This window comes from Artibeus jamaicensis, unplaced genomic scaffold (genome assembly GCF_021234435.1).
Source record: "Artibeus jamaicensis isolate MK-2021 breed Jamaican fruit bat unplaced genomic scaffold, CSHL_Jam_final contig_887, whole genome shotgun sequence".
Classification (NCBI taxonomy): domain Eukaryota; kingdom Metazoa; phylum Chordata; class Mammalia; order Chiroptera; family Phyllostomidae; genus Artibeus; species Artibeus jamaicensis.
This window is the reverse complement of record NW_026522003.1, coordinates 200,312-326,575: the sequence shown is the minus strand read 5'-3', so window position 1 is coordinate 326,575 and position 126,264 is coordinate 200,312. Positions and strand designations below refer to the sequence as shown.

General features: G+C 51.9%; 10 protein-coding genes and 1 pseudogene across 14 annotated transcripts; 4 read left to right on the top strand and 7 right to left on the bottom strand.

The window, feature by feature from the left end:
* Window positions 1-4,705: 4,705 nt before the first annotated feature.
* On the bottom strand, window positions 4,706-17,663 carry TGM1 (transglutaminase 1). Its single transcript, XM_037129449.2, has 15 exons — window positions 17,556-17,663; window positions 16,544-16,846; window positions 16,207-16,395; window positions 15,008-15,256; window positions 14,500-14,618; window positions 14,259-14,366; window positions 13,658-13,832; window positions 13,109-13,247; window positions 12,865-12,968; window positions 10,789-10,877; window positions 10,146-10,299; window positions 9,761-10,045; window positions 9,477-9,637; window positions 8,978-9,114; window positions 4,706-4,997 (listed from the first exon to the last, which is right to left on the bottom strand). Exons 2-15 carry the CDS (start codon window positions 16,842-16,844, stop codon window positions 4,769-4,771), a joined length of 2,439 nt encoding a protein of 812 aa, XP_036985344.2. The 5' UTR covers window positions 16,845-16,846; window positions 17,556-17,663; the 3' UTR covers window positions 4,706-4,768.
* A 2,359-nt stretch (window positions 17,664-20,022) lies between these two features.
* RABGGTA (Rab geranylgeranyltransferase subunit alpha) lies at window positions 20,023-26,070 on the bottom strand. The gene is made up of 17 exons (XM_037129450.2): window positions 25,966-26,070; window positions 25,585-25,641; window positions 25,311-25,421; window positions 24,819-24,943; window positions 24,438-24,625; window positions 23,982-24,185; window positions 23,599-23,682; window positions 23,427-23,509; window positions 23,238-23,339; window positions 23,030-23,135; window positions 22,901-22,952; window positions 22,665-22,753; window positions 22,451-22,539; window positions 22,240-22,356; window positions 21,543-21,656; window positions 21,188-21,275; window positions 20,023-20,281 (listed from the first exon to the last, which is right to left on the bottom strand). The coding sequence occupies exons 2-17, from the start codon at window positions 25,585-25,587 to the stop codon at window positions 20,133-20,135; spliced, it is 1,704 nt and encodes a 567-aa protein (XP_036985345.2). The 5' UTR covers window positions 25,588-25,641; window positions 25,966-26,070; the 3' UTR covers window positions 20,023-20,132.
* An 11,050-nt stretch (window positions 26,071-37,120) lies between these two features.
* NOP9 (NOP9 nucleolar protein) lies at window positions 37,121-54,567 on the top strand. Of its 2 annotated transcripts, none has more exons than XM_053654875.1 (10): window positions 37,121-37,209; window positions 49,828-50,283; window positions 51,179-51,289; window positions 51,516-51,657; window positions 51,765-51,957; window positions 52,606-52,746; window positions 53,125-53,250; window positions 53,404-53,640; window positions 53,857-53,962; window positions 54,304-54,567. In XM_053654875.1, the coding sequence occupies exons 2-10, from the start codon at window positions 49,833-49,835 to the stop codon at window positions 54,459-54,461; spliced, it is 1,665 nt and encodes a 554-aa protein (XP_053510850.1). In that variant the 5' UTR covers window positions 37,121-37,209; window positions 49,828-49,832; the 3' UTR covers window positions 54,462-54,567. The 2 variants fall into 2 exon arrangements, with proteins under 2 accessions (XP_053510850.1, XP_036985284.2); XM_037129389.2 differs by lacking the exon at window positions 37,121-37,209 and adding an exon at window positions 49,246-49,614.
* DHRS1 (dehydrogenase/reductase 1) lies at window positions 40,712-49,084 on the bottom strand. The gene is made up of 9 exons (XM_037129390.2): window positions 48,956-49,084; window positions 47,914-48,091; window positions 46,033-46,176; window positions 45,802-45,881; window positions 42,622-42,754; window positions 42,148-42,294; window positions 41,567-41,636; window positions 41,143-41,223; window positions 40,712-40,973 (listed from the first exon to the last, which is right to left on the bottom strand). Exons 2-9 carry the CDS (start codon window positions 48,061-48,063, stop codon window positions 40,837-40,839), a joined length of 942 nt encoding a protein of 313 aa, XP_036985285.2. The 5' UTR covers window positions 48,064-48,091; window positions 48,956-49,084; the 3' UTR covers window positions 40,712-40,836.
* Window positions 54,568-54,584: 17 nt separating the features above from the next.
* CIDEB (cell death inducing DFFA like effector b) lies at window positions 54,585-57,599 on the bottom strand. Its single transcript, XM_037129391.2, has 5 exons — window positions 57,426-57,599; window positions 56,976-57,120; window positions 55,699-55,848; window positions 55,272-55,462; window positions 54,585-55,114 (listed from the first exon to the last, which is right to left on the bottom strand). Exons 1-5 carry the CDS (start codon window positions 57,464-57,466, stop codon window positions 54,982-54,984), a joined length of 660 nt encoding a protein of 219 aa, XP_036985286.2. The 5' UTR covers window positions 57,467-57,599; the 3' UTR covers window positions 54,585-54,981.
* A 130-nt stretch (window positions 57,600-57,729) lies between these two features.
* On the top strand, window positions 57,730-64,328 carry LTB4R2 (leukotriene B4 receptor 2). The gene is made up of 4 exons (XM_037129468.2): window positions 57,730-57,757; window positions 59,225-59,324; window positions 59,665-63,617; window positions 64,242-64,328. The coding sequence occupies exon 3, from the start codon at window positions 59,684-59,686 to the stop codon at window positions 60,755-60,757; it is 1,074 nt and encodes a 357-aa protein (XP_036985363.1). The 5' UTR covers window positions 57,730-57,757; window positions 59,225-59,324; window positions 59,665-59,683; the 3' UTR covers window positions 60,758-63,617; window positions 64,242-64,328.
* On the top strand, window positions 63,627-65,378 carry LTB4R (leukotriene B4 receptor). The gene is given in 2 exon segments (XM_053654874.1): window positions 63,627-63,714; window positions 64,242-65,378. Coding segments are annotated over 2 exon segments (1,140 nt in total). The 5' UTR covers window positions 63,627-63,711.
* Window positions 65,379-66,692: 1,314 nt separating this feature from the next.
* Window positions 66,693-84,358, bottom strand: ADCY4 (adenylate cyclase 4). 2 transcript variants are annotated; one of them, XM_037129417.2, is made up of 26 exons: window positions 84,237-84,358; window positions 83,715-83,920; window positions 82,274-82,471; window positions 81,982-82,143; window positions 81,187-81,336; window positions 80,599-80,747; window positions 80,405-80,516; window positions 79,581-79,708; window positions 79,270-79,428; window positions 78,884-79,016; window positions 78,510-78,683; window positions 75,964-76,007; window positions 75,739-75,825; window positions 75,476-75,545; window positions 75,059-75,156; window positions 74,299-74,383; window positions 74,069-74,206; window positions 73,345-73,455; window positions 72,896-73,080; window positions 72,607-72,691; window positions 71,982-72,140; window positions 68,265-68,411; window positions 67,851-67,958; window positions 67,632-67,746; window positions 67,226-67,350; window positions 66,693-67,142 (listed from the first exon to the last, which is right to left on the bottom strand). In XM_037129417.2, the coding sequence occupies exons 2-26, from the start codon at window positions 83,871-83,873 to the stop codon at window positions 66,990-66,992; spliced, it is 3,234 nt and encodes a 1,077-aa protein (XP_036985312.1). In that variant the 5' UTR covers window positions 83,874-83,920; window positions 84,237-84,358; the 3' UTR covers window positions 66,693-66,989. The 2 variants fall into 2 exon arrangements, with proteins under 2 accessions (XP_036985312.1, XP_036985313.1); XM_037129418.2 differs by lacking the exon at window positions 84,237-84,358 and adding an exon at window positions 84,021-84,082.
* A 954-nt stretch (window positions 84,359-85,312) lies between these two features.
* Window positions 85,313-89,713, bottom strand: RIPK3 (receptor interacting serine/threonine kinase 3). Of its 2 annotated transcripts, none has more exons than XM_037129485.2 (10): window positions 89,507-89,713; window positions 89,156-89,296; window positions 88,719-89,028; window positions 88,107-88,252; window positions 87,935-87,981; window positions 87,560-87,727; window positions 87,010-87,095; window positions 86,406-86,771; window positions 86,218-86,278; window positions 85,313-85,656 (listed from the first exon to the last, which is right to left on the bottom strand). In XM_037129485.2, exons 1-10 carry the CDS (start codon window positions 89,524-89,526, stop codon window positions 85,508-85,510), a joined length of 1,494 nt encoding a protein of 497 aa, XP_036985380.2. In that variant the 5' UTR covers window positions 89,527-89,713; the 3' UTR covers window positions 85,313-85,507. The 2 variants fall into 2 exon arrangements, with proteins under 2 accessions (XP_036985380.2, XP_053510841.1); XM_053654866.1 differs by having other exon boundaries at window positions 87,560-87,724.
* An 8,041-nt stretch (window positions 89,714-97,754) lies between these two features.
* LOC119037260 (ATP synthase subunit epsilon, mitochondrial-like) lies at window positions 97,755-97,929 on the bottom strand (annotated as a pseudogene).
* A 16,879-nt stretch (window positions 97,930-114,808) lies between these two features.
* On the top strand, window positions 114,809-123,933 carry NFATC4 (nuclear factor of activated T cells 4). 2 transcript variants are annotated; one of them, XM_037129459.2, is made up of 10 exons: window positions 114,809-115,038; window positions 116,120-117,215; window positions 118,644-118,806; window positions 119,381-119,580; window positions 119,909-120,081; window positions 120,553-120,693; window positions 121,581-121,636; window positions 121,914-122,040; window positions 122,231-122,809; window positions 123,530-123,933. In XM_037129459.2, exons 1-10 carry the CDS (start codon window positions 114,939-114,941, stop codon window positions 123,595-123,597), a joined length of 2,703 nt encoding a protein of 900 aa, XP_036985354.2. In that variant the 5' UTR covers window positions 114,809-114,938; the 3' UTR covers window positions 123,598-123,933. The 2 variants fall into 2 exon arrangements, with proteins under 2 accessions (XP_036985354.2, XP_036985355.2); XM_037129460.2 differs by lacking the exon at window positions 114,809-115,038 and adding an exon at window positions 115,294-115,352.
* Window positions 123,934-126,264: the final 2,331 nt, after the last annotated feature.

The following is a 126,264-nucleotide window of genomic DNA, read 5'->3' as shown; positions in this document are numbered from 1 at the left end:
ATGCAACAGATATTTATTGAGCACTTACTATGTGTCATGGACCGTGAATCAGCCATGAGTAAGAGAGAGGAAGTCCCTGACCTGGCTGGTGTGGCTCAGTGGATTGAGTGCTGGCCTGTGAACCAAAAGGTTGCTGGTTTGATTCCCAGTGAGGAAACATGCCTGGGATGTTGGTTGGGTCCCCAGTTTGGGGTGTGCGAGAAGCAACCAATCTATGTATTTCTCACACATCGATGTTTCTCTCACTCTCTCTCTCCTTCCCTTCCCGTCTCTCTAAAAATAAATAAATAAAATCTTTAAAAAAGAAAAAAAGAACTGAGAGAGAAGGTCCCTGCCCTCATAAGGCTGACATTCTAACAGGAAGGGATCTAGAGGCCTAAGGCCGGAACAGGTGAAGCTGGGACAACAGGGGTTCTAACACCCACATCTAGAGAAATAAAGGAGGTGATACCCCTTAAAGCACCCAATTGGAGCTTAACTCATAGTAGGAACTCAGCATGAATTTGTTCCTTTCCTTCTGTTTGGAGGCTAGCATTGCCTCCCTGCTGTTTGTTTGCTGTTTGAGGATTTCAAGCATTTGGGGCCTCTAATAAACAGGGGATCAGGGTAAAGTGAACAACTGTGAAGCGAGTTCCAAAGTTGTTGGAAATCTTCAAGTCTCACATTTTCTCCCAGGTGTTCAATGAAAAGAGATACTGTTGTGTTACTACTCAATCTTTCTGGGAACCAATTTAATAAAACATATCAACCATCTTAAACATGCCACCTCTTGCAAATCATGGCCTTTAAATGTGTAAGTAGCAGACAGTTTTTGAGAAGCTCTGCGGTAGACCCTGAGCTAGTCCTGGGACAGTGCATGAACAAGCCAGGTAAGGTCTTAGCACTTATGGAAGTCCCATTTTAGAGAAAAGAGACAGCATTTAATAAATAAACACACAAACACACTGATGTTGAACGAGAAGTGCTAAGTAGGACACAAATAAAACAGCGAGTGCTAAAGAGACTAGGAGGCCAGAAAACGCATCAGATTGGTGGTCAGGGAGGAGCTCCCTGAGGAAATGAGACTTGAGCTGCACCCCGATAACAGGAGGGGCCCCCCACAACTCCCTGCCATACCACCTGGGGGAAGAGAGTTCATCCAGAAGGAAGAGCAGGGGCTAAGTCTCAGGTATAAGGTGGCGAAGCTGAGAAGCAGAAGCCTGGGCTGAGGTGGAAGAGCCCCAGCACGAGGTGGAGATGAGGGAAGCAAGGGCTGCAGGGCTGTGGGTCAGAGGAGGACTTTGCAGTGTTCCAAGGGCCAAGGGAAAACACCGGAAGGTCTTAAGGAGGAGAGCCCCAGGGTTCAGTTTGGAGTGTGGCAAGCTCACTGGCTGTACAGAAAGCGGACTGTTCCGGAAGAGCAGAAACTTACCAGGAGGGTGTGGCAGTTCTCCAGGGAGAGAGCGCGGTAACGGTGTAAGTGGAGAAGATGACAGACATATTTTAGAGGTAGAGCTGAGAAGACTTGCTGATGAATTTAATATTGGAGGAGAAAAAAGAGGAAGTGGGTGGCTTTGTATGTTTATGGTTTGAACAACTGGGCCACAACAGCAACACTGAGATGGAACGAATTAGTGGAAGAGCAGTTTGGTGGTGGGATTAGTCTGAGACTCTTTTAGTCTGAGATAGAACGCAGGCTGGAGAGTCAGACTACCTGGGTTCTAATCCTGTTCTAGACTGCTGAGTGACCTTTGACCAATTACCTAACCGTTTTTGCCTCAGTTTCTTCATCTGTGGAGGGGGCATCAGAATACAGCCTGCTGAAAGAGGTCATTGTGAAGATGGCAGGAGTTACTGTAGATCGATCAGTGCCTTCATTCTTACTCACTCCGCAAATATTTAGTATCTTTAGGCTCCAATTCTGAGCACACAGGAGCACATCAAACAAACATCACTGCTCTCGTGGAGTTTGTATTTTGGTTAAGGGAGGGGAGGCACAGTAAACAAATGCACCGTTCAAACGCTTAGCATGTTGGCTGGGGAGAAGTGCGATGGAGAAAAGTAACTCAGGGAAAAGTGGTAGTGAGGAGTGGAATGGATTGCAATTTAAAACAGGAGGGCCAGGAAAGGCCTTACTAAGATATTTGAGAAAGACCTCAAAGGAGGGGGGCGCCAGCCGTGTAGACATGCGGGGTAGGCGGGTGGGGAGAGTGTGCCAGGCGGGGGAGAGAGCCTCAGGTGGAGGCTTCAAGAAACAACAAGGAAAGTGACAAGGGGGTAGGGGGATAAAATTGGAGGGCTCTGAGGGCCACGGGGAGGACCACGGCTGTTGTTCTGAGAGGTGAGGAGCCACTGGGGGTGGGGGTGGGTCAGTGACACAACCTGACATTTAAAAATATCTCTCTGGCGGCCAAGTTGAGAACAGACAGGGTCAGGGGAAGGCTAGTGCTTCAACCCAAGTGAGGGAGGACTAGGATGGGGCAGTAGCAGCAGGGAAGATTTGGTAACAAGTAATACAAAGAATTCAACATACAGAGCATCGGGTGGTGATGTGTGCTATGAAAGAAAAGGCACAAGGGGGAGAGGGAGTGTGAAGGATGTTACAAATTTATTTATATATATATATTTTTACTTTTTTCAAATTGTAAGAGAAAGTTATTTAGAAGATTACAGAGGCAGCCCTGGCTGGTGTTAGCTCAGTGGATTGAGCGTGGGCCTGCGAACCAGACAATCGCGGTTCGATTCCCAGTCAGGGCACATGCCTGGGTTGCAGGCTGGTTCCCTGCAGGTCAGTTCCCAGCAGGGGATGCATGAAAGACAACCATACATTGATGTTTCCCTCCCTCTCCCTCCCTTCCCCTCTAAAGATAAATAAATAAAATTAAAAAAAAAAAGATTACAGAGGCAGCAAAAGTGAGTCAGCTGGGCTGCACGGGAAACAAGTCACAGAAGCCAAAGAAGGGGCCCTTGGAGCTTAGGAGAGAGAAAGGCAAAGGTAATGCATGCCTGAGAGGAAGAAGAGGGAAAGGGAAAGGCCACAGGCATGTTCCAGAGTCGGAAAGCAAGCTGAGGATGTTGCAATTTTAAAATGGGATGGCGGAGGTGAGGGTGCAAACCGCGGAGATGTCTGGGGAAGCACTTCTCAGCAGACTGCTGCACCCTGCAGAGGCCCCAGAGCAGGAGCGTGGCTGGCCCTGGAGGAAAGAAGGAGCCAGGACCTGGAACAGACTGAGCCCAGGGCAGGAAGGGGAGCTGAGGGCTGAGCTGCCCAGCGCTGTGAGGACATCAGCTTCGGGAGCCAGTAGAAGGTTTGGGGCAGAGGACTGACGAGATCACATTCATCTGCTCATTCTGGCTGCTGTGTGGAGAACAGAGTATCAAAGGGCGAGAGTGGCTGTGGGGACACGGGTTGGGGGCAGGGGCAACAATCCGGGTGAGAGGTGAAGGCGCTCGGCAGCGTGGTAGCTGTAGAGGTGACAAGCAGGCAGATTCTGGACACAGGGATGGGAGACAGAAACATCAAGACTCGCTGACAGACCGAGTGAGGGATGTGAGAGAGAGAGAGAGAGAGAGGAGTCAAGGCTGACTCCAAGATTTTGGGCCCAGGAAACGGAAAGGATAGAATTGCCATGTACTGATACAGGGGAGGCTAGAGACACTCGGGAGTTTGATCTCAGACCGGTTTCACTTGGTGGGGTGGTCTGTGAAATCACCCACCCATCTCCACCCATCACCCCATCTACACCCATCTCCACCCCCAGCGGAGATGTGGAGAAGGCCGCAAGTACACGAGTTTGAGGTTCAATGAAAACAGATACAATTTGGGGAGCCAGTGGTCCTGAAAACCCCACGGCTGGCAGGACTCCCCTGGGCAGAGTGGAGTGGGAGGGGAGAGAGCCTGGGCTGGAGGCCAAGTCACTCCAACACCCGCGGCTGAGCAGAGGCAGAGGCACCGGCCATGACGCCTGAGAAGGGCGGTCAGACCCGGAGGACCGGGAGGGCGGCCTGGAAGTGAACACTAGCATCCAGTTTTTAATCTGGATGCTTTCCGCCCGTATTTAATGCTGGGAGAGGAGGCTCACCAACGGTTATTTGGGGAGCGAGGCAGCACAAGAAACATGGCGTTAACGGTTCTTATCTGTACAGGGTGGTGGTTGAGGATTATTGTTAATTTCTTCTTTACAGTTGCTGGTAAACGCTGAACATGTGTTACTTTTACAAAAAGTCTTAGACAAAGATATTTGAAAATAAACATTGGGAAGTGGCTTTTGGTGCTCAGAGAGTATTCCAGCCTATTTCTACCTCAGACGTGTGCCTACAAAAGGGAATTTAGTCCTTCTCTCCCACAGTGGGTGCCAAGGGAAGGGGCAGTCCCACTCAAACCCAGCGGCTTCAAAAGGGCTTTGGGAAGTAGAAGCACCCTGGGATGGGGGTGGGGGTTGGTCAGACAAGCACGGGAGGCCTTCACGATGCCAAGCAGGTCCGATCTCAAGAGCTGCTGAGCTGGTCTCACCTGACCTGCCAGCCATGCTTCTCAGAACCAGGGGCGCCAGAAATGCCACATGTGTCCCTGGAACACGGCTTGATCCAGCATGGACTGACAGATGGACAAACAGCAGCTTCATTAAAAAACAGTTTATTAGCTCCTGTGCCACCCAGGGCAGGTGAAGATGGGCTCCCTCCCCGCTGTCCTGGCCTCCCCGCCTGCACCCCGGAGAGCCGGACCCCTGTCTCATCGAGGCGGTGTCCTTGTTCATCTGACTCCAGTCCTGTTGCTCCTGGCCCAGGGCTAAGCCCCACCTCGAGAAGCCATAGGAATGCTTTCCTCGGCGCGACTGTTGTCTCCAGTGCCTGAGAAGAAGCCCCCACTCCCGGAAGCTGGGGCCACGTCCACCTGGATGACGCCATGCACCTGCGAGAGCTGTGGGCTGTCCAAGCTGGCAATGAGCTGTCGGGGGCCAGGTCGCACAGGTACGAACGTCTGGCGCAGTGTCACCGTCTCGTTGCCCCCAATGTCCCTGTGGGCAGAGAGAGGGTCACGGGCCTGGGGCGACTGGGGGTGGAGTGGGCAGCCAGGAAGAAGAGGTGCAGAGGCGGAGCCCCTCAGGCACTTCTGGACTCGGCTGAATCCCCACACCCAAGACCAGGACAAAGCCTGAGTCCCAAGGCCGCCTCCACTCAGCCACATCAGCAGTCACCCACGCAGCTGCCTGAGCTAGAAATCTGCCAGTCACGCCTGGGTGCCTCCTTCTCCCACAGACACCGGACAAAACTGTTGCGCTGCTGTCTCTTACGGCCACTGCTGCCTAACCAGACCATCCCCACCCCGCACGGGGTTTCCAAGGCCAAGCGAACTTCATGTGGAGACTTGGGGCTTAAAACAGTACTGCCAAACACGGCCGGTTTTACCAAAAAAGAAAGTGGAGAAAAATTAATTACCCTCTGCCACAAGAATTTTTCCAAAGAAAAATTGTAATACCCCAAAACATTGAGAAAATGTTATCAGAACAAAATGAAAGTCCTTCCCAAGAACAGGTAGGTGGCATGTTTAAATTGACACACATGTTTGTGTGCATATTGACACACACACATACTTCAGTGCCTTTCTTCTCTCCCTTATTCATGGATCTCTGAAAATCTGTTGTGAGGCCACCCCTCTGGGAATCATAGTTTCACCAGCCTTCCAAATGACCTTGCCTCCCATCTCATTTTTCCATTCTCTTTGAACTTGAACTGAACCCTTCAAGGACTCGGCTTCCTTGGTGCTCATGGAATGAGACTGCAGGTCCCTAACCTGACACGCAGGCTCACTCTGACTCAGCCTGCCTGTGCGGCTGCACCGTCCCCCACCATTCCTCCTGCCCAGCAGCCCGATGGGTTCCTTCCCTCCCCTGAACCGCCCTTTCCTGTGCTTGCTCTGGCTGCCAGTGCAGGCCCACACCACCTCCTCCGGGAGGGCTCCCTTGAGCACCTCCTCCCCTCAGGAAAATGAACCTGGCCTTTCTTTGAGCTCCCTCAGCAACCTGCATGTGTGCTTCGTACACGAGATGCGACTGCATTTACACAGCACTTGCTCCTGCCTTTTAGCATCTGTCCTTTCCTGCCTCTGCCTAAACCTGTACCTCTGGCTCCCTACTCAGCCCAAGCCCGCCTTGGGGATCCTCTCTGGAGCCACACCCTGTGTGGACACCTCAGTCCTCCAAGGGAATGAATCAACACCCCAACTTCGGGGATGCGATCTCCCTGCTCAGGGCCTGCTTACAAGGGGCATCCCTGGACTGCTCTGTACTCCTTCTACCACTGTTAGCTGTGTGGCTTAGGACAAGTTACTGAACTTCTCTGATCCTCACTTTCTGGTCTGTGAAATAGAAGTGAATATAAAATAAGAGGGTGGGTTCAGATGCTCTTGAAAGTCCCTCCAAGCTTCATGAAGGAGGGAAGCAGGGGGAGGTAGAGAGATACATAAACCTAACTGTTAAGTTATGGACCTAATCTCTAGATTTTCGATCATGACAGAGAACTAGAAATTAAGTCTACAATGTAGCAGATAGGCTACACTCTGGCAGACTACAAATTTGTGTTTTTAATTTGTGCCCACTTTTCCACAGATAACAAAGGTCTTCTTGTCCTATACTGTAATCACACTGTGCTTTTTCAGGACATGGCCTTTATGTATAACATTATTCCCAAGGGGAATGGTTTTCCAGGTCTCAGCATAGGATGTCAAGGTTTCTCCCTGCCCTGGTCTATGTGGCAGGTGAGACGTTTACCCCTGTTTGTGAGTTCTAGCTGCGCACCAGCTGCCGGAGCTGGACTGTGTCTGTGACAGCGAGTTCAGGCAAGGAAACCAACTCCCTGACAGAGACACCAGAAAGCAGACATTTTTGGAGATCCAAAATTAGCACTGTCCTTCAGTTCTGCACTTGTTCAGCCATGTTGCCAGGGCTTGGAACATTATTTAAAACTCCTTTTGGATTTTTCTCCAGAGTCCATGAAAACCACACGTCACAAGCACCCAGTCACACACACACGCATCTGATCCCTTCTTTACAGCCAAGCTTTCTTTCTGATGGAGGAAGGCTGCCCTAGAGACACCCTCTAGAGAATATGATTCAGGCTCTGGGGGAAATTCCAGAGAAGGGCTTGGAACAGACTTGCAGCCTCTCCTGGTGACTGGTCTGGTGGTGACAAAAGCTATCTGGAGGAGTAAGTTCTGGAATGTTTATTAAGTGGCTAGTCACCATGCTGGGTGGCACACCTGCTCTAATGGGATTCTTTACCACAGGCTTTGATGTGCACACGGGAGCGAAGCAACACCCATCCTGGAATCCAGTATATCTGAACCAGCAGCCCAGGGACGTCCCCCTGGGGTTCTCTATGGCCCTGGTGGCCCTGGACTGAGCTGGCAGCAGCTGAGGAGCCACAGGCAAGGAGAACCTGCCTTGAGAAACCATCATCCAACTCTCCCATTTACTGGTGGGGAGACTCGGGCCTTTAAGTGGGAAGGGAGGATGTACCTAAGGCCGCAGGTGAAGAGCGGGGCCAGGCCTCCCTGCTCGCTCAGTGGTCTTTTTCTTACCCCCAGGCAGGGGCAAGACTCAAAGGTCTGGCAGGGCTGCCGATGGGAGTCTGGCTCTGGGGACCCCTCAGAACAGGAGGTCCTCCCTCCATCATTTGCAGGTGAGAGATGCCTGCGGGGGGAGCTATCGGGGAGTCCCAGCTCCACTCTCTAAGCTGCCCCAGTCTTCCAGGGGGACAGGGAAGGCACCCCTTTGTGACATACGACATCATCCAGGGTTCAGGCTGGACAAGGATCAGGGAAACAGCCTTTTCAGCTTTGTCCTGTTGGCAACAGTGGAGGCCCCCAGCGAGGCAGAGCCTGCTGTGGCTGCGTGTGGGTGGGGGAAAGAAGGGCGGGGCGGACAGGGACCGGCTGTTCCCCCCACCCAGCCCCGCCACAGGGACCACCACTTTCCCTCAGACTCTCTTTGTCTAAGGGAGAAAATGCAGGCCCCTGTCCCCAGAACACTGATCTCAAATGCCAGCCCCTGGCCTCCCCTGCTTTCCCTCCGTGCTGCTCCTGGGGAGGGACAGGGCAGTGTGTGTGGGTCTGTGTCAGAGATGGCAGCGAGGGCCCAGGACACAGCACTGTGTCAGCCCTTGCAGGACCTCGCCTGGCCCAGGATCAGGTCCAGGTGGGCTGGAAGGGGCCCGGGCTGCAGGGCCCCCTCCTCTGGAACTGCTGCTCAGCCCTCGTGGCACAAAGCAAGCAACAGGCTTGAGAGCCTGTACAGGGCGTGCGCCATGGGGCAGAGCAGAGTCTGGCCCTTGTGAACTGTGAGATGTGGCCGTCAGGTTCCCCCTCTGTAAAATGGGGCGGATGGCGGCAATGATCAAAATAAAAGCTCCCAGTGGAGCACTTTGTACCAGGCACATGCTAAATGCTTTATGCGCATCATCTCACTTAATCCTCACAATGGTCCTCAGCACTGGGTCCTGCTGTTATCCCCACGTCACAGGTGAGAAAAATGAGACTCAGAGGCGAAAAGACACTTGCCCAAGGGCACACAGCCAGTGAGTGATGGAGGTGGGACTTGAACCCGTTTTTAGGATCCCAAAGCTTTGCTTTGAACTATATGACAGTCTGTAATGTACTTTAAAGGGTTTTTATGGTCTCCCAAATGAGAAAAATATTCCTGAAAGTGCCTGGTCAACTGCTGAGTGCCGGGCAATGTTAGGGATGAGCTGCTAATGGCCCCTATGTGAAGTTTTAGCTCCCTAATGAGACGGTGAGGCGGGGCGGGGACCGGCACAGCAGCACGCACGCAGCAGGCCTCCTCAGACGTGTTGCCCGGGCTGAACTGAGTCAGGAGGTATTGCTGGCTGGCCCCCAAGCTGTGCTGGTGGACTCTGACAGACAGGGCCATCCTGACCAGGTGTGGAAGCCAGGAGGGGCCCAGGGCAGCCCACTAGGCGGGCGAGGGGACGCCAGACTCACCCCACGTTGAGGATCTTGGGCCTCTGTAACCCGGAGCCCTCGAGCCGGAAGACAACGTTGGTGAGGGTGACAGGCAGCGGGTTCTTGAAAACAATCTGTACTTCGCATTCCTGGCCGACCACAGCCGCTCCCAATAACTGAGAGAAAGACACCCATCGCCCCATCAGAGACCCCGGCCAAATACATGGGGTCCATACGCCGCACCAGAGGGGATTAAAACCTCCCTGACTCCCACGTGTCTGCCCCTGAGAGGAGGCTCTGCGTCAGCCGGCGGGGAAACTCCAAGCCGTTCCCCACCCGAACTTGCCGCAGAATCGGGGAGATGAGATCTCATCTCGCCGATGAGAAAACTGAAGTCTGGGAGCCCAGGGCCGGTCCCTGACCTGTTCCTCCTGGAACCGCTCATCAGGCCAGCCCGTTCCCGACTTGGTGCCCTGCCCCCCACTCCAGCTTCCCTACGCCCCCGGCTGTCCCGCACGCTCCAGCCAGCCACCCTCACCGTGAGGGAGAGGTCCGGGGTGCGCAGACGGAAGGTGTGCTGCTTGGCCAGCACCTGGCCGTTCTCCTTGACGTGACCTGAGACATTGAGCAGCATGGCCCCCTGGTCCACGAGGTGGGGCCGGTATTCCTTGTAGGCCACAGGCATGGTCACACGTTCCGCTGGGGAGAGGAGACATGGTGTCATGAGGGCCTGCTTCCCTGGACATGGCCTCCCAGAGTCCCCATGTCCATGGCCCTGAGTGCTGGCCATCTTGCGGGCAGGGATGGGGAAGGAACACTTACAGGCCCCCGGGGCCAGCACCACTTCCTCCTTGCTCTCCTTGAAGGTGGACCCGGTGACCCCGGTGTAGAAGGTGACTGAGAGGTAGAGGTGGAGCTTCACAGTTCGGCTGCTGCTGCTGCTGCGGTTGGTCAGCACCACACCGATCGTCAGGTCCTGCCCCATCGCTGCGTCCTGGGCCTCCACCTGTATCGTCACATCGTCGGCCGAGTCCCGGGTGGCGTACACGTTGGGTTTGCTGCCGTGGGCGGCTGCCGTTTCCACTGCCTTCCGCTCTGCTTCTGAGCCTGGGGGTTGAGGGTCAAGGTTGAGATGACCGCCACTGTGAGGGCGGGTGAGTGCTCGGTGGGCACATTTGCATGGGCCTGAGCTGGCCAGGTCGGGTACCTTCTGGGTGCTTGTAGATGTGGGTGATATCCTCCCGCATGTTGGAGCCGATGGCCTTTGTGACGATGAGCGTGCCGATGGCCTTCTCCTCCACGTACACGATCTTGAAGCTGCCATCGTCCTGTCGCTGCCAGTAAACCTTGTCACTGTTTACCTGGTGGGAGAGGGTAGGGGAGTGTGAGCAGCCACAGGGCCTGAGGTCGGATCTGACTCCAGCTACCTCCTCTTGATCCTCAAAGCAACCGGGAGCATTAGGTAAAGGCTGGGAGCCTCCTGGCAGAGCCTAACAGGGAGACTTTCCAAACTGAGTCCAACGAAGCCGAGAGCAGGGAGGCTGGTCTGGGAGGCTCCTGCCGGAGCACTTTGGCATTAATAACAGTAATCCTTTATGCTCACATTCGCTGACTTTATGACCCGTAAAGCCGTTTCATACCCAATTATTTCTTTTGATCCTGAGTGTAGGAAGCACGGCAGCCATTATTATTCCCTTTTACAGTTGAGGGAAACTAAGGCTCTTAGAATGACTTGCCCAAGGACACGCAGCTGGCTGGTCAGTGGGGAAGTCAGGGCCAGAGGGCCCAGGACTGTAGCAGTGCTCCAGCCTCCGCTCTGCTGAGGAAGGCACGTGGGGCGTGACGCTCACCTCGGCGAAGATGAAGGGCGTGTCGTACTTCATGTAGACCAGGCCGTTTTTGATGGACTCCACAGAGCAGGGGCCGCAGCAGAAGATGCCTGGGGGAGTCGGGGCAGGATGGAGGTGAGAGCTCCAGGAGGCCATGGGGGACCCTCAGATCCTGGGGAGAGGCCCGCCCGTCCAGGCCTAGTGCCCACTGCCGTGGGGTCAGCCGTCACCCCGTCCCATCCAGGGAGGAGAGACAGAGGAGTGAGGTTCCATCTGGCCTCGGTCAGTGGGTGGCAGGGCCAGTCCTGGGGACAAGCCTGTGCTGTCAGCCAGGTCATCAACACACTCGTCCTCCACTGGCTAGAGCTGGGTGTCAGCTGTCTGTGACCCCAGAGCTCAGGACCCTCTGTGTCAAGACACATCAGAGCCCACAGTAACTCTGCTTGCTAGTGGCAGACGGATAACTCCTCAGCCACGAGGCGGGGTGGGAGGCTGGTGGAAAACAGTCTGGCCGCGTCGTGCTCAGGGGCGTTTTAGGTGAGAGGGCTGACGGGGAGGAGGCCTGGCAGGAGAGACACGGACGGTGAGTGAGGGGTCTTAGAAAACACCTGGCACTGGGGAAACTGAGGCGCAGAGAGGCAGGGTAGATGCTGGATCTCACAAGACAGCTGGATGCGAAGAGCAGAGCAGCTAAATGTTTACTGTGGTCCAGGCATATTGCTAGTCTCTCTAATGTATCATTTCTCATTCGATCCTCCCGAGCACCCTATATGGTGCGCATTATCCTCATATTACAAACAAGAACATCAAAGCCCAAAGATGCAAAGAACCTGCCCAAGATGACCTATCTAAGAAGTAATCAAGCTGGAAAGGAGCCCCAGGCTGGCCGGCCCCAGAGCCCCTGCCAGCTGCCCACCTCACCACTTTCCAGAGTCAGGACCAACTCAGTTCTCCCAGTGTCCTGCGCTGGCCTTGTCCAGCATCGCTGGCATCACTGGGCTGCACAACTCAGGGGCGCTGTCCATAGAGACGGTTGAAAGGGAGGGGTCTGGCCAGAGACCAGGGGAGACACGTGGGCTGAATGAGGGCCCTCCTCCCCAGGGTGAAGAGGGGCTGGGGGGCTGCCTGGGGCTGCAGTGCTTGGGTGGGACGGGCAGGGCCTGTCTGAGAACACAGCGTACGGCAGGTCTAACTTTCGCCACCAAGTGTCTTGTGGAAAAGGTACTAGTAGGTTATGTCATCAGTAGTTAGATCTCAGGGCTGGGTACAGGGGCTGCTTTCTTCTTTGAGCCAATCTGAATCCTAGTTTTTTTATACCACACATATTACTCGCGGTGAGCAATGGAACAGACGGAAGAGGACTTGGTGAAAGTGAGAACGCACGTCAAGAAGGAAGGGAGTCAGGGACTGGCTTTGCTGTGCTGCTGACCTAATGCTCTGTGTCCTAGGGAAAGTCACCCCGCCTCTCTGAGCACCATTTCCCACGTGTCCCAAAAGGGCTGGGAGAGGGCCCCAAACCCAGCTGATCTCATCACCAGGGGAACTTTCAAATATAGATTCTTAGAATCCATCCCTGGCAGGTCTGATATGTCAGGTCTGTGGTGGGACCTACACATCTACTCACAGCAAAACAAAACGAAAACCCTCCCGAGAGAGAACAGGAAATATTAACATTTTATGCTACTCGGTTCTACACTTTTTACCCTCTCAAACATGTGTTACTTATAATAATCACTTTTTTAAACTCTAAGAATACATAAATAAAAGTGTCCTTTAATTAACTATCCCCAGAATATATAAGTAAAAAAGCAAATGAGAATAGCAGACTGATTGGGGGAGAGAAACCTGTCACTGAATTCTCTTGAATCCTTTGACTTTTGAGCCCTCTGGTATAACGGTCTATTAACCATCATAAATAAATAAAACTGAGGCATATGGTTATGCAGAAAAGTAAGAACAAACTAAAGGGCATGTGGCCGAAGAGCTGGTTGAAGGGGCTGTGGGGGGCTGGGGACCTGGCTCCCAGGCCCAAGGGGGCGCGGACACGGGGCTGCCACCCAGAGTGGGCCCGAGGAGCCGGGCAGGACGCCGCCTCACCGCTGCTGGTCTCCTGCGGTGTGGCGTCCACAACCTGCCACCCGGTGAAGCCCGAGGGCAGGTCCGGCCTCTTCATCCAGCAGTCGTTCCACACGTGGAAGTTCCTGCACAGACACGAGTGGGGGGGCTGAGTCTGAGCAGCCCGTCTGGGCCCCTGGACCCCCAGAAGCCAGGTCGCAGGTCACTGTTCCTGGCAGGGAGGAGCGGCCTGGCCCGGCCCAGCCCAGCCCAGCCCCGGCCTCACCAGACAGAGTCATGGTTCAGGTGCTCTAGAGGTTTCATGTTCTCATCGAAGTAGATGTCCATGGTGAGGGAAGTGTCCGTGTCATGCGCGGAGTTGAAGTTGGTGACGGTACGGGTGGCCAGGCCCAAGCATCGCAAAACTGCAGAGGAGGCAGGGTTGGGGCTCAGGGCCCAGGGCCAGGGCAGGGGCCGGGGAGAGGTGAGGCATCAGGTGAGGAATGGCAGGGGGAGAAGGGCAACTGGGGTCGCGGAGCTGGGTCAGGGGTCACTAGGGTCAGGAGGCCTTTGGGTCGGGGTGTGTTGGGGGTTAGGGGAAGCCAGGCCACCTGCCTGGCCTTGCCCCTGCCTGTCCCCTTCCTCTCCCCTCCCTTCCCCTAGGCTTCTCCGTGGTTGTTAACATTAATTAATGATAATTAAGGCTAGCCTACCATCCACCCCCTCCTGCCCCTGTGCTAGAGCAACAACTGGGCCTGGCTCGTGAAGGCGGAGCCTGGCTTCCCTCCCTCCTCCTGCAGGGCCCAGGCCACCCCTGTCCCAGTCCCTCCACTACCTGTGGTAGTCACACCGGCGAAGACCCAGCACTGGCCATAAGGGACAGAATAGCCCGTGCGTAGGTAGCTGAGCAGGATCTCCACGCTGCCCACCCACGCTGATGGGTTGGTGCCTCGGGAGTAATCACCAGACCAGTTCCCAATCAGGACCCCATTGTCATCCAAGGAGTTCACCTGTCCAGGCCAGGATGGGATGTGAGGAGTCGGAGGAGCGGCTCAGGACCTGCCTTGTGCTCACCAGCCCAGCCCCTGGCCCTGCAACCTCCCCCAACCCTAAATTTCTCAGGATCTAGCCGGGTCCCGCCCAGCCCTCCCGGAGCCATCTGCCCTCCCAGCCCTGGTCTGACACAGGAATGTGTATCCTGGGTGTGCCAAGTGTTGGGTTTGGCCCTACATTCCGTAAGAGCTGGGACAGGAGCCAAGAGGGTGGGGTGGGGGGCAGGCAAGGGAGAGAAGAGGAGTGAGACCCCTCTCCACTATACCCTTTGCAAGGGCAGGTCAGGGCTGGGGGTCCTGGAGGAACCAGAAAGGCCAGAAGTGGGCAGCAAGGGGGGCAGCAGGCAGACACTCAGCAGGGCTCAGAGCCATGAGGGTGCTCACCATGGCAGAGATGACCCGGGAGACGCTGACTGGGTCCCCACGGCCGCCATATGGCATGCCCCGCCGGTCCAGGATGTACAGGCAGGCATCCAGCACCCCATGGTCAAACTGCAAGGAGGGAGGGCAGAGGTGACCGCAGCCCACTGTGGCCAAGCTGGACCCCTTGGCCAGTGTCTTCTCTCCCACCAAACCCCACCTGCCTCCGGTGCCCCTGAGTGCGTTTGGCCTCGGCCAGCTGTACCTGGCCATAGTTCCACGTCCGTTCGCCAATCTGTGCTTCGGTCCCATAGTAAATTCTCCCAGACTCATTAAGCACATACTCCTGCCGCCAGTCCTCGCGTTCCACATACACCATGTCCTCTGCATCCCAAAATACACATACCTGGTTTACTCCAGCCCTTTCTCTGGGCCCCGCCTCCTGCCCCTGGGCAAATTCTGCAGGGCTCATGTCCACAGAGGAAGAACAGGGACACCACTAGCCTAAAAACACTGTTCCCAGGAAGGACAGAGGGAATAATATGTCAGAGACGATGGGAGGAGGGTGACTGTAACCAGGGTGCTTCACCAGGAGAGGTGAGGCTGTGTGACCTTGAGGGGGTAACCTTTTGACCTAGGAACTAGATCCCCTCACCTGGGCAACGGGGAGGCTGGGGCTGGCTTCTCCTGGGGATCCTGGCTAGGTCCTAGGAGAGGAAGCCTGACTTGCCTCTTTTCTTGTCTATCCCCTGCTCCGGCTCCAGCAGGCTCACCTGAGCACCAGGGGTTGAAGAGGATGTATATCTCATTGCTGGGGTCGAAGGGCAACAGGAACTCGCCAGCCTCCGAGTGTGTGCGAACTGTGAACTGAAACTTGCCGATGATGGCACTGGGGGAGGTGTGGACGCGTAGGTTCAGGTTCTGCCCACTGGACTTGGTCACCTGGGCCTTCCAGCCGCCGCTGCCCCCTTTGCCCACTGGGATGATCACATGGGTGCCCTTGCCCACTTCGGGGTTGTTTCCTGGAACGGGAAAGCAGTCATTAGTCGGACAGCCTCCCCGAGGCAGGGGGACGGAGCCTTAGACTTCTCTTGGCCCCACCCAGAGCGTGTATGAGCCAGCGTGTGTGTATCCCTGAGTTGGGCCACCACCTTCCAGACTGAGAGCAGCTCCGTCCCCGCCCGATGCTTGCCCACATGCCAAGGCAGAGGCCTAGTCCAACATCCCAAACCTGTTCTCCTGACACTGAACTCAGAGGTGGGCAGGAGAGACCAGGCCGCCGTCACCATCCGCCTGTCTGACTGTCCCAGCCCTGCTTGGGTCCGGGTGCCCCACCGGGCGTGATGGCAGTCCGGGCCTGGAAGGCCAACCCTGCCTGATCCCTCAGGCTGCCACTTGGAGAGCCCAGGGAATCCCTGGTGGAGGTGGTGGGGCACTTGGGCAATGAGAGGTGGGGTGGACAAGGTCAAGGCCTAATCAAAGGGTATGAGGAGTCTCCCGCCCCCGGCAGCAGGGTAATCACCAGCCTGCACAGTCCATGGCCACCAAGCAACGCGGTAAGGGAGGCGCCTGCCCCGGGTCACGGAGACCGAGGAAACACAGAGACAGACCTGGACGGAGACCTGGGCAGAGACCTGGGCAGAGGGAGACGGCCACACCCTGCACAAGGAGGGCAGACCCAGAAAGACACGGAGGCAGCAGCACCACAGCGAACACCCGAAGAGAAAGAATAGAAAGAGGTGCCCCCGAAGGCTCGAAGTGGGTGAGCTCAGGAGAATGGGGACACCAAGACTGTCCCTGCGACACACCCCTAGGGACACACACTGCCAGGTGCCTCATCTGGCAGAGGCCGAGGAATCAGATGAGGGAGGCGCCCAAAGACACCCCTCTGACCCTAATCCCACGGCAGGGAGGCCAGCTGGCCAGGCCCCCCACCCACGTTTCCGCCCTCCCCACCACAGTCCCCACTGACCAATGTGCAGTTCCAGGGTGATACGGTCAGAGGACTCATAGGGCCGAGACAGGAAGAGGACCATGTGGAAAGGCTGCCCGCGGCGCAGGATCAGCTCGTCGTACTCGAACTCGTCTGTGTGGTGCTCTCGGCGGTTCTGGTCCGAGCGTGAACTCAGCAGGTCCACCCCGGTCACCACCAGCATGCCCTCTGCAGAGTCACAGCTTCTGGTCAGCGGAGCCCCATGGGGAGCCCAGGGCTCCATCATTAGCCTCCCAGGCCCCCAGAGATGCCAGGATGAGCCTCAGTCCCCATTAAGGCCTTTTGGCTCTCAGCTAGATGGACAGGCCAGTCTCACCTCGGATCACCCCGTCTCCAGCTGCGTTCACGCCGCTGCCCCGGGAGATAGGTCGGCGGGAACCTGAGCTCCGGGAGTCGGGTCTTCTTCGGCCCCCAGAACTGGACCCTCCACCTCCGCGGGGCTCCCAGTCGTCATCTGCCCCACTCCGGCAGGAGCAGCAGCCACAGCAGCGAGCCCAGAAGGAGCGGCCCCCTCTGCGTGACCGCGTGTCTGGCTCCGGCTCTGGGGACGGTGTGGCGGGGGGCTGCCAGGGGCTCCCGCCCCAGCGGCCCACGTCTGGACGAGGACTTCCCATCATGTCTGTGTGGAAGAGGCAGGGAGACTCCGCTCACCCTCTCAGGAGTCCTTTACCCAAGACACCCCAGCCAGCTCAGCCAGGAAACCTCCACTCGCAGCTGAACGGGGCTCAGCCAGATGACAGAGATGATCTTATCTTGAACCACAGATTGCCCCAGACCCGTCCAGAGGCACTCCCTGAAGACTCCTCTCGGACTTCCCTAGAGAAACTTCCCACATTGCAGGGGAGTCTCCCCTTCTCACCCCCACACAGGCATCCACCACACCAGACACCCCCCAAGAAACCTGCCCTAGGACCCATCCCAGGAAATGCGTGGACGCTTGTCACAGTCTTAAGACCCAGCTGCACAGACCAACCCCTGTCCTGATCCCACCACCTACCGCTCCTTGGTCTACACAGTGGCCAGCCGGCTGACCACTTTTAGGACCCAGTTCTTAGCAGAGATCCCCCACCCAAGGCTCCTTGCAGACGGCAGGCAGGTGACCCCCCACTTCTGGTCAAACCCCCTCGCACAGCACAGCCTCCGAGAGGGGCAGCTAGCTGTACCCCAGCCCGCACTCCCCCGCAGAGTCCCAGCACAGGGGCAGCTTTGCTGGCCCCGCAGGTTGGAGCTGGGCCACACCCCAGCTTGCAGGGGCCAAATCTGAGGGTGCGCGGCTCCCAGACAGCGTCGTGGGGCCCAGCAGCCCAGAGCCGGTCGGGGCCCCTCACCTGGTGGCGGTGCCGGCGACGGCAGCTCTGGGTCGTGCAGTCAGGGTGGAACAGGTTAGGACTGATGGGACAGGACGGACGCCCTGGACGCCGCCGCACAAGTGGAAGGTGTGGGGCTGGCGGGCAAGTGATTTATGAGGGGGGAGGGCGGGGCTGCTGCTGAGCAAGGGAAGCTTGGTTGCTGCAACCCCGTCGGGGAAAGAGGCCCAGCCCCCTGGGGCTGTCTCTGAGGTTAGGGAGGGAAATGAGGCCCCGCTGCAACCTCTTTTCCCTTTCGAGGAACCGAGGAACCTTGGAAACGGGATGATGTGGCTGGGGCTAGGGCTTGGCAGGGCGTGGGGTAGGGGTGGCGTCGGAGTCTCTCGGGGCTGAAGTGGAAGGCTTTGTTGGGACCGCCACACCAGGCTGACCCCTGCCAGACTGCATACTTAAGGAGTCCCTTCTCCAGAGGGCAGTGGGGCAGGGAGCCCCTTTCACCAGCACCCCCATCCAGCTGACCCCCTGCTGTCAAGCTCAGGCTGCTTGCCTGTGGCCTCAGGCCCCTGTGGAGAAGCTCCCGTGCAGCCCAGTCAGGCTCAGCTCTGTGACGCTGGGTGGTCCTGGCCCTGGTCCTGCCCAGGGAGTCCCTTGGTCCCAAGGTGCAGACTGCTGACATCAGCAGCCCGGCCCTCAGACTGGCTCCACCAGCCAGCCCAGAACTTGTGGGCTCTGCCAGATCCTCTGACCCCCCCACCCATGTGCCCCTCCTCTTCCTGCAGCTGCTCCACAGCCCCTGGCAGAGGTGAGCAGCCCCCAGCTTCCCGTATCCCTCCAAGTTTGGGATTGGGGGGCGTGGTTAGAGTAGGGGCAATCCCGGCCCCAGGGAGTTTGGGGGAAGCTGAGGCCTTACTCTGAGGCTTAGGTTGGAACTGGGGCCCCCGCCCCTCCTCACCGAGAGGAGTGTCTGGTCAAGCGGGAGTCCTGGGTTCTCCAACCCTGAACTCTTCCTGGGAATCCTGACTAACCGGCTCCAGGCACCTGCCCTGCATGCATCCCAACCCCACCTTGGCGCAGGGGAAACACCCGCTGCTGCTCTGGAGCGAGAGCAGCAAGGTGGAGGCCAGTCATCTTTACAAAGGCTTTCCTGGGAGGTCTGCAGGAAGGCTGGGCCTTCTCTTGGGCCTCTCTCCTCCATCCCACTGGTGTCCCACTGGCCACCGAACAGAAAGCAGTGAAAACAGGGTTGGCAAGAAGAGACAAGGAAGCCGACGGAGGAGAGGTGGGGTCTGATGATGCCTCGGGCAGGGAGGTGCCTCGGGGAGTGTGGCAGAGGCAGGAAGCTCTCCACACTCACGCTGACCTTTTCCGGCCCACCTCCAAGGCTCAGCCCTGCAAGGGGGTCTGCCCCAACCTCCAACACTTTCAGACAACCCACCAGTGGGAATTAAAATCCCAGGCAGATATGAGGGAGGTCAGCCAAAGGGCTTCATTGAGGGGCTGTCTGTGCATCGCTACGGACACAGAAAGGGGCCAGACCCTGAAGAGCTGGATGTGTGTGAGCAAACACAGGCCCAGGAAGATTCCCAGGAAACCAGAAAAATGCCTGTCGAACTCTCTCCCTTTGGTTTCAATCTTTTTCTCCCCTCGCCCAGCCAGGTTTGACTCAGTGGCCTAACCTGAGCCACTCCCTTTTCCCCTCCAAGGAGGCTCCAGCGCCTCAGGGCTTTCAGGCAGGACAAGGGTGTGTGTGTGAGCACAAATGTGCAAGGGTCCCACGTGCACAAGGGCGTGTGCGGTGGGGGTCACCATGAAAGCAGACACCCGATTCAGGGAGTGAGGCAGGGCTCTGTTCAATTGTTCCTCATTCACACAGAAGGAGTCTGGAATCCTGGAGCAACCTGTGCAGAGCTCTGGCTCTAGGACTTGAGCTCAGCAATCCTGGGCGTGTCTTACCAAGTCTCTTCATCAATACAGTGAGTGGGCCTAGTCATCTCACGCCTGAGAGCTTATGATGAACGAATGGGATCAAGTGTTTCAAAGAGCTCTTCAACTGCATAATGCTATTCATGGGGAAGGACACTGTTGTTCTAAGAGGGTAGAGCAAGGGTGCCCGCACCTCCTCCTCCGGGAAACAGCCTTCTTGGCTGTGGTGACTGAGAGCCAGGGCTCCTGGGCAGAGGGCATCTGGAAGGTGCAGGGGTCATGGGAGAAACCTTTAGGAGCCCTTCCGGTTGGAGACATAGCTGCTTTGTAGCCCAGACCCAACTGTTACCTGATCCCAAACTGGATCCCAGCCTGGAATCCAGACCCAGCTCCAGACCACCCAAGCAGAAGGTAAACTTGAATCTAGCCTTCACCCTGATTCTGCCCAGATGCTGAGGCTTTGATTCTCCGTGACAGGGAATAGCAGGACTGAGCATAAAATAAAGGAAACGGTGGGCCAACACACCTAACTCTCTCCCTCCCTTTTCCAGAAAGGCGGCAGTAGTAATGGTGACGATAGTGATGGCAGCAGCAGCAGCCGCTTAGCAGCCTTAGCGGCTTCCCCATTCTTTATTCAGTCGCATAAGTTAGAGGGCAGGATGGGGGCAGGGTCTCTTAGGTGAGGATGCTGCTGACTGAAGGGAGCAGCTCGGCCAGGTGTTCCGAGGTGCCCACAGTTTGGCACAGGGGGTTGCCCTGCAGGTTGAGGAGCACTAGCTTGGGGCAGGAGGCAACAGGTTGGAGTGCTGCAGGCTGCTGGAGACCTTAGGCAGGAGAGTCAAGGAAAGGTTGGCCGGTTGCCCCAGACCTCGTCTGCTCCCATGCACTCATCACTGTTTTCACCGGTGGGCTGGCTGGTGGGCACCCTGCACGCTTCCCTAGAGGGAGTAAGGCTCTAGGCAGGGACTGCAAACACCTGCCCACAAGGGCCAGGCAGGAAGCACAGTGAGCAGGCTGGGTTGGTGCTAGATGTGGTGGAGACTGTGGCCAAGAAGAAGGCTAGCCATGGCTAGAGGCATCCACGACTCAGCAGTGACCAAAGACTGCTGAGTGAAAACGCAGGCCAGCCCGGGCTGGTGTGGCTCAGTGGACTGAGTGTGCAGGCCTGCGAACGGAAAGGCTGCCAGTCTGATTCCCAGTCAGGGCACACGCCTGGGTTGTGGGCCAGGTCCCAAGTTGGGCGAGGGGGTGGAGCTGGGGGATGTGCGAGGCAATTAATCAAACAGAGCAATACGTCTCTCACACGCCGATGTTTCTCTCCCTCTCTCCCTCCCTTCCTGTCTCTCTAAAGATAAAGAAATAAAATCTTTAAAAGGAAGGAAAACAAAGAAAATACAGACCAAGGTTGCTTTAACTTAAAATCTTTAAGAGGAATCAGAATTCCAAATTTTTAAAATATGAAACTTCCTGACTTTTAAAATACTACCCGACACCCGAGCCCATCTGCAGGCTGCCCGTTTGTGAACGCTGGCTTGAGGCAATGGCTTGGCCCCTCAGAACTGCACAGTGCAAGTCCAGGACAGCCCCACACAGCCCCTGTCCTCAGCTTAGACTGTCAGGGCTCCCTCCCCATCCCTCTTCGGGGGGCACCCCCTGCTTGCTGTCCGTCCTTTCCCAGTGTGGCGCCTTACCCTACCCATGGTCTAAAAGGCACCCAGAAGGAAGGATACGGTTGTTGCACAGTAAGAGCTCCTGTAGCCGCGGCAGGTTAGTCACACCGTCCAGGGACTCTATGGCATTATTGCTGGCCTGCAGTACCTGAGGAGCAGGCAGGGTAGGGAAGACAAGGTGGGCGGGCGGCTGTCAGCCTGAGACTGGTGCAAGCAACTGGGGCGCCCAGGGTGACCCGCTTACAGTGCATGGGAGGGTTCCTGGGGTCAGGCTGGGTGACGAAAAGGGGAAGACAGGGGTGGTCTGCAGTGGCTGGGAGGACCTGGGCATCTCTTTGTAGGGTGGGCAGGCTTCTGAGGTAGAAGAAGGGAAAAAGGACCACCCAGGACACTGATGGAGGAGTGCACGTTTTACCTCAAGGCAGCGCAGGGCAGCCAGGGCAGGGGGCAGGGCTCGGAGGCGATTGTGCGACAGGTCGAGATGAGTGACCAAGAGCAGCTGTTCCAGATGGCAGAGTACCGTCAGGTCCTGAGGAGGGAATGGGACACCCGACGGGGCGGGGCCTCAGCCATCATTTCTCAGGCACTTGCCCTCTGTGCCCCACACAGGCCCTTGGGGCCCCCAAATTAGGAGAGGGTGGGGCAGGCGGGAAGCTTACTTTACAACCCACCATAGTACAGGCTACAAGTCAAGGACATGGGACAGACAGGAGTGCTGTGGGCGAGGTGGCCAGTGGAGTGGGAGCAGGCACAGGGGACAGAGGAGGGCGCTGGGGGAAACATGGACACTGGCAGGAGGGCCCTGGTGAGTCTGGACGGCCGGATGCTGGGAGCAGAGGTGGACTGCAGTGACGGGGTAAAACTGATGTGTTGGGAAGGACTACAAGCAGAGGAAAAACAGAGTCTGGGAAGTTTGTCAGGAATCTCTGGGAACTACTCAGGCTTCAGGTGTTGGCCTGCTCCAAAGAACAGAGGAAAAAGTGTCCAGAAAGGCACCTGAGACTGAAGGCGAGGCCGGACAGACCAGGAAACAAACAGAAAAGCCGGCCAGGCCATGAGGAAGGGTGGGCCGGCGGGATGAGGGCCCAGGGAAGGCAACATGCAGTCTGTACCTTGTGACTCAGGTACAGCACACGGACCTCCGCATACTCCATCTTGAGCACGCTGTTCTCCAGTAAGAACTTGCTACGCAGGTCATCCAGGTATGCTGCCCGCATTGGGTCCACCGCCTGGCGGGGACAAGGTCGGTAAGGAATCTGTGTCAGCCGCCTTCCTCCTGCCCACAGGGCCTCCCCTTCATCTGTTCCTGCAGGCCCAGCTTGCCTTGAGTGTCTGGAAGTACTGCAGTGTCTCCTTCTCATACAGGAGGGGGTCCAGCGCCCGCATCAGCAGGATGATGGTGAGCAGGCACCCTGCGAAGAGGGTGGGAAGAGGCCCCTCCTCTGCTCCCATATTCTTGAGACCCTTCCTATTCCCCGTCCCCCCCAACACACAGAGAAAGGGGCCTCCTGAGAGAAGTAGGGGAATAGGGCCTCACATTTATTCTCAGGCTCCAGCTCCTGGAGCTCCTTACAGGACGTAAGCTCGGACTGTAGCACCGTGGACTTCTCCATCGACAGCTCACACCTGAGGGTGGAGGGGGGAGAGATGATGCCCACAGCCCCGGGGCATCCCCCTACCCAGGGTAAGACCACCTGCCTGAGCCCCCTGCCTCCCATCCCAGTTGCCTGGTGCCCAGAGTCCTCTCCTGCAGGCATGCTTCCCTGTCATCACCTGAAGAGCTGCTCATCTGTGGCTGAGTCTCGGCACCAGCCCTCTTGGTGGCCTGAAAGAAAGAGTAGGTGGTACGAGGGGACACCCATGAGAGGAAGAGGGGGCGGGGGCTGCTGCAGGTTACGTCACCTTTTAAGAGCACACACTCCTTCTGGATGTCGCCTGCTGTCCAAATGACGCGAAATGTATGTTGGGAAGACTGGTCATTGAGGGAGGCAGCAGGCAGGTCACAAAGCTGGGAGCACTGGGTCAAGGAAATGCCCAGCCATGCCACTTTTCTGATCGTCCCACCCAGGTCTGCCCCAACCCCCACTGTGTCCCAGCAATCCTGGGATACCCAGACATGACTGGGTCGGTTCCTGCCGTCTGGAGTCCTCCACTCCACAGGCAGGGGTGACTCATCAACCATGAGCAGCAAGGTTGCCGTCCTTGAGTCCACCTGGCACAGAGGACAAGAGAGACCCCATCAACCCCCAAAGTGTGAAGCTCACAGTGCACGTTCTCTAGCAAAAGCTGTAGGACTCACCAAGACAGGCCGAGAGAAGGACACCGTCACACAGGCCTCGTCTCGGCTCACGTGCAGGCAGTGCAGGGCATCCTGGGGGTCAGCTGGCAAGGAGACACAGCCTTGGGTCTCCTTAAATCCCCTTCTATTCATTCCAAGCCCTTAACACCCAGCCTCCTCCCCCACTGCTCACCTCGTCCCAGAAGCCAGCGGTGATAGAACCAGGCACTCTGATCATTGGGGTCAGTGAAGAAGGCATTCTGCACCAGCTCCAGCTCTGCAGGGCCCCAGGAGGCACACGGCAGTGGTTAAGATCCTGGCTGCCCCAACATCCCACCCTCCCCTCGGTGTCCCTCCAGTCCTCAGTTTGCCTACAGGCTAGCTTTGTACAGCAGCTACATATACCAGTTTTATTTTCCTATAAACATGAGCTCCCTTCTGTCAGGAGCTGAATCTTACACACCCCCATAGCCAGGCATGAAATAGCTGCCCAGAAACCCAACGGCAGGTTCAGAAACAGGGTTAGGCTGGAAGGGCAGTACTGCAGAGTCCCCCCCAGGACCCAACCCTGCTTACCTTTGAGAAGCACATCCTCAGGGAGGCGCCCCTGTGGTCCAGAGTCTGGTGGGGGATGCAGCTGGGGCAGGAGGCAGGAGCGGTAATGCCAGGAAGAGTAGTTGGAGAAGTTTCGAACGATGAGGCTATCAGTGAAGGCAAGTTCCTCTGCAGGGGACACAGCTGCCTGTGCGGCCACAAAACGCCGGTAGTCCCAGCAATGAACTGTGGGGAGGGGTGACAGCACATCTCAGAAGCAGGGCAAGAGGAGCAGCTCCCTAAGTGGTACCCGTGGAGTTCCCTCAAAGACCCCAAGAAAGACCTCTATGCATCCCACAGAGTTTGGCTCCTTAATCTCTTTGCCATCAGCTCAGTAGGCCGTCCTGGTCATCCCTCCCCACTCTGGGCCTTACTAGGCTCCAGTTCCAGGACGTGGGGCAGGTGAGGGCTGTGGGGACAGAATCTGCAAGCACATACAGTTCCGTTCATCAACCTCGAGGAAGCGGGCACACAACTCCAGCTCCTGAGCCCAGTTGGGCTCTGGCAAGCGGCTCAGCAGCCAGCAGCGGTGGTGCCAGGTACCATAGGATTTGGGGTTCACCCTCAGGCAGCTCTCCAGAAAGCCCAGTTCTGCCTTCACCACAGCGGCCAGCTCCTCAGGGGACCTGCACCCAGAGGGGAACGGGGGTCAGGGACCTCCAACATCCAACTTCAGCTCACCCCTGATTTTCTGCAACAATCCTCAACTGCCCTCTGCCTATGCCTCTGGCTACCCGCTTCCTCCTCTATCCCTGGACCCAGGCAGGACAGAGAGGTAGGGCTAAGGTCATGTTCCTGGGATTCTGAACCCCTACACACTTCTGGGCCTCCAGCCGCTGGAGCACCTCTCGTCGACAGTTCCAGAGGGTGGCAAAGTCAGGGTTGGCTCCCAGAATCTGGCTTGTCAGTTCCAGCACTGACTCATCCAGCTCACCAGCCTGGCGCTGAGAAGACAGGTAGCAGGGTCAGAGATCATATCATTCGTCCACTTCAGGGCTAAATAACATAAACAGAACTATCCAGCATTCTGTAAACCTCATGCCATACAGTAGGTAGTATGTAAAGCGCTTCATGGGGTTACATGCATTCTCTCATTGAACTTTCACAACAGCCTCGTGCAGTAGGTGCAATTATTAGCCTCATTTTACAGATGAGCAAATCTGAGCTCCGAAGAGGTTCAGTGACTTGCCCAAGGTCACACAATAGTAAGCGACAGAACCCAGGCTGCCTGATTCTAAGGCCCAACTCTTGGCCTTTGTGCTATATACTAAGGGGGCCACGTGGAGAGGGGGCTAGCTCCGAGGGCCCCACCTTCTGGAAGACACTCTGGGTGGCTGACTTGTATAGCTTCAGCTTCTGTTCCCGCTCTAGCCTTTTGGCCTCCGCCTGCTCTTCTGAAGTCTTCACCTTCAAGCGCCCGTGCTACAGGGATAGGCGGGTGGGAAGGGAGCAAGTTGAGTTGAAGGAGCAGATCCACGGAACCCACTGTGGAGCCTCAGGTTTACAAAGGCAAAAGGAAAGGCAAGGCCACTAGGGGCAAGGTCATGGGCATGCTCAGGTGAGGGGCTGGACTCAGGGTTCTCACCATGATGCCGATTCAGGGTTCAAGCCAGGGGTGGGGTCCAGTGGCAGCCTGTGAAACCTGGGGAAAGAAGTGTCAATCATAAAAGCCCCGCCCCTTGTGACCCCGCCCCCCAGCGGTTGCCCCGGAAGCCGCACGCGAACTTGGTCTGAGACCCCCGGGCTGTAAAGTAGTAGTTCTGGAGGCGCCCTGCACTTCCAGGAGGAGGCGACCACTGGACTGGGATTTGCACCCCTGCTGTTCTGCCCATGCCCCTGTCCACCAGGGCCGGACCCGAGTCACGGTATTTAGGCGATGGGGTCCACTCCACACATGTAGATTACCGCTGCCAGCCTTCCCCATAGCTAGCTACCAAGCACCCCCGCCCGCCGCGGGCAGACCCACCTGCACTGAGAGGCGGTGTGGGGGACGCGGAGCTGCGGCGCCCGCCACCGAGCGCGGACGCTAGCTAGAGCGGCACCCCGCCCCGACTCTCCAAGGCGCAGCGCCCTCTGTAGGCCTTAGGAGGGGCCTGAGTGGCGTAGGTGGGCTCTGAGGGCGCGTGCGCGGGGTCCGAAAACAGGCCTCCAGTGAGTACGAGTGCGCATGCGCGGCCTTGGCCAGCGTGTGAAAGTAGCGAGCGCTGCAGTTAGTTTGTGTCAGCTACTCCAACAGCAAGCAATTGAATTGAAGAGGCTTCTCCAACAGCCTAAAAACACTCCCTCACCACTTCACTGGCCTCATTATGGTTGTACAGGCTACCTCCTAGTTGCTAGATCTAATGGATGGAGTTTCCTGTCTTTATCTTTCATGACCTCTGTAGCATTTGACGCTACTGACTTTATTAAACATGACACTTTGCCCTGGCTTCTCCTGCATCTTAACCCCTTTCTTCTTTCCCAAAAGTTTATCTTTAGGGCCCTTTCCTCATTCCCTCTTTCCTTAACATAAGTTGCTGGGAGAACCTTAACAGCCCTGTCCTGGGCCCACATGTTCTGACTCACATGCTGGGTGACTTCATCCGCACTGATGGTTTTTAATTGCTATCCATGAGGTGATGACATCTCCAGCCCAGCTGTCTTGCAAGCTTTAATAATGAATGAAAATATATGTATGTGTGCATACATGTGCGCACACACATTCAAAAGCCTCTTAGATATTACATGGGTGTCTCAGACACCTTGAACTCCAAAAGCAAAAGGTTTCATTGACTCCTTTCCATCCAGTCTAAACTTCGGTTTTTATGTTTCCCTATTGTAATGAATGGTACTATTCCTTCCCCACTTTTCCTTAATATCTCTTAAAAACCATCTCTATTCCCACTGCAGTAAGAATTTAAGCTTATTTCTTCCCTGGATTGTTGATAGTCTTTTCAGTATTCCCCCATTTCCACCCTGTCCCCTCTGTTACCAGTTCACCTGTGCAGCTGGATCAGTCTTTCTAAAATGCAGATTTGATCATGTCACATCTCTGCCTAAAAGCCTTCCAGGGCTCCTGAAAATTTTTCAGGACAGATTTTGAATCAGGTTAGCACATCAGGCCTTTTGTCACTTGGGTCCTGCCACACCCCTCTGGCCTTCTGTCCTGCTCGTCCCTGTTAAAAACTCTCCATCACAGCTGACAGCACTATTGCGGTTTCCAAACATGTTCGCCTGTTTCCACTTCTTGACTGCCCTTCTTGTTTGCCTGGTAACTCCTGTTCGTCTTATAGATTTAACTCAAGTAGCACCACCAGGAAGTTGTCCAAAATACCTCAGTCTGGTTTAGAGGACCTTCATATGTGTCATTATAAGAGTACTGATGTTTCCTTTGCCTACTGTAAGCCTTGGTTTGTATGCCAGCATCTCCTATCAGGTTCAGAGTTCCTGGAAGACAGGAACACACTTTTGATCCTGCCTCTGCAATACTTAGCCTTGGTTCTTAGGAGTTCTTGGGTATTTATTTGAATAAATGAACAGAACACCACATAGGGTGTGGGCTGGCTTGGCTGGGCCTAGTAGTACTGTTGGTATTTAGGGAAGGGAGAGTTCTTGTGGCCTGGACCAGCTCAGGGAGGGTTCCTGGTGGAGCCTTCCTGGGGTTCATGGTGACAGTGTGCCTGTGTGTGTGATGTATTTTTGAGAAGTGTATGTCTGTGTGGCATGTGTATGTTTACAACTCACATCTGGGTAAGAAAGCGTGACTTTGAAATTTTTATATTCCATATCTTTTTAAAAAATCCTCATCTGAGGATATGTTTATCTATCTATCTATCTACTTATTTATTTATTTTTGGAGAGAAAGAAACATCAGTGTGCGGGAGAAATACCAATTGGTTACCTTCTAAATGAGCCCTGACCTGGGATTGAACCTGAAACCCAGGTATGTGCCTTGGCCCAGGCATTGAACCTGCAACCTTTTGGTGCATGGGACGACACCCCAACCAACTGAACCACCCAGCTGGGGCTCTTCTATGCCTTTTCAATAATATTCACCTGCTAGAGTGGAAGTGAAGATTAAATACGATTATGTAGGTAAAGTGCTTAGAACAACGCCCACACTGAGTAAGGACACAGTAAATACTAATAGTAGCAATTTCCCCATTTTGGTGACAAATATGCAAGGAAATTGAGACTCAGAAAGATTAAAGTAACCTGTGTCTGGGCCAGCCCTTCCACCTCAACAACTGTTTTTTTTTTTTTTGTCACCACTTGCTTTTGCTTCCTGCTTTATACACACTCACATGTATAACCAGATACGTGGGAAGACAGGTGCCAACAGGTGCAGTACCGTCTTACATCATAGTCACTAAGAGAAGAGGAAAGGGGTGGATGTAGGCCGAAACAGTCATGAAGTATGTTTTAGTAATTAGCAATCTTGAAACCGGGAAAGTTGAGTCAACCAGGCTTGAAGGAGGAAGTGAGCGTCATGAACAAATTGGCTTCCAAGGAGGTAGGGCCTGTTTTTGGAAAGAGAGGGCAGGAAAGGCATTTCAGGCACGTACTTTGATGTGAAGGTGGGAAAGAGAAACCAAACAGACTTAGCTGGCTGGCCGATAGAAGGTGAACCAGGTGCCTTTGGAGATAAGAGCAATGGAACCAGTGACAAGCCTCTTGCTTTAAGGCAAGAAGCTGTTAGGAGTTATATTCAGCCTCCTGTGTGGGGTAAGTGGGAAGCATGCAGGTGTCTGAAGGGCATGATCTGAATGACGCTTGAGGAAAGAATTTTACTGCCTTCTGTGTAGAGATGGGAACAAGCAATAATTGAGTTCCAAGTGAGCCTCGGACATCTTAATGTACTCACTGCATGTGTGGTAGTGAAGTAGGTAGTCTTATCCATATTTTACAGTGAGAAAGCAGTGCTTACGGTGGGTTTACCAAGGTTAACGTGCTTGCCCAGGGGCACACAGCTTGGAGGAAACACAACCAGAATCCAACCGTAACTAAGCCTGGGTGCCTGCCCACTGCACGGGCCATTGCCAGAGGCTCAAACTTGAGCTTCTTAAGAACTGGAACCACCCCTTGCTAACCCAATCCTTTCTCTACTCTTACTTCTCAACACACGTACACACACATATTTACAATGCCTCTAGGACCCTGAATCACAAACCAGAGATAGTTTGGAGGGAGGAAGGAGACCACGAGCCCTGGGTTGAGCTCTGGAGGCAGAGAGTGGAAGGAAGAAGCGGGTACCGGAGCTGGTGTGGGGCTGGTGCAGTGTGGCAGTGTGTGCATTATTAATTCAATCACTCGAGAGGTCTTTCGCATCAGAACTGGGCCTGAGGGTGGCTCACTGCATGCCAGGGACACAGTGCTGGGCCACAGAGACTCGGTCTCTGCCTTCCTGGAGCTTACTGTGTAGTGCAGCATCGTGCTAGACCAGGACGTCTGTGATGTGGAAGTAGCATCTACGCCATCCAGTACGGTCACTCCTAGCTCCATGTGGTTGTTGAGCACTGGAAATGTGGCTAGTACAATTGAGGAAATGAGTTTTAAATTTAATTTAATTTGAATTTATTTAAATATAAACAACCACATGGGGCTAGTGGCTAGTATGGGACAGGACAGGTCTCAGGGGTGAGACAGATATGGCAGTATATCAGCTAAAGTAAGACAAGGGCCTATGTGGCAGGCGCCAACCTGACCTAGGCTGAGGTCAAGGGGAGCTTGTTCTAGATCTGGTGATATGAAATGGTTTACAATTTTTCCCTTAAACTCCTGGTGCTTTTCATTTTCCTGTAAAATTTGTCAGTGAAGTACACATATATGAGTATTACTAAAACTGCACAGACCCTAAGTGTACAGCTTTGATCCTCCTATTTTATACTCTTTAGTTATAGGTGTGCGGAAGGGGGTTCTCGGGTTCCAGAATACAGGGAGTGGAGGTGAATGTCAGAAGGGGGTCAGAACCCCCCTTCTCAGGGATATTTAGGCAGGACCTGAAATCCAGATCTGAGTCCCCTCAACCTTTGCTAGGAAGTGGGGTGGAGTTGAGGAGGGGCTGGTGAGAGGATGGCTATTTTTAAGGAACAGTGGACAGGACTTGGTAGCAGTTGGGACTCAGATGCAGGGACAAAGGTGACTTTGACGCAGACCTGCAGGTGGTAAAGCCTAGGGACTCGAGAATTTGTGGGGTCTGTAGAGGCCTGGGGCATGGGTGGGGGCAGGGCGTGGTACTCGAGAAGAGAAAGGCTACTTCTGACAGATTTGGTTTGCAGTGGAGATGTCCTGAGGCAGTGGGAAATGCTTGCCTGCAGAGGGCTTGGGAGGTCAAGGCAGAGGTGTTGGCTGGGTGCAGATAGTAATTAGACCCTGCAGGAAATGGCACTCCAGGAGGGGATGGGGGAAACCCGCAAACAAGCTGTGGGTTGAGTCTTGGTGAAGACAGGACTAGGGGTGCAGGGCAGAAAAGCCTCAATGGGGGAGCAAAGGAAGAAATGGACTTTGAAGAGAGGTTCTGTGACCCTGAAGCCAATATTGATGAGAAATAATAATGACTAAGTGCTTTATAGCCCTGATGAGAAAAAACTGAAGACTTTGTCCAAGGTCATGCCACTCATAAGCAATAGAGCCTGCTCTTGTGTCCTGGCTGTCTGATTCCAGAAGATATGCTCTCACTCACTTTCCCTCCAGCCTGGCCTTGCCCACCGGTGTCTGCTCTGCTTGGCAAAGACGGAGAAGGTAGAGGAGGGTGAGAAGAGTGTGGATATGCCTCAGATTTCTGGGAAGCTAGGGTAAGAGTGCTGGAGGGCCTGGTAGGGAGGGAGCCAGCCAGGGGAACTTGGGCCTGATGGTCCAGATCTGGCTGGAGCCCTACCTAGATGAGCAGGTTATCACATGATCAGTGGTTAGACATATGATTGGGGGCAGCCAGGCACTTGAAGGAAAATCAAATGTTGGGATAGTCTGAAAGGGTCAGCATAAGTTGTAGTAAAACAATTTCAAGTGCAAGAGCCAAGCAGGGCATCTGCTGCACAGCAGGAAGGGCAGAGCTGAAGCTTTCTCAAGGCCTGGGTGCAAGTGCCCTCTTCTTATCTTTTATAACATGGGCCCGCCTCTGCCCCAGCTTCCTGACTCCCTAACCCTGACCTCCAAGAACAGGACGCCAGAGCTGGAGAGGGCTTTACAGATCATCTAGCCCCCTGCTCATTTCTCCCAGTGGCTCTGTGTTGGAAAAACTCAGTTCTTCCCTGCTGAGTCTTTCACCTATGCGTCTCCTTTACTACACATATAGAACATTGCATATACAGAACACTTCACTTCTGACATTTCTGGTCACCAAATGTGTAGAGGTTTTTCTCCACAACAAGCAATTCTCTGTGACGTCAGCTGGGTGTCTTACAATTTCACTCAATTCTGACACTGTCTACCTGGAGATAGCGCCAGATCCCACAGGTATCAGTACCACGGGGTACTCACCCCTCACCCACATGTACACTTCAGATGCCAGTTGAAAGCCCAGGTTATCACCTGTGCTTCTGACCAAGCGGCTACAGATTAGAGGTTCCAAGGATTTCCCTCCTTGAGTTTGATTAATTTGCTAGAGGGGCTCACAGAATGTAGGAAACACTTACGTTTGCCAGTTTATTATTAAAGGGCTTGATAAAGAAGACAAACAGCCAGATGAAGAGATACATAGGGCAAGTTCTGGGGGGGGTGTGTGTGTCCTGAGTGCAGGAGCTTTTGTCCCCATAAAGTTGAGGTGCCTCACATTCCCGATGTGGATGTGTCTGCCGACCTGGAAGCTGTCCGAACCCTATACAGTTGGGGTTTTATGGAGGCTTCATCACACAGGCATTGTCCATTATAATGACATTTCCAGCCCCTCTCCCCACTCGGGAGGATGGAGGGTGGAGCTAAAAATTCCAAGCTTCTAATACTGGCAAGCGGTCCGCATCTAAAAGCCATCCAGGAACCCACCCTGAGCCACCTCATTAGACAAAAGATGCTCCTAATGTTCTTGCCATTTGCGGATTGACAAGCGTTTCAGGAGCCCTGTGTTAGGGACCAGGGTCAGAGACCAAATGTTAGAAGAAGAGATGCTCCTAGTTCTCTTATCGCTTAGGAAATTACAAGGGTTTTAGGGACTCTGTGCCAGGAACTGGGGACAAATACCAAATACGTATTTCTTACTATAAATCACAATATCACAGGCCTAGAGATACTTGGTGACATGAAACTGATATGTGTGGTGGCAGAGTCAGGGTTAGAAACCAGGTTCCCCAATCATGGGAGGCGATCAAGCATGTGCCGGCCGGTCACTTGTGAGAATGTGGCAGATCGTCTCAGTGCTTTTGTACCCAGCTCAGGGTTCATTAAGGAACAAAATGGTGAATTGTGTGTGGGATAATAGGACAGTAGGTACAGTTATAACCGACAGGACGTTCATCTCCAAATAAAGGTGATTAAATGTGTCTTTGTCAACCTACAGAGAAATCTCTAATGGAGGCAGTTTTTCGGTGACATGTTGAATGATCACATAGGTGCCATTCTCATGTTTGAAAATAAATAACACACCTTTGGGAGGAAGACTAGGTCATGGAACCTGATCTAAACATAATTTGAGGGCCAGATTTGAGATGGTATTGAACAGGGATAGAGGTAGAGCCTGGGGCTGTGGCCCCCTGAAAGTCATCTGCATAAGCACAAGAGCTGTGGGCGGGGGGATAACAACAGTGTGTGCAGACAGGGAGACTCTGGTCGGCACAGGGCCGGTCAGACGCGACTGCGCTTTGCTTGCCAAAAGCACTGACATGACTTTGAGCTGCATGGAGACAGCTTTTGGACCCAGAATGATGGGGCCCAGGGCGGTAAGGTCTAGGTCTATTTTAAGAGGGACAGAAACAAACTTTAGTGTCCAAAGGGAGAAATCAGAATGGCGAGGAGCGCCCATGACCAGAAGGGAGGACATGGAGATACTGAAATGGGAGAGGGGATGGTGATGCAAGGGGTAGATGATAGTGGTCCCCAAACTCCTGAGGGACTGCTAGTTGGATCAGAAACTACATTGACTCTGTATATCTGAGAGCAAAGACAAAAACTATTGGGTAGATATAGACTCATGAAGAAAGACTTTCTAATAATTAAATCTGTCCTAAGGTGAAATGGGTTTCAGTGAAGGGTGGTGAGCTCATGTCATGGAAAGTAATCAAGTATGTGTTGGTCAACTGCTTCGTGAGATGCAGTAAAGGACATTCAAAGATCAGAGTCTCTCTACCCCAGAATGCTGTAAAGTTTCGATTCCTGGGGTGGACCAGGAGACCGGAATGACCCAAAGTGCAAGAGGATCCTCTACACTGCCTGTCCCCCAGGGTCCCGGGTTCCTTGGGCACTTGGTCTGAGTGTTTGGATATTTTTTTCTCTCTTCCCTGCTCCCAAGTCCCTTCTGCCAGGCTGGGGAAATTCCTCACTGTCCAGTGGGGCCACCATGTGCCCATAGCATACTTCTTGGCTGGGGAAGAGGAAGGAATAGGCTGGCTGGTAGGAAGGAAGGGCAGGGACCCAAGGCCGGGCCCAAAAGACAGACAGGCCCCGGAGGGAAAGTCCCCGCAACAGAGCTTCCGATCCTACCCAGGGCGTGGAGGGCGCTAACTCAGTCAGGTTGGCATCTCTGGGAAAAGAGATGCCGGAAGAGCAACCGGGCAGTAGGGCTGCAAGTATGGTGAAACTTGAGTCAGAACTGGAGCCTCTGTTACAGGAATCAGGCTTTGCACAGTGTTTTTTGAAGATGACAGTGTTGCCTTAATATTGCTGAGAACACTGGTGGGCTGGACACATGGCCAAAAGGCTTGCTGCTTGGCAGGGCTAGAGTGGCAACCACTGCTGTACAACTCCAGGGGGTGCCTGGAGTTTAGGGAATATACAATGTGAGTGGTGCCAGGAGGCAGCAGCCCTGAGGTTCTATGCCCGCACGAGACACAAACACCTTAGAACAAAGTAGACTGTGGAAGCCTGGGGTAAGCAGGGGTGCTCTGGTTGATAGATGAGCACAGGGGACAAAAGACCAGTCCTAGGAAGCAAGAGCTGTTCCCTTGGGGGAGGACCTGGCCCCTTCTCTGTCCCATTTATTCATTCAACAGCTAGGGACTGAGTGCCCTTTGTACTGAACACCATGCTGGCCATGGGGACCAGGACAGTGAGCCAAACGCAGACACGGGCCTTGCCCTCATGGAGCTATGGTTCAGAGCAGGGCTGTCCAATGGAGCTTTCCGTGTGATGAAAATAGTGCAGCCCCAGCTGGTGTGGCTCTGTGGATTGAGCGACGGCCTGTGAACCGAAAGACTGACAGTCCCGTTCCCCGTCAGGGCACATGCCTGGGTTGCAGGCCAGGCCTGCATTTGGGATCGTTGGAGAGTCAACCAGTTGATGTTTCTCTCACACCTTGATCACATTGATGTTTCTCTCCCTCTCTTTCTCTGAAAATGAATAAATAAGATCTTTAAAAAAGAAAAGAAAACAGTACAGAGAGGGAGTCCCGTAATTGTGTAAGCAAATGTAAAATGACAGCTCTGCCTGTATCTGGGCGGGGGAAGTTTCCCAGGGAAGTGAGCTTAGAGCTGGGGCGGAAGGGGCAGGGAGGAGCCCTGGCTGTCCCTGTGCTGTGAACTATCCACGAAGCCTTGTTTGATGACACCTTCCCTCACCTGGCCTGGTGTCCGCACCAGGGTGGCTGCTGAGCAAACATTTATGTAATTCAGCCAATCACCCAGCAATAATCACCGAGCACCAGTGCAGCTCACTTCGCAGCAATGACCCGGGCGGCCGAGGCCCCTGCTCTCATAGAGCTTCCGCTTGTGGAAGCAACAGATGCACACAACAGATGATTTCAGAGTTAGAAGTTCCCTGAGGAAATTAAACAGGGCATTGAGATAGTGTTGTTGTTGGTGGCGGTGGTGTTAGGGTGTCCTGGGGAAGGAAGAAAGGAAGAAAGAAAGAGAGAGAGAGAGAAAGGGAAAGAGAGAAAGAAAAAAAGGATGACGAGCAACGGAGGCCAAAGAAAGATTACACTGCACGCCTGGGGTGGAGCGGGGATTAGGGAAGCAGTGAACTCCTAGATCCCAGGGTGGGGAGCCTGGGGTGAGGCGGAGGGGGGGGGCACGGGAGAGGTCTGAGGTGGCTGCTCTCCAGGCCTCAGGGCCAGGGTGAGGTGGAGAGGGAGTGGACAGGCGATGGGGTGGAACCTCAAATTCGGTAAAGAACACCTAGAATTGCTGACAGGAGCAACACTATGCCCCCTTGTCTCCTTTGCACCCAATCGTGACTCAGGCTTGAGTTCTGAGGGGAGGGGTGGGGCAGGGAAGACCTGGAGTTGAGGTTCAGGGGGCTTGCTTCAGTTTTCTCAGCTGTGGGAGAGTACTTACACTACATGGCGGATGAAGGAAGATTAAGTATGAACCAGACAGAGTTCAGCTCATTGCTGGTGCTCTGTAGATACTAATTCCCGCAGCCCTGCAACAGTGAGTCTCTGGCTGGCTTAGCTGTGTCATCGTGATGCCAAAGCTCGCAGCCCAGGCACCTTGGCTTCCTCTTGCACAGGGGCCTGCAGGGATGCTGGAGCAGTGTCTGCGTGTGCAGTTCCAGCTTTGCTCGTTTCTTCTGGAACCACCTCTCCAAGGAAGGGGGAGCTAGGGATAGAGGCATATGTGTTTGTACTCGCTAAAAGAAATCGCACAGAGCGGACCCCGCTTCCTTCCTCTGCCTCCTTTCCAACGTTCTTTGGTTCATTTTCAAGGGCTTAAGAAAGGGTCCTTTTCTTTCCCAGATTCCCCATTAAAAAGTTAAGCACAGGTGGCTTCCAGTTCCTCTCCTCTTCTGACATGCGAGTCCAGGCAAGCCCTGTGGCCTGTTGACCTTGCTCTGAGGGAGCCTGCTTGGGACAGAGCGAGATGGGCAAGGATGCCCTCAGTTGCCTGGAGGCAGGAACTGAGACCGAGTTGTGAGGTTTGGTAGAGAAAGGGAGGGATCAGAAGGTGAAACCTGAAAGGAACAAGAGTTTCCTGTGACCTGGAGAGCAGCCTGGCTGCACTGACTCCTCCTGTTCCTTTGCGTCCCCACCCAGGGTCTTGCCATGGTTGTCCAATTGTTTCATGATGATGACTGAAAGCCCTCTGAGAGCTGGACCCTTGCCTTACAAGGCCGGCCTGGGCCTGTCTGCCCTGCCCAGGGCACAGCAGGAAGCTGCAACAAAGGCCAGCCAACTAGGAGATGGAAGGGTAGGGGAAGGTCCTGTGGAGAGGTGGGTTTGGGGCCCGGGAGCAACAGTGGCAGGATGAGAGGCCTGAGAGGGCGCTGGCAGCAGGCTCAGGGAGGAGGGCCTCTGTGGAGTAGGGGGCCAACTTGGGGGGTGAGGACCAGGGACCAGGTTGTGGCAAAGTGACTTCTGAGGATATGGTGGGTGCTCTCCCCAGGGATGGGAGGCCAAGGAGCTGAAGGCACCTCACTCGACATCTCAAGAGACCATGTCAAGGCCTCTGGGGGCCATCGTGGGTAGCAGCCAGGATGAGGAAGGAAAAAGGACAGGTCTGGGTCCATCCAGCTCATCTGGACCCGTCTGTCGGGCTGGGGCTGCTCACTCCCTGTGCCTAAGTCCCCAGCCTACCGTCACTCACATCCCCAAAGGGGCCTTCAGGACCCGATGGGAACCCCTCCTCAGTGACTTGTCCCGAAAGCTGGAATCTGGACCTCTTGGTCCAGCCCTGCTTCCATCAACTTCCTGTTCACATTGGCCAGTTGGTCAGAGCTCACACCCATGGGGACGGACACTTGACAGTCTGTTTCATTTTGGCAACCCTAACCATTGGGCAGTTGCTCTGGAAGGAAGAATCCCACATCAGGTGTGACATGCATCTCAGATGTGCTCTGTGGGCTCCCTTCTGTGAGGAGGTTAGGGCTGGGCTCCTCGGCAGCCACCCCTTCTCTGTGGCCATTATTCTCCACCCCTTAAGCCATCAGTTGCTCTCTTACCCGCTCTGCTGGCAGGGTCAGGAAGTTTCTGGTGATGGAAGCAGCTGCATGAGGACTGGGGAAGGGGAGGGGCCTCTGGGTCCAGGGACACTCCTAGCTTAGAAGTGAAGGACACAGGGCCAGAACAGGTCTGAGACTGGAAGATACAACCCGCCTTAGCTGGAGGAAGAGAAGTCCTGCTTTGCACACAGCCTCATCAGTTCCGTGAGTATGTGTAGCTATTTGTTTATAGTTTGTTTATAGTTGGGCTGTTTCTGGGGCTACCTGTAGACTTGGTAGCACTGGTTGCCTTGCCTCTGAGTTGGGGCATAGGCACTCAAAGGCAGGGATGGGAGGGAACTTTTCATGGCACACCTTTCTATAACTTTTGGGTTCTGAGCCATGTGAATATGTGACCTTTAAAATTTTTAAGTTAAAAATGCAACCCCCCCCCAAAACCCCAAACTCTCTTCTCCATGCCTCCCTGGGCTCCTTTGGGGGGATTAACCATCTTCTGGGGACCAGTCAAGCTGGTAAGGATAGGGGCTGCATGCACCTCAGCCAGCCCCTCAGGGTCCCACCAGGGCTAGCCTCAGGCAAGCTGGCGTCTCCTTCACAGCTCAGGTGCACTCCTCTTTTCTGTGCTTGCTGCTGGTTTCACAGTTCTTCATGCCAGTGGTAACACCATTGGCAGTCCTGCTCCAGCCCCACCTCCCCTCCCACAGGCCCCTAGTCTGTTGACTCGGTCGCCTACCATGTCTCCTTTGCCCCCACCTCCACTGCCATCACATCCTGGATACGGTACGTTGGCTCCTGTGCTGTCTGCGTCGCCTTCCGGTGTGTCCTCCCCATGTGGAGGTCCCAGAGAGCTTCCTGGAATACCAACCTCATCGCACTACTCTCCTGCTTAACTCCCCCTGTAGCTGACCCTCAGTGCTCTGCCCGCACCCCCCTGGGTGCCCTTTTCTATTTTCGTCCACCACGCCCCCTTCACTGTGCTTCCATGGTGGACACCTTCAGTTCTTCTTGGAGGGGGGTCCCTGGCCTCATGAAGCTGCTTCACCCCTGGGCCGCAGCTGGGGCTGCCCTGAGCCCTCACACTCCAGAGCTGTTTGGGTGGTTAGCTTGCTTGTCTACCCCCCAACCCACACACGCGCTGGCCTCCTCTGGGAGCACTTCATAGTAGTATGTCACTCGGCGTCTAAGATGAACCCCTCAGTGAAAGCCTATTGCCCACAACTTAAATTTCAACCACTTGTCTTTACTCATCTTTCTCTCTGGAAATTGATTCCTTATCACATCTGCATTTAAGCCACATCAAAGTTCTAGCTGTTCTGTCACATTTTTATATCTTGGTACCTTTTCTTTTTAAATTAAAAAAAAATTACGCCCTGGCTGCTATTTCTCAGTGGATTGAGCACTGGCCTGCAAATCATAGGGTTGCTGGCTGGATTCCCAGTCAGGGCACGTGCCTGGGTTGAGGACCAGGTCCCCAGTGTGGGGTGCATGGGAGGCAGCCGCACATGGATGTTTCTCTCCTTCTGTCTAAAAATAAATAAATTAAAAAAAACAACCCCCTTCTCTCCCCCCACGCATCACATCTCTGGTCAGTGTCATCTCCTTCAGTTCTGTAAGAGCTGGTTGTCTTTCTACATTCACAAGGCGCTGTGCAGCCTTTATTATAGGGCTCATCTCACCAAATGTAAGTAGTCCTCATGGTGCCTAGCATGGTGCTGGGCACATAAATGTAAATGTTTTAAATGAATATTGATCCTCCAAATGTCCTAAGACTCTCCACTATTAGGCTTTTCAGTCCTGAGTCTCATTTACGCCCAATCAAAATTCACTGTCCTGTCTTCATTATCTCAAAGCACTGTACTCTATTGTTTACGTTGCTAAGATTAATTAAATCTTGTTGGAGGGAAGCAGGATGGTGGACTGTGAAGAACGCTGTTCCTTCTGGTACCCGGGATATCAGAAACTCAAGGTCTAACCACGTGTGGCGTGGGATCCTGGAGGGCCAGTTGGCTCACTTCTTTCACTACGTGGAAGGTGTAGATGACCCTGAGATAGTCCAGGGCTGAACTGGACTTTTGTAGGTGGGGGCCTGGTCTGTCGTAGTCTCTGTTCTCCCAAGACCAAGAATGGTGCCTGGTGCAGAGGATGCTCTTAAATGTTTGTTGAGAGAAGGATGTGGCTATTTCGGTAGTTGTGTATTTCTTGGTGCTAAATATGTTATTTCGTGCAATTCCTGAAGTGGTGGGATCAGGATTTACAGGCAGATTTGGATGACTCTGAAGTGCGTGTTTGTCTTGTAATATCTTGTGGCAATAGGATTTGTTCTATTGGTGGCTTTCAGTGGTGGCTGTAGAAGGCTGCAGGTGACCTCGATGCCCTTATTCTTATTATAGCATACAGGCAACTGCCTCTGCTGTTCACCAACCTTGGGGGACAGTAGGAATTGAGACCAGTCAGTGGGTAACAGGGGAGTGAGGAAATCCTATCACTGTGATCCGAATGGGGTACCTGGGTAAATGGCGGGGTTTAGGTGCACAATGCCAGTCGTGTGCTGACAAGGCCAGCTCCCTCCCTCTCTCTCCCTCAAAACAAAACAAACAAACAAACAAACAAACAAGACACCAAAAGCCAATAAAAACCCCTGTTTGGTAGCTCTTGTTGGTCGCTGTGGTACACGTGCTCTCCCTATATGGCCGGCTTCAGGCAACCACTGTGCAGTCACTACTGCAGATTTGGCAGAGCTGTGCACAGTCGGCCCTCACAAGCCAGTGAGCTGCCCTAGCACGCTAACGGAACAGCAACCAGGCTGTCCCCAGAAAGCCACAGGAAGGGCGCAGCTGCTGAAGGCACTGTGGGCAGCCTCGGGAAGGCTCCGCTCTTACCCTGCCTGTTTGGAAGACTGCAGGTGGTCTTTGCCCCTCTGACTTAACGGCAGCTGTCCCATTAGCTCCGTGGCCATTTAGGCTGCTGGCTGGAAGGCTCTCCCAGAGTGGCCTCAGCTCCTCTTTGGAACACACCCTCTGCTGCCTTGGCCTCAGGCTGGGACAGCCCCCAGAGCAGGCAAGGCAGCCCTGAAGGGCTCTCCAGTTAGTTCTTTGGAAAGTAATTCAGGTGGTATCATCCTGAGAGGAAGGATGAAAGTGTGTTAGCGCCATCAGTTATTCCTTTGCCCCTCACTTGAATTTGGGCTATACTTTCCTCCCAAATTCCAGGCAATCATCACCCTTGAGGACAGCGCCCTCACGGCACCAGGCGCAGCTAGAAGGCAGCAGGCATCCCTGACGAGATGGTGCGTGAGGGGGCAGGAAAGCAGTGTGAGACCGAGGGGTGCCTGCTTCTGGTTGTGCAGGGGCGCTGATCCCCAGCTGGGGTGTGAGGAACAGGCCTTCGGGCCCCAGGGCAGATGCCCCTGAGATGGACCGTTCCCCAGGGAACAGCAGGACCAGCTCTGGAGGAAAGGGGCCTTGTCCCAGTTATGGAGCTCCTGGAGAGCCCAAACATTTTGCATGTCTTTGGCTCTTTCTCTTGAGTATTTAAAACGTGGCCCAAGACAGAATCAGCACTTAAAAAATGTGTTGAAGGAGAAATGAGACCTAATTAGTACTCAGAGTTATTTTTCAGTACCAAGACAAGAAGAAAAATGTAGGGGCAAGGAAAACCAAGGCACAAAGAAGGACCTACAGAGCCCTAAGGCTTGCCAAAGACACACAGCAGAGGCTTCTCTCTTTGTATTGGGCGCATGTGGTACATGGGAAAGGCTGCCCTGTTCTGCTGAGACGGCCCAGCCATCCAGTCCAAATGAAAGGACCAGCAGAGTAGCGACGTGAGCCCAGGAGGGTTAGAACTTGCTTGTGTAGAGCGTCATAATCCACTTGGGCATACGGAGGAAGCCAGGCAAGTAGGAGGCCAGCCAGCCCAGGCTAGAGGCAGAGCGGAGAACCGAACTCAGAGACAAATAGTCATGCACCGGGCGGCCTGAGGAGAACAGGAAAAGAAGAAAGATTACACCCTTGTTTCCTACTCCTTGGACACCTCCACCTGGGCTGAGAACAGGACGTGAGGGAGGAACAGGAAGGGGGCAAGGGAGAAGGAGTGAGGACAGCGGGCAGGCAGGGCCAGGCGGCTGCTGGGCCGGAGCTCTTACCATCCACATCCTGAAGGCCGTAGCGCCGAGCAAGGTCACAAGATGGCAGCACTTTTCCACTCAGGCTCAGGATGTCGGGGTCTGTGGGCACACATACAGCTGAGGTGGCATGGGAGTGGTGCAGGGTGACAAGGCTCGGGCCGATGGGACAGGGCACCACTGAGACAGGCTTTGGAGCCCAGAGTTGTTTCTGTCTGTTCCTAGGAAGGCTCCTGAGACTCTGGCTTCTGGTCATCTGTCCTAGGAGCTAGTTCTTGAAGCTCCCAGTCCTCAATATGGGAGTCCTGACTTTTTGGGTCTCCAGAAGCCAGAGAAAAGAAGGGTTTATTCCTCGACCACCTCCTCAGCTGAAACCTAGAACTGGCTGCCACCGCCCCGCAGACCCTCTAGGCCCTTTCCGTTACCAGCTGCCCCACCTCTTTACCTGTTGCCAGAGCCACCACACATTTGCCACTCATTTCTGGGGTTTCCCCGGATGAGAAACTAGATTTGAGCTGAAACATAGGAGCAGAGAAGTGAAGGGTTAATTTTCCAGAGCACTGCCCACGTCTCTTCCCTGCTTTCAGCTTCTGTTCCAGAACGGAGGCCCTCATCACTGCACCTGTAAAGACTCTGCATCTTGGAAGGTGCCAGAACCACTCCTCCCCACATCCACGTGAGTCCTGTGCTCCAGCACCAGGACCTACTGTCTTTCCTGAGTGGAAGGATCAGGGGAAGCCAACTAAGTTGACCTTCCAGGTTACTATAGTACAGGGGTCAAGACCATGAGCTGACCTTAAGCAAGTTTTTTTTCTCTCTCTGGGTTTCAGTTTCACTATAAAAAGGAGATACTATCTCCCTGACAGGATGAAAGGACAAGACGTGTGCATAGCGCTCAGCCCCATACTCTGCTGCTGTGGTATAATGCCCAGCATCCACTCCTTGCTGTTGTTACTGCCTTGGTGTTAAGGATGGACAGGCTGAGTTCCCTGCATTCCCTGCCACCCTCGGCCTCCCCTCACCAACCTGCTTTAACAAGGGATCCTCGACATTGTCACTCCTCTCCATATAATCTGTCAGCAGTTCTGTCTGCACCAACCCTGGCCACAGAGACACGTAGCTGATCCCATGGCGCCGTAGCTCATGGGCACAGTCAGCAGCCAGCCTGTCACACTGTATGGGGACAAAATTGGGCAGAGTGAGAGCCAGGGCACATGGCCACACCACCTCCCTCCCCTGCATTCCCTGCTTCCACTGAGGATGCCCCAGCCCTGTGCCCTTCCCACGCGCCCTGTCTCAGCTGTCTACCCTTCCTAGTACACTACTGACTCTGGCCAGCAGAGAGGGGCCCAGCTGAAGGAACTGTTCATGGAGGGGGAGAGGGAGAGCATAATGGCCAGCTGGCCTTACCCCTCTGACCACTGGGGATCTACCTCCCAAGGTAAGTGGGTACCATCACCGTTTGGTAGCTCCCTAAGCCCCATGCCACTGGGTCCTCACCGCGGCTTTGCCCACGCCATAGGGGACGTTGAAGATATACTGCATTCCCCCAATGGAGGAGATGACCACAATGAGTCCCCGGCCAGCTGGTACCATCAGCCGTGCCCCATACACTGAGCACAAGTAGTGGCCTCTAAAAGGAGGGGCAAGGAAGGAACACGCCGTTCAGTTCAGTGCTGGCCTGGGTGCTGGAGCCTCAGCAGTTTCCTCTGCCCTCTAGTGGCTAAGCTCAGCCCGGAGACTGCAGCACAGCGGTGGCAGCAGGCCTGGAGAACCCAGGGCTTGAGGCCACCTTCTGAGAGAACACCAACAGAATTACCCACTGAAGGATGAGAAATGACACTCTTTAGAAGACATAATGGAAGAAAAGAGCTCTCTCTCGATAGAAGTAACAAACCTAAAGTAGCTCAGGGGAAAAACATACAAGATCTACATGGAAAAACTAAAATTCAGTCTAACAGAAGAGAACAAGTACAGGCATAATTTATTCAGAAGAATCAACATGTAAAACCTCAGTTCTATGCAGAGTCAGTCAATTTGAGTTATATCTCAATAAGACTTTGGGAGGAACTAACAAAATAATCTAAAGCTCCGTGAGAATAAACATGAGACAGCCGGGAAAGTTCTGAAAAAGGAAGAGTAGTATCCTGTGGGTGGGAAGATGTGCCCCCCCAACCCACTGCCCCTATTAGCATGTGCAGTACCGAATAGTTAAAAGAACGCAGTACTAGTATAATAATACCGAGAGTCGGTGAAACAAAACGGTCAATAATTACATCCAAGTGTAAATGAGAATTCAGTGAACTATAAGGGGAACATTTCAAATCAACGGGGAAAGAGGGATCATTCAGTAAATGAATTTGGTACAACTGGACACTTATGAGGTGGGTGGGATTGGCTGTCCACCTCATTTATGATTTCAAAAGGATAAGTTATTTGAATATTAGAAAATGAACGCGCTAAAGGAAAGCATGACAATGTATCCATGAACTTGAGGTGAGGAACGCTTGTCTTAGAGGCATACCAAGACAGAAAATGTAAAAGACTGACCTATTTGACTTCTTAAAAGTAAGACACACGTATAAACATCTTATACATACATATATGTAAATGATAAATACAGCTATGTGTTTATGTATATCAAGAGCTGGGGAGAGCATGTATGTAAAAAATGAGTAATAAATTGGGGAAAACATTTGTAAACATATATCGAAGGAACCTATTCAACAAAGATCGTTTACAAATGGCCGTAAAAACAGCCCCGGCCCCAGTGGCTCAGTCGGGCAGAGCGTTGTCCTGTACACCAAGCAGGCTCTGGGCCCGGTCCCCAGTCGGGAGCCTACAGGAGGCGGCCGACCGACGCTTCTCTCTCACATCAATGTTTTCTTCCTCTCTTTCTCTACCCCTCTGCCTCTCTCTCTAAAAATAAAAACAAACAAAAAAAAAACATATCCTCGGGTGAGGATTAAGAAAAAAGCTGATGTAAAAATAAATTTATAACACAAATAGCTCGCAAAAGAATAAAGAACCAATGAATACATGAATAAAAAGCTCAAATTCACAAATAATAAAAAGTATGAGTCAAAACCACCTTCGGACCTCTCTGGCCTATCAGAGTGGCAGAGGCTGCCTGGCTGAGTAGCCTGGTGCTTTCGCACAGCTGGAGATGCAAAAAAAGGTATTCGCTAGTATTGTCATAAGTTTATAAGTCGGTGGGGTCTTTTTGGAGGACAGTTTTATAATGTTTATTAAATGTTTAAGAAGCACATTTTTTTTTCAAGAATTCTACCACTGCAACAGATAAAGGCCTAGATAAATTGTGGTACCTACTCAAAGTTGAATATTTAGAAGAATGGTAAAATACTAAACCATCAACACTAGCTATATCTCAGTCAAGGGAAAAATGGGTGGTGATAAGAGAGTGAGATCATACTGATTTTCACATTTTTCCATAATTAAAAAATAATACACAGAAACTTGGTAACCAGAAAAAATTTTCTTTTGCATGGAAAACAGGAACTTCCAAAGGAAAACAAATATAGGGAGCTGTGGCTTTGAAAGCCCAGCCTGAGGTAATGCAGAGGAAGGCACAGTAAATGTTTATGTGCAGGCCTGTGGGGGAGGTGGGAGGCAGTGTTGATGGGCTTCCAAGAGCAAGTGACCTTAACCTTGGAGAATCCATCAAGGCTGGGACTTTGTCTGTAGGCTGAAAACCCTGCCCAGCAAGAGGTGAGCGTGAAAGGCCCCTCTCTTTGTAGGGCTAAGGATGTGGGCGGTACCTATTCCCAGCTGTTTGGATTTTCTTTTCTTGCTTCTAGGCTACCATGGCTCTCTGTCCTCATAACGTTTCTTTTACTCTGGAAATCACAGTTGGATTCTTATTCTGTTCCTTGGGATTGCCACTAGAAGATGTAAATGTTCTTAAACACTTTAATCTTAGATTTGCAGATAATATCTTAGTTACTCTCACAGGTGGCTGGTCACATTCAGGGAGTGTAGTTTCTGAGAGTACCATGGTTCCAAAAATAAAAAACACAGACACTACTGGTATATATCATGCTGAGCGAACTTTAAATGCTGTGTTTCATCTCACTCCTGTGCCGCATGTACAAGTGGGCCTGTGACACCCCTGCCCTCCCAACGCGGACCAGGGAACGCCCTTGCCTGTGGGCCCAGAGTGAGCACTGGAGGCTAAGATGGCTGGCACTCAATCTTTGTTATTGTCCTTCTCTTGATCTAAAACAACAATTTCGCTAGAGGGAGGGGGTATAAAGGAACTAAATGGTAATGGAAAAAAATACGATAAAGATTAAATAAAAAAATAATTTCTTCTAACCATTTTTGGAAATATTAACTATGAGTGGTGTGCATTATTGAGGGAAGGGGGCTCCCTTCTGGGCCATGCATTTGGAGGGGCAGAGAGTGAGGCAGGAAAGAGGCAAAGGGCAAGGTCAGATGAAAATTACTGACAGAAACGAGAGCGAAGTTGACATTCCCAGGTACAGATTCACTTGGATGGAACTTCACCATAGTTGAGTGGAACAGATGGGACAAAAGGGAGACAAAGAGATGGGATATCAGAGGAAAAAGGGGGCACATGGGGAAAGATCTGAACCCTCAGCCTGGATAAGTGAGTGAGAGGAGCCCAGGCCCTTGCAGCAGGGCAGGGGGAGCGCCCACCTGAGTCCTACGTTGTTGATATCATCCCACATGGAAACAGGGCTTTCCCAGAATGCCTTCTTATGGTTATTCAGGATTGTCTGGAAAGCAAAGAGAGAGTGATAAATTAGATGGTCTGAAGGCAGGATGGTATGAGGGCCTGGATCATGGAAGGGACAATGAGTGGGGATGAGGACTCAGGGGTCAGAGTAGGCAGTAGGAGTGTGGGGCTGGGATCAAAGTTCAGAGTACCTGGACCCCAGCATAGGCGTTGTTGACCAGCACATCCAAACGCCCATGCTGTTCTCGATCCACCTGCTCAAACAGGCTTCGCACGTCACTCTCCTGGCTTGAATCACACACCACAGGCACACACCGGCCCCCTCGGGATTGCGCCTGGAGAGAAAGAGGACATGAGCTCACAGTCACTCATGAGTGTAGCCATAAGGCAGCTTTGCTCAATTCCCAGCATGGGAGCTGAGAAGGCCATCACAGGAATCAAAGCCAGCGGCTAAGGGAACACGGCTGGCAACCTCTGCCTCTGATGAGGTCCTCCCTTTATAGAGCCAGGTGGATTGGTATCTCAGGTTTAAAATATACAAACATTTACTGAGGCTGACCATGTGCAAGGCACTGTACTCTGCATGTGGAGGGTATGAGACAAATAAGGCACGGAGGCTGCTCTTGAGAAATGAGTATTCATCTTTTTCCTTGTCCTTGGCCACTCACCTCAGGTGATCTCAGCTCCCAACCTTCACTACTCATGTGGAACCCATACTCAGTCCCAGCCCTCTTACCCTCTCCACTCCACCTGTGCTGCTGCATGGTAACAAAGACATCAACGCTCTCAGACATGAACTGTTTCTACTTCCTGTTCTGCCTCAGCTTTTACAAATGTGCCTCATCCTCTAACTTCAGAAAAAGAAGAGTACCTTATTCTGGAACAAGCCTCCTATTATCTAAATTCACGCTCTGGGTCCAACTTTCTTATTTCCTTGCCTACTAACTGCTCGAATGGCCCCCAGTCTTTCTGCCTTATATTATTTTTCATACTCCAGCCACAGAGTATGAACTATCTAAAATGCAAACCTGTCTTGCCCTGGCTGACATGGCTCAGTGGATTGAGTGCCGGCTTGTGAACTGAAGGATCGTGGGTTTGATTCCCAGTCAGGGCACATGCCTGGGTTCCAGGCCAAGTCCCCAGCTGGGGATGTGTGAGAGGCAATTGATCAAATAGATCAATGTATCTCTCACACATTGATGTTTCTCTCCCCCTTTTTCTTCTCCCCTCCTCTCTCCCTAAAAATAAGTAAGTGAAAAACTTGTAAAACACAGATCTGCTTAAAGTCCTCTAATGGGGTCATCATCTCTTCGATAATAAAGCCAAAGTTCTCCACCTGGGTCTTCCAAGACCCATTCTCTGCCTTGTACTTATATATAAGCTTTGGAATTCTTTCTCACAACATCTACACTCCTTCACTATTGTCCCTCTGCTCGTGAAGTTCCATTAGCTGTATAGTGGTCTTAGCTTCTTTGACCTAACTCTTACCTTCCAAGACGCAGTTCAAGAATCACTTCCTCTAGAATGCTTTCCCTAACTAGCCTCCCATATCATATTGAAACTCACCCTGCGAAGCCAGAGTATTCTGTGCACATTCGCCTCTTAACCACTTACCAAATTCACATTACATTGAAATGAACCATTTCCGCCTCTAGCTAGGCTCTAGCTTTTAAGAGCAGAAGTTGTATCTTACTAGTCTGGGTAGCCCCAGTGCTTCACCCAGTGCCTAGCAAATCAAGCGTGCCCAAGTATTTATTTAACTGAAAGCCAGTAGAAAAGTCAAGTAAGAATGTACAGCTCAATAAAAGTCTTGTCTAAAATAGAGGAAAGCACAGGTCCACAACTCTTTAGATGCAATTCCAAAATCCCTAAAGCTCTCAAACAACCCTTTTTCATAAAACTCATTTGGTAACAAATAGGACCTAATCTGAAGATATTTATGGGATTCATTTATCCCACTTTGAGAAAATATTCACGTCTTATTGAGGAGTGTGAGGGGCTGGGAGGAATGGTTAATAGGAAGGGATCCTGAAGGTGGTTTCTGCCCCTCTGGTCCCAAAGGAAGCACTCACATCCCGAGCAGCAGCCTGCAGCGTGTCCAGATGTCGGCCAGTGATGTAAACTGTGGCACCCGCTTGGCAGAGCTGCAAGGCGATGCCTCGCCCAATACCCCTGGAAGCACCGGTCACCACGCACACTTGGCCCTTCATAGGGGTTGCCATGAATAACACACAAGCAGGGGGGTAAAATCTGCGGAAGCAAAGATATGCTCTGAGGAAAGTTTGCAGATTGTGTATGTGAAGGGGGACCCCCGACAGTGGTAGGGGTTGGGATCCTCGGAGGGGAGAGAAGGTTCAGAGGGGGACAACTAGGTAACTAGGTACAGGCCTCGGGGCAAGGCAGGCAGTCCACTTTGGGGTGTCCAGAAGTGGAAAAGGGGGCTGGGTGGGGCTGTCCAGGGAGGCACATTTACCAGGATTCTGAGTGAGGCTGGCTGGGTGAAAGATTTGGGCGCAGCACTCCCTTGCGAAGCGTCCATGCTGAGGGCTACCTGGAGCTCTGGCCACTAGTCTGGCCTAGCCAGGTTGAGCACGGAGTTTTGGCTTCTGGGCCAGGTTGTGAGCTAAGGTCTTAGGACTTTGAACCTTAACTGGGAGTGTTAGGTTAGGCCAGAATTAGATAAAATTAGCAGGGAGGGCGAGGCAGGCACCAGACTGTCTCAGCAAGGGAGATAGAAAGTACAGAAAGTACAAAGAGTGCTGAACAAGATAAACCGCCTTGTGCATGACCTTATCCTTGCAGAAAAGTATCCATTGTTGCAAGCAGAGAACATAGCCATGTGTGTTCTCTCGAGATAGCCAATTGCTAACAGCTACGTCTGCTTCTGTATTTGCTTGCTTGCTCACCCCAATAAAAACCCCAGGCTGTAAGCGCCAGGCGCAACTCCCATCTGTAGCCATCTTGGCACCGTGTCTCCAGAGACACCCCGAGAGCTTGCCCCTGCGCAGGTAAAACTTTGAAACTTTGGCCAATAAAGTTCCATCATAAACTCCTGAAGGCTTCTGACATTTGCTCGCATTGGGGTATGTTACAGGAGGAGCTTGCGTCCCTTACCTGGCACCTGTGCTGCCTCTAGCGTCCTCGCCCGACCAAACTCGCAGATTGCCCCAAATCGCGAGCTTTGATTCTGGCCACAGGAAGAGACCAGCTGACTACCGCTGAGTCAGAGTACAAGACTAGGATACGAGTCGAATATTTGGGCGGGGTTTTAGCAGGCAAGGCAGGGAGGAGGTTCCTCCAGTCTGGCACTGGAGGCGGGGCCCGTTCCGCGTATACGCCCCGCCCCCAGCCCCTCGCGCCCCCCGCCCCGCGCCCCCAGTAGGCTGTCGCGCGGCTATGACGTATGCTCTGCGTCCGGAGCGCGCCGGCGTTTCTAAACTTGTTCAGGAGGTGGTCCGCGCCTGGCTAGGTGCTGTCCGGCTGCAGTTGAGACAGCTTTCGAGTGCTGAGAGGGAACTAAGTACCCATGGCCCTGGGTCCGCGGTCTCCACATAAGGCCAAGCGCCAGTTCTCACCTGGCAGCAAACGAGGGCGCGGGGCCAAGGGGTCGGGGCGCCCCGCATCAGGCCGTCAGAGACACCCCAGCGCGCTTCCGGAGGGGCGTTCGGAGCCGGTTGTAAACGCGCACCCTCACCTGAGCCCCGAAGCTCTAGGGTATTTCCGCCGGGCTCTGACCTCGCTTAAGGAGGCCCCGGAGACCGGGGAAGAACGAGGTAGGTAGGACCTCCCGGGTGGGACCGAGAGGGACTTGCTGACTATAAAATCCAGTACAGGCAAGGAAATATCCGTGGGTTCCCAGGGCGTGGGGGACTTAAGTTTCATTTAGCATATCCTTTTCCTCACTCCCAGACCTTTGGTTAAGTGGTGGAACTTACCCTTATCCTCCTCTCAGTCTCTGTAAAATCTTTCTTTTCTTGTTTTTCTAGAGCTGATGGTGCACAATGTTTTCAAGGAAGTGGAGGCCCAGGCCCTCGCTTTGGCCACAAACAGGAGTGGCAGCGAGATGCTGCAGGAACTGTTGGGGTTCAGTCCCCTGAAACCTCTGTGTCGAGTACTTGCTGTTCTTCGCTCTAACTTGCGCTTTTTGGCCTGTCATCGATGCGGAGTCCATGTATTGGAAAGTGCTTTGCTGCAGCTGCCTCGATTGTTGGGGAACCCTGTGGAGGAGGAGGAGGTGGAAGTGGAGGAGGAGGATGGGAAGGATCATCCCTTGGACACCCTGAAGGAGCTGGTCCTGGGACTAGCCTCTGAGGTGTGTGATGATTTTCTTTTCTACTGTGGAGACACACATGGCAGCTTCGTGGTCAGAACTCTGCTGCAGGTGTTAGGAGGGACTCTTCTGGAGTCTGAGAGAGCCAGACCCCATGGCTCTCAGTCACCTGGTGAGTATTAGGAGAGAGGGAAGTGGATCTAGAGGAAATGAGAATTTAGGAAGTTCAGAAGGAGAGCCTAAGCGGAAGAGTAATTCTCATGCCCTTGAAGAATTAGTAGAGGAATGAGGACAGGGTTTAGCAGGCCAAAGATTAGGGAAAGGTAAACATGACTCAATGTGCATTTGTATTTATACACATCCTGATTTCAAGCAAAAGATTGGGAAATAATACCCTTAGTACATACAACCCACTCTGACGTTTTTTTTTTCTTTTTTAAATTGTTATATTAAAAAGGTGCTGGTTGAGACCCACTAAATTGATTTCATCATGCACTCATAGGCAGTGACCTACATTTTAAAAAAAACTTTGGGAAAAATTAGATAATTTAGATAAGATCTGATTTTCGAACATCTACATTTCCTTACTGAGGAGTTTGGACTATCCTCATGGACCATGGTGGAGCTGGTTGAAGTTTCTTAGAAAAATAAAAACAAGTGTGTAGAAGACACATTCAGCTGAGTTCTACATCTCTAAGGTGAATCCTGGTTCATCTATGGCAGTGATTTTCAACTGGTGTGCTGTGACACACTGGTGCACCGCAAGAATTTTTAAACCATGCAGTGCCTGACTATTTAGTCAGGGACACTGAACTCTGTTCCCTTAGACTGTCAAGTTAAAACATGCTAACAACCAATGCAGCAATAACTGTCCAGTGTGAATGAATCAAAGTTAATACTTTTTTTTGTCAGATTGGCAAAAAAATGTATTGTTGGTGTGCCACAGAATTTTAGTAATTAGTTTATGTTCTATGAGATGAAAAAGGTTGAAAATCTTTGGCATTCTTCTCCCTCCTGGATGCTGGTTTGTAATCTCACTGCTGTGCACATTCTTGATCTTCCTTCAGAAGCACGAAGGGCCCCAACCCGGGAATATAAGCCAGCTGCTTTTGAGGTTCCTGAATCCTTCTTGAATTGTCTTCAGGACCTGAGCTCCTGCTTTCTGAAAGACATTGCTGGTAAGGAGAGAATAGGAGGAGGGCCCAAGATCTCTCTTTTTGGAGGTGATTATCTTCAAAAAAGGCCCTTCCTGAGATCAGTTTCCTTTTTCAATCTGACCTGGTTTGGTGTTTTAAAGACTATAGAACCTTTGTCTGTGGTTCCTTGTACCTTGTTGTTCAGTGTTGTATGAGTCGTCTGAATTTTAGGAAAGTTGCTTTTATTATTTGTGCTCTTTCCCCACAGTGTTTATCACTGACAAGATCTCCAGCTTCTGCTTTCAAGTGGCCTTGCAGATTTTACACCACAAACTGCCCCAGTTTTGTGCCCACCTGTGTAATGCTGTGATTGACTATCTGAGTAACCGCAGTTCTTCAGCAGATGGCAGGTACAGTCAGGGCCTAAGGGTTAACCAAGACTGGTGGGGCTATGTGAAGTGAATGAGGTGATTGGGTCTTTTGGGTGGAGTGAAGACTAGCTTCTTTTCGCTTTCAGCCCCCTACTGCTCTTCCTGCGGGATCAGACGAGCTCCAGGCTCCTGGAGCAGGTGCTGCTGGTGTTGGAGCCCCCAAGGCTCCAGAGCCTTTTTGAAGATCACTTCCAAGGGCAGCTGCAGACCCTGGCTGCACATCCTATTGCCAACTTCCCTTTACAGCGTTTACTAGATGCGATCACTACCCCTGAGCTGGTAAACCGGGAATTTGCCTGGGTCTCCTTTTGTATTCCGTTGTTTTTATTCTTGTTCATTGGGCTTTATTTTATGGTGTGTCCCTCTCTATATCTCTGGCTGTGTGCAGGCTATTCCCCTTGAAAAATTATTCCTGGATGTTTCCCAGAGCTTAGGGTGAAGGTGCCTTCTTCCCAGAAAGGATTTGCTTTGGCTTCACCCAAATGCCAGTGCCAGCAGGAGACTGGCTTAATCTCAGTTAGCAGCTTGAGGTTCCATGGTCCACCCAGACTTGGTACTTGGCTAAAAATCCAAATGAACACTGGAGCTGTTGCCATAGCTTCTCTTTCCCTTTGCTGTTTAGTGCCAGGGCATGCTTCCCTGTGTGTTGTGGGTTGGGAGTTAGGGTGGAAGGACAGGTTTGAATCTAGTTCTCCTTCACCCTGAAAGTATGGTCTTTAAAGTCCCCTCCCTATGTGAGGTAGCTCCTCTAAGACGGCCCCCTTGTCCTAGACCTTTCTTATCCAACCAAACCAAAATCCTGACATTGGCAGTGCTTATATGTTTTCTCTAGCACTTTTAGTTGTTTTTGGCAGAAAGATTTCTCTGAATAACTTAGCCCACAATTACCAGAATGCCAAGAATTCTTTCTTTGATGTCTCCCCTTAGCTGTCCCCTGTGTTTGAGGAACTGAGCCCTGCCCTGGAAGCGGTGCTGGCACAGGCTCACACAGGGGTAGTCATTGCCCTGGTGGGAGCCTGCCGCAGAGTTGGGGCCCACCAAGCCCAGGTCCTGCAGCTGTTGTTGGAGGTGAGTGGGGTTCCTGCAACCCATTTATGCCATCCCTTCAAATTCTACCCTTAGGACTTACCAGATCTTTAGACATTGTGTCTCTGGACCCAAGAGATTTAATGCCCAGGGGAGAATGAGGCCAAAGCCATCCCATAGCCCTAGAGTGAAAATTGTCTCCCAGAACATAGAGAAGTTTATTTAAGGACTAAATATATATTGACCCCTGGTACATATGTACATTATGGGGGTACATCGGGGCAGACGAGACCCTGTCCTTATGCAGCTTACATTCTTGTGGGTGCAGGCATTCTCACTACACCTGAATCTTTTTCCTTGTCTGGAAAGTGAGGGTTAAAGTCAGTTCTCAGATTCATTATGTTTTGTCTTCTCATCTAGGCATTCCACTGTGCAGAGCCCTCTTCTCGGCAAGTGGCCTGTGTGCCCCTCTTTGCCACTTTGATGGCTTATGAGGTGTACTATGGACTGGCGGAGGAGGAAGGGTCAGTGCCTGTGGAGCACGAGGTAAGCGGGCAGAGCCCAAGCTGGTGACTGACAGGGGACAGGCCCAGAGAGGCTCCGGAAGCCTGTCACCACAGAGGTGAGGGCGGCAGATCTCTGGCTTCCTCCAGGAGGCACTTTGGTGGCTGCCTCCTGACTTCTCGTCTCTGTCCTCAGGTTAAAATGGCCACAGCCAGGGCCCTGGGGGAAGTGACAGTCCTTGGATCTCTACTGCTTCAGCATCTGTTGCACTTCTCTTCTCCTGACCTTGTACTTCAAAGTCTGGGTGCCTTGACGGGACCACAACTACTGACTTTGGCCCAAAGCCCTGCTGGTTCCCACGTGCTTGATGCCGTCCTGACCAGCCCTTCTGTGACACGCAAGCAGTGCCGCCGTGTGCTCAAGATGCTAAAGGTTAGAATTCCAGATTCTGCTTTGATTCCTCTTCCATTTTCCATTTAAAGAACATGCGCTTCCCCCAGGACTGTTCTTCAGAGTCAGGGAGGACATGCCTTTCCTAGACTCTGTCGACTCAGCCTCTGCACTTCTGAAGCTTCACTCCCTCCCGCCCTCCCCAACACATTTTCACGGACTGCCCTAGAGGGACTTAGCTTGCTTGTCTCAATACAGGGACAGTACGTGGCTTTGGCTTGTAGTCGCCATGGCAGCCGTGTGCTAGATGCCATCTGGGGTGGAGCAACCTTGGGTGCCCGGAAGGAAATTGCTGCTGAGCTGGGTGAGTACCAGCATGTCTCTGACCTTTTCAGACTTTCTCTTTCCTTATTCCAAGTAGCTGGGAGGCTGGAGGATGGATTTAAATTCAGCAGAGACTGTAGTTCCAAAGGGTGGACTTGGCTGTGGTGCTTAGTAGCCTGCTCTTCCCTACCCTTCTGCTGATTGTGCAGCCCCATACTCCTACCCCTCCTCCCAGCTTGTTCTTTGGAGAGTGAGGGGTTAACTCCATCTCAAGGCAGGCCCGGGGTCCAGGGAAATGGAGGGACCTTCACCCCAAGTGGACTCTCTTTGAGCATGGGTTCAGTACATTCTGATATTGAACACGAATGGTTCCCTTTGCAGGGGAGCGGGATCAGGAGCTGATAAAAGACCCCTTTGGCCACCATGTGGCACGAAACGTGGCCCTGACTACTTTCCTGAAGCGTCGAGAGGCTTGGGAACAGCAGCAGGGAGCAGTAGCCAAGCGGAGGCGGATTTTGAACTCAATTCTTGAAGACTGAGGCCTCGGGATCTGGGAGTGGGTGTAGATGGGGGAGGGAGAAGGGGAGTGTCTGTCCTGTCCCCTTACTAATTTAAATTGGTGTCATTGAAGTCAAGAGTCTTATTGGTAAACATTTTTCTATTTTATTGGAAATGCCTTTGTTATTCCTGAGAAGGGTATGAAAAAATAGAGATCTCAGAGTGAAGCCCAGGACGGCTGTCTTCACTGCACTGGGAGCTCAGGGAGAGGAGCCGTTTGAACATCTAGAGGTAGCAGCAGTCAGGGTGGCATGAACATGCCTGAAAAGCCTGTGGCCTTTCAGGGTGGGTGGGAGGCTGAGAAGATAGCCAGGAAGCGACAGCATTCTCCAGGAATGGGACTAGGCTAGCAGTGTAAGGCATGCTGACGGGGTCAGAAGACAGTGGGGAAACCAGGGGAGTTACCTAGTCTGCACTGTCCACAGGTTCCTGGGCCTAATGTCGCAGTCCCTACAGGCGTCTGTTGGAATGAGTCTAAGGGCAGTAGCTCCAAGCCCCTTCTCAGTAAGGATGAAGGCGACCTCGCTGCTGCCACTGCCCAGCCCCTTCCACTACTTGGCGAAGGGTAGAGGAAATTCCCAGCAATACATGGCCCAGGCCTTGCAGCAGTGTGGAGGTCCACCGGAGGAGCTCCCTGAAGGGCAGAGACAAAAGGCAGTCAGATTGCCAGGAGGAAGTATAGAGGTGGGGGCTAGGGGCTCACAACAAGGGAGAGCTGATGGGTTAGGTGCGTGCAGAACTACAGGACTGCAGCTGTAGAGTTGCGGAAGTAAAACATGCTGGGCTCTGACCTGAGTACTTTCTTTGGGCCGAGTCCTTGAATGTCACAACTCATGGAGTAGAGCCCATAGAATGTGGCCTTGATGTTCAGGCTCCCAAAGAGGTCTCGAGGGTTTTGCTTGTACACGTCAAAGGTGATGCGGGCGATGTCCTTGCTGTGCTTGGGCTTCTCCTGGCCCAGGCCGAGTGACAGCATCCCGCTCTATAGGGCAGGCACCCCACGAGTGCAGTGGACCCTCACTTACCAACAGCCAGTGTTAATCCCCACCCGTAGTGGGACAGACCCACCCTCGCCTGGACTGGGTCCACAGTAAGTTGTTCTTGATAAATCCTTACCTCTCTTGTCACCCCCCTGCCTCCCAGGGTTAGGGAAGAGGAGAGGCTTGGTGGCCGATAAAGGCTTGGTGGCCGATAGCAGCCCCAGGACGAGCCTCTTACCCTGCTGGGACTCCAGCTCTGCCCACACTCCAGCACCATCAGGCACGTGTCATCCTCCAACAACTGGAAGAAGTCTTCGCTCTCCACCGTGGTCCCATCCTCCTCCAGCACCAGGGTCAGCGCTCCACTCAGCAGTAGGGCCTCCAGTGCCTGCCCCGGGGCAAAGCAGGAGGGAGTGGCAGCGCTTGCCCCTGCCCGCCTGCCTCCAGCTGCCCGGCATTCCTTGGGTGGCCCGACACTGACACCCCAACTCTGCTTCCTAGTGTTTTGCCATCCCTTCAGATGTCTCTGGGTCTCAGTGTTCTTTTGCTGGGGGACCCTCACCAGGAGCTGACATTTTTTTCCAGTTTCCCTCAGTTTGCTCCTACCACGTCATTGTCACCTCCCCCGCTCTCCCCCAGGCCACTTCTGGTTTGGGATTGAAAAGTTGGCAAGGGCCCTGGTTGGGTGAGTCAGGTGGTGTGCATCGTCCCACACACCAAAAGGTTGCGGGTTTGACCCCTGGCCAGGGCACACCTGGGTGGTGGGTTCAGTCCCCAGGGGTGTGTATGGGAGGCAACGACGATGTTTCTCACATTGATATTTCTCCCCCTCCTCTCTAAAATCATGTACACCCTCGAGTTAGGACTAAAAAGGAAAAAGAAAAGCTAGCTAGGTTGTGTTGAGGTCCATCCTTTGGGAACAGGCACAGGGTGGGGGTGCAGGGCATCGTGCTGACGGGCCTGACCTGAGGGCGTCTCATCGCTCAGCCCCCCCCTCCCGGTCCACCCTCCGGAGTTCTCCACAGCAGTTTTCAGTAATGACCACAGTCTTGAGTCTTCACGGGTGCCAGGTATCCATGTAGCAGTTTATATACATTATCCTCTTTTATTTCTTCCAACCACCCAAGGAGGTTTATTATTCCCCTTTTATAGTTCAAGAAATTGATGTTTAGATAGCGTAAATCACTTCCCAAGGTTTGACACTAAGTGGTGGTATCAGGATTTGAACTTAAATTGTTACACAAGTCCGCATGCCATACTGACTTCTAAATCTGTCCACCCTCTATCTACTGCTTCCCCTATCCCCAAAGAAAAGCTCACTCCTTGGGGAAAAAATAGATTGACCCAAATGCAGAAGGGATTGTTGCCCTGCCCCCCCCCCCCCCCCCGCTTTAGTTATCAGAGGGAAGGACACTGTGCAACCTCAGCCCTTTCTGCAGCTCCTTCCAGCTTCTCACTCTTCTTGCGCCCCTTGGCTGCCTCCAGGATAGGAACCCAGGGGCCTGGCTCACTCACCTTGTCTAGCAGTTCCTCCCGGGTGGCAGCTGTCAGACCTTTCCGGGTGGTCCGCTTGTGATCACAGACACGGAAAGGTCGCTGAGGTGGTGAAGCTGAGGTCCAAACCCTACGGCCAAGCTCAGAGCTCATGTTGGATACTGACCTGGTAGTTCGGAAAAAAAGTCAAGAAGGAGTGAGGGGTTTGCTGAGTGTCATGGGGATGATGGGGGTGGGGTGGCTGGAGAGTTAGGGAGGGAGGGGTTTAGGTTTTTGGATTAGAGTAGCCCAGGGAGAGACCCTGGAGTGGAGGTGGATGGTGGTAGTTTGGAAACTGGACAAGCCCACTGTGGAAAGTTGGAGTGGGAAGGGGAAGGGGTACAGGTTCATGAGTTTCCTAGTGGCCGAATGGAGTTTTGTTGGCCTGCTCCTAACCCCCAGAGTCGGAGAGTGAAGAAGATGAGCAGTCACCTGAGTAGGCCACTGGGCTTCAGGGCGGAGAGGTACTCCATGGTGCAGGGAAAAAGGAGCGTTCTGGGCTAGGTCGTTCTCCGCTGTGCTGGGCTGAAGCAGTGATGATTTCTGTTACAGAGCTGGGACCTCAGCCCCAGTGAGGTGGGGGATGAGTCAAGCCTGGACTCTGGCCCCTAGCCTGGCCTGTAAGGAGGTCAAAGTCCAAGGGGAGGGAGAAGAGGAGGGGCCTAGACGGGGTCCTATGGGGAAGATTAAAGCACGGAGTTGCCAGGCAAAAGCCAAAGAAACTTTCTGTGGGTCTGTCTCCGGTGGCAGCATGTGATGTGAGGGTAAATGGGAACTATGTGAAAGGATGGAATGTGACCTCTGGTGGTTTTCTTTGTATGAATCTAATTTCTAGGTATAGAAGCTGCATTATGTGATTTGTGACGTACATGCTGCCACCTACTGAAACACCTGTAAACTTCAGCTTTAGGAAAGGGGTGGCTGGGTTGAGCTTGGGATCAAGGGCAGGGCTTAGAGAAAGGGGAGGTGAGGCAGTGGGTCTGGGCGGGGTATGAGAAAAAGTTGGGCCCCCATCCGTGGCCCACCAGGCTCCGGTCTGGGACTCCGGCCCTCCTGCTTTCCTGCTGTGTCCTTTCTGGTCTAGAGGAAGCAGTTGGCTCAACATTTCTTCAGTTCAATTCTGCAGAACTGCCTGCTTCAGCCACACTGGATTAGCTGCTTTCTCTCTCACCTTCCCGCTTTGGCCACATAATGGGCATGAAGTTCATGTGAAAGGGGAAGGGGTCCTTTGATGAGATCAGGACTTTAGCTTTTGATGTCCCATCTCTGATCTCAGCTGCAGTTGTGATGGGCAGTTCAGACTCTCACCGGCAGTGAACTCCTCACATGAGAGTAAGTCCCTCTGCTTTCCTGCCTAGAAGTCGTCTGAAGCTGTGGCAGTCCAGTCTGCACCCTGACGAGGGCGGGCTACAAACCCGTGTAACAGTGTCCGTGCTGCTTCTTTCTGGAAGGCATTCTCTGCATTCTTAGATGCCCCTGATGCCTACGGAAGGAGCTCCATAACACTCACTGGCTTTCCTCTTCCATCTCTTCTGTTCTCACTCCTGCTTCCCAAGCTGATCTCCCAAATGTAGGGTTACCTGTACCCATGCCCTTAACTCACACTTTGCTTTGGAGGGAACCCAAACGGAGATGATGTTAGTGTCCTGGTCCCAAGGAACCCCCGGTTCTGGCTGTTGACTGACACAGGTCTTTCTCCTCCTTTCAACTTTATCAATTTACTAAGTCCTCTCAAATTTTCTCATTTCTCACCTTAGCCTGACCTCTCCACCCAGAGAAGGCTTCTTTTCAGCATGTCTTCCTTTGTTTCTTGTCTTGTATCCTGGTGCAGCCTAGCCATGTGGTCTCTTCAAGGTCGTGTGCTGTAAACCCTAGGCAGGTTACATGCCCCTTACACCTCCGTGCATCCCCCATTGCCCCACAGACCTTAGCACCACGCTTCACACTGAGAGCTGTCATTGACAACCAGCGAGAGACCTGAGGGTGGGGTGACTGGGTGGGGCGGGTCGGAGCCAGAGCTGGGGGGTCAGGATTCAGCAGTGTGTCTACTCATTCACTTTCATGACCAGGGAACCGCACCTGCACCCCTTCAGCTTTTCCTTTTGCCTGGGAGGCAGTACCTCACATGCCTGGACGTGTTAGTGATGGGAAGGAGTAGGGTGAGGGAGGTGCCCCAAGAAAGGCCCCACCTTACCCCTCCCCATCCTCGCCTCACTCTGCAAACTTAACAGGCAAAGGTCAGGAGCAGGCACCTACCCTAGCCCATTGCTGCTTTGCCGTTCAGCCTCCCCAGGCCTTTTGCGGGCCCTCACGCCGCTAGCTCCCAGCTGGGTAAGTAGATCTGCCTAAGTGCCCTTACTTTCCACTGCTCACTTTTGCCCTGAGGTGTAAAGAATGGGGCTAGACAAAGAAGGGTAGAGGAGTGCAGGTGGAGGTGCTGACAGCCTGAGAGTGAGGACCGGGTGGGTCAGCTGACTGAGAGTAGGGCATTTGGGTTCTAAGAAGACGAAGTGTTTTGTGTTGGAGCTGGGGTCCCTGAGGAAGTCGAGGCTCCCAGACAAAAGAGTCAGACTGCAGAGAACTGGGAGAAGGCACGGTTCCTTCTCACCTGGCATCAGGGACACCGTGGGCTTTTACCCACCTCCTGAATGCACTCCGTGGCTCTTTCCAGCCCCCGTAGGTGCAGAAGGATGACGGACTGCTACCGCCCCCCTGGGAACGAGACTCTGCTGAGCTCCACGGCCTCACGGGCCACAGGCACCGCCTTTCTGCTGCTGGCAGCGCTGCTGGGGCTACCCGGCAATGGTTTTGTAGTGTGGAGCTTGGCGTGCTGGCGGCCTGCTCGGGGGCGACCACTGGCGGCCACTCTCGTGCTGCACCTGGCGCTGGCCGATGGTGCGGTGCTGCTGCTCACACCGCTTTTTGTGGCCTTTCTGGTCAGGCAGGCGTGGCCGCTGGGCCAGGCGGGCTGCAAGGTCGTGTACTATGTGTGCGCGCTCAGCATGTACGCCAGCGTCTTGCTCACCAGCCTGCTGAGCCTGCAGCGCTGCCTCGCCGTCACCCGCCCTTTCCTGGCGCCCCGGCTGCGTAGCCCGGCCCTGGCCCGCCACCTGCTGCTTGCAGTCTGGCTGACCGCTCTGTTGCTCGCCGTCCCAGCCGCCGTCTACCGTCACCTCTGGGGGGACAGCCTGTGCCAGCTGTGCCACCCGTCGCGGGCCCACACCGCCATCCACCTGAGCCTGGAGACTCTGACCGCTTTTGTACTGCCCTTCGGGATGGTGCTCGGCTGCTACAGCGTGACGCTGGCGCGACTGCGGGGCGCCCGTTGGGGCTCTGGGCGGCAGGGCACGCGGGTGGGCCGGCTGGTGAGCGCCATCGTGCTCGCCTTCGGTTTGCTCTGGGCCCCCTACCATGTGGTCAACGTTGTGCAGGCGGTGGCCGCGCTGGCTCCACCCGAAGGGGCCCTGGCGAAGCTGGGCGGCGCAGGCCAGGCAGCACGAGCTGGAACTACAGCTTTGGCCTTCTTCAGCTCCAGCATCAACCCGGTGCTCTACCTGTTCACTGCAGGGGATCTGCTGCCCCGCGCAGGCCCCGGCTTTCTCACACGGCTCTTTGAGGGCTCTGGAGAGGCCCGAGGAGGTCGCTCTAGGGAGGGGACCTTGGAGCTCCGAACTACCTCTAGACTCAAAGTGGTGGGGCAGGTTCGGGGCAATGGCGACCCAGGGGGCGGGGCAGCAAAGGAGGGTCAGGAGGGGGATCCTTGACACCAAGCCCTGTTCTGCCTTATCCCCTTTCATCACCCCTCAGAACTCAGAGAACCACTCCTGAGCATTTGGGAACCCTCTGACTAGTTTGGATCTGTTGAGGCAGAGCTGTTATGTGCCTGGAGCAGGCCCAATTTCCTCCAAACTGAGGGATTGTGTGGGGTGAGGGTTCATGTTAATGAATGTTGGGCACTTGCAGGTTGGCATGTGCCCATGTGCCAGCACTACTAACTTGTTGCCAGTACACATTGTGAAAGACGTCGTGCAGCCATTACGCCATGGCTGAAGCGTGTTCTGCCTGGTGGTTCAGCATGCCTGAATTTCAGGGGAGCCACCTGGTTTCCCTGCTGGGGCAGGCCAAGTCTGGGCATGACTAGCCTTCTGTGGCATCTTGACCTGTCCTTTCCAGCCCAGGTGGCCTGGTTCCCTCAGGCCAGCCCATCCAACCACTCTGTAAATAAAGGGAGAAAGGAAGGAGAGGTGTGCACTTGCATGTAGGGTGGGGATGGGATCCGTCCTCTGTGGTCTGGAAGAGCCAAGTGGGAGGAAGCTGGCTCTGGAAGGTGAAAGTCAGTCTACGGAGTTTGAAAGGGAAGTTTTCTGTCTGTCTGTCTGTAATGTGTTTGGCCCAGCGAGGGAGGGGCCCTGGGGGGTCTGAGACTCATCTTCTTCTCTGAGGCCAACTCTCCCCTCAAAGGTCACCCAACTCAAAAGGGAGCCCAGGAGCAGGCCCTCGCTCTCCCAGAGGGTATCTGCGGTTGGACGGGAGGCAGTATGAGGAATGGTGTGGGAATCTGGAGGCAGAAAGAACTTTTCAGGGCGGTGCCACCTCTCCTTTCTCCTGTTTCTCTCTGCCAAGTCTTGGCTCTTCCCAAGACTGCTGGCTGTTCCTTACCTGCTAGAACTTCCCAGTACTCCCCAGCCCCCATCGTTTGGAATCTCTTTATATCTAGGCCTCAAAGTTACTCTGGATCCTGACAGTTTTGAGTGTTGGGAGTCAAGATGGGATTCCTTTTGGGGGACATTGCTGTGTACACACATGTGGTCACTAGGGTGACCAACCCGACCTGGTTGGCCCAGGACTTTCCCAGTTTTAGCAGTGGAAGCTGCTAAAATTTAGCTCTTATTCCAGACCCCTCAGTCTCTGGCAAACCTAGATGTCGGTTATCTGAGTTCTGGGCAATCTGACCACTACCCCAGGTCCTGCTTTAGTGACTGTTCACACCACCTAGGCAGAGGCCAAGAGAGAGCAAAGGAAACCCAGTCCTCAGGGTCAGGGTCACACCAGGGCCACCAAAACAGGTTGGGGGTGGAGCTTTGGGCTTGAGGGCAGGTATGTGCAGAGTGTCTAGCCCAGGTTGGAGGAAGAAAGGCCACTGGCAGAGATGTGGGGGGGAAGCAGCTCAGGAGAGGAAGAAAGACAGTTTCATTTGTGTCAGAAGGAAGGGGTCTCTGATTGACCCCAGAGCTTTGAGTCAGAGCTTCTATACTGATACATCGACTGTCTTCATGCACTGGGGGAGAGGATCGCCAACTTCCTCTGTTACATATTCCCTGTCTCACACGCTGTCTGTGGTCAGAAAGTCCTTTCTCAACCCTGCCTGCTTGCTGTGGTTTCAGACCATTTCTTTTCATCATATCCTCTACCTGACAGCTGCTGGGTGAACTCTGCTTTGGCTTTTCTCAAAGAAGAGAAAGTGGGAGGCACCATTACACTGCAAATTTCCGGAGAGTGGGAGAGTTGGAAGGGAAGCAGGAGGTCAGACTGAAGGAAAAACTTTCCAGCTCTTAGCTCCTGCAGGAGAGTTCAAGGAAAGGAGGAAAGGGGAGAGTGATCCTTTTTGGGGGGCTGTTTCCTTTTCCACAGCCCTGGTTTCCGGTCTTGGCAGGGCAGGTATCACTGCCCCCATCCCCTCGTTCCTGTTCCCCATGCTCAGCATCTATTTCCTGTGTGTGTTGAAGGTGGGACTGGACAGTAGGCTGTGGGAAGGCAGGAACAAGGTGGTACTGACCTCCTTGTCCAGTGCCCAGATCTTAAATCCAAACTCATGTGTCAGGGTAACCATGTGGGCAAGCACAGGGCAAGCGGTTAGGGGAAGGGGAAGAAATTGACATTCTGTGTGATGGGAAGGAGACCCTTTGGACTTTGGCTTCTACCAAGAGAAGGGAAAATTGATTAACCTAGGATGGAACCAACCCTCTTAAATGAGGGGAGGGCCTGGGTTGCTAGAAGATGGACTTCTCCCCTCAACTCCACTCATACTTGAACTTACAGCAAGGACAACTTGCTGACCTCTTTAAGTCATTTCATAACCCAAACCTCAAACCTAACCACAGTTCTAACCTACGTTTACTATTAATCTAAAAATCTACTTGTTCACCCAAAATCTACTCAACATTCTGCCCTCGAATTCTGAACCCATTTCCTCTCTCTGGCTTCCCTCCCTCCTCCTCCCATATGACACAGTTTATTACAGTGTTCAGTTATCCAGTCTAGACCTGCATATGAGGCCACACCCCAGCCTACTCACTCCTACACCCTTTTCTCTCTCACTGCCCCTTCTAGGGCTCTTCTCTTCTGGTCCCTCCCCTGAGGGTCCTCCTCTCTGCTGGCCTCTTTGGAACACAAAGAATATCCCTCCTTCTAGTGAAGGGAGCGGGACAGGAGTTTCAGCCCCACCCTCAGGATGCATCTTCCCCCTCCCCTGTGCTGTGGTACTTCCTCTCTGGCTGACTTAGCTGACAGCATCCAGACCTGGAGCCAGGCCCCCAGCACTGAGACAGAGCTGGGGATAGGCTACACCACTCTGCCCTGACCCTGCGATTGGCACCAGCGTCCGACCAGTGCCCAGCAAAGCCTGTGAGTAAGGATCCTGGGAGTAGAGGAGGTGCTGGAGGGGCGGGGTGCAGCCACAGGAGAAGGTCCAACGGAATTTCCGAACAGAGCCTGACCCATGGTGAGAGGACTTGGGAGGATTTGTACTTTTTTCCATGAACTCCTTCCCATCCCTGTTACTCCTGGTGGAATTTGGGCATCTCTGGGGAGAGTGGGTAGGGAATTGGAGGACATCAGTGGGACTGAGGGGGCTAAGGACCTGGCAAAGGATAGAGAGTAGTTAGTCTTCTGAGAGGTGCCACATTGGTAAGGAAGTCCCCCACCCCTAGTTTGGCTCTGGGTTTGAGGGTCTTCCGAGGAAAAGAGGCTGAAAGGGTCTGGAAATGCTACCGCTGCTGTTACCGTGTATTTTGCAATTGGGTCTATGCACAGGAAGGGGCCCTGTGGCCCAGTTAGGAAATTAGTCTTTCTTCTCAGCCAGATCTCCTAAGACAGGTCAATTGGTAGTAATGAGGGCAGTGCATTGCAAAGGTGCATCTGCTGGTGCTGGTTTGGAGAAAGACAAAGAGGATTCAGGCTGTGTGTGTCCAGGGTGCCAGGAAACCCTTGAACCCCTACCCTCATGCGCATGTCCACCTTAACCTCCAGATCCTTGCCATGGCCACGAACACTACATCTCCTGCAGCACCTTCCTCACCAGGCGTCGTGTTCATCTCTCTGCTGGCTATCATCCTACTGTCAGTGGCTCTGGTTGTGGGGCTCCCTGGCAACAGTTTTGTGGTGTGGAGCATCCTGGTCAAGATGCGAAAGCGTTCTGTCACTGCTGTGCTGGTGCTGAACTTGGCCCTGGCTGACTTGGCCGTATTGCTCACTGCCCCCTTTTTCCTCCACTCCCTGGCCCGAGGCACCTGGATTTTTGGAGTGGCTGGCTGCCGCCTGTTCCACTATGTTTGCGGAGTCAGCATGTATGCCAGTGTTCTGCTTATCGCGGCCATGAGCCTGGACCGCTCGCTGGCCGTGGCTCTCCCCTTTGTGTCCCAGAAGATGCGTACCAAGGCGTTTGCCTGGCGGTTGCTGGCAGGCATCTGGGTGGTATCATTTCTGCTGGCCACGCCCGTCATCGTATACCGCACTGTGGAACTGAAATACGGGAACCTGGTCTGCTTTCCAGTATACCCCAGCGAAAGTCACAGGGCCTTCCATCTGCTGTTCGAGGCCATCACTGGCTTCCTGTTGCCCTTCCTGGCCGTGGTGGCCAGCTACTCAGACATCGGACGCAGGCTGCGGGCCCGGCGCTTCCGCCGCAGCCGGCGCACGGGCCGCCTGGTGGCGCTCATCATCCTGGCCTTCGCCGCTTTCTGGCTGCCCTATCACCTAGTGAACCTGGCTGAGGCTGGCCGTGTGCTGGCGGGCCAGGCAGGGGTGGGGTCTGTAGGGCAGCGGCTGCGCCTGGCCCGCCATGTGCTCATCGCTCTGGCCTTTCTGAGCAGCAGCGTGAACCCCCTGCTGTATGCATGCGCAGGAGGTGGCCTTCTTCGTTCAGCCGGTGTGGGCTTCATCGCCAAACTGTTGGAGGCCACTGGCTCTGAGGCGTCTAGCACCCGACGTGGGGTCACATTGGGCCAGACTGTGAAGGGCGCCCCCACCTCTCCTGAGTCTAACCCAGCTGAGAGCCTCACTGTCTCCACCGAACCTCTCCAGTGAAGTGAACTGAACCAGGCCTGGAGAGTGGTGGTGGAAGAACACTTGCTTTCCTCCTGGCAGAATGCCCCGGCGCTGGCCTGACCCCAATCCTGCCTGTGGCGTGGAGGTGGAGAGGAAGAAGAGGGAGGGGAGAGATGAGTAAGGGCAGAGGGGGATCCTGGCTCCCAGGGGCAGCTTTGCAATTAAAACTGAAGTCTGAAACTGAGTTAACCCTGTGTGTGTGGCATGTGCATTACCGGGGTTTGGGGTGCTCCTGGGTGTGCCTTAATGGGGGTCTGTCTCCATAGTTGAGAGGCACATCCTTTAGTTTCCCATGATTTTCAATTTTTGAAGGGACACAAAGACAGACCTAGAAATCAACTCCCACTCCCGCATTCTGAGATGGGTGGCCTGTAGATCATACTTAGAACACAGGTTTGCAGACTCCTGAAGGAGCTGACTGAAGAGGACCACCCATGTGGGCTCCTTACTCCAGACTCCGTGACTCATCCGACTTTCTGAGAAAGTGCAGCACTGCTCTGGGACCTGTACCCTGAAGCCAGTGATAGTTATCATTGTTACCATGGCTCCAGCTTCCTGCCCTTGACCTTCATCCTCTCAGTGGTATGTTTCTAAGGGACTGGCTTTCTTCCCTTAAGGGGAAGGCCCCTCCATCTCCCAAAGAGGCCTCACTTGAGAACCAAGTTAGCAGATCTTGTCCCCTAGAATTGACAGCATTTAACCAGGCCCCAAAACACACTCTGGCGCAGGGCGGGGCTGAGGGAACTCCATGACTGTGGTCATGCTTAGGAAAGGAAAATTCCCCGATGGATGAGTCCTTCTTTCCTAGGGATGGCTGTGGTCTTACAGAGCCTCTGTTCTGACAGCATTTTAGGAAGATGGGGGCAGCAGTGGTAATGGTGTACTTTTTGAATCTTTCCCATAAGAAAAGAAAGAGCAACTAGGAGAAAGACCAAAAAGCCATGCTTTTGTTTTGTTGTAAAATATTTGCAACAAAGCTAGGGTGTCAAGATATCCCTCATGGACCCCAAAATATGAACAGGGGAGTCAACTGTGGATGCTTCAAGACCCACATAATGTCGGCATCTGAGCAGAAGGTTACAGAAGGAAGCAAGGGGGCATCTGAGGGGCCTGAGAACAGGAGAACCCCAAAACTGTCTACAGGTCCTCACAGGAAAGCATCATGGGTCAGTTTTAGAACAGTTGAAATGGGAAGCAACCTAACAGATTTTTTTCCAAGGCCTCTCGCCCATGCTGCATAGTAAGCACATAATAAGAGTTTATTTAGTGTTTGTTGAATGAATAAAGGTCAAATGACATTGTTCCCAAAGATTCCTTCCAATATTTGTGGGTGGGGAGCAGGAAAAGACAACTCCTCATTTTGAGTCATGCAGCTAAAATTCTTCATACTTCCAAGGTTTATTAAATACTGAAATCAGATTGGAAGGCAGGCAGGGAGGCTGAGGCAGTTCTCTTCCTGAGCTTGTGAAAAAGAATCATCCCCTTCCATGCACTCACACTCATGCTTGCACACACACACACACCACTTGGCGTGACCTGGGAAAAAGCAGCCCGGCTGAGAGGCATGGAGGTGATCCCAGAAGCTGTTCAGCAGCTTCTCACATCAGTTTGCTCCAGACATTCCAGTCTCTTTACTGAGGATCTTTGAGATGAAGAGTAGGGAGTGGGGTCTCAGCCTAGTGTGGCTGAGGGAGGTCCAGCTCGTGTCAAATCTGTGTTCAGGAAGTAGGTGCACAACTGCCCTTTGCCTTTGACCTTGATAACACCTCTGCGGTAGCAGGTGTAGCCTAAGGCCTGCAGGGCCCAGGCGGTCTCCTCTGTCACCTGCGATTGGAGGAGGGTGAAGGAGTATGGGGATGGCCCTAACCTTATCTATTGCCCCCCTGCCTCCAATGTGGTTTCCTCACTTGGATCTTGCCCAGGACTCCTGTACTCTCCATGCGACTGGCCACATTCACCGTGTTGCCCCAGATGTCATATTGTGGTTTCTGGGCCCCTATCACTCCAGCCACTACAGGTCCGTGGTTCAACCCTGACAAAATATGGTAAAGCAGATTTGAGGAGGGAGAGGAGAAAAAAAAGCTCAAGGAACTAGGAAGAAGGGCCCGGGGGCCTTAGCAGAGAGGAGCGTGGGGCAGGGAGTGGGTGCACCTCACAGGTTTCGGCTCAGCAGCTTCCTGCTCCATCTCAAAGGATGAGTCTGGAGGGAGGTCCTGGGTTGAGCTGGGAGCAGCTAACAGAGGACATGGGGAGGGAGACCTTGGGAAGGTAAGGAAGAGGTCCCAGACGTTCCCAGCGACGGAAGGCCCTTACCCACACGCAAGCGGAAGTTGTTGAATGAGTGCTTGTTGATAACGTCCAGCTTAGACCCAAGGGCCACTGCAAATTCCACCATGGTGCCGAGGTGGCTGCAGCTTCGCTCAGCATCCTGGGAATGGGTCAGCCACCAGAATGGGTCAATGAGGGCACAGGAGTAAGGCCCGTTTATGGACCTTCCAATGAAGGTTGATAGGTAAGGAAGGAGTGCTGTACCTGCTGTGTATCCTGTCCAGAGGTGGAATTTAGGCCTGTAGCTGCCATGTAGGTGCTGCCGATGGTTTTGATCTTCTCCACCCCACTGAACTTGGGCTTAGACAGCAGCTGTATAGAGATGAGGCTGTGTCCCCAGTCTTCCTTGTTCTCTCCCTCCTCTCTCCCCAAAACCCAACCCCAGGCCTTCGGAAAATAAAGGACCAGTTGCAGGGTCAGGGATGGAGGCAGGAGGGAGAGTTGGTAGTGAACAGAGTTACTGAAGAAGGCAAAGCTGGGGTGTCAGAGGAGGAGTGGGAAGGTTCAAGAGGGCAGACTGGGTCTTATGGCCAGAAGAGCAAAGTATTTAGGAGGAGGGACTGGTGGGGAATTCTAGGGTCCCGGACATAGGATGCGGGGGACACTTAGAACTGTCACCTCATCAAAATCAGCAATGATCTCATTGAGCAGCCGGAGACATTCTAGGCCCTCATGGTTGATGTTGGATTCAGAGTAAAACTCCTTGAAGTCTGGAACCGAGGCGAAGAGGACACAGACACATTCGTAGGACTGGTGGTAGAGGTCCTGGGAAGGTGAGAAGCTGGAGTAAGGCTGGAGGCCATATTCTTTCTCCTTCTGTCATTGTGTCCCCACACCTCCACCTCTGTGTAAGAAGGACTGGGAAGGAGGTTGCGGGGAGGGCTAGGTTACCCTAGGGATATGACGCAGGAGTCAAAACAGGAAGTCCAGGAAGCTCAGAGAGTTCCAAAGAAGTTGGACCCAAAAAGGGACACACCAAGGCACATCATAATTACATTAGCCAAGATTAAAATGAAGGAGAGAATTCTAGAAGCAGCAAGAGATAAGGGGACAGTCACCTACAAAGGACTTCCCATCAGACTGTCAGTTGATTTCTCAAAAGAGACCTTACAGGCAAGAAGGGGCCGGAAAGAAGTATTCCAAGTCATGAAATCCAAAGACCTACATCTAAGATTGCTCTATCCAGCAAAGATTTCATTTAGAATGGAAGGGCAGATAAAGTGCTTCTCAGATAAGGTCAAATTCAAGGAGTTCATCATCACCAAGCCCTTATTATATGAAATGTTAAAGGGACTTATCTAAGAAAATGAAGATAAAAAATATGAACAGTGAAAGGACAGCAAACTCACAGTTATTAAGAACCACACCTAAAACAAAAGCAAACTAAGAGGATAGCTAGATCAGGAGCAGAACCATAAAAATGAAGATCATATGGAGGGTTAGCAACAGGGGAGTGGGAGGAGAAGGGGGGAGAAAGTACAGAAAATAAGTAGCATAGATGGTAGGTAGAAAATAGATAAGGGGGGCAAGAATAGTATGGGAAGTATAGAATCTAAAGAACTTGAGATACATGGGCATAAACTAAAGGGGGGAATGGTGGGGGAGGGGGTGTGCAGGGTGGAGGGGAATGAAGGGGGGAAACAGAACAACTGTAATGGCATAATTAATAAAATATATTTTAAAAAATTGGGTCTTATTGTGATTCCAGGAAGGATACATGTTTGAGGTAAAGACCACCTTATAGCAATGTGAAGGGAATCACTTCTAGAACTGGGATCATGTCAGTGGGAATTATCTTTATATCTTATCTATTGCTGAAAGGTATTAAATGAGTTAAATCAGCTTATAAAGTTCGACAATTTGCATGATAAAATAAGAGCAATAATAGGAAAAATAGGGCAAAGGGAAAATAAAGGCAAGATGGTAAAGATGGAATCAGATCTGAGGTTGATTCACTAAATGGGTTAGTAAACCCACATTAGTCCTCGATTCTGTGTCTGAGCTTTCGAGTAGCCAATGTGAAAACAGAAACAAGATCCCTTACAAGATTCCCAGTGTCTATAAGAGAAGAAACCAGAGGTAGAGCTACTTCTGATCTTGAGAGCAGACAGCAGCTGGTGGGGACATTAGGCTGTAAAATAACCTCTGGACTATTTCTTTCAACACCTCTCAATACAGGCCAAACACATTGCCATAGCAGAGGATGAGGGGGTGGTGGTATGAATAAGAGGGTACAAATATGTGGGTGACCTTCTGATGGACTGACTATAGGAAGATTATTTGAAGATCTAGAGCAGTATCATCTAATAGAAGTTTCTGTGATGATGGGAATGTTCTATAGATGTGCTGTCCAATATGGTGGCCACTAGCCACATGCTGCTTTTGAGCACATGAAATGTGGCCAGTGTGATTGAGGGACTGAATTCTCCCTCCCTCCCTCCCTCCCTCCCTCCCTCCCTCCCTCCCTCCCTCCCTCCCTTCCTCCCTTCCTTCTTCTACCCCTGCCTTTTTTTTGGTTTCAGATACAGGTTTATTTACAAGACCTGAAAATTACACAGCACACCCAAGGCAACACAGCAAGGTCATGGGTTAAGAGTGAGGGCCTAGGTTCTCAGTCTCAGCTTTTTAAAAATTTGTCAATTACAGCTGACATTCAATATTATTTTATATTAGTTTCAGCTGTACAGCATAGTGTAGCCATTTATATAATTTATGAAGCAATTCCCCAATAAGTCTAGCACCCACCTCACACCACACACAGTTATTACAACATGATTGACTATGTTCCCTATGCTGTACTTTACATCCCTGTTGCTATTTTGTAACTACTGATATTTACGTCTTAATTCCTTCACCTTTCTCACCCAGGCCCCAGACCCCCTCTCATCTGGCAACCATCAGTTTGTTCTCTGTATCTACGACTTGGTTTCTGGTTTGTCTGACATTTATTTTGTTCTTTAGATTTCATATATAAGTGAAATAGTATGGCATTTTTGTCTTTCTCTGTCTGACTTTTTTCACTTAGCATAATACCTTCTAGGTCCATCCATGTTGTCACACGAATTTCCCACTTGATTAAGTTAAATTTAAATGAGCACCCATGGCATGGGAAAAGGACTTGAACAGACACTTCTCCAAGGAGGACATACAGAACATCCAGAGACACATGAAGATATGCTCATTATCGTTAGCTATCAGAGAGATGCAAATTAAGACCACAGTGAGATACCACTTTACACTGGTCAGAATGGCCATCATAAACAAAGCAACAAACAACAAATGTTGGAGAGGTTGTGGGGAAAAGGGGTCCTTAGGTCACTGTTGGTGGGATTGCAGACTGGTACAACTATTATGGAAAACAGTATGGAATTTTCTCAGAAAAATAAAAATCGACCTGCCTTTTGACCCAGCAATTCTACTGCTAGGATTATATCCTAAGAATCCTAAAACATCAATTTCAAAGAACCTATGCACCACAATGTTCATAGCAGCACAATTTACAATAGCCAAGTGTTGGAAGCAACCTAGGTGCCCGTCAGTAAATGAATGGATCAAAAAATTGTGGTACATTTACACAATGGAATTCTATGCAGCAGAGAGAAAGAAGGAGCTACTACCCTTTCCAACAACATGGATGGAACTGGAAAGCATTATGCTGAGTGAAATAGGCCAGGGGTTGAAATACAAATACCATATGATCTCACCTTTAACAGGAAGCTAAACAACAAAACAAACAAGCAAGCAGAATAAAAACAAAGACACTGAAATAGAGAACAAAGGGACAGTGACCAGAGGGGAGAAGGAAGGGAATTTAAGGGGAAAAAAGGGGAGGGATTTGGAGAAACAAATAGGAAGGACACAGGGACAAGAACTAGGGGGTTGGAAATGGGAGGGAGGTGGGGAGCATGGGGCAGGGTGGGGCTGGGATGGGAGAAATAGACAAAAAACTGTACTTGAAAAACAACTAAATAAAATTAAAAAAATAAATGAGCATCCATGGCTACTGGCTACCAACTATAGTGCTGGTCTAGGGAGGTGGTGGACTCTGTCCTCCACACAACTCTTGTCAACATTTGACAAAGCTTCTGAAAAGTTTGGAGTGATCCTGAGTTGGAGAGAACACTCTTTCTAAGAACCTGGAATGCAGAGATTCTGTGCTCACCAAAACCAGAGTCTAAGGTCTTGTGAAAATTGGAGGCACCTGACAGGGGTATGGAGGAGCTTGGGCAGCTGCCCAGTCCACTCTGGGGGGGTCTAGAGAGGTTGGGCTAAGGGCCAAGACTTTCATCTGAAACTAGTGCCCCTGGTGTCTGGGGCTCAGGAGTCAGGAGTCACCTCATTGCGCCGGTTCTGGCCAATAAACTGGGGGGCCACGTGTGCAGGGAGCACGTTCTCCAAGAGCAGGCGAGTCAGATTCTCCATCGTCTCTGTCTCCTCCCTCTCCTGCCTCAGCTTCTTTTTCCACAGGAAATCCAGGCGGCAGTAATACTCGTTCTGGGGAGGGTCACGGGGCCATGGGGGGACACAGTGAAGGGGAACCCCAGATCCTGAGCGGTCACCTGCTCCAGCCCCATGATGCCTAAAGCCACACCTCTTCACAGTTTAGCGATAAGGCTTAAGGTGTAACTAACCTGGGGAGACTACCTTGAAACTACATTCAAACTAGGGTGGGCAGAATTGGTAGCAAATTTGTTCTTAAGCATGGGTTTTCCAAGATTGGTGGTAGGCGGGGAGGAAAGAATGAATTTGAGGGCATTCTCCTTGGGGAATGAGGGAGAAAGAAAGGGAACAAAAAATTCACTTAGAAAATTTTACTTAGAAGCTTTCAGTGGGTACACCTCTTGGACTGAACCTTGGAGACACCAGATTAAGGAAAATGTAAGAGACCAAGTCACAAATATGGGGACCCCCATCTCATGCTTCATAGGGAGGCCCTGGAAGGCTGAACTGGGTGACTTACCTGCCGAGCCAAGACAAGGAGTGTGAAGAAGAAGATGAAAAAGGAGATAGCTCCCATCAGTTTGGGCTCCTTCAGCACTCCAGGCCTGAGGAGGCCATGGGTCAGGGTTGTCTCTTGCCTTGCCCCTTCACGATGGCCTCTCCCTGCCCCCAGTGCCCATGGAGTCCCCAGCCTCCCTCCTGCTTTGTCTTGTGGGTGGTTCAGGTCAGTGAAGTGAGGACAGTTCTGCCCTGTCCCACCACCCAGTTTCAGAAGGCCCCGGGCACCTCTCTCCAGCGGTCATGCACACCTGGAATCCAAGGAGCCCTGATAGAGGCGGGCGACGAGGCAGTCGGACAGCCAGGCATGGGAGTGCAGGAAGAGGGAGCAGGAGGCCGCCAGCCATAGCAGGAGCAGCAGCAGCTTCAGTTCAAAGCTCATGTGCAGAAAGAGGGAGCAGGAGAGGAAACCCAGTACGCAGCAGTGCATGGAGTACTGTGGGGCCAGATAGGCTGGTCAGGAGGTGGGACATGTCCCACAGGCAAGGTGGGGAGGTACCCGAGGACTCCTGTCCTGCCCCTCCCAGGTCCTATCTGGGCGGCAGGGGGTGTCATACAAACGGGCACACAAACTTATGTCATGGGACATAAGTGTGACTTATGTCCCATGACCTGTGGCTTCCTCACAAGATAGTGTTCTTCGATTAAATATGTGGGGGAGGAGCTGAGGGAAGTTCTGGAGGAGATTCAGGACACTCACTGGAATGCTGATGAGAGGCAGGGACCCAGGGAGCTCCCAAGAGAGGTTGAAAGCCACGGAGGACACATTGGGAGCCCGGAAAGGGCAGTTTGACGTTGCCGGTGTGAAGAACTGCAGAAGGAGAGGAGGAGCGGAGGTGGGCAAGCAGCTCCTTGGGCACAGTGCTGGCTTGGGCTGGGTGTCAGCTGAGCCAGGGGTAAGTCGGGGCCAGACGCCTCCGAAGGAGCAGATTTGGCTGCTTCTGGCTGGTGAGGCCCCTCACTGGTGGTGAGGAGCAGGGACTAGGGGGGAAGAGGCCGTCACAAGCCCTGGACTGCCCAGGCTCCACTGTGTGATCTCTTGCTGGCCACTCAGCCTCTCTGGGCCCGAGCTTCCTTTTCTTGGCTGGGCATGATTCCTAAGGTGCCTTTCAAGGATAGAATTCTAAAAATGACTTTAAGTTCTGAAAAGTCAGCCAAAGTTCACTATAAAATCATAGTAATGAGCTAAGTAATGATGATCTGCCTACATTAAAAAAAGAAGATGGGAGAGATGTCTACCAAAGTGGTAACAAGATTATGCCCAGGTGGTAGATGAGTGACTATCATTTTTTTCATTGCTTGTTAAGCATTTCCAGCATCCCTGACCTTAGTCCAGCTGCCCTCCCAAATCCAGAGGCCCCCTTTCAGCCTCAGCAGATCTAGCATGCCCTGGTGGGGGTGCACGCGGCACCCTCTGCCCTCACCAGGCTGGCAATTGCCATGGCAAAGATGAGGAGGATGGTGGCAGTGCCCAGGGCAACTCGCAGTCCGGGCCGGGTGGCCACCAGGCCAGACAGTGCGGGCAGCCAGTGCAGCATTTTGGGACCTTTCAAGACACACCTCTGTGGAGGAAGCATGGAGTCTTAGTCATGGAGCGGGAGCAGGTCGTGGTCAGAACCCCAGCTCTCCACTTCCGCCCCACAGCCCACCTCACCGTCAGGTGCTCTGAGAAGCAGACGAAGAGGAGGAGGAGGAAGAGGAGGAAGGTGATGCTATAGGTGATGGCCAGCGCTGGGGGCCTAGAGAGAGGCAAGAGCGAGGCTTTGAAGAACCAGAACAGGCTCCCTGTGTGTGGAAGGGTGCTATCATCTGGTTGGAAGAAATGGGAAGTGGTTCTGGGGATTTGAACTAGCTGCTGATGGGGTGCGGGATGATAAAAGACATTACGTGATAAAATGGGAAAGTTGAGGGGGTCTAGGGCAGTGTTTGGGTGGGACCAGAACTAATAAGATGGGAACAGTATTGGAAGGGGCAGTGGGGCCCACAGAGTGGCTGAGGCTGTGTCAGACTGGTCTCCGAGGCTTGAGGCCAAAGCTCTTTCACCTGGCTGACTTTTAAACAAATCCTCACCCCTCCTAACCGTGGACTAGGAGTGAGGACTCATTTTTATATTTGTTTGCTGTGAAATTTGGCTTCACAGTGGAAACAAAACCTCCTTCATGGGGATGTTAGACTCAAGAGACAGGCATGAGAAAATGCTTGGGTCCACAGGATGTAGAAAAATTCACAGGATGTACAATAATAAATGGGGGCTATGGTTATCATGGTTTCCCAGAACCCATGTCTCTATTTCCTCTGTGGGTCAGTGCCAAGGGGAAGTAGGCACAAGAAGAAAGTGCGTGTCAGGGATCAGAAAGAACCAGAGGGTCCATTTCTTTGAAAATCAGGGCTTCCCTTTTCTGGGACTGTCTCACCTGTTTGTCACCAGCATCTGGATGATGAAGTTGGAGAGAAAAACCAGGAAGGTGCAGGCTGCATAGTATTTGAAGGCAGGGAGTGCAGAGAGTCGATACTGGAAGGGAGGGGTCAGGGTGGAGACAGGGTCACCAGTGCTGCTCATCATCTGGAAGGTGTCAGCTCCAGGCAAGGAGTTGGTCCCCTAGCCTCTCGGCCCCCCCTTCACTCAGTTCTAGGTAGTCGCTATGGGTTCTCCAAGGAGCTGTCCGCTCTTCCATCACCACCCAGTAATTCAATGTACAGTGTGATTTTTCTTTTAGAGAGAGGCACAAGCTCCTCCATCGCTCCCAGGATCACAAACTGAGCACACCGGGGGGCGGGGAGAGTGGCCTGCAGGGCATCCTCTGATGCCCCTCCCCAGCCCCACAGCCCACCTCTTTCTCCATTTCCTTCTCTCGGAAGTACAGTGTCAGTGGGTTGAAGTCCTTTGACTGCTTCCACTGTCTGGTGGGAGGTGGGGAGCAGTGAGCCCCAGAGAGGAAAGAGCGGGGCAGGAGGGAGCGGTCAGGCGAATCTTTCCTCAGGCTGCAGAGGAAAGACCCTCCCTGCCCTCCAGGTCATCAGCGGAGCAGCACCCCTGCCCTACCCCCGGAGCCCAGGCCCTCCAGCCCTCCCAGCCCTCTTCTGTTCTCCATACTTCTGAGAGTTGAGCTGTTCGATGACCTGGAAGAACTTGGCATCCCCGGTGTCCAGTTCATCATCTAATCCCCGGGGTGTACGGCTCCTGCACAGTGAAAGCCTGGCCTGTCACCATAGAGACCCTCAAAAGCACCCGGGCAAAGCAGGAGCGACTCCCACTCCCACCCGGAGGATGGAGGTTGGTCACTCAGCTCCACTGTCAAAATTGTTCAGGCCTGCTCACCGGTCCAGGCTCCACTGGGGGCTGAAGGAAGCCAGGGCCTTCTCCTGTTGGGAGAACACAGGGAGGGGAAGACAGGAAGATGGTGTGGGTCCTTGGAGCCTCTCTGGAGCGAGGCATTCCATGCCTACACATATCTTTGACCTTGAGCATTTGATATGGCTGTGTCCCCTGCCTCTAATGACTTTTCTCTCTACCAAATTCCACCTGCTCTTCAGGGAAAGTTCAAACTGCATTTGCTCCTTAAAGACTCCTCCTGAGTCTTTTTATTTTATTTATTTAAAAAAATTATGAGCTTATTTGAACCAAACTGACAAACACGTTGTGGGGGGTGGTCTGAACTGCTCTTCCTCCTGAATCCTTAGACTCCCAGGGCCTTCAGACTCTGATTCCCTCATAGTTAGTTTCTGTCACTTACCAGGCAACCCTGTGTCTTCCACAGGCTTGAGTGGTTGTTGGTTTCTCTGTGCCCGATTTTCCCTAAGGGCTACCCAATGCCAAAGTCAGGGGCTTTCCCATCTCCCCCGGATGCCCACAGATTCTTACTGGTGTGAACTGAAGGGACAATACAGAACGCAGTGACTCCTCTCAGACCTTTTGTGATGGTCAGGCTGAGCTGGGAGGCAGTAGGGGTGGGAAACAAAAAATGGAGAAGAAAGGAAAAGAGGAAGAGAAACAGACTTGGTTGCCGTCATTTCGTTCTGCACCAAAAGTGCGTGAAGGGATAAGAAAACAAATGGCAAGTGGACCAGCACCAAGGGAGAGGGGAAAAACGCTGCAGCCACAGCCCAGGGCAAGAGGGGTGGTGATCTTCCCTGATCCCCTGGGCTCAGCTGAAAAAAGCAGGGTCGCCGAGGCCACCTTTTCCCCCTCTGTGTGTGGAGAGGGAGGGGCAGAGACTGAGACGGAAACCGAGGCAGGGACAGACAGAGATCGAGAGGTGTGTTCTAGGTACGAGCTCGTGAGCCCATCTCTGCATCTATGCCTGAGCCTAAGTATTTTCAAACTTCCCACCTGCCCCTGCTCAATGCCTATATGTTATTTTTAAAAAAGGAAAGCATCTTATGCACTTCTACCTTTTCAAGACCTAGTCTAGTGCTTGCCACATAGTAGGTGCTCAAAATTATGGAGGGAGTGACTAGACAAATGGGATACATTGGCACGAACATGGCCCCGCCTTCCCAAAATTCCACGTTGTTTAAGAGTAAGCCAGTTGTGATTCTCAGGATTTCTACCATGTGACTGCGACCCTGGAACTTCAGGGACTGAGGGGAATTTCTGGGCTGGTCAGGTCCTGTCTACCCTACCCCTCCACCGTGATACTTCTCAGCCTGCATCTTAGTGAGGGTTGGAGAGGTCTGGCATGGGTTCTGGGGGCATCCCCACCACAGGGATGGCACTCAGTGTCGTCTCACATCCTTGGGCCCCCAGCCACAGCCCCTTTACTCTACCCTCATCCTGGAGGCCTCATCCTGCGCCAATCAGCTGGGTCTTGGGTACTTTTTTCCTCTCCTTCCTGTGAGCTTAGCCCTTCTGACTTGTCCCCTACTCTAGTTGAGGCTTGAAATGAAGTACTCTCCCAACCCATAGCAGCCAATGTCCCCTCACTCCTCACTGGCTGCTGCTCTCAGCCTGCTTTCCTGCTGAATGGAAGAGAAGAGGGATGGAATGGAAAGGATACCCCGGGGTCATCCCATAAATTTGACCAGGTCTACCAGTAGAGAAGATTCTGGGAAGATCTGCAGAAAGGTAGCTGGGAATGCCTATCAGGTTGGGGAATATCAGTAAGATGGAAGAGAGCTGGCTGAGGAACCTAACCCTGGGGCAAGGCTTTGTGGACATAGCCTGGCTCCCTGAATGAAGGTTCTGGTTACTCATCACCCAGCACCAACCCCAAGAGCTAGAGGCAGGGCTCCAGGCTCTTCCACCAGCTGGGAGCCAGTGGTTACCTAAAGGCGCTATGCCTAGGGTCATCTACCAGCTTGCCCTAGCTTTCCCTAGACAGGAGGCAGGCCCACTCCCTCCCTTGTCTCCCTCGCCCCTGCCTGCTCGTGGTGACTTTCTTCTTCAAAGCCGTGTGAGATTTTCACTGTCACCTCATTTTATCTGTGTACAAGTGCTGAAGAGTAGCATCAACAACCAATTGCCCCACCTTCCCAGTTAGTGGGGACTGAAGAAGAGAGCATGTAGTTGTGGGAATTGAGTTAAAAAGAGACACTTCCTAATGAGAATGGGCGTGAGCACTGGCTACAGAGTCAAAAGGAAGTGGGGTCCCTGGGGGAGGGGCTTCCTGAATGGAGGTTGGGGAGCAATGGACATGGTGTCTATAGGAATCTCACATCTCTGCAGTGAGCTCAAAGGGCAGTCATCTGTGCCCTTTTTCTTGAGACAGGGCAGGGAAGGTCCTGAAGCAGTGATTTGGGTGACCAGAGAGTTCAGACTTGGGGTGTCATCAGGTGACTCACTGGTGGTAGGGGCAGGGAGGCTGGGAATGGACACTGGGGGTGGGTTTATGTAAATGCAGGGACGCACGATGGAGGCGGACATACCTGGAGAGGAGTAGAAGTGGACACAGGGCTGTCAACATGGCTCAGGTGGGCAAAAGGCTTGGCTGCACCCCAGGATTCTAGGTATCGGGTCATCAGCAGTGATGGACGCATCTTGGGGCCCTCGAGAGAGGACAGCAACCCTCCTGCAGTGCCTTTCTCATCCTCCTCCTCAGCCTGGGGTATATAAGGGTTGACAGTCAAGAGTATGAACCCTCCCCCATTCTCTCCACAGCCCTTAGAAATTTGTGTCCCCTTCCCTGAAACATGCACACTAGGACCCAGGAACTCCATCTCTGGCATTGGACAAGAGACTGGACCTGTGGGTGTGGATGGTTAGAGTGGGCCAGCCCTTGGTTTCTCAGTTAGGTTTTTACCCGGGGGTCGATGACCAGGTAGGTGGGCTCCCCTAGCTCCCGCAGGTACGGGTCCCGGTGTTCCATGGCTGCATCCTCCACAGCATAAGCTCCTGCCAGCAGGGCCAGGGTGGCCCCTGTGATGTGCACTCGTCTGGAAGGAGGAGACCATGGGAGTTAGGAAGAAGGGCCCCCAATCTGTCTTTTCTTTCAAGGATCATTCCTGAAGCTCTGACTTCAAGAAAGGACCAGTGCTATAGGAAGTCCCCTCAGATCCCCTCCCTGCACCCCAGAGGCTCCCTGGGCCCCAATGGGATTGCTCATTTTAAGGAACTATGAAAAGGGAAGCAACAAGGGGGAGGCCTGGTTGGCCTCTTGCTGCAGCCTCTTGGAGCCCCAGGTCTCACCCTGGCACGCCACTCGCCTCCATGTGGTTCGCTAATGTGACGTCATGGGACCAGACATCATACTGCCACTTCTGCAGCCCGATGACTCCACAGAGCACGCTCCCGGAGTGCACGCCCACACGCATGTTGATGTCCACGCCGGTGGCTGCTCGCAGTTTCCTGAGCAGGGTGTTTCAGGGACAACCTGAGTGCTGTCTCCAGCCCTACCCAGGCCACAGCCCTCCCTTTCTCCAGGAAGACTTCACCACCCTGCCTGCTCCTCTCCCACATCCATCCCTCAGGACTGCTCCTGCCCGCCCTCCTGAGCGGACCTGATGGCCCGGCACATGTCCAGCCCCATGCGCACGCAGTTGATGGCGTGGTCTGGCAGGGAGAGGGGCAGCCCGGAGACGCAGTAGTAACAGTCCCCCAGGATCTTGATCCGCATGCATTCGTGCTCCTGGGAGTGTGTGTGCAGGGCGAGAGGGGCACCTGATTAGAGGCCAGAGGAGGCGGGAAGAAGGTGGGAAAGGTGGGAGCCACTGTGGCGTTCCTGAGGAACTTGTGAGGTTGGGAGCGTCTAGGGCAGATCCGGGGACTCCCTTAACTTGTCGTGGGGCTAGCTGAGGTCTCTCATGCATTCGTTGTTCTCAGAAGGATTTCTCAAGGGTTGAGATGCCTGTCACTCTCCCCAGCTTTGGCATGTGCAGGGTGTATTCAGATTTGAGCATATAAAAGTAGACTGGTATGAGGAGTTTATTGGGGGCAGGATACCCAAGATTAAGTTGCCTGGGGGCATCCCTGGGGTCTAAGCTGAGCCTGAGATTTCCCTTGGAAGGGCCTCCTAAAGGTAATACATCAAATATCTAGATTCAGGTTTAGTGTCCAGAGACACCTGTGTTGGGGTTCTGGGCATATTTGGGGTGCTGTGGTTGGGGCACCTGTGGAGATGTTGAGAGGTGTCTCCAGATTTGAAGTATGTGGTGAGGGGCTCCATAACTGGGGTGTTTGCCAGGGCTTTCTAATTTTCGGCGGTGTATTTGGGAGCCCAGAAGGGCTCTGAAGTGAGACCAGGGTCTTATAAGTTAGGGATTGCCCTTGGAACAGGCTCTCCAGAATGGGGTGTTTGAAGCTGGGGAGGGAGGCCCCCTCTGACCTTGGCGATCTGGTCGAACTTGCCAAAGAGCTCATTGAGCATCAGCACCAACTCCTTTGGGGAGCACTCACTGGCTAGCCGCGTGAAGCCCACGATGTCAGCATACAGCACGCTGGGCAGGGCAGACTGCAGTCAGTGGGGCCAGGGTCTTGGCCCACGCCCCCTCCCCACCAGCCATCCTTGCCTGTCTGTACCTGACTCCCTGGTGCCTCTTGACATAGAGGCTGTGGAAGTTGTTGGTGTTCTCTGGCCTAGACCCCTGTCCAGCCTGCAGCCGTGCCATGATCTCTGCCTTCATCTCTCGGGCCAAGTAGGCGGGAAGGATGGACAAGAGAAGGTGTTCCTGAGGGAGGTCATTATGAGAACCAACCCTTCTGCACACTAAAGCCAGGAGCCCAGCTTCTCAAATGCCTAGGAGCCCACATCCTTCTCCAGCCCCCCTGGGTGTTCCTCAGGGTGGTCTTCCAGGTCCTCCCCACCACATACAGCTATGCTCCAGTACCCCATCCTGCACTGACCACCTTTAGGGATTGAATTCCCAGCACCAATGCCAGAATTAGAATTCGTTTAGTGTCATAAGGTTCTAAAAGCTTTTAACAAGCTTCAGTTTGGTTGAGCTCCCCGGCAACCTTCCGAGGTAGGCAACAGCCACTTTTGACAAAGGAGAAAATAAATCGGTGACCTGCCCGAAGTCATTTGGCTTGTGAAGGAGCCCAGTTGTGTGAGTGAAGTAACCCTTTTCTCCCAGACCGGGTCCCTCCTCACCCCCAGTACAGGCAGACCTGGTGCTTCTTCTCTGTGTCCAGCCGCCGACGAGAATGCAGGGAACTCAGCGCCTCTCGGAAGGTGGCTCGCAGTGCCCGCTCCATCAGTGCCTTGTGGTACACTCCAGCCACATTCCCGCAGAGAAACAACACCGTGTTTGCTGCCAGCTGTGGGTGAGGGTCAGCCTCAGGGGGCGCTAGGCCCGGGTAGGGGTGAAAGTGCATATGTGTGTAGCTGGAGTTGGTCTCCAGAGGGGCTGGGGAGGACACTACCATTAGAGACCCAAGTATTTGGAGGCAGTGAGCGCCACACAGTGGGATCCATAGGTGGTAAGTGGCGCTTCTTGTCCACCTGCCCCCGTTCCCCCAGCTCCAGACTCTTGGCCGCTGCACCAATATAAGCTTCTTAGGTCTAGAAACCTTTGCACACACTTTTCCTCTGCCTGGAATACCACTCTATAACCCTACCCCACCCCTACACGCACAGCGGCACAAAACTACCTGAGCTCTAACTTTTGCATTCTCTCTGAGGGCGCTATCTTGCACATCTGTCCCCACAAGCCCTGTCTAACTTCCTCGCCCCAGGGCGCAGAGCCCTCTTCTGGTGTCTGCAGGCATGGCACTGCACAGTGGACCAGCTCCAAGAGGGCACAGTCTGGGTCGATCTGTATGTGTGCCCTGTGCCCAGCGCCCAGCGTTGTGTCCTGCTGTAGTGTCAGAGCTCAGCAAATGGTAGATGAATGCCCTGACCAACCAAGTAGCGCCCCGCTGAGCTGGCCCTGGGTGCAGCCCGTGCTACTCCTGTGTGCTCACCTGTGGCAGCAGCGCAGGTCTGGAGTCCAGCTGAGGCCCAAGATACAGCCCGAGGACCAGCAGGTGTGAGAGTGATGAGACAAGACCCGCAGCGGTGGCGTCCCGCATGCCCAGGGGCAACATGGCATAGGTAGTGAAGATAACAAAGAGGAAAAAAGACACCTGGGGACGGGGGAGCGGGAGTGGGAAGCTGCAGGCTGACACCGCTTCACTGCTTGCTGCTGGTGTCCTGGGTGCAGGTTGGAGGTCGGGGCGTCCCTCTACCTTCTGCCCCACCTGCCACCCATCTCACCTGGTCCCAGGCGCTCACCACGCCCCCAGTAAACAGGAAACCGTGGCCAAGAGCGAGCAGCGCTGCCCACACGAGGCCCGACAGGGGACGCGTCCAGCGCTGCAGGCGCTGCTCGCGGGAGGCCAGGCCCAGAAGCAGCGAGAAACCACCCAGCGCGCACAGCACCGTGGTCAGGAAGCCGGGGTCTGAGGTCAGCTCCTGTGGGGAGGGGCGCGGATAGAGTTTGGGGAGCTCGTCCAAGAGCAAGAATGGGCAGCCCTTCAGGCCAATTCTGAAAAGTGTCTCAAACTCAAGTACGGAAAGGAGGTAGGGCACCTCTCCTTGCTGTTCATATTAGATTGAACCATATGAATTGTTGGTAACCTGATTTTAACCTACAGAACTAGCAATCTCATAAGGTTCAACCTAATATCTCACTCGCAAGCTGCAGAGGTGCAGAGGCGGCTGAGCCATCAGCCATCTACCCAGAAGTTCTGACTCCAAATCCAAATCGGCCATTGAATGCCCGTGATCATTCTGAGCCTCAGTTTCCTCATCTGTCAAGTAGGAATCACAGCTCCTGCCTGGGATCTGGAAGCAAGTGAACAATCCTAGCTTACAGAAGGCACTTAGAACTAAGGACATCCAAATCTGGCCAATTTGCTGGTGAGATTCCCTGCCCTAGGCAAACGGCTTGGAGTTTCCGGGCCCTGAGAAGCAGGGCTCTGGCAGCAGGGGGCGCCAGGAACCCCCCCTTATCCCTCAGGGGCTGCCTTCTCGCCACCGCCTCTGGGCGTAGAGGTCCTGCCAGTGTCTTCGCCCTTTGTCCCACCTCTTCCTGGACTTGGAGGCGGATTACCAAGGACTGGTTACGTCCAGTGAATTTTCCCCACCTAACCTCGGAAGAGTGAAAAGAAAACTTGAAGGAGCATGTTTCCAGAAATGGATTTATAGACGCCTTTTCTTCCTCCAGAGGAAACTGGAGATTGGTTTCTTTTGGGACTAAATGTGAGCGGGACGGAAGGTAACTTCTGGGAGTTGGTGCGTGCAATTGCCCCGCAGCCCCTTAGGTGGAAAGAAAACCAGGAAACAGATTCCCACGGGCCCGGTGTAATTTCCCCCACCCTGGAAAATGGGAAAATCCGGTGTTGGGTGTTGGATTTACTCTAGAACTAGTAGCTTACAGAAGCTCATAATTACAGAAGGTCTGTCAGCACCCCCAGAGAAATTAGAAGTACCCAGGGCTCAGATACCTCCCAGAGTAGACCCAGAGACCGTGTGGCCCAGAGAGGTGAAGTGACTTGTTCAGGGTCTCTATAGAAAGGTTCAATGCTTCTTTCCCGGGTCCCAGTAAAGAAGGCACATCGAAAAGAAGACCCCACAAGCCTCAGCACTGAAAATACCCCCTAGACAGTAACCCTCCCGTGGCCCCTGAAGCTTGGGCACCAGAGGCCCTGCTCACCCTGCCGCTGGCTGAGGCGACCACCAGCAGGGCCAGGAGCGCACAGAGCACGATCACCAGCAGCAGTAGCAGGAGCGGGTACTGCTGGCTCAGGCTGTAGTAAGTCTCGTAGAAGAGGTCTTCGCTGGGCGGCGGCCCGGGACTGAAGAGTCTGGCCATGGTCTTCCCTCGTCCGGCGCTGCACCACAGCGGGGCAGACCCCGGGCCTGGGGAGGGCCGTTGTCCCGGTTACTTGCCAGCGGGCCGCAGCCAGTCCCAACTGTGTCCCTCTCACCTGGTACAAGCCTTGCCACCCCCTCTTCTCACCTCGCAGGAACTCATCTCCTTCCAGGCACACCCTGTGGCTCCCAGTGTTCTCCCAAGTTGGCGGTGAGGGCATTGCTCCACCTCCCTCCAACCCGGACTGCGGAGGTATTCCGCCCCCCTCCCCCCCCAGCCCCCGCAGCAAAGCCTCAGCTACCTGAGGACAGGATTTGAGGTGGAGGCAATGGAGCCCCGGGTTCCCTTTATTCCCCAACTCACCGCCTGCAGCGAGGCTGGAGTAGCTGAGGTTGCTAGGCCCGGGGCGGGAGCCGGGGGTTGAGCTGCGGAGTCTCTGCCCGCAGCTAAGTTAGTGGCTTAGAGCCCGGGGCGACAGACGCTTCCCTCCGGGCGCCTCGGCCCCCTCCCACTTCCCCAGTGAAGTAGCCCGGCCCTTCCCGTGCCCGAGCGGGACTCCCCAGGCCCCCTCCCCCACTCTAATTGTTTCTTCTGACACTACTGCTTTTCCAGTTCAGCCCATTTTAGTAAGCAGAATGAGGACCACGGGCGAGATGCGTGGGGTGGGCCCACTCAGTGGCAAGTGTTAAAGCAGAAGTGGAACGCTTGGATGTGAGGGAGGCTGAGGGCGCACTGGCTTGAAGGCTGGTGAGAAAGCGATGCTCACGGTGCCCGACGGGGCTGGGATCTAGGTCAGGATGGAGGCAAACGCTCATTTCCCCTTAGCCTCTAGTGCCGGGACAGCAACCGCTGTGGCCCCAGCTGAACTGTCCACTCTCCCGCCATCTCCAGCTCCGTGGGAGGGGACATGTCTGTGGTTGCTGTGAGGAGCCATAGCCTTCCAGACACAAGCTGAGAACCAAGACTCCTACGTCAGAAGTGATGTGTGTGTGTGTGTGTGTGTGTGTGTGTGTGTGTGGTGCAGGGAGGTGATGGCTAGAGGGCTGGGCCCCTCCGAGGGACTGGAGGGGCTCTCCTGAAGGGCACGAGATGGGCTGGGGTCTGCAAATTCCCATGGAGACTCCCCTCCCCAGTGCCCCATTGGGGAAGCTCTGAAGCCCCGTGGAAAACAGGAGGAGGATAGTGGCACCACAGCATTCATCCCCACAGTTTGGGTTTAGGGTGGGGGCTCGCCTGCTCTAGAGGAAGTGCTCTGCCCTGAGGTTAGAGGGGCCCCAGGAGCCAGGCCTCCGAGATGCCTGGATTCCTTCCTGCCTCCGGCTGGGCCCTGACCTCCTGTGCCATGACATGGCCCACCCCCAGGACTCAGCCTCCTGCTTCCTTTGTCAGCGAGACTGCGGTGCCTCCTCTACCCATAGCCTCCTGCGTAGCACTTTGGTTAAAATTCCACCACTTTATTGACTGCTGGGGCCACAAAGTCAGTTCCGGGGCTGGGCCTGATGGCTCTCAAAGAAAGTCTTGGCTAGCTGCCTCAAGTCCAGGGGCAGTTTGGAGGCTTCCTCAATTCCTGTCCTCGTGATACTGGCTCTGTGACCCAGTCCAGGCATCAGGTTCTTGTGTCACTTCTTTCAAAGCTACTTGTGGGGGGCATGCTGCCAGCCCCTGCCCATACCCTGAGGCGGCCATTTCCCTGTGGGTAAAGTAGTTTTTCCTGGTATTGTCATGTAGTTGTTGTTTCCGATCTGCACGTATTCACTGTTGTGGATGGTAACATGCGATGGCCCTTTAAGAGAAATAGTGGTGTTAGTTTGAGGGTTGGTTGTCCCTCCCAGTCCCTCAGTTAGGAGGAGCCGCAGAGTAGGAGGGGCAGCGCCACCTCGTGTTCACCCTGGGGAAATGCAAAGATGGGGTCCCACGGCCTCCCAGGGAAGGTAGGTGTTAGGTGTGCCTTTGCCTTTCCCCTGTTGGCTTCCCTTTCAGAACTGGGTGTGCAGAAGCTCAAGAGTGGTGGCGGCTGGTGTTTCTGACTCTGGTATTTGGGTTTTTTCTGCTGGGAGGCCTACCAAATGGACTAACCTACCAAAATGGAATTGGGGGGTTCATAGAGCTGGTCTTGGGGAGCCAGAAGGCCCAGGGACAAATCCAGGCTTTGCTGTGACCTCAGCAGGATCCAGTCCCAGTGGGTGTCAGTTTTTTTCAGGTATGAAATGAGAAGGTGCGGGGTAGATGGCCTCTAGTCCTTTCTCTCCCTGCTTTTCCCCAAGGTGCCCTGGATCTACATACAGTCCTGGGGATGAAGCTGGTAGAGGAGCTGGGTAGGGGAAAAGGAGTGGGAAGTGGGTACCTGGTGTTGGATTTGTCCCTGGCTCCTTAGGAGGCCAGTTGGCGTCACATCTCTCAGGCCCCTGTGAACAATACAGCACTCTCAGTCTGTCTGTCTTGGGGCCTGTTTCCAGACCATAACCCCTTGGCCCCAAGATTTCCCTGGAAAGGGGACAGAATATGCATCCCCTAGTCCTGTCAGAGTCTCACCTGATTTCCTTGGGGTCCAGGACCTGGCATCCAAGCTGAGGTGGGGTTGGGCTTCTGGTCATTGAATGATGAGGTCTCTGAAGTTGAGGGATGTTGGGCTGTTGAATCAGAAGATATGCCTGCCGTCCAGGCATGCGGAACCTGCTCTTTCTGTGCCTCAGTCCTCTCAGGAAGGTTTGCATATTTTTCAGGAGCAGAGCTGGGGAACTGTTGCAGATTCAGTTTGTCCAGCATGTCAGAGACCGTGGTGGAATCAAAGCTTCCTGTGGGCCTCCCAGGGCCATCATTTTCTGTTTTGCCCAGGCCTAGCTCAGGGGCAGACAACCACTCGTTGCTGTTTCTGCGCTCAGACAGGAACTTCTTCACCTGCAAGCACAGGGAGAGCGTGCTGGGTGTGGAGGCGGCAGAGCCAGCGCAAACTCAAGGAAGGAGTCTCTTGGTTCATAACCTGTTGTCTGGGAATTCAGGAGTGCAGTGGGGAGAGTGGGCATGAGGGTCAAGGCATAAAGAACAGTGGTCAGTAGGAAGCTGCTGGGTGGTTCGGGGCGCCATGTGGTGCCATTTACGCTCAGCTCTCGGGCTGGGTTTGGTGTTGGACACTCACTCTGGAGACGGCAGCATCCATCTTCGTACCATCTACGTCTCCACTTCGTACCAGGCAGAGGACTTCCTCAGTGCGTGGTCTGCATTCTGGAGAGAAGGCAGACAGCCCTGAGTTTCCTGAGCTGTCAGCCATGGGTCTTTTGAAGTCCTACTGGTATGGTCAGGGTTTCTATTCAATTCTGGTGGGGTCAGTCCATGCTATTTTGGAGCCGTTTAAGGAATTTTTTGACCTTAGTTGGTACATGCCAAATATTTGTTGAATTGAATTAATAAATGAACAACCCAAACTTCTGGGGCTTCCTTAAGATGCTGATCATCCCAGCTAGAGCTCCATACTCATTGGGAGAAAAGAGGAGGTTGGGCTTCTTTACGATTAGGGGCTCTCACCTGCACATTGACAGAATACATCAGAATTAGACTTTATTACAGAGATATGATGGTATTTCATAGACTATGAAGGCAAGTGCAGGTGAGCAAAACTCCTTTCCCAGGGAGAGCGTCCAGCTGACAGATCCAGGCTACAGCCAGCTGCCAGTTAAATGCCAGTTCACCTTGGAAGGAAGGCCTGTCCGTGGGTTCATGGCTCCAGCAGCGCTGCATTAGCTCCATTAGTACTTCCAAGCCTGGAGTCTTCGGGCCAGGCTGAGGCAGCTCTGTCAGTGGTGGACGGTTCTTTCTCTTATACACAGCTGTCTGCACCAGTGATGTCTGGGTCACTGCTGTGTGGGTGTGTGGGACACAAAGAAAAAGCATTCAGGGCATGAGGGGCCACCTGCTACCTCATGAAAAGGGGCAGAGAGTATAGTCCAAGGGGAGGTGAAGAGGGAATAGGACAGTCTGAGCAGGTAGCAGGAAGAACAGGGCTTGGGGACTTTCAGGAGGAGGTCACCTGGGTTAAGGACCCCAGAGTGTGCTTAAAGTCTTACCCTCAGCTTCTCTTCCCGCGAGCACTGCCCACATCAGTATCCCGAAGCTGCCAGAGACACAAAAGTGAGACCAAACCCAATTCTGGCAAAAGTCTTCTCTAGTATACCTTCCCCTAGAAGGGACTCAAGAAGTGTAAAAATTGGGAGTGTGTATTTAGCATGGGTACCTTACCTGTAGACATCACTGGCCATGGAGGCTTTCTGGTTTACATCAGCCAACAGTTCTGGAGCCAAGTAGTCTGGGGTACCTCCTGACACCTCAGATCCTGCCTGTGACCGTGAGCATCCCAGAAATGTGGATAGGCCAAAATCTGCCAGCTGCAAAGGAAGGGAAGGAGGAAGAGGTAGGGGATGGACAGAGGCAGGCAGCTTCCAGAATCCCTTTCTTCCTCCACCCCAACCGCAAACCAGAGATACAGATCCAGCCTTGTGAAGGGGGTGTGGAGGGTTAGGGGAACAGTGGGACCAATGGGGCCTTTGGTTTGGGGGTCTGGGTCCCCCCTCTATTGGGCTTGGTTAAGGTCTGAGTTTCCTGAGCTGTCAGCCATGGGTTTTTTGAAGTCCTGGTGCTGTGGTCAGGGTCTCTATCACTCGTGGTAGAGGCTAAAGCTTCTGGGTGGGCCTTGGCACTTGGGCAGCCTTTTGTCCAGAGGAAGATGCTGAGGGTGTTCAGTAGACAGGACACCCTGTGACAGGACTGTGGCAGATGCTACAGTGGGTGGGTCTGGAGCAGCTCTGGGGCAGGGCCTTGTCCAGAGGCTGAGCTGGTGTGTGGTAGGCTGACCTTGGCGTGCAGGTCTGAGTCCAGCAGAACGTTGGAGGGCTTCAGGTCCCGGTGCAGAAGCACAGGATCCTGGCTGTGCAGATAACACATCCCAAGCACAATCTCTTGCAGCAGGCGGCATTTAAGTGGCCAGGGCAGAGGACATTGGGATTGCAGCAGCCCCGCCAGGGAACCATTCTCCATGAATCCAGTCACCAGAGCTGGCCCAGACACGTAGTCCCACTCCAGCTTCTCGATGACTCCCAGCAGTGGCAGCACGTCCTCACTATGCAGACTGGCCATGGCCTTCACCTCTTTCGATATCACCTTCCTATATTCCACAAGAGAGCTGGGGTCCCACTCGGCTGGGCAGATCCCTCCCTTCCCCATTCAGGCCCCAAGGACAGCAGCCTGCCTCCAAGGCAAGACGCTGTCCAGGCAACAGCTGGGGCACTCACGAGTTCACGATCTTGACTGCCACACGACGACCCCATTTCTCATGTTTCGCCAGGAACACTGTGCCGAACCCACCTTGTCCGATGCGCTTCACTTTCTTTAATACCTCAGTGGGCACCAGGGAGGCTTGGGTACCTCTGAGCCTGAGAGAAGGGGCCTTGTCACCAGCTGGCCTCGGCCCCAAGTCCCTGCTGCTTCCTGCAACTTCTCCCCACAATGACACCTGTGACTCAGAAGGGTTGGTACAATCCATAGCCTCCCCCGTGGGTCCCGCTGTCCCCTGGCTTCAGCACAGGCACCAAGCTGGTCCCTGAGCAAGTCCAAGGGCATCCTGTGTCTTATTCTCCACTCACCATATCTTGCTGCAGGACATCAGGTTGGATGGGGCGAGAGACTCCAGGAAGTTGCAAGTTCACAGGAATGGAGTGACTTCTGGGAGTGGGGTTTGTGATAGCGAGGGGTCTTGGGGTGGGGAGAAGGGTCAGTCTCTAGGCCACTTAGGTCACTGCACGGATTCAACTTCCTCACCCTGAGTGACTGAATAACTTCCTTTTACAAGAACTGCCTGGAGCCTCTAAAGTTCCGCCTGCTTCTGCAGTCCCGCCCCAAAGGGGCTGGGCAGAACGGAAGCGTGTTGCTTGTCTTTTTCTTTCTCTTTTTAAAAAATTTAATCTTTATTGTATTTTTTTGCATTACAATTAATCCCCTTATGCCCCTCTGCCCCCCAGCAATTGCTTGTCTTTTTTCATTGGCATTTCCTTGAACAGCTGCCTTATACCACAGCCTGGTCAGGTGTCACTGGCATTTAGGCTGGCACGAAGGTGTCCTCACCTTCCGGGAACCCACTTCAACAGCTGGTGTCTCTCTCTTTTCCCACAGGACTCCCAGCTGTGCCACCTGCCAGGCCTGGGCTGGGGGTGGGATGGTGCTGAGGCAGATTTCCTGGTCCCAGGGCTCTGCTCTCCCACAGCTACCCTAAGATCAGAGCTAACACCTCTGTAATGCTTACCATGTGCCGGGTACATACATGAGCCTATGTAATTCTCACATCAGCCCTAAGGGCATAGATACTGCTTTTATGACTTCTTTATGGATAAGAAACACGGGCGCTGACAGTTTACCTTGGCCAAGCCAGTGTGGAACTTCAGAGCCCGCCTCCAGCCACCAGGCTTTCCTATTTTCACACAGGCTTCAGGGCTGCACCACTCAGTGGGGGGTGAAAGTGGCTGAGGAAGGTGTGAAGAGCCCAACAGTGTGCTGAAGGGTCCCTGTCTGTATTCCTGCCTCATCCCTGACAGCTGCTGTCACTGAGGAAAGCTCCTGGCCTTGGTAGTGACTTGTCTGCTGTCAAGACCAAGACCTACTCCCAGAGTGCTGTGGCCAGCTAGATGAACGGCCCTGCTGGAGGGTTGCTGACATGGAGGGGTGCGCTGCAGTGGAAGCACCTCGGAGCCTCCCTGCTTTTCCTCCCATGCACATTCCCTGGTTAACATAGCTTTCCCACAGGCATATGCTCTGAACAAGGGCTTTGCAGAACTCAGGAGCTTCGGGAGCCTTAGGGGTTGAGGGTAGACAAAAACTTACTTTACCCATGCAAGGCTTGACCATGGCTGGAGCTTATGGAACAGCCAGCTCTGGGTGCTCAGTCCTTCGCAGGCAGACCCATACCTGTGGGTCATGTGCCAGCTCTCACCAGAAGGTACTCATCTTGGTATGCACTTTCCATTCTGTTCAGTGGTCCATGGGCTTTGCTGGATGGAGTACAAGTGGCCAGTAGTCAACTGTGATTTTTAGAGCAACTGAGAACTCCAGAATCCACCCCGTGAATCCTGGTGGGGTCAGTCCATGCTATTTTGGAGCTGTTTAAGGAATTTTTAAAATCTTAGTCAATACATGCCAAATATTTGTTGAATTGAATTGATAAATGAACAACCAAAACTTCTGGGGCTTCCTTAAGATGCTGATTATCTCAACTAGAGCTCCATACTCATTGGGAGAAAAAAGGAGGTTGGGCTTCTTTACGGTTGGGGGCTCTCACCTGCACATTGACAGACTACGTCAGAATTAGACTTTATTATAGAGATATGATGGTATTTCACAGACTCTGAAGGCAAGTGCGGCAGGTCCTCAGAAAAGTGTGGTTGGGAGCTAAGAGCCATCAGAGAGGGTGCCATTCCTTTCATGACTGTGTCTAGGGAGAAGAACCTGGGCTCACCATCTCAGCTCCATTTGAGGAGAACAGACAGGAAGGCGGTAGAGAGGTGTTTAAAGTCCTGGCTGCATTTCTTAGATTGGGACAAGACCCTGAGAATCATGGGGGAGCCACTGTAAAGCATGCGGTTGGGGATAATGTTAGAGTCTGTACTGTTTTTGACTCAAAATAAACCAAGTCCCTTTAAAAGAAGGAGGGGCAGGAATGGGAGCCTGGAGTGCGTGCCTGAAAAGAGCCTCTGCTCCTAGCAGGAGGGGACTAGTAAGGCAGAGTTGATTCCTAGATGTTGAAGCTTGGGCCTTTCCTGAGGCCTGGTGCCCAGACCCTAGTTGTTCCAGATTTTGGATTCTGTTTGGGTGTCTGTCATGCCTGTAGTTCTCTGCTCCTGATTGTCTCTGGTCACCTCCAGGCCGTCCCTAGGAACCCGCCCTGGCTCCCTATTCCTGGTTGTTGGGGTGAGGGTTGGAGAGCAGAGGGTGTAGTTTCTCTTCCTTCATATTCTAGACCTGAGTCATTCTCACCTTTTGTTTGATTAAGAGATTTCAGTTATAGATCAACTGTTATTCATTAAGATGATGGCAAAAAATATTACAGAGAATTTTCATTTTCCTTAGTGTATGAATATTTTATATTAGCATATATTACTTTTTAAAAAAAATCCCTACTTGAAGACATGCTTATTGATTTCTAGATAGAGGGGTGGGAGGGAGGGAGAGAGGGAGAGAAACATTGATGTGAAAGAGAAACATCAATTGATTGTCTCTCACATGTGTCCTGACTGAGGACTGAACCCATAACCTAGGAATGTGCCATGACTGGGAATTGAACCCACAACCTTCTAGTTATAGGCCGATACTCCAATGAACTGAACCACATTGGCCAGGGCAGTATATATTACTTTTATAAAAACTTAAAATGGAAGGAAAGAATGATTTTGCAAAGATTTAGCTATAAAGATATTAACTGAAATGTCGTTTAAAATAGTGAAAAAAAGAACCCTAAATATCCAATAATAAGAAAAAAGACTGAATAAATTTTGTAATAGAAGACTACATAGTCATTAAAATGATGCTCTAGACCTATATTTATTTATATGACAGGTGATTTTCACATATCAAATGGGAAAAAAGCAAGTTATAAAACAATGTGTACCATATAATCACTTTTTTTTGTTTGCTTAAAAATTTCTTCCAGTAGTATGAGTTCTCAAAAGCTCTCTGTAGCAGAAAACTTAAATGCTATATTGTATAAAGCACGACAAATAGATATTTAAAAATTTCCTTAGTGAGCTCTCTCAAAGTAATTTCCCAAGGGCATCCCCCTGAAACCAACAAAATAAAACAATACAAAACAAAAGGTAGAAAAATTCAATAGAAACCCCCAAACTAAATGTAAATAGCAAATAAACAGAGAGGTCAAATAACTAGAAACCTAGAGCTCTGGGGACAGGGAGGGGGTGTGGGAGGTTGGGAGAGAATCAGTAAGCCCTAGGGCCTAGGAGGATAGAAGAGCTAAATGTGAGACACCCCATTCCCCCCAAAGCTGAGGCCCTCAAAGAGGCTACGGTCTTAGTGGAAGGGAAAAAGTCCACTTGCTTGCGGAGGGAACCTACAAGGAAGCCTGTCTAGGCTGCAGCCCTAGATGTTACAATGAATAAAAACGTTAGTTTCCATGTGAGACCTGCTCTCTTTTCCTTTGATCAAATAAACCATACACGGAAAAATTTGGGAGGCCCCAGATTATTAATGCTTCTTGGAGTCTAGCAGATGCAAACCGAGTCCTCCTTAGAGGAAAGCAACCTCAATCCAGGCTTCTGGATTAGATTCAGCCAAATATAAAACTATCAAAAAATTACAAAACACACATGGATTCAAATCACGATGAGAGTGAATAACCAGGAACAATAATCAACAGGTTTAGATCTCTCAGGACTCCAGAGTTTGGAATAATCAGATAATCTAGAGAAGCTATTGTGAAATGCTTAAAGAATAAAAGATGGAGCATAAAAACTGACCGAGGAACAAAAGATGATTAAAAATGCCCAGATAGATTTAGAAAAAAACAGAATATCAAAATCCCCCAAATTGTATGTGACCATTAAAATTAAAATTGCAATGCTTGGTTAAACACAAGATACAGCTAAAGAGAAAAGTAGTGTGCTAAAATGGATCTGAAGATACTCCCAGAATGCAGCAAAGAGAGACAAACAGATAGAAAAATTAAGAGTAAAAGACTTAGGAGATTCAGAAACTATCAGAATGGATGGATCCCCATGAGGGGAGAAGAGGAAAAAATGGGAGCCAGACAATATTTGAAAAAAAATGGCTGGGAATTTTCAAAAATTGACAAAGTGCAAGAATCCACATTTATAGAAAGCACAATGTATACCAAGAAGGATAAATATAAAGAAATCCACATCTAGGTACATTTTTAAAAAGATTTACTTATTTTTAGAGAGAAGAGAAGGGAGGGAGAAAGAGAGGGAGAGAAACAAACATCAATGTGTGGTTGCCTCTCATAAGCTGCCAACTGGGGACCTGGCCCACAGCCCAGGCGTATACCCTGACCAGGAATTGAACCAGTGAACCTTTGGTTCTCAGGTCAGCACTCAATCCACTGAGCCACACCATTCAGGGCTATATTTGTAAAATATTTAAATGGACAAATAGAAAAATATCCCAAGTAATAGCTGGTAAGTTTACAAATTATTTTGTTTTCTTATATTTTATATTCATATTTTTATCTGTATTTTCTAACTTTCCTAAAGTGAGTTCATGAAAGTTATGTAGCCTCCTCGTTACTCCCAGGACATTACCAGAGATGCAGCAGCTCCCCTGCGCCACTTACCACTGTTCTAGCAGGAAATCTACTCTTGGCTGTTCCCTCTTGATTTCCTGAAGCTCTACATAGGCCTGCTGGCTTCACCTTTGACACTTGATTGGTCAGCCCTTGGTGGCCCAATGATGAACAGGACTTTGTTAGTCTTAGGAAAGATGAATCCAGTCAAGAACAAAAGAGCAAAGTCCACAGTGGAACTTTGGGAAAGGCGAGGAGTTCAGACTGGCCGAGTGACCATTTTTTCTCCCTTCATATGCATCACCGTTATCATCATATCATCAACAATGATGAAAGCTAGTCTTTTTACACTTGAGAGTTCACAAAGCACTTTCCACTAAGTCATCACAAGCCTGTGAGATTGGACCAATTGTCAAGTTTGCAGATGAAGAAATAAAAAGACCTTGCTGTTGTCTGGATGTGAAAGACAAACTTAAAGTGGTAAGCACTTTTTGACTGTGGCTGTGCAAAACCCACCCACTGGTGCAAGTCTGCTTTACTCATCAGGGAAACCCTTATCTCTGCTTCCAGTTGTCGAAAAACAAACCCTGATCAGAAAAGGAAAGGGTGCAACTGTGGGCAAATGAGCTGTCACTTTTGGAGGCTGTGCTCAACTTGGAAAAGTCAAATAACAAACCCCAGACATTGAGCAGAGAAGTTATGGGGAAAACGTTCCACTGGGGAAGGCATCTGTGATACTGTGATTTATGATTAGACATATATATTTGGCCTTATCCCATTCCTGGCAACAGACCTTCTAAAACCCTTGGAATTTCCTGTGAAAAGTGGTCGGGGGAGTGTCTTTTTTATATTAACGAAGTGGCTTTTGGAAACTGCTTAGGTAACCAAAGAAGCTGATAGCTCGCCAGGGGAAACAGCCTTGTGTTTGGAGAGTTGGAACTTTCAGTCCCACCCACTCCATGGTGGGCAGAGGAGCTGGAGTTTGAATCAATTGCCAATGACCAATGATTCAATCACACCTATGTGATGAGGCCTCCATAAAACCCAAAGGGATAATGTTCAGAGAGCCTCCAGGTTGATGAACAGGTAAGTGGAGGCGCTGGGAGGATGAAGCCTGAAGAGGGAATAGAAACTCTGAGCTCCTTCTCACATAACTTGCCCTATGCCTCTCTTCCATCTGGCTATTCCTGAGTTAGATCCTTTTGTAATAAACCGGTAATCTAGTAAGGAAAATATTTCTCTGAGTCTGTGAACCGCTTTAGAAAATTAATTGGACTCAAGGCCAAGGTCGTGGGAACCTCCCATCTATGGTCACTTGGTCCGAACTGCAGGTGACGATCTGGATTTGTGATTGACATCTGAAGGGTGGTGTCAGTCTTGTAGGATTGAGTCCTTAACCTGTAGGATCTGATGCTCTCTCCATGTAGACAGGAGCAGAAGTGAGTTGAACTGTAGGACACCCTGCTGGTGTCAGAGAGTTTCTTGGAGCTGTGGGAACCAATCCCCACCAAACACATCCACTGGAGTTGGGTTTAGAACCAGTAGGGTTCCTTCTTTGGGAGCCCCTTCTAGTGCCCAGGGCATGCTCTTCTCCTTCAGCGTTCCAAGCAGGGCAAAAGGCCCTTTTAACTTGTTTTTCCTCAGCAAGGCTGAGACTGATGCTTTCATAGAGAACTTGGTGCCCCTAGGGTTACTGGCCCCGGCCAGATGGAGCCCTGCCTGTCATCTGTTTCTTTACAGAGCACATTTTGAAATGGTGTCCCATTGGCAGAACCTGCATTTCCTGTCTACACACTTCGGGCAAGTGAGGCTGGGAAGGGTAACTTCTTTTCATTCTGCCTTTGCACAATGGGACTAAAAAGATTTTGTGCAGCTGTAAATGATGTTTCCACACACATACAACAACCAGTGTGTGCCTTCTATCAATGTGGAGTCCTCCTCCCTTTGCTTTTTGTGTCTAGTTAATATGTTCTCCCAGCCTCTCTCCTCCCAGTGGGGAAGGCCACTGCTTCAGATTGATTCGCTAGCTGCGCAGCCCAATGGTCAAAGTACAGACTCTTGGGTCACTGGACCTGGGACTGAGTTCTGGCTCTACGAGTTACTAGCTGTTTGACATTTAGCAAGTTACTCAGCCTCTCTGAGCTACAGTTAATTAGAATACCTACTGGAGTGGGTTGCTGTGGGATGAAATGAAATAAGGCATAAAAGAACACAGCACATTTCCAGACACATATCACGTGCTTAATCAGTGATAGGCATTAATACAATAACCATAATCAAGTTTCCAATCTGAGGAACATTTCTCTCACTTTATTTGTGGAGAAGAGAAAAATGATTTGTGCTGCTCAGTGAATAGCTAGCTTTCCCTTCTCCTGGGAAATTCCCATGCCCCCCCTTTCTCCCAGAGTGCCTTTAATGGCTCACACCCTCAGGTATTCTCTCTCCCAGACAATATTCTAAGGCAGGAAGTTGAAGAAGTCAGTAGTGTCCTTGCTGGAGGAGTCTTGAGGGGAGAGGGTTTTAATCTGGGGTCTCTAGTTTTTGCGCTGTCTGCCTGGCACAAAAGTGCTCAATAAACTTGAGCAGATTACATTGTCAACCTAAGCCTGGGTTTTGGGCTTGAATCACCTGCTTTTGGTGCTCCATGTCACAAGCTCTCTGGCCACTTTTGATCTGAACTGAGCTGTGGTGAATGGTCCCATGACCCTGCCAGTGACCCAGACAGAGTCCTGGTCTCGATTTTTCTCTCTCACTTGACAGAAATGTGGCAAGAGGAGAAGAAAGTTAATGCTTTGAGTGCATCCCTCACCCCGTGGAGGACATGGGTTTGTGCTCAGCCTCCTGATCTTCAGAGGGTCATTTCTAAGGTGCATTCCACAGGTCTTCAGAGAAGCTCTGGCTGGGCTGAGCTCCACATCAGTTGCACATTTTTTATTGGCATTTTCTCCTTCCCCGACTTCCATTTTCTGCTCCCTCCCGATCCCTGAGACCACCCTCCAGGAAGTCTCAAGTTCTGGTCTCAGGCACTGTGTTCAGGGCGACGCATTCCAAGTCCTCTGCTCTGCTTCCTCCTCATTGTTTCTCCTCTGAATGTCTTTGTGACTAGGACCCCTCCCTATCTGGAAGGAAAGAGGAAAGGAGGGGAAAGGAAGGGAACAAAAAAAGAATCTAGCTCCCTTGGAGATGGGGCATTATGTATTCCAGCATCTAGAATGGGCTAGGGACTCACTAACCTGTTATCTCACTAAAATTTTAACAACAAACTGGTGGGGAAGATTATTATTAGCCCCATTTTATGGACAAAGAAACGGGGGAGGCTTTGTGTAGTTAAGTAACCAGTCCAAGGTCATAAACAACTTTGTGGCAGAACAGGGTTTTAAACCAGATCTATGCTCTTTCAGCTACTTCCCTTTATGGGTGAAGTTTTTTGAAAGAATCAAGAAGCAGGACTTCTTTTTTTTTACACCATACGTCAATTTATTGGCATTGCCCATCTATAAACAAGACAGTGAGATCATTTTCAATCTGCCATAACATGTGTCCACATGTCTTCACCTTGAAAATGTAGCATTTCAAGCTTTAGCATTTCAAGATTATTCCTCTTTCACTTTCACAATTGTCGTGCTGCTGCCAGAAGTCTTCTCGATGTGTGTTTTGAATTCTGTTTTCAGTGCATCTCTCTGCTTTGGCACAGTTCTGGGAGTATAGGTTGTAGCTGAGTCCAGCCTGTCTCCAGAACACCACCACCAAGATGTTGGATGGAATCATGAGAACACGTAAAAGTCAGCTCAGTGTGTGACTTGGGAAATAGGATTTTTGAATCAAGTAAGACTATTAGTAATTTTTAATTAGATATTTTAATTAAATATTTTAGCTTTATTGACGTGGAGTTGACTTTCAATAAACTGCACGTGTTGAAGGTGTATAATGTGATGAGTTTTGACACGTGTATATGTCTGTGAAACCATCACAATTAAGATAGTGGACACATTTATCACACCTAAAAGTTTCTGTGCCCTTTTCCAATTCTTCCCTTCTGCCCTTCTGTGCCATTCCCCCTTTCCTGGCAACCACTAATCTTCTTTGTATAACTTCGGATTGGTTTACATTTTTTATTTAGTGTAAATGGAATCACATAGTATGTATTCTTTTTTTGTCTGACCTCTTTCACTCAACTTAGTTTTGAGATTCACTTACATTGTTGTGTATCAATAGTTCATTTCTTTTTATTGCCGAGTAGTATTCCATTGTACCACAATTTCTTCATCCATCCACCTGTTCATGGACAATAATTTTTGGCTATTACAAGTAAAGCCCTGATGAATATTCACGTACAACTCTTTATATGAGCACATGCTTTCAGTTCTCTTGGGTAAATATCTAGGGGTGGAATGACTCAATCACACAGTAGGTACATATTTAATTTTGAAGGAACTGTTCAGTGGTTTTCCAGAGTGGTTGTACCATCTGACTTTCCCACTAGCAATGTGACAGTTCAAGTTCTATATCCTTTCCAACCCTTGGTGTGCTCAATGTTAGATGTTCTAATAAGCTTCACATTGTGATTTTAATATTCATTTCCACAATGAGTAATGATACTGAGCCTTTTTTCATGTGTTTACTTGTCATCCACATCTTCCTAGATAAGTGTCTATTCAAAGTTTTTGTTCATATTTTATTGAATCATTTGTTTTCTTATTATTAAATTTTAAAATTTCTTATATATTCTGTTTTTCTCTTTGGTGGATTGTGCTTTAGTTGTCATCTATAAGAAACTTTTGCTAATCCAAGGTCATAATGATTTTCTCTTGTTTTCTTTTAAAAGTTTTAGATAAACAGTTCTACATTTATAAATGGTTTTATATTTATAGGTATTAGTTTTATATTAAAACAGACCTATTCATTTTAAAGGTTCAGACATCCCTGTTTATGGTGTGTATCTGTGTGTATGTGCATATTTTCTTTGATCTTTTCTCTTAGCTTTTAAGGAAATTCATTTTAAAAGTGTTAGATTGACTCACTTTTGATAGGGGAACTAAAGACAGGGAGTCTGTGTAGCTTAGACCAGCTTTTGGGTGGAAGAGGGTGCCTTCCAGCCCTGTAGCTTAGGTGTGGATGTAGACAAGTAGCTCAAATGAGCATCAAGAATGTTTAAGTGGTCACTATTCTCACCTGAAGATGTGCCTTCTCAACTTCTTCTCTGCCAAAAGTTTAAAGGTTTTGCTTTGTTTTAACATTGGAAACTGTGGGAAAGTTATGATCTGTGTTGTAACACGATCAGATCTCTGATTTAGGAAGATCAAGTCAGTGGCTGATTAGAGTGTGAATTTAGTTGGCGATGTCTGGAGGCAGAGAAAACAGGAGACCACGGAGGAATTTAAGAAAGAGATGATAGCCATGACCAGTGTGGCTCAGCTGGTTCGGTGTCGCTCTGCAAAGTGAAAGGTCACCAGTTTAATCCTCAGCCTGGGTTGTGATCTCAGTCCTGGTCAGTGTGTTGTGTGAGAGGCAACTGATTGATCACATCGATGTTTCTCTCCCTCACCTTCTTCCTCCCTTCCCCTCTCTCTAAAAATAAATAAATAAAATCTTCAACAAAGAAAGAGATGATGAGGGGACTTCCAATCAAGATGGTGGCATAGGTAAACATGGCTTGCCTTCTTGCACAACCACATCAAATTGCAACTAAACTATAGAACAACTATCACTCTGAACCATCATAAATCAAGTTGAACGGAAGTTTGACAAATACCACATCTATCCAGACTGGTAGGAGAGGTGGAGATGTGGAATGGGCTAGCCCTACATCCACACATGGTGGATAAAATTTGGGAGGGATGTCTTGGAAGTGAGGAGTCCCAACCCCACACCAGGGCCCCTGGTCCATGGTTCCAGTACCAGGAAGATAAGTCCCCAAAACTTCTGGGTGCAAAAGCCAGGGGATTGAGTGACTGGAAGAAACTTCTAGAGTCCTAAGCTGTTCCTCTTAAAGAATCCATACCCAGAATTACTCAGACTCACTCCTTCTGAACTCCAGTACTGCGGTAGCAGTTTGTAAGTCACCAGGCAATACAGGGAGGAAGTGATGTGCCTGGCATGAAAGTGAGAGCTGGGGGACAGCTTTCCCCTAGATAGCTAGAAAGGTGGGCAGAGGCCATTGTTCCTTTTCTGGACCTTCCCCCACCCAGAGCCATAGAGCTGGCAGGCAGGTACCATATTTGAGCCTCCATCAACCTGACTAGTACTGTTTGCCCTGCCCTGTTAAATGTGACTTTTCTGTATGAATGGCTGGTCTTGGCTCGTGCTTCACAACTTTCTAAATCCTCTCAAACAAGCATCAGCTGGCCTCAGTGAACTCCAAGCCACTGTACCTCTTGCTAAGTGACCACAGGCCCGGCACTAGCAGCAGCCAGCCTAGATTCAAGGTTCGGCTTTGTCTGGGAATCTCCAAGACCAGCACAAGTAGCAACCTTAGATTGCTTTATAGCTCAGGTAGGTTGACCCTGGGCAAAAGACAGGTGGAGCCTGACCTTGGCCTGTACCACCTGGGAAACCCCAGAGCCTATGCACCCAGTGGACAGCCACAGATCATGTTGAAGAACTACCACCCTGCCCCCGTACAGTTGATCCTCCACAGAGGGTGGAGTTTGGTGGTCAGTGGTCACAGTCAGTCCTTGCAGCTGACTGGCTTGGGTAAATCCCTTTCATTCACCTGCCAACAGCAATCACAGCTCAACTACAAGAGGAGGGTGTACTCAAAGCACATGAAGGGTACACTTGGAGTGCCCAGCTTGGGTGATAAAGGAGGCTGTACCACTGGACCCTACAGGACACCTACTACATTAAGCCACACCACCAAGACGGGGAGTCATAGCAGCTCTACGTAATATAGAAACAAACACAGGGAGGCTGCCAAAATGAGGAGACAAAGAAACATGGCTCAAATGAAAGAACCATATCAAAACTCCAAGAAAAGAACTAAATGAAAAAGAGATAAGCAATCTATCAGATGTAGAGTTCAAAATACTGGCTATAAGGATGCTCAAGACACTTAGTGAGGACCTCAACAGCATAAAAAAGATCCAGCCAGAAATGAAGGATACTAATGAAAATAAAGAAAAATTTACAGTGGAAGCAACAGTAGAGTGGATGAAGCCAAAAGTCAAATTGATTTACAACATAAGGAAGCAAAAAACAATCAGTTAGAAGAATGAGAAGAAAAAAAAATCTATAAAACTGAGGATAGTGTAAGCAGCCTCTGGGACAATTTCGAGCATTCCAATATTCACATTATAGGGGTGCCAGAAGGAGAAGAGAAGAGCAAGAAATTAAAAATCTATTGGAAAAAATGAAGGAGAAAGCTTCCCTAGTTTGGTAAGAAAACAGACATGCAATTCCAGGAAGCACAGAGAGTCCCAAAGAAGATTAATGCAAAGAGGCCCCCTCCAAGACGTCATAATTAAAATGCCAAAGGTTAAAGACAAAGAGAGAATCTTGAAAGCAGTAAGAGAGAAGTAGTTAGTTACCTACAGGGGAGTTCCCATTAGACTGTCAGCTGATTTCTTAACAGAAAATTTGCAGACTGTAAGGGATTGGCAAGAAATATTCAAAGTCATGAAAAGTCATGAAAAGCAGAAACCTACAGCCAAGATTGTTCTATTTAGCAAAGCTATCATTTAGAATTGAAGGGCAGATAAAAAGCTTCTCAGACAAGAAAAAACTAAAGGAGTTCATCACCACCAAACCATTATTATATGAAATGTTAAAGGGACTTATTTAAGAAAAAGAAGATCAAAACTATGAACAATAAAATGGCAATAAATACATATCTATCAACAATTGAATCTAAAACACAAGCTAAGCAGACAAGAGGAACAGATAGAATCATGGATATGGAGAGTGTTTTGATGGTTCTAGGGTAGGGGCGTGGGGGAATGAGTAAAAAAGATGAATGGACTAAAAAGTATAAATTGGTAGGTACAAAATAGACAGGGGGATGTTAAAAGCAGTACAGGAAATGAAGTAGCCAAAGAATTTACACACATGACCCACAGACGTGGGCAATGTATGGGATTGCCTGAGTGGGGAGTGCTGGGTGGAGGGGGCCAACGAGGAGAAAACTGGACAACTGTAAGAACATAATCAATAAAATAGAATTGAAAACAGAAAGAGATGATTTAGACCTGAACTGAGTTAATGCCAGTGGGGATGGAGAGGAGGGAACAGAAACTGGAGCTGTTTCCGAGGCATTAATAGAAAGATCAAGGGGATAAGAGAGAAGGAATGTTTGAAGTTGCTATTCTGGGACATTGAGAGAATGATAATACCACGAATAGAGATGTGGAACATAGAAGGAACACACATATTGTGTGGGAATAGATTGTGTTTGGATGTGGGCACATTTGTATGAGAACCAGGTGCTGAAGCCTCAGGGGATCTCCAGAAGGCAGGAGGAAATAGGAGACTAGAACAGAGAGAGTGGTAAGCACTGTGCTGAAATGAATGACATCAATCAGGAGAGTCTATGGAGGGAGACAACAAGAAGGTAGAAGACAGAGAACCCCTCATTGTCAAGATCAGGCCAAGAGAAGAAAACCAGCGAGAGAAACAGGTCAGAGAGGCAGGGGTAGAATCAGGACAGAATCACAGAGCCAGCTACTACTAAGAAGGCATTAAGTTTGACTTTCCCCAAAAGAAGAGCCTGAGCATGGATTTAGGTGCCGGTCATTTTTGGGGGAGGGATCCCAGGAAGCAGGAGTGAGAAAACACAGAGTGAGACAGGGAAGGAGGAAAAGCCAAAAAAACCATGTTTTACTGAGCTTGCGGTTATAGGAAATGAGGACTTTATTCCAGCAGAACTCTCAAAATTGCCCTCATGAAAGATGGGAATCTGGAATATTCATCCACCAATGAATGCACTCATTGGTTGAGGATTGCACCTGGACACTAACTCCCTGCACTTCCTGGCTGTGTTTTCATCAGAGTGCACTAGGAGAGGGGTGATGAGCAAGTCCCATTTTGTGGGAGAAGGACTTTATGATGGTTAATTTTTTAAAAAGATTTTATTTATTTATCTTTAGAGGGGAAGGGAAGGAGAGAGGGAGAGAAACATCAATGTATGGTTGCCTTTTGTGCATCCCCTGCTGGGAACTGGCCTGCAGGGAACCGGCCTGCAACCCAGGAATGTGCCCAGACTGGGAATTGAACTGCGATTGTCTGGTTCGCAGGCTCAATCCACTGAGCTACACCAGGCAGGGCTATGATGGTTAATTTTATTTGTCAACTTGGAGGGTTATTTTGTGTGAGATTAACATTTAAATTGGTGAACATTGAGTAAAGCTGCCTCAATAATGAGGGTGGGTCTTATTTAGTCAGTTGAAGGAATTACCCAGACAACTGCCTTCAAACTTCATCTGTACCATCAGTTCTCTTGGGTCTCCAATCTGCTGGCCTTTGGACTGGAACCACACTATTGATTCTCCTTGGTCTTGAGCCTGCAGGCCCACAATGCAGACTGTGGAATTGGCAGCCTGTGTGATCCAATTCCTTGTTATAAATCTCTTTCCATATATACACACACATGTACGCATCCCATTGGTTCTGTTTCTCTGGAGAACCCTGAAGAATACCGACCTGAAGCAGAATGTGAAGGTCAAGATGCAGACCTGAAGCAGAATGCTGGCAGTACAAGGTCAGTCATACTGAACAGTCCCCTAGAGCTGGGGTTGAACTTAGAGATGTGACGTGCAACCATAGTCACCTGCTAGAGATAGTTAACAGGGTAAGGAATCACACAGCCTTTGGGGTTTGGCAGTAAGGAGGACTCTGGTGATGGCTGAGAGAGGGATTTTATGTTTCATGTTGAGTGAGTTAATGTGTGTGTATAATCTGTGGAAACAGAAGCCAAGAGCAGCCCTGGCTGGTGTGGCTCAGTGGATTGAGCACAGGCCTGCAAACCAGAGGATTGCAGTTCGATTGCCAGTCAGGGCCCATGCCTGGGTTGCAGGCCAGTTTCCAGCAGGGGATGCATGAGAGGCAACTATACATTGATATTTCACTCCTTCTCTCCTTTCCTTCCCCTCTAAAGATAAATAAATTTTAAAAAGTCCTCAGGTGAGGATAAAAATTTATTTAAAAAAAAAAAAAGAAGCTGAGAGCAGAAATTACCATTGAGAAGTTAGGTAGTGAAGAGAGGGAAAGGAATGGATGTTAGATTAAGCAAGATGAAGAATCAAGGAGTTCTTTTTTTCTCTTTTCCCTTCCTTTCCCTTCCTTTCCCTTCCCTTCCCTTCCTTTCCCTTCCTTTCCCTTCCCTTCCTTTCCCTTCCCTTCCCTTCCCTTCCCTTCCTTCCCTTCCTTCCCTTCCCTTCCCTTCCCTTCCCTTCCCTTCCCTTCCCTTCCCTCCCTTCCCTTCCCTTCCCTTCCCTTCCCTTCCCTTCCCTTCCCTTCCCTTCCCTTCCCTTCCCTTCCCTTCCCTTCCCTTCCCTTCCCTTCCCTTCCCTTCCCTTCTATTCCCAAGGTTGGATAACTTGAGGCTCTGGGGACAAGGGGGTGGCTGTATTGAGGGAAAGGGGGCAGGCCTAAAGAAAGGAAGTGAGGGCCCTGAGTAGTGCATAAGGATGCAGTCAGGTGCACAGGTAGAAGAATTAGCTTTGCTCAGAGTTGAGAAAGTATTTTTATGAAAAGAAAACAAAAAATAGAGCCCTGGCCTGGTGGCTCACTTGGTTGGAGCATCAGTCCAAACACCAAAATATTACAAGTTCAATCCCCAGTTGGGGCACATACCCAGCTTGCAGGTTTGGTCCATGGTTGGGGTGCATTTGGGAGGCAACTGATGGATGTTTCTCTCTCCATTGATGTTTTTCTCTCCCTCTCCCTTCCTCTCTCTCTCTTAAAAAAATCAATAAACACATCCTCATTTGAGGATTCAAAAACAAAAAGAAATAGGAAGTAGTTGAAGATACTGGACTATGCTGAAGAGACAGGAAGGAAAGTAGCTTTCATCTGCTCAGACAAATAGGAAGGAGAGAGGTAACGTGTAGTTTAGTTGCCAGAATGCAAGTTGACAGTCTGTGATAGACCTGGGATTTCGGCCTCACCATTTCAGTTGTTTGTTTTGGGGAAAACCTTCATCTCCATGTCGATTTCCATATATATAAAAGGGGGAACTAATTCCTACCTAACAAGGTCAGGGGGTGGATAGAAGTATACGATGCATGTATTACAGTGCCTGGCACATAATAGACACTTAAAATAATTATTAAGTAAAGCAATTTTCTGTGTGGGAGAAATTAAGTGGGACTTGGGCATGGATCAGCTCCTATGAAAAGTGGGAAACAGACAATTATATTATTTATAGGATTTTTCAGTTTTAGATTTTACATTTAATTCTTTTTATAAATTTCATTTCTCTGCTGAGATTCTCCATCTTATTATCTATTTTCTCAAGCTTATTAATTGCAGTTATTTCAAAGTCCGTGTCTTATAAGTCCAATATCTGGATTGGCTGTGGACCTGTTACTATTGAGTATTTTTTTTTCTCTTGGTTTTCAGCCTGGCAATTTTTGATTGAATGATAGTGTTTTTGCATGAAAAATTGTAGAGATAGTTTGTGTCCCTGGAAAGTATCAGGTTTCTTTAGCGGTCATTTGCTTTTATTCCTGGCAGGCAATTGGAGTAGGGGGAAAATCACTTTAATCCAGTATGGGGTTGAGTTGACCTGAAGCTGAGTTTCAGTCTTAGTGTAGGCTGACCTATTTCTAGAATGCCCTTTGTGCCAATTATCAATTAACCCTCAGCTCCAGACCCACCCTTCATTTCCTGTTTTACAATGCAGGAGCTGGATTCTGTAAATATTTTTCTTCTGCCAGCTGGCACGATGTTAAGCATTGTCAGTAGAGGGTGCTGGAGAAACGCTGGAGGAGGATGAGGTCTCTCCCTAGTTGAGCCTCCCTTTGGCCAGGCTCCCAGGCACGTAGCTTTGCCTTCAGTGCCTGGCAGTTAGCAGCACACAGCAGCCAGCAGCTTCACCTGTCACCTTGGGTAGATTCTCAGTGAATTGCGAATGATGAGGCCCCTCCCCATGAACGACTTCCCCGGGCACCTCCTTGGGCTACTTCACAGGGAATTCTGAGGTGCAGCATCTCAGCAACTCCTCTGCCAGTGAGTGAGCTACAACTAGGTCCTTTAAACCATGTCTGGATCTCAGCCCTGGAAGGGAGTTTGGGGCAGGGAGGGTGGGTGGTCTTTCTTGGATATTCTATTTCAGCCCTAGGAGAGGTGACTCTTTCTCATATCTACTATTTCTGTATTCTTTGGAATTATACTTTCTTCTTACTGGCCAATTTCTCAGTAATTCAATACCCTAGTATAGTTAATACTTCTTTATATGAAACTTTTCTGTTTCAAATCCCTGTGTGACATCTGTATCTTGATTAAACTCTGACAGATATAGCAGCCATCCTAGGATAGAATTCTTCAGGGACTCTGGGGGTACTGATTAGGGCCCTCCTTCCTGAAAGGACTTGAACTCCAATTTTTGTTGGAGTACCACAAAACTGCTGAAAGTTCTTTGCAGACTCTTACCTAATAATTGGAGACTGTTATTTTGCCTACCACACCTTGTTTCTCTGAACCATGGATTCTGGTATTAGATAAACAATACCATTTATTAGTCACTAGGTCAAAGTATAAAGAACAGTTAATCTCAGTATGTGTCTTCCTGATGGTGAATTAAGTGATCATTCAATAAGCCGTTCCACTGATCTATAGTTAGGATTGAATGCAACAAAACCTTAGAGAAAAGTGGGGCATGTGGAATTGGATATGGAGTAAAGATCGTGCAAAAGAAAATGAGACTCCTTCTGTATTCTAGCAAGGCAAACCAGATGAAGCCTTGAGGGACCAGGTAGCTTCCAATGCCATTGGGTGGTTAAAGATGAGAGAAACAAAGAATTTAGAACACAGAATATCCACCTCAAAACCCAGAGGAAACTACAGCATGCTTCAGACATCTTTCTCCATGTAATGTCAGATACAAACTAAATGCTGAAACTGATCTTGCACTTTGTTGAACTGCAGATGAGTTTACAACTTCACCAGGATTCTGTGGCGAAAGTAAGAATAATGCTCTGGAAAAATATCAGGGGCTTGATAATCCAGATATGGACCTAAGAAAAGAACTAGAAGTCTTGGGGAAATCCAGTCCCATAGTCCCCTTTGGAGAGTTTCACTGGGTCCTCCTTCCAGAGGGGAGAGTGAGACTCTGCTATGCCCCGCCCCCTCCACCTCACCTTACACTCATCCTCTAGCCAGGACTCGGACCAGAGGGTGAGAAGCAATAACACGTTAAATACGAATGATACCCAGAAGGAGCTGTAGGAATTTTCTAAGTAAAAATATAGGGAATTCTATGAGATTATAAAATTAAATACATGTGATCATGAATTTGATTGAATCACAAATTCATCCAAAAAGACAACATAGTACCTTGGACCAAATTAATTGCAATAAGGGTCTGCAGTATCTATTGCAAATGCTTAGCCTACGAAAAAAACTCAGTGCCAGCCATCTCTCTGGTTTTGTCCTTTGCCTGAGGATTCAGCAGAAGCATAGTTGTCGAGAGCTGAGGGAAAAGTGTCCCTGGTTACGGTGAGGATTCTGACAGTTCTGTAGACAGCATCCCGGGCGGCATCCTTAAAATAGGGTAGCCATGAATCTCACACAGCTATTCCTTTTTAACTAGGAAAAGAACTTGCTTTGTAACAGTGAAAATAATTGCATGGTAAGTCAAGAGTACTCTCTACTAGAGAAAAGAGACATCATGAGTAATTGGATTTAAGGATAGTCCCCAAACCCCATTTCTCCAGTTGGCAGAGGCTGCTAATTGACCCCTATGGTCTTTCTCCTCATCTCCCTTAGTAATAAAACCTGACATTTTTAGCTTTACATATGTGCACTTGGAATAAATACGTTTCCCAGCTTCCCTTACAGCTATACATGGCCATATTACTAAATTCTGGCCCCTTGGGAAGTAAATATAAATGTTGTGGGGAGGGAAAGGGTATGTGCTCTTTGTCTGTTGTTTTTTTTGTTGTTGGTGGTTTAAATATGAACGTGATGGCTGGACCTTGAGCCACCACTTTCCGTGAAGTGGAACACTGAGGGTGGTGGGACAGCAAGGTGGAAGGAGCTTGGGAGTCTGATGCTTGTGGAGCTGCCGTACCAGAGCTTGAGTGCCTACCTGCAGAGCCTTTACATGAGAGAGGAGTAAACTCAAATTTCACTTAAACCATGGGGGTTTAGGTTTTTATGTCATACACAAGCCAAGCCTAATCCTAATGGATGCACCCAGTTATTTAAACACCATCTCGTATCAACAGTTCAATTGGTCAACAACTATCTTTTATCAATCTCTGTATCCCAGAGCTTATCATGGTGTGTGTCGCATAATAGATTTTTTGATAAAGGTGAGAAATTGAATAGATAATGAACAATGTCCAGAGCATATGCAACGACAGAACTCTGACCCACAATTGCAGCAACTAGCCTGGGGACCCAACCCATCATCCACACTAATCAGCCCAGGAAGCCAGTCGACCATCTGGGTCCAAGTCAGCTTTGGAGGAAGTCAGACCACTGTCTGCACCAGCAAGGCTAGGAAGCCACACAGTAGGCCCTGTAACAATCTTCCTAACACAGCAGATCTTGATTAATAAGTGACAGCTTCCCTAATTTTTGTCTCTGCTTTCAACTTGGGACCAGTCATAGAAAGCCAATTAATGCACCCTTAACCAATCATGTAGGACACCCTGCTTCCAGTCAGCCCACCTGCGGCTTCCCCAGCCAATAAACATACCCAAAGCTTTCCTTTTTTCCACTATAAAGCTTCCCCGCTCTTTTACCTGACTTGAGTCCCTGCCAAAATGCAAACGATGGTGGCTAACTCCCTTGCTGTAACAAGCTGTGAATAAACAACTTTTGCCTTTCTCATTTGCATGGTCTTCATTTAGTTCAACAAATGTTTATTATATAGATGAAAATTAAAAAGTTAGAGACTTTAGTAGATTAAAAGAACAAAATTCCTCTCAGAGAATTGTATACTCTAGTGAGGTACACAGGCATTAAACAAGTACGTACACAATGATCATATTACAGTTGGGTTATGTGTTATGAATGCAGTGAGAATGCCATGAGATTGTAACTGAGAGCTAGAGCTGAGTAAAAGTTAGTCAGGCAGAGAGGGCTGTGTGTAAAGAGGAATCCAGGCAGAAGGAACAGCATCTGCGAAGTCCCGGAAACAGAAAGGGCTTGGTACGTGGTGGGAACTGAAAACGTCCAGCACCATGAAGAGTCTGTGCCTCAGGTCTCGAGGCCTAGTTCCCCAGAACCACTGGTTTTCACCCCTCCTAAAGCCTGGTTCTCCTCTTCTGTTAGTTCTGTGATTTCACCTTTCGGTATATTCCTCTTTTGCTTTTTATATGGAGTCGATTTCTATTGCTTCCAACCAAACATCCCTTATTGATAGAATTGCTTTGTTCCATCTCCAGACTTATTGGGTTTTGTTACACTTGTTTATTAGTATATAACCTTTCATATACTTATGTCTTATCTCCTAATCAGATAATATATACCTGAAAGGAGCCACTGACTTGGGGGCTGCTTTGTATACACAGCATTTGTCACAGCATTTACTCGGACATGAAATCCAGAATCTAGGTGAGAAGATCTGGCCCCTTGCTCCTGAGCTTGGTATCATGATGATCCTGAGACTTGAGGGTCTATGGGGAGAGAATAAGTATGGGAGGGGTGTGAATTGTTGTGACCAGCGGGCAGATTGTGACAGTCTAAAAATGGCCACCTGTATGTGTCTATTTCATTCTACATGCTCTTCTCCCAGTGTAACTGATACTCCTTCCACCTAGTGGTGAGGTCTGGGTTCTCATCCCTTGTTTCGGCCAGGGGTATGTGGCTGCCTTCACCACTGGCATACGATGACTTTCAACGGTACATCATAAAAAAATAAATGTAACTCCTACTCAGAGCTCTGTCTCTCAATGCTTGTAATGTTGTAAGGAAGCCCAAACCATGAGGAGCAGTCACATGTAGGTGGTACAGACAACTGCCGTAGCTAAAGTCTCAGCTAACAGTCAACATCAACTGCTAAACATGTGACACCATTCTAGCTCCCAGCTTTCATTAGCTCCCAGGGCCCCACCAGCCACTGTGGAGTAGAGAATGGCTGCACCTTGTACCCTGTACCCTCTGTACCCTGTCTGTGCCCTGTCTGAATCTCTTACTTCCTCTCTGTACTTTGTCTGAATTTCTTACTGCCTCTCTGTGCCCTGTCTGAATTTCTTACTCATAAAAACCATGAAAGACAATAAATGATCGCTGTGGTTTGAAGCCACAAAGTTTTGGGAGTGATTTGTTATGCAGTAATCAAAACTAATACATTATGTAAAAAATTTGAAGTGTTTATTTGTGTTTGAAAATTTTTTCAACAAAGGAGACATTTGAAAGCTATTAGCTCCAGTCCTGGAGGAACAAAGACATATTGCAATATTTGGAATTTATTGTGAAATGGGATTTTTATGAATATTGCCAATTTTATCTATCTTTAGGTTTAAGATTTTTTCTAACTACTAGTATACCTGTTTTTTTATTTGGAGAAAATTTTCAATATTAAAATTGATATTTAGGTAAAGAAGGAATGATATATGCCACAAGGATGAAGATTGAAAACGTTATGCTAAGTGAAGAAAGCTAGACACAAACATATCATATGATTTTATTTATATTGAATACATATATATTTTTTTACCAGCATGATTATACAGATGAGCACATGAGTTCAATAAAATATTTTTACTCTTTGCCTTTCTTTTCTGGCCATTATTATGTTTCATATCATTATTAATAAGGAAAATAATTTTTGTTATAGAGGAGAAGCACTTTAAAATGATATGTTTCAGTTGTCAAATATGTCGGATATGCCATTAGCATCAGATACTGTTACTGAGGGTCCAAATGAGAAAAATATCAAGGCCCACACTGGAATGGCAATGAGAGGAATGGAAAGGCCGCATGACTAGCATGAAAAACACTGATACAGTTATCTACAGTTATGGGGGCGAGGAACAGATATATTTTAGTATCTCAGATATGAGATATATTTTCAGCCTGATAATAACTGGAAATTCTTGGGGGCTTGGGTTATAGATATAGGTACCCAATTCCTAGAACTGTCTCTGAACAGAGGTTCCTTAATGCATATTTTTTGATTGAATGAATGAATGATTTTATCTAGGACACATCTTATCTGCCTCATCTAATTCTCCATCCATCTTTTCACTCCAGCTATTACTGTGGAACCAACAGCTTCCAGGTGTCACCTGACAGTTCTGCTTCTATCTTTTGCCTTTTGCTTAGGGGCTTCTTCACTGCAGCCTTGCAGGACACCTACCATTTTTTTGACACTTGTGTAAACCTGGAAGAATAAGGGAATTAACACTTAAGGGGCAACTTTTGACCACTGGGAGTGGGAGCAAGTAGATAAACATTCCCCTCTCTATCTTTTGAATTGCATTATATATGGCTCCACAGGGGTCCTCAGGGGGACAATGCTCCTCCTCTGAGTGGCTCAATACCGCACCCTCGGCCAGAATTTCCTTCCTTCCTTGTTTCATTCACTCTTCTTGGTCTGCCTCTTTTGTCCCTCGGGATTGCTTTCCACAACACACTACGTACATCTAGTTCTTGTCTCAGGCTCTGCTTTCTGGGGGGAGCTCAGCCTAAGACAGATTCCTATGTAGAATGGAATTAGCACTGGATAAAGACCCAGGAAGCCTGTGTTCCAGACCGAGTTTTGTCACTAACCTCAAATAGACATGGGACTTTCATCACCATTTTCAGATGCACCTGTGTTGACAGGTAAAGGTGTCCAAGCCATTTGTTAATTGAATAACAACAGTAACAAAAGCAAGGGATGGCAAATGCTTGTAGTATCTCTTATATGTATAAAGAGAGCTTATGTGTATACGTATATAAGTTAGTAAATGTGCGCAAACTGGACTATCATGGTTTCCTACATATTTTTGTATGACTTGAATAGTTTACAAGAAGAATGTATCTTGTGTAATAATAATAATAATAATAATAATAATAAATAATAAGCAACCTCCTCCAAGGCCTTGAATTATAGTGAAAGTGCAGAGCTTGAGGCCAAAGCATTTCAAAATGCCAGGTGAAAGAGCCAAGTTGTGCTCAGGTGGCTGGGAGGCAGCGAGCCAGGACAAAGGCCAGTGGGGCGAGACACCTGGAACTGCTGGAGAGATGGCTGCTGGGTCATCCTTTGCCAGGGGGTAGAAGAGTAGGTTAACCTAAATTTGCAACTACCTGCTGTTCCCCGGACTGGACATGGCCAAAGTCATAAATTCCACCCTTCTGCAGCAGCCCAGACTGGAGGGTTTTCAGAGTGGAGGGTCCTCCCTCTAACTTCCCCAGAGAAACTTGGCACCCGGATCAGTCTTCAGGCTTGTTTGTACCACATTTGCGCTTCTCAACTCTCCCCTCTGCTCCCCACCCTCCCCCAACAACCGCAGAGGGGAAATTGAGTCACTGGGAGGCGAGGCCAGAGTCGCCAGGGGAATGTGCGCCGACGCCAGCCCTCAGGGCCTTCCAGATGCTAGGAGGAGGGGGAGGTTCTCCAGGAAAATATACAAAGGGGGTGAGAGGGGGAGGCTGCTGGCTGTGCAGGAGCTGAGCCAGACACATGGAGAAACGCTGCCCAGGATCAAAGGAAATATGACATTTGAAAAGAATGTGCGCGTCTGCCTGTGGTGCGGAGGGGGGCTCGGGGTGGCGCTGGCGGTGGCGGGGCGGGGGGGCTCGGGGATGGCCTGGTGGAGGGCAGCAGGGGCTGGGTCCGGGTCGGGGTCTTCACCCTGCCGTTGTCGACTCCGCTTCCCACCACCCTCCCGCGTGCCTCTTAGGTGGTTGCTAGTCGCAGGTCTCAGGGTGTTGCTCTCTCCCTCCTTCCTTTATTTCCGAGTTGAAGTTGGAAGGGAAATGTAACCTGAGAACACCAACCAAAGGGGGGGAAAAATCAAACCAGGCCGCCTCCCCACTCTCTCGGCCTCAGAACATTCTTCCCTCCTCGCCAGCCCAGCCTCTTCTCCCCGCCCCTCCAGCGTCGCGGCCCTGGGCTCGGAGCCTGAGCTGGGGCAGCTCCGCACGTCACTGGGGTCCCCGGGGGCTGGGGGGTCCCCAGGGCGGGCCAGAGGGAGGATGGGAGGGAAGGGACGGGAGCCGCCTCGACCGCTGCGGAACTCAGGCCCGGCCCTCCCCTCTTTCCTCGCCCGGCCGAGCCTGTTTCTCATTAGAGTAACGGGCGCGGTCCCCGCCCGGCTCCCGAGTGTTTGTAAAAGTCTGACCCGAGGGCCGTCACTTAACCCTTCAGATGCGGGGCTGTGGCACCATGGATGGGGGAGGGGGCGCAGCCCTGAGCAGGAAAGATTTAAAGATCGCGTGCTAGAAAGGTTTGAAGCACTGGTCTGCGTGGGGGAAAATGGTAACACCCCACCCTGTCCGACGTCGGAGCTCGAATCTCGAATCTGTCTAAATCTGTCTTCACACAAAAGGGCCCTCCCTTGCCTGCCCTTCCTAGAAAATCCAGTCCGAGTTTTCCTTCCTCCTCTCGCCCAGGTGACAGGTGTCCCACTACGCGGCCCACCGAGTCTTAGGGCTCCGGGCCTGTAGTAAACCTGGCCAGGATTTTAGAGAGAGCTGGAGCGGGATGCCAAAGGGTCAGAGACTCATTCCAGACTTCAGTTCTAGGGAGGAGAGAGCCGACTTCCCGCGGAGGCTAATTAATGGCCTCTCTGGGTGCCTGGGACAAGGGCATCGGTAAAGCCCGGCCTGGATCATCGCCCATTTGGGGCCACGGACCTATGAACTGGTCTTCAGGGCGGCTGAATGTTTTTCACCTTTCGGGGGTGGGGTGGAGTGGGAAAAAGAGACAGACGGAGGAAGGGCTGATTTGAGAGAGCAAAGGCTTTGCGAAGGCCCAGGCAGGTCGCCTTAAGCGAAGGACTTCGAAGGAATAGCCTTTTTGCTTTTCAGAGCAGCCTGGAGTCGCTCTGCGCTGCACCCGAGTGTCCTCTTGGCCCGAGGGAAAGGCGAGCGGTGGTCCTTCCTAGCTAGTTGATGACTGCAGAACTCCTTCGGAACTTAAGAAACGTCCTTCCTTGGACCTTCTGTACTGTGGCCGTGAAATCTGGCCCCTTTAAGGCGCTCGGACCCCGAGCCTCTGAACTTAAGCTAAGTTGGGGGGAGTAGTGGTGGTAGTGCTCCCCGCGAGAAATGATTGTCACAACTGCGGGCCAATAGGCATCATTATGGTCATACCACGCTTGAGGGACCGTTTTCCAATTCAGTTTTGCGCTCTCTCTTTTTTTTGAGGGGGAGGGACTGGAGAGGACGAGGGAGAAAGAGAGGGTGGGGGAGGACGAGGGGCGCGTGCATCCCGGGAGGAGGGGCTGGAGCATCCCGGGCAGCCAATCAGGGACAGGCTGGGGGGGGCCGCTTTGAAGAAGTTTGGGGGAAAAAGTTTGGAAAAGTTTCTATAATAACTAGGGGGCGTCCGGAGGGAGGCGGCATCGGCGGAGGAGGGGGCGTCTTAAAGACGGGGAGGGAGGGAGACCCGGGTGAAGCGACGGCAGCCTCCTGAGCTCCCCCCCTCCCACCCTGACCCGGACCTGGGGTCTCAGGCCGGATCCATGGGGGCAGCAAGCTGCGAGGATGAGGAGCTGGAATTTAAGCTGGTGTTCGGGGAGGAAAAGGAGGCCCCCCCGCTGAACGCGGGGGGGCCGGGGGAAGGTTAGTGCGGGGCTGGGAAGGGGTCTTGGGGTCAATGAGGGACGTGCCGGGGATCCTGAGTCTGGGAACTTCAGGGCAGCGAGCCTGGGGTGGGAGATGAAGGGTCAGAGGTTGAGGGGAGTAGCGAGGCTTGGGGGGTCTGTGGACGTCTGCCGGGGGCCGGGCACCACTTTCTCCTTTTTAGGTCCTGACTGGGGTGGGGGTGGGGGTGCCGCGGGCTGCGCGCCGCCTCTAGGTTGGGCCGACTGTCACTGGCAAGGGGTGGACGCGAATAGCGGTCCTGAGAGCCCCCGGCGCGGCCGGGGGACGGGAAGGTGGGACTTTGGAGCTTGCCCCCTTGCGGACGGAGCCCTGACCCCGCGGACCCGAAGGCCGGGGCTGGGGGCGCACTCGGGCTCCGTCAGGCACCCCTCCCCCTCTCCCCGTCTGGCCACAACGAGAGGCAGATGGCTGGGACTGAGCCGGGGGTGGCGGCCGCCGCTCGCACGGAATCCGCGCGCCGTGCGTCCCCCTCCCCCCACCGGGCCGAGCCTTGCAGGGCAAGCAGCACCCCAGCCCCCGAATTGGGGGGAGCGAGGGAGGAGTCATCTCCCCTCCTCAAGACTGCCCTGGCGCCCCCCTCGCCTGGCCACTGTTGCGATAGCAACTGGGTCTCCTGCCAGCGCAGTTTGGGGGTTTGGGAACCGCTGCTAATTGGGTTCATGTGTGAGTCGCCCCCAACCTCATCCCAGCGCCTCTCTCTAAACGCGCCTTCAGGCTGGGCTCCAGCCCCTCCTGACCCACCTCCTTCACCTTAAGACCTAACAGGTCTGGTACCCGAGGTCCGAGGGCAGAGGGCTCAGGGTGCGAGTTTTCCGTGGTGGGGGAAAGGCTTGGCACTTCCGAATCGATCTCTTCCACCTTTGCTCCTGTTTTTGTGGTTTGAAGGGCACCGCACAGAACCCTCTTTGCTGAGGAGCGGGTGGCATACGGGATTTAGGGGGCTGGCTACTGAAGGAACCTGGACATCTCATCTGCTTCTCTCTTTTCCCATCTCCTGTGGCGTCCCTCTCTCTGTTCCCCTCCCTTCCCATTTTGACAGAACTGGACTCAGAGGACACTCCGCCATGCTGCCGTCTGGCCCTGGGGGAGCCCCCTCCCTATGGCGCCACCCCTATTGGCATTCCCCGGCCGCCACCCCCTCGGCCTGGCATGCACTCACCACCGCCCCGTCCAGCCCCCTCACCAGGCACTTGGGAGAGTCAGCCGGCCCGGTCGGTGAGGCTGGGGGGGCCGGGGGGGAGCTCCGGTGGGGCTGGGGGAGGCCGCGTCCTTGAGTGTCCAAGCATCCGCATCACTTCCATCTCTCCCACGCCTGACCCGCCAGCCACTCTGGAGGACAACCCCGATGCCTGGGGGGACGGCTCCCCCAGGGATTACCCCCCGCCAGAAGGTTTTGGAGGCTACCGAGAGGCGGGGGGCCAGGGCGGGGGCTCCTTCTTCAGCCCGAGCCCCGGCAGCAGCAGCCTGTCCTCGTGGAGCTTCTTCTCAGACGCCTCTGACGAGGCAGCCTTGTACGCGGCCTGCGATGAGGTGGAGTCTGAGCTAAATGAAGCAGCCTCCCGATTTGGCCTAGGTTCCCCACTGCCCTCGCCGCGCGCATCCCCTAGGCCGTGGACCCCCGACGATCCCTGGAGCCTGTATGGTCCAAGCCCTGGAGGCAGGGGACCGGAAGATAGCTGGCTACTTCTCAGTGCTCCTGGGCCCACCCCAGCTTCCCCACGGCCTGCTTCTCCATGTGGCAAAAGGCGCTATTCCAGCTCGGGAACCCCATCTTCAGCTTCTCCAGCTCTGTCCCGCCGGGGCAGCCTGGGAGAGGAGGGCCCGGAGCCGCCTCCACCACCCCCATTGCCTCTTGCCCGGGATCCTGGGTCGCCTGGCCCCTTTGACTATGTGGGGGCCCCAGCAACAGAGAGCATCCCCCAAAAAACCCGGAGGACTTCCAGTGAGCAGGCAGTGGCCCTGCCTCGGTCTGAGGAGCCTGCCCCATGCAATGGGAAGCTGCCTTCAGGAGCAGAGGAGGCTGCAGCTCCTCCAGGTGGTCCTCGGAAGGAGGTGGCTGGCATGGACTACCTGGCAGTGCCCTCCCCTCTGGCGTGGTCCAAGGCCCGGATTGGGGGTCACAGCCCCATCTTCAGGTGAGGGTTGTGCCTGGCACCACTGTTACCACCAGCCCTTCCACTTCAGAGCAGGAGTCCAGGGATGGGTTTGCAGAAAGGCTAGTTTCTGTGCCCTTGACATTTCAAATGAATCTGCAACTAGTTTGGCGCCATTTACTCAGTTTTAGGGAGAATTACAACTACAAGAGCATTCCTTCTACAAACCAGTGGTTTGCAAAAGATAATCATATCCTGTGGCCCAATTAGAAAAAGCTCCCTCCCCTACTACTTAGGCCAAGGGGAGTTCCTCTAGGCCCCCCCCCCCCCCCCCCCACCTAGCTCTGGCCTGGCACTGTCTGGACATGGGTTGTGGACTGGATTTCAGACTTACAGCAGGTGGTAAGAAGTCCCGTTCTCTAACTTTTAATTTCTAGGGCCTGACTTGGTGGAAAGTGTACCTGCTCATTCAAATTAAAATAGTATATATCTGCAAGACAAAATTTCATGTTAAAACAAGCTGTTCTTGCATTCTTCTATCCCTTTTACCCTCAGAGAATCCTGCCCATTCCAATAATCCTAAATCTTGGGGTGTGCAACTGAGCTGACTCCATCCAGGAAAGTTTCCTGCGGAAAGAAACCTTAACACCTGCTCCCCTAGGTTCCTATAAGGCACGGTTTCTCACCCTTAGCACTAGTGACATTTTGAGCAGGAAAATTCTCTGTCGTGGGGGATGTGCTGCATGTTTAGCATTGGAGGATGGTTTGGCAGCATCGTGGGCCTCTACCCACTAAGTGCTAGTAAACACTAGCAGCATCCCCTCTCCTGGACGACCAAAAATGTCTCTAGGCATTACAAATGGTCACCTGGGGGCCATTACCAGTTGAGGTCCCCTGGCCTAGGGCATCTGGGAGCTCAACACAGGAACGTTGCACGTCTGTAACTCCCAGCTTCAGGAACTGACCTGCCTGGCCCCAACTAGTGGAGTGGGTGCTGGCCTGAGAACAGGATCTGTACTCAGTCCTGGCTTCCGTCAGTCACTGGCTTGCTCAGCCCACTGTGTTCTATCAGAGGGGTCTCAGTTTCCTTATTTGAAAAAAAAAAGGGGGTTTATCTCTGAGGCCTTTCCAGTCCGAAGTGGTGCTTCTTTGCTCCACCCTTCCCATCCAGATCCAAGGATGAGGATGGGCTTTGGGTTCCTCTGTGTCTCAGTGAACCCTTGCCACCTCAGACCCTGGGCTCAGACTTGGAAAGGAGGGAGTCTCCGGCCTGGTGCCATCTTCTGTAACCGCATGTTGAGGAGCTCTGTGAGGCCTGTCACCTTGCTTCTGGGTTTTTGGGCCATTTTGTTTCTGTTGTGACTTCTCCCACACCCCTCCTCCCTCACATCCCAGGGCACTGACACTCAGCTCTGCCTCGAACTCAGGGTTCGAGGCTGCAGATGACCAATGCTCTGCTCTTTTGTCCAGGACCTCAGCCCTACCCCCACTGGACTGGCCCCTGCCCAGTCAGTATGAGCAGCTGGAGCTGAGGATTGAGGTGCAGCCTAGAGCCCACCACCGGGCCCACTACGAGACAGAGGGCAGCCGAGGTGCTGTCAAAGCTGCCCCCGGTGGTCACCCTGTAGTCAAGGTAAGGGCAGAGGCCAGGCCTGATAGCCTTTCTCCTCTCCAGTCCCACATCCCTGCATACGGGATCCAGCTGTGCAGACCCGTGGCACTGCCCTTTCCCACACTCCCTCTCAGCGGTGACCCTGCAGCCAGGCTGGAGTTGGGGGAGGAAGAGTGCCCTTCAAGGACCCGGATGTACTTTCTACTCCTCCATCCCTCCACCCCCACTTCCCTCATCCCATGGGACACCAGCCTCATGTCTACTCTGGAAAATGATGGCCTGCCAGATGTGGGGGAGGGCTTAGGCCGAGGCCAAAGTTCACTGGGAGTTAGGTTGTCTCCATTGAGTTGAGCCAGTCTCTCTTGGGAGAGTTTCTCCTTTGCCCAGCTCAATTTGGGCCTTATTCCAAGAATAACACTGTGAACTCCAGGCCATGTTTTCTCCACAACTGGTGCCCAATTCCCCCAGGGAATCCCTTCCTGGATATCCTTTGTCTTTCACCAACTTCAACCCCTGGTGGACTGAAAACCCTGGGATGGATAAAGGATGAGACAGTGGAGATTTCAGTTGGGTTACCTGTATCTCTCTCTGCCAGCTCCTAGGCTACAGTGAGAAGCCACTGACCCTACAGATGTTCATTGGTACTGCAGATGAAAGGAACCTGCGGCCTCATGCCTTCTATCAGGTGCACCGTATCACCGGCAAGATGGTGGCAACAGCTAGCTATGAAGCTGTGGTCAGTGGTACCAAGGTGTTGGAGATGACCCTGCTTCCTGAGAACAACATGGCAGCCAAGTAGGTCCCCACTCTACTTCCCCTCAGTCTTCAGGTTTCGGGACCAGTCTTTTCCATGGGTCCTAAGCCAGACCCACTCTTCCTCTTCCCAGAAGAGCTAGACATCAATCAGAGGAGCAGCTTCAGGCCTTCTCACCATCTAGAAGAGGACTTTGGGGGCTGGGGAACACTCTGTAGAGGCCATGTCTGGGTTAAAATAGCCCTCCTATACTCTCAGAGAAGGTCTTCAGGGCTTTGCTAGAGAGTGGGGCTTCCCTCTTGGGTGGGTGAGGGGCAGTACCACTCTGGCTTCAGCCGGGAAGGCTTGCCATCCACTCTTTGCTGTCAGCATTGACTGTGCTGGAATCCTGAAGCTTCGGAATTCAGACATTGAGCTGCGGAAGGGTGAGACGGACATCGGGCGCAAGAACACACGAGTGCGGCTGGTATTCCGGGTTCACGTGCCCCAGGGCAGCGGGAAGGTCGTCTCTGTGCAGACAGCATCCGTGCCCATTGAGTGCTGTGAGCAAAGAGGCCCTGTGCTATCTTTCTTTCTTGTGGTCCTCTTGTCTGTATGTCTGTCTGTTTGCCTCCTCTCCTGGGCATGGTGTCCTGTGTCCTGTCTGTCCTGGGTAGCCCTATAAAGGAGTTAGCCGTTGTATCTATCCTGGAGGAGTGGGAGGGGTGTCCCACTTTGCCCCTGCTGCAGACTCTGTCTCTGGGTTGGACTAGAGTGTCCTTGCCCTCCCTCTGCCCTGGGTGGCCCTGTGCACTTGTTTGGATAACTCTCTGGCTTGCCTTGTTGGCTTCACTCTCTGCCTGGGTGACTTCTTACATGATGGGTGCCCAGGGACTCCGTGGGTTTACTTGTGTGTCTGCTACTGAGGAGGGCTCCTCCAGAGCCCTGTGGCAGTTATTGCAAGGAGCTGGGGGTAGAGGACACCGTCCTCTCCATACTCAGCCCAGCCAGGCCTTCCCTGCACTGCTCTGCAGCCCAGCGCTCAGCCCAGGAGCTGCCCCAGGTGGAGGCCTACAGCCCCAGTGCCTGCTCAGTGAGAGGAGGAGAGGAGCTAGTGCTGACTGGCTCCAACTTCCTGCCAGACTCCAAGGTGGTGTTCATCGAGAGGGGCCCTGGTGAGTACCCCTTGGGGAGGGAAGGGCAGGCAGGAAGAGTTGGAGCAGGTGGAAGAACTTTGGCACTGTGGCTAAACCAGCTAGTTGAGCCTGAGTTTCCTTCTCTGTAAAATGGGGCAGATAGACTGTCCTTCCTCTTAGGCATGACAGCAATCTAAGATGCTTAGGATGCTGAACAAGTGTAAGTAATAAACATGCTATTTTTTAAAGAGAAGTTGGCTTTGAGATGATTGACTCCATGTGCATAGAAGCCATGAGAAGAAAGGAAGAGGTAGCTTATGTCCTCATATCCACATGCTGAGACCCTCCTGAGTTATGAGCCTGGCAGCAGAGCTATGAGCACGAGAGCCTGTGACATACCCTGAGATGGAGCTTCAGGGTGGAGAGGGGAAGACCGAGGGGCTCAGGTGCACCCACCAGCCTGAGGTCTTTGTCCCTCCACAACCCTGACCACCAGAAGCACTTAACCCCACATTAAAATCTAGCAGATTTTGAGGTGCTGGATCATGAGTCTTGAGGTTGCACTGCCTTGTTTCAAGCTAGCACCCTTTCCTGCCCTTGAACCTCCTCCCAGCACTATCACGGGAGGAGATGCTTGGAGCTGGGTGGGAGGGTTCAAGAGTTGCTCTGTTACCCATACCCTCTGGTCCCTAGGTTGGCTGAGCTATCTCTACGGGTCTCAGGTTACTGCTCTATAGTTTGTGGACAGTTTTACGCCTTGCCTTTTCCATTTAATTGAGCAAACACGCAGTGGGCTCTTCTATGAGCCAGGCCTTGTAGGGGCCTTGTGAGTCTCACCATGGCTGTAGGAGGAGGGGAAATGGCAGGGGACTGGGCATGGGGCAGGGCCCTGGAGCTAAGCTGGAGCAATCTGTTCCCCCACATAGATGGAAAGCTGCAATGGGAAGAGGAGGCCACCGTGAATCGGTTGCAGAGCAATGAGGTACCATTGTCACTGGGGTGTCCACTGTGGGGGCAGGACAGGGGAGAAGTCAGAGAATTCCCAGCTGTGTCCTTGCCCATGGGAATGGACTCTGAAGTGACTTGTTCTTTTCTAGAGGAGGCATTCTGGCCACTCTGAGAGCAGGTTCTTCTCTGGGGAACGAACTTAGCTCCTGAGCAAATGGAAAAATCCAGGAGGTGGAGTTCGGGTCCTCGGAAGGGCTGGGCTGAGCCTTTGTCCCCGAGAGCTCTCTGCCTCATCCTCTGCTCCTTCCCAGGTGACGCTGACCCTGACTGTCCCTGAGTACAGCAACAAGCAGGTGTCCCGGCCTGTCCAGGTCTACTTTTATGTCTCCAATGGGCGCAGGAAGCGCAGCCCTACCCAGAGTTTCAAGTTCCTGCCTGGTGCGCTCCAGGGTAGCTCATGGTGGGGTGTGGGGACATGGGAGCTGCTCAGGGCAGAGGGATGCCATGCTCTCATTGGGAGGGGGCAGGAGATGGAGAAAACCTGGAAATGGCAAGGTGGGCGTGGGTGTGCAGTGGGGCATGTGCCAGCCTTCTCACAGCGTGTCCTCCTGCTTCCCACCCCCCCCAGTGATCTTCAAGGAGGAGCCCCTACCTGACTCATCTCTCCGGGGCTTCCCTTCAGCCTCAGCGCCCCCTTATGGCACTGACATGGACTTCTCACCACCCAGGCCCCCCTACCCCTCCTATCCCCATGAAGACCCTGCTTATGAACCTCCTTACCTGGAAGGCTTCAACTATGGCACACCCCCTCTGTACCCCCAAACGGGGCCCCCACCATCATACAGACCTGGCCTTCGGATGTTCCCTGAGACTGGGGGTTCCACAGGTTGTGCTCGCCCACCTCCAGTCTCCTTCCTCCCCCGGCCCTTCCCTAGTGACCCCTATGGGGGACGGGGCTCCCCTTTTCCCCTGGGGCTGCCATTCCCTCCTCCAGCCCCCTTCCGGCCTCCACTGCCTTCCTCCCCGCCTCTGGAAGGCCCCTTCCCTCCCCAGAGTGGCGTTCATCCCCCATCTGCTGAGGGGTACAATGAGGTAGGGCCAAGCTATTGCCCTGGGGAGGGGACTCCGGAGCAGGAGAAATCCAGGGGTGGCTACGGCAGCGGCTTCCGAGACAGTGTGCCTATCCAGGGTATCACGTTGGAGGAAGGTGGGTGTGGCGATGGGAGCTGCAAGTGTGAGCGTGTGTGAGAGATTGCCCTGTGTGTTTGCTGAGGGCTGGAGCGTGGCTTCCCAGAAATTGGGCATCCTTGATCCCTTGGGGCCAGTCAGAGGGTCTCAGAGGCAAATTCTTGGTGCATGTAGCCACGTGAACCCATTTAACTTAATTCTGAAGGGTTCATGAGGTTTCAGCCCCAACCCTTCTCCATGATCACAAAGTCTCAGGCTAGAAGTACTTTGAAAGTTACTCAGTCTAGCTCCCCAGTTTGCAGACTCAGACACTGAATTGCAGAGAGGAGCAGCGGCTTGCTGAGGCCCCAGTCAAGCATGTGTGCCCTTGCCTCCACCTTCCCTGAACATGGTGACTGTGGTCAGGGTCGCCTGATGAGGAACCTTCGTATTTTACGTCCTTTTCCTCCCACTGACTGCACCTGGCACTGGCCCTGCTGACAGCAACTGTCCTGATACCGCAGGCTGCCCAGCCAGCGGGAAAGGGTGGGAGGGGGCCTGGGAGCCCCCCTGGATAGAGTTGAGCAAGATTTGACACTGGGAGCAGGTGTCAGGACACATTGGGGAAACTGAGGCCCAGTGGAGGAGGAGCCTAGAGGCATGCTAGACTGAGGCCTGCCTTGAATGGATTGAGGATCTCTGGAAAAGGGGGGGACCTGCCCCTACCTAGCCCAGTCCCTCAATTGTCCCTCCTTTACAGTGAGTGAGATCATTGGTCGGGACCTGAGTGGCTTCCCTGCGCCTCCGGGAGAAGAGCCTCCTGCCTGAACCGTGGACCGGCAACCCGCGCCTCTGTGGCCCCTCCAGCCTTGCCCACTTTCCTTTCACCCTGGGGTGGTGGTTCCAGAAGCTGGGGGCCAATCTGGTTCTTTTCTCCCCAGCTTTTGCCTTTCCCCCCTGCCCTCCCTCCCCTCCCCTAGCTGAGTTGTGGCCCCCTGGGCCTGGTGCTGCCAGGGAGGGCTCGGGGAGCAGGGAGGACTGGGGTGGGTGGAGACCGAGGCTGTGTGGGAGGACAGCGGAGTGACAGCTGCGTCTAGACCGTGTATGGGCCCTGGTGCTGGGAGGCTGGGGACAGTCGATGGGTAATAAACCGCTCACTGATGAGTGCTGATTGAGGCTCCAGAACTCTTTGGAGAGAGAGGAGGTCCAGCTTATCTTGGCCTGAGGTGGCTTAGAGGTTGGAAAGAGATGGGATGTAGCTGGGATCACTGGTTCCCAAGGAGCTTCTCAGAGCAGGGGCCTGGGGAGGATTCGAAGGGGCCTCAGAGGTCCGCAGCTGGGTGGAGGCTGGGGCCAGAGCTTCAGTAGCCTCTTTTCCCAGGGATGCACGCGCCTGGAGGGTCTTTGGGATGGGGCCCAGGGAATATGAATTTTTTTCTCTTGCTGCCACTCAGATGGTTCTTATTCACAGCCCAGTCTAGACCTTCTCTCTCATTTACCAAGGAGAAATCTAAGACTCAGAGAGGGAGGGGTTTGCCCAAAGTCACACAGCTAGCCAGGAACAGGTTGGACGCTGTATGCCTGCGCTGCCGCCCCCAGCCCACCCCCAGACACCCCGACTCATCAGGCTCAGGCCCCTGAAGCTTATCTCCCTGGAGTAGGATTGGGGGTGAGGGAGGGCTGGCATGGGTCTGTCCACAGTCTAGGTTCTTGGGGACTGCGAAAACATTCTGGAAAGATCTGTGCTTTGGAGGTAGACTGCAGGAAGCTGAGCAGCTTCTGTAGCAGCTCGGGGTGCCACCTTCCCTGGGCCCCAGTGCACTGTGTGAGCTCCGGGCCTGTCCTGCTTAGGTGCCTAACATGTCGCCACTGACAGGCCCATGCTGAGCACCTGGTTTCTCCCTGCCTCGACAGCCCGTGGGGCCAAGTCCCCAGGGGACTGAGGAAACTCGGGCCTGCCAGTCCTGCTCCATGGAGCCTGGCACACAGTGGGCACTGAGTACCACTAGCCTGAGTTGGCTAGACCTGGCTGCTGGGGGCCGTACCCAAAATGTATTCAGGGCATCGGTACTTAGGAAACTGGCCTCACCTCCATGCTGGTGGGGCCTCTCTACGTCTAGTGGGTGTGGCAAGAACCCATGTGTTCAAGGGTGGGTGTGAGAGAAGCTGGCTCTGGAACGGAGAACAAGGGAACCAGGACAACCCTCAGTAACAAGGAATTTCCTTTATCTTCCTGAACATAAACTGCTGTGAACCAAACTGACATCAAGTGGTCAGCTCAAGGGGCCTTGGCTGCTTTTCAGAGATGCCCTCCAGTAGGGGCCAGAGTCGTTGCCCTGTAACTTCCATGTCAGGAGAAACCCTGGGACACACATGTTATATCCAGTATTCTTCGACTCCCCCACTCCCCCTCCCTACCCCAGGACCCCTAACAAGGGGTTGGTAGGTCAGCTTCTGTGAATAAAAAGCTGTAGTGAAGGGGACTCACTGCCTTCCAAGGTAGGTGATTTCATTTTCGGCCAGGTACTGCCATTTATTCATTGCCAGACACTGATCAAGTAGCTATTGGGTGCAGCCAATGGGTCCCAGAGGGTCTCATAGCCTCATGAGGCAACAGTAAGTCAACATCTCATTATAACTCAGCAGTTCAACTTACGTGTTTCTTCTAGTATGTCAGGTCTTACAAACCTGTTACAGGGTATACAAGGAGCAGAGAGCAGGGGTAATTCGTCCAGCTGTGGGGGCTATAGGGAACTTATGAGGCGACTTCTAGATTGAGACCTGTAGCAAGATGGAACTGACCAGCCCAAGAGCAGGGGAAGGCAGGCCAGGCAGAGCTGCCAGAAGGGGCCAGGTCCTGGAGGAGAGGCAAACGGGGAAGGTTGAGAGATGGAAAGCTTGCCGCACTTGAAGGCTCAAGAGAGGTTCTGTGTGATAGGGGTGGAAAAGGTTACGTTCTGGAAGCGGGGGACCCTGAGGAGGGGCTGCAGAGGCAAGCGTGGGCTGGATTCTGAGGGGTCTTGGAGGCTTGCTGGAACTGAGTTATCCAGCGATGATGGGAGCTTTCCCGCTAGATGGTAGGCTTTAAGCTGGGAGTGATGCAGTTGATTTGCCCTGAAGTTCCTCCTGGGGCTGAGCTGACATCTGCTTGCCTGGGACTGCTGTGCAAGGTGCTTGTGCTGCCCTTCACAGGGCAGCCCCTCTCCCCATTAGCATCCTGATGTGGGTCAGCCTTCCAGGATCCACACGGACATCTAGTTCCCTGAGGCTGGGGTTAGGAGAGGAGAAGGGTGCTGAATCTTCAGCTGGTGCCAGAAAAGACTTCCTTGGCCAGGGTTTTTCTAAGTGCGGTCTGAGGATTACTTGCCTTTGACTCACTAGGTGTTGGTGGTGGAGTGGGGTGGTGGTTTGCTTTGTTTTGCTTTGTTTTTTAATGTAGATTCCTAGGCAACTCCCGACCTTCTCATTTATATTCTGGTGGAGGTGGGGCAGAGG

Coding starts and splice junctions, on each gene's coding strand:
- TGM1 (XM_037129449.2), bottom strand. CDS start 16,844: ATGATGGGAAGTCCTCGTCCAGACGTGGGCCGCTGGGGCGGGAGCCCC. Junction 15,257..16,206: donor CACCCTGGAACTGCACATTG/GTCAGTGGGGAC, acceptor TTCCCGTTCCAG/GAAACAACCCCGAAGTGGGC. Junction 14,367..14,499: donor GGACGTGGAACTATGGCCAG/GTACAGCTGGCC, acceptor CCCTCCTTGCAG/TTTGACCATGGGGTGCTGGA.
- RABGGTA (XM_037129450.2), bottom strand. Junction 23,510..23,598: donor CCGCTGGCTTCTGGGACGAG/GTGAGCAGTGGG, acceptor TCTCCTTGCCAG/CTGACCCCCAGGATGCCCTG. Junction 22,754..22,900: donor ACAGATGAGCAGCTCTTCAG/GTGATGACAGGG, acceptor CTCCACCCTCAG/GTGTGAGCTGTCGATGGAGA.
- DHRS1 (XM_037129390.2), bottom strand. CDS start 48,063: ATGGCAACCCCTATGAAGGGCCAAGTGTGCGTGGTGACCGGTGCTTCC. Junction 45,882..46,032: donor ACGCCTATGCTGGGGTCCAG/GTACTCTGAACT, acceptor TTTGCTTTCCAG/ACAATCCTGAATAACCATAA. Junction 42,755..45,801: donor ATCAACAACGTAGGACTCAG/GTGGGCGCTCCC, acceptor CCCTCCTTTTAG/AGGCCACTACTTGTGCTCAG.
- NOP9 (XM_037129389.2), top strand. CDS start 49,368: ATGGCCCTGGGTCCGCGGTCTCCACATAAGGCCAAGCGCCAGTTCTCA. Junction 50,284..51,178: donor CCATGGCTCTCAGTCACCTG/GTGAGTATTAGG, acceptor ATCTTCCTTCAG/AAGCACGAAGGGCCCCAACC. Junction 51,290..51,515: donor CTTTCTGAAAGACATTGCTG/GTAAGGAGAGAA, acceptor CTTTCCCCACAG/TGTTTATCACTGACAAGATC.
- CIDEB (XM_037129391.2), bottom strand. CDS start 57,466: ATGGAGTACCTCTCCGCCCTGAAGCCCAGTGGCCTACTCAG. Junction 57,121..57,425: donor AAGCCCAGTGGCCTACTCAG/GTGACTGCTCAT, acceptor CCGAACTACCAG/GTCAGTATCCAACATGAGCT. Junction 55,115..55,271: donor GGCCCAAAGAAAGTACTCAG/GTCAGAGCCCAG, acceptor TCTGCCCTTCAG/GGAGCTCCTCCGGTGGACCT.
- LTB4R2 (XM_037129468.2), top strand. CDS start 59,684: ATGACGGACTGCTACCGCCCCCCTGGGAACGAGACTCTGCTGAGCTCC.
- ADCY4 (XM_037129417.2), bottom strand. CDS start 83,873: ATGGCCAGACTCTTCAGTCCCGGGCCGCCGCCCAGCGAAGACCTCTTC. Junction 80,517..80,598: donor AAGAGGCACCAGGGAGTCAG/GTACAGACAGGC, acceptor TGCCCTGCCCAG/CGTGCTGTATGCTGACATCG. Junction 74,207..74,298: donor GCTTCTCAGAGCACCTGACG/GTGAGGTGGGCT, acceptor CTTCCTCCACAG/AGGTGTGTCTTGAAAGGTCC.
- RIPK3 (XM_037129485.2), bottom strand. CDS start 89,526: ATGTCCTGCAGCAAGATATG. Junction 89,029..89,155: donor GCAGTCAAGATCGTGAACTC/GTGAGTGCCCCA, acceptor TGTGGAATATAG/GAAGGTGATATCGAAAGAGG. Junction 87,982..88,106: donor ATGGCCAGTGATGTCTACAG/GTAAGGTACCCA, acceptor TGTCTCTGGCAG/CTTCGGGATACTGATGTGGG.
- NFATC4 (XM_037129459.2), top strand. CDS start 114,939: ATGGGGGCAGCAAGCTGCGAGGATGAGGAGCTGGAATTTAAGCTGGTG. Junction 120,082..120,552: donor ATCCGTGCCCATTGAGTGCT/GTGAGCAAAGAG, acceptor ACTGCTCTGCAG/CCCAGCGCTCAGCCCAGGAG. Junction 120,694..121,580: donor GTTCATCGAGAGGGGCCCTG/GTGAGTACCCCT, acceptor TCCCCCACATAG/ATGGAAAGCTGCAATGGGAA.